The sequence below is a fragment of the Lepus europaeus genome, chromosome 7 (assembly GCF_033115175.1).
Source record: "Lepus europaeus isolate LE1 chromosome 7, mLepTim1.pri, whole genome shotgun sequence".
Taxonomy (NCBI): Eukaryota; Metazoa; Chordata; class Mammalia; order Lagomorpha; family Leporidae; genus Lepus; species Lepus europaeus.
In genome coordinates this window covers 81,930,759-82,066,334 of record NC_084833.1, presented here as the reverse complement: position 1 = coordinate 82,066,334, position 135,576 = coordinate 81,930,759, and the positions used below count along the sequence as shown (strand labels likewise).

At 40.1% G+C, this 135,576-nt stretch overlaps 1 protein-coding gene and 1 pseudogene across 3 annotated transcripts; both read right to left on the bottom strand.

Annotated features, from left to right (window-relative positions):
* Nucleotides 1–31,204: 31,204 nt before the first annotated feature.
* DEUP1 (deuterosome assembly protein 1) lies at nucleotides 31,205–127,259 on the bottom strand. 3 transcript variants are annotated; one of them, XM_062196861.1, is made up of 14 exons: nucleotides 127,177–127,259; nucleotides 125,682–125,754; nucleotides 102,549–102,720; nucleotides 101,126–101,221; nucleotides 88,653–88,784; nucleotides 82,234–82,347; nucleotides 81,044–81,286; nucleotides 72,110–72,255; nucleotides 68,759–68,864; nucleotides 63,987–64,184; nucleotides 61,565–61,651; nucleotides 50,492–50,688; nucleotides 43,791–43,905; nucleotides 31,205–32,030 (listed from the first exon to the last, which is right to left on the bottom strand). In XM_062196861.1, the coding sequence occupies exons 2-14, from the start codon at nucleotides 125,708–125,710 to the stop codon at nucleotides 31,854–31,856; spliced, it is 1,812 nt and encodes a 603-aa protein (XP_062052845.1). In that variant the 5' UTR covers nucleotides 125,711–125,754; nucleotides 127,177–127,259; the 3' UTR covers nucleotides 31,205–31,853. The 3 variants fall into 3 exon arrangements, with proteins under 3 accessions (XP_062052845.1, XP_062052846.1, XP_062052847.1); XM_062196862.1 differs by lacking the exon at nucleotides 82,234–82,347; XM_062196863.1 differs by lacking the exons at nucleotides 82,234–82,347; nucleotides 88,653–88,784.
* On the bottom strand, nucleotides 92,850–93,985 carry LOC133764874 (nucleoporin Nup43-like; annotated as a pseudogene).
* Nucleotides 127,260–135,576: the final 8,317 nt, after the last annotated feature.

Sequence of the window (135,576 nt, the reverse complement as noted above, 5' to 3'; positions counted from 1 at the left end):
GTGCTGGTCCTGAAACCAGAATTTGGGGTGCCATACAATATCACTGTGTGCTTATTAATAATGGCACACCAAGTCTCAGGCTTTTAATCCACTTCCTTTGCTATTTATTTATTTATTTATTTATTTTTGACAGGCAGAGTGGACAGTGAGAGAGAGAGAAAGGTCTTCCTTTACCGTTGGTTCATCCTCCAATGGCCGGCGCTCTGCGGATGGCGCACAGTGCTGATCCAAAGGCAGGAGCCAGGTGCTTCTCCTGGTCTCCCTTGGGGTGCAGGGCCCAAGCACTTGCGCCATCCTCCACTGCACTCCGGGCCACAGCAGAGAGCTGGCCTGGAAGAGGGGCTACTGGGACAGAATCCGGTGCCCCAACCGGGACTAGAACCCGGGGTGCTGGCGCCGCAGTCGGAGGATTAGCCTATTGAGCTGCAGCATCGGCCTTAATCCACTTCCAAAGGGGAGTGGTTAATTAAACTGATTGGCCGGTGGGTGCTCAGGTGTGGCCAGGAAGGGGCATGAAGTCAAACAGGGGCGTGGTGAAGGCGTGGCCTTCCAGCTCACAAACCTAATCAATTTTAACCTGTATGCCTGCCTACATCAGTCCCAGAGGGAGATACTTTGCCTCCCTAATGCTTTGCTCAAGTGCTGGTGGCCCTTGGAAGAGATTGACTAAGATACCAAATGCAAAGGCAGCTAGCATAAAATTCCTTTTGGGTTTCTAGTTCTTCTTCTTTACTTGGTTCTGAGCCTCAGTGATCTGGGAAAGGCTAAAGATCTGCTTGTTCAGGGTGATATGGGACTGGGCAGGGAGCTAGATTAGGCCCATGAGCTGGAGGCCACATGACCTGTATCCACCCACCTGTCAATCAGACTATATAACCACACCCTTTTGGAAGTGAATGAGAGGCCTGGAGAACGCTGGCCCACCCTGTTCTCTTGCGGCTCTCCGTCTGCATCCTCTTGCCTGCTCAGTCCTGTGGCTTGCTCCTGCTCCTTTCCTTTGGATCCTTGGAAACGACTAGTATGGAGTTTCCTGTTACCTTATGTTCCTGTGTATTCTTCCCACTGTCTAAATAAACTAAACTTTTCCGTGCTGCATGCTGTGTCTGAGCCTGTGCTTAGTATTCTTATCTAAGTAAAAGGCAAGAGCCTGAAATATTACATTTTGGCCTAGTTTAGCCCATAACGAAGGTGTGGCAGGGAGAGGAGATCTGTGGCCATCCTCACCTCTCACAGTGCCTGCTGGGGCCCCCTCTCCCTAGGGTGGATGCTGTGAGGACAGCTTGTCCTGTCCACTCTGATAGAACCTGGTCTGCCTGCTGTGTAATTGCCTGACATGTGGATTACTTAGCCCCAGTGAGCCTCAGTTTCCCTGTCTATAAAACCTGCTGAAGTCCCCTCGAGGGAGGCAAGCAATCTAGTCGAACAACTTTGGAGTAAACCTGGGTTTTTATGCAGATTTTTGCTGCAGGATATCTTTGCGTTCACAGCTTCATGTGAAAATAATGCTATCTTGCCTCATGGGATTGCTTGGAAGGATTAAATTGAAATCATGTGTTCATAGAGCGGAGTCTAGGGCCAGACACGATAGCTCTGTGAGTAACAGTAGCAGCTCAGTGTCAGTGATTTCTCACCCTATGAGGAGTTAGGTTTAAAAATGAGGAAGCTGAGGCAGGCCAGGAAATCTGTCCATGCCACACACAAGTAAGTAGAGAAGCCCAAGACTTGTTTGCTGTAAACGTTTTGTTACAGGATATTTCAAACTTACTGCAAAATGGAACACCCAGTGTGCCTGTTGTGCCCACTGATGTCCATCTGCACAGCCCCCGTTCCCTGCACCCATGCAGTGGGTTATTGTGGGGCAGAAAAGGAGATGGGGCTTAACCTCAGTCAGGCTCCGTAGCCTGTGCTCTTCATCACTGAAATCTGTTGCTTTTCAATAATTAATATTTTCAAAAACAACACTTTCCTGGCCTCAAGAGAGCTTTATGACCCAAGCGTGTTGAACAACTGTAGATGCTGCATTTAGACGAGCAGGCTGGGCATTTTGCTTGCTGCTCCCCCCAGGGGCATCTAACACACTGCTCAATCATTGATCTATTTCTTGGTGGAAGAGGAGCCTTGCCCAGTAACCATCGAGGAGAAACATCTGTTCCATGGACTTCTTGCATCTAACATTTTGGTGGTGTTGCTGGGGAGAATTGAGTATGGTGTGAGAAGAGCATGATCTGTGGGAAGCAAAGAGGTATATGAATCCTAACTCAGGCTGCTTCTAGCAGGATGACCTCAGTGAGGTCCTGTAACAGGAGATGCAGTCGCCCCACTTCTCACAAGGTTAATTTTATCATCTAGGATAAATTGAAATACGGAAAGGCATAATGCTGTGCCTATCTTAGTGCATTGCAGATGTCCCATCAATGGCCATTCCTTTCCTTCGACGTCTGTGTTCAGAGCATCACAGAACACAATGAAGGCCTGCTCCCCAAGGCTTTGCTTGCCAGAGTGACACCACCACACACTGTGTAATAGATCTGTTAGGTGCCTTGGGGTCCTATTTTCACCAGTGTTTTCCTCTTTGTTGTCCGTCAGGAGGCCCAGTGAATTTGAACTAGATTTTCAGAAGGCAATTACTAGACAGGCTTGGTGAAGGTAGGCTGTAAATGGACTTTTAAAGTTAACACAACTTTGATGTGAGCCACCTCCTGGCATGACGAGATGCCAATTTACTGTGGACTTGCTGGGTGGAATTTTAACAATTCTCAGGGCAGATAGGATTCTCGTGTAGATGTTCTTGGTAATGCTTTGAGACACCAACTTCCAAATTACTGCCGGTTATTCAATGACTTCAAGGCAAAGCTGAATGATTTCTTAGGAGTTTCACAGAAAGTCCTGCTGAGGTTCCTGTAGCAGGATCCAGGACTCTTGAGAGGCCTCACAGTCAAGTCTTAGGTTTCATGAAGGGCATATTCCAAAAGAGGAGTTGGGTTGGAAATAGGAATAGAAACCATTGCCAGTAGCTTCAAAGTTGTCATTTGATATATTTTGAAAATCACAATACCAAGGTGTGTATGAGTGTTCCCATTCTCTGGCTAACCTAAATCTTGGTGACCCGTCCTTTCCATCCTCAGGGGTATGAGGCTGAGAGGGAATAACAGAACCGGTCTGCCACTCACAGTGCAGCATTTGCCCAGAAACTGTGAATGCAGAGTTAACAAAATCCCTACGGGAATGAATACATTTGTTTAGAGCTCGGAAAACCTGTAGCTCCTGCAGCTGGGAGGTCTGAAGGTGGAAGCTACAGAGAGGTCTGCATATCTCTTTGTGGTCTGCCCCCAGTGCTCTGTAGTTGCACTGGTTGCCACTGTCTGGTTGTGCGTCTAACTCTATAAAACCCAAGTTCAGTTTAGTTGGTTCTAAGGCTACCAGCTAATCCTTCTTGGGCAAAGACACAGCAGCACGCATGCATCCTTCCATCCTGCATCCGTCATGAGGTGATAAGGAAACCTGTGGCAAGACTTAGCTGTAAATTGAAGATGGCAACACCTGCCTTGGCTTGTTAGGAAGAGGAAAGAGAGGATTGTCCTTTCCTCTTCCCCAAAAGGATTTCACAGCATTATGTGCTTGTTAGAGGTAGAGAAATTAGAAAGTCTTTGAAATTGTGATTCTTAAGTTTCTTCTTAGACCCATACCATCACATGTATAGTCAACAACCTATAGCTTTGCTGTGAAAATATCCCCCAGTGATGTGTCTTGTTTATGCCTTATTTTGAATGTAGCTTCTGTTTTCAGAGACCCTGTTTGATTCTGTGCTCTGTATGTTTGTCAGACTGTCGCTTCACTGTTAGAAATGAGATAGAGAATCTTTGGATCAAGGAAGTGTATTAGCAGCTTCCTCTAAATCCTTCCAGAATGCACTGGAATTGGAGGTCCCCAGTCCACCGTGCTTCAAATATCAGACAGAGCAATTGTGCTTATGAGATTTGCCTCACTTACTCTATCAGGCCCTGATTTTTCCTTATGAGTCTTTCTGTAGATCAGTAGGCAGTCCTCTTCTACTCTGAGTTCTTTCTCGTTTGAAGGCAAATGTGTCTAGCCTTGGTATTTCAGTTGGGTCATTGGTATTATCTCTCCACCTGCCAGATCTTTGGAAGGTAGCCAGTATTTTCAAAAAGCTTTTAATCCCTTGAGCTGTTGAGTAATGGCTTAAGGAATGTAAAGCTGAGACATTATTTGGATGCTCAGCAATGTCATGGTTAAGGCTGCTCATTCTCCTTCCCTTGTCATTACTTCTGCCCCTCCCTTTGTTCCCTGGAGGTTGTCTGTCTTTGAACTTCCCCAGGAGATAATCATTTCTCTAATGTTCCAGTGTTCCTTTCCCATTTGAAATAAGGCATATCTGGTCACATGTTGATATTTCAGAAAGCATGTTAACCTTTTTAGGATTGGACCTAACCTCCAAGGTATCTAATAAAATAGAAAAGTCCATTATGAACTTTTTTTTTTTTTTTTGCAAACTCTTCTACCTCTGTCTCCAAAGGGGTTACTGGCTGAAGGCCTGGCCATCTGTCTTATCCACCCAGAATTTCTAGAGACATTGAAATTCCCTGCCTCACACAGTCCTCCTTGATTGGTTTTAAAAAGAGGTAGTGATATCTACAAAAATTTATTTAAAGAAGTGTACAGCAGACTGAAAATTAAAACAAAGAAAGAGATAGGGAAATATGAACAAAAGCCATGGCAGCAGTTTTAACCTCAGCAAAAGAACTAAAAGGTGAGCAATGCCATGAGTGGCAAAGAATGGCATCAGCTGGCAATGCAACAAATAAAGATACCATGATCATGGTTGTGTCTGTTGCTAACGGCGTATATGGTGAGTGACTATTGATAAAAATGTGGGAAGAAATATCAGTTTCAGTTGAATTTTTAAAGATACACTTTTCAGAAGTTGATAGATCAAGCAGCTGAAAGAAGCAAAGAATAGGCTTGAAAAATAAAATTAGTAAAGCTTGATCTAGTAGGCAAATAGAGATGTTTTCACTCAATAGAGATTATACATTTTTAAGGGCATATGTGGACCATTAATAAAAATTGGCTTATTTTTTAAATTTCAAGAAGAATGTAAACCTTTTAGATTCAAGAAGTTCAACAAGCTGTAAGCAGGATAAACAAAACCACATCTAGGCATCTCCGAGTCAGACTGCTGAAAACCAAAAATAAATTGTGGTAGGCATGGAAATTAGGTAGTAGGCCCAAAGAGCATTATAGAAGGGAAGTGCCTGCTGATTTCTCAGGAGGAAAAAGCCTCACCCAAGAGTTTTTTGTATTTTTCCTTTATATATTGTTCATTTAACAAATAGCAATGAAACAATATGTGCCAGGAACTTTTCTTGACATTGGAAATACACCACTGAGCAAACAGACAAAATATTCCTTTTTTTATGTACTGTGCATTCTACCAAGAGCAGTGTATGGAACTGACACTTATATATGAAGGCACTTTTCTAAGCATTTATAAACTTGAAAAAAGCAGGGACCATATTTGTCATGAGTATTTTATGAAGAAACTATAATTGGATAATGTCCAAATAGTCAAGAGGTAAATGGAGAAACTACAATAGAAGAGTTCGCTATAGGATTAAGACAGAATCAACTGGAAAGTATGGCTTCAGGTATGCTGTAACTAACAGAAGGTGGGAGTGACAGGAGAAGGTAAGAGTTAGAATAAGTATTCTCATTTTTTTTTTGACAGGCAGAGTTAGACAGAAAAGTCTTCCTTTTTCCATTGGTTCACCCCCAAAGTGGCTGCTACGGCCTGTGCACTGTGCTGATTCAAAGCCAGGAGCCAGGTGCTTCCTCCTGGTCTCCTATGCAGGTGTAGGGCCCACGGACCTGGGCCATCCTCCACTGCCTTCCCGGGCCTCAGCAGAGAGCTGGACTGGAAGAGGAGCAACCGGGACAGAACCGGCGCCACAGGCGGAGGATTTGCCTAGTGAGCTGTGGCGCCAGCCGAAGTATTCTCATTTTTTACTCTTATTAGGATTTCAAATTATATGAAGGGGAGGATATACTTTAAACTGTAAGGGTAAGTACAGAAAAATTAAGTAGAAGTAATATGATCAGGCAATTCAGTGGAGGAGGTATGAAGAAGTAAAAGCTTACTATTATTTTGTCATACTATTTTTGCTTAACTATGGTTCAGCAGATAGAAGCTAGAGAAATAAAGAATCAATAGATAAAGCTACTAGAAGGAAACATAGGAGAAAAGTTTCACAACATTGGTCTGGACAGTGAATTTTTTTGGATATGAATCCAAAAACAGATAAATGGGATTATATCAAACTAAAAAGCTTCTGTATAGCTGAGGAAACTATCAGTATGAAGACAACCTATAGAATGGGGGGAAACACTTGCAAACCACATATCAGGTGAGTGGTTACTATCCAAAATATATTTGGAACTCAATTGTAAGAAAACAAGTAATTTGATTGGAAATGGACAAAGGATCTGGATAGATAGTTCTCCAAAGAAGACACACAAATGGCTAACAGGCATATGAAAAGTGTGCAGCATCATCAGTCATCATAGAAGTGCAAAATAAAGCCACAATGAAGTATTACCTCATACCCTTTAGAATGGCAATTATAAAAAAGATGAAAGATAATGTGAGAGGATGTGGAGAAAATGGAACCCTTGCACACTGCTGGAGGGAAGGAAATTACCAGAATCCTTATGGAAAACAGTATGAAGAGTCCTCAAAAAGTTAAAAATAGAGCTACCACTATGATCCAACAATCCCACTACTTTGTATATATTCAAAGGAAACAGAGTTACGTTGAAGAGAGCCCTAATGCCCATATTTATTGCAGCACTGTTCACAATAGCCAAGGTGTGGAATCAACATGTCCATCAGTGGATCAATGGATAAAGAAAAATGTGGTAAATGATACACACAATGGAATTCCTATTTAAGAACTCAGCCTTACAAAAAGAAATCCTGTCTTTTGTGACAACATTGAACCTGGAGTACCTTATATTAAATAACAGGTACAGAAAGACAAATGCTGTAATATTTGGAATCTGAAAAAGAAGTAGAAGAATGGTGGTTACTTCTGAGTGGGTGGTTGGTGAGGGGGCTGGGGAGATGCTGGACTGGGATACATAATTTTAGTTAGGAAAAATACATTGAGGAGATCTATTGTACAACCAGATGACTTTAGTTATTTATAAATGTGTTCTTGAAAATTTCCAAGAGTACATTTTAAGTGTTCTCACCATAGGAAAATATGTGTGTGAGGTAATGCAAATGTTGATTAGCTTGGTTTATCCATTCCATAATGTATACATATTTCCAAACAATGTCTATACAATAAACATGCAATATTTATTTTTCAGTTAAAAACACAGCAACTGAGACAAAAAGTTTAAAAATGACCGGAACACTCAAATGAATAAAGGAAACACAAGCAATTGAAAGTTGTTTTATACCAATGATGGAAATAGAAAGTGTAATATAAAATATATGGTAAAAGACCTTGCTGTCAAATCTGTAAGCATAAGTAGCCTGGATATATTTGCATTATAAAGGAAAATCCAGGCTACACCTTCTTAAAAAAAAAGATTTTGATTCAAAACAGTTGAAAACACAAAAGGTGAGCAAAAGTGTGATCCACCTGGAAAAAAATAAGACCAATGGGAAAGAATGCAGCAGTTATAACCTTACAACTGAATGGGAGGGAAGCATAAAAGTATTTTATGATGACAGTTTACAATGAAAATCTAAAACTACAGAATGATCAAAATTGTCTCCACAGAAACCAGCATACATGGAATGATAGAGACATTAGTAACTTCATTTTCAGCCTATGATGTAGCAAGTGAATAAAAGATAAAGGTTTAAAAGTTTCAAATAGGGGCTGGCACTGTGGTGTTGTAGGTTAAGCCTCCACCTGCAGCGCCAGCATCCCATATAGGCAATGTTTGAGTACCAGCTACTCCACTCCTATCCATCTCTCTGCTATGGCCTGGGAAAGCAGCAGAAGATGGCCCATGTGCTTGGGCCCCTGCACCTATGTGAGAGATCTGGAAGAAGCTCCCGGCTCCCAGCTTTGGAGCAGCCCAGCTTCAGCTGTTGCAGCCATTTGAGGAGCGAACCAGATGGAGGATCTGTCTCTGTCTCTGTCTCTCCTTCTCTGTAACTCTGCCTCTCAGATAAATAAATCTTAAAAGATTCAAATAGCACAAAATACATCTGACTCATACTTGTCAAATGCTGTACCTAATAACAGAAACTAATTTTATGTTCTAGGAACATAAAATTGTTATTTTTCCATTTACTTATTTAATGCTTGTTTAGTTCCTCTGGATCATGGGATAGAAAGGGAGCCTCTCTGTCTTGCTGAGCCTGTTTCCCCAGGAACTAAAAGAGGTGACCAATAATTTTTTTTAATAAATGAAAGGACAGATAATTAAAAGAAAAACAAGACCAGTAAGCTTATTTATTTATTTTTAAAAATTTATGTATTTGAAAGTCTGAGTTACACAGAAAAGGAGAGGCAGAGGGAGAGAGAGAGAAAGGCCTTCCATCCGCTAGTCCACTCTCTTAATTGACTGCAACAGCCAGAGCTGCACCAATCCAAAGCTAGGAGCTTCTTCCGGGTCTCCCACATGGGTGCAGGGGCCCAAGGACTTGGCCCATCTTCTATTGCTTTCCCAAGCCATGGCAGAGAACTGGATCCGAAGTAGAGCAGCCCATATGGGATGCCAACACTGCAGGCAGCAGCTTTACCCACTACGCCACAGCGCTGGCCCCCAGTAGGTTCATTTATTAAGAGCACAACTTGGCAAGCCAAGGTATTTCTGATTAAATAACAATTCCATTTTGCCTATCAACTTGGCAACACTTTCAAGAACTAACATGCTCTCAAGACTTCACTTTATATGTAAATGCATACCTAGGTGATTTGTCACCTTTGCAAAAGGTCAGGCAGAGCAGTTGATACATCCAGTTCTTCCTGATTCCCATTTCCCTCATGCAAACACCAAAGGTAAGCCATGCACTATTGTGTATTGTGTCATAGCCTGGCATTCCCTTTACTTCAATGAGTTGCATGTCCTAGGAAGGGCGACATATCTTGATAGACCCACGGCAGAGGTCCACCCTTTCCTGAATGGGGCCTCCAGGAATTCTACTTAGCTGCTCTTGCCAGTCGCTGTCAGTCTGCCCCATTCTATTGCTGTCTCCGAAAGGAGTACTTCTCCCAGGCCACCATTTTCCATTATCCATCAGCAAACTTGCTTCATGGAACCCAGAATATATTTCATATTGCAATAAAAGTCCATTTCAGGGTTAGATATCCATAATGTCCCACAAAAAACTGCTCGAATTTGGGAAGCTTACAATTAAAGATCCATGGAAATCATGGTTGAATCTCCCACCTCTGCCTGTAACAACCTGATAGTTTCTGCTCACATATTCAGCATTAGAAGATCCTACAACAGCAGGAGATAGGCCTTAAATGCTGGTAGGAAAAAAATTATGTAAAACAAGATGGGAAAAAGGACTTCAAAGAAGATTCAGTATCCAGATAAGGACACTGTGCTCACTATACTTCCTCTTCCAAGGCGTGGCCCCAAACCATGCCTTTATTCATTACCATTACCAGCAGTAATGATAGGAACTAATCACATACACTCAGAATGACAATTTGAGGGGCCAGAGTTGTGACACAGTTGGTTAAGCTGCTACTTGCAACACTGGCATCCCATATTGGAGTGGCTTTTCCCAACTGCTCTACTTCTGATCCAGCTTCCTGCTAAAACACCTTGGAGGGTAGTGGAAGATGTGTGGTCTGCCACACATATGGAAGACCCAGAGGAAGTTAATGGCCCCTGGCTTTGGCCTGTTGCAGCCATTTGGGGAATGGACCAGGAGATGGAGAAACTCTCCCTGCTTGTCTCTCCCTCTCTCTCTGTTGTTTAAAGGTTGGCATTTGAGTCTACATGCATGAAGAAAGGTGCCCATATCCCAGCTCTTCACTGGATGAAAATTTTGACAAACCTACTTGTCATGTTAAACTCTCCCAACCACATTGTTTCTATATATTTATGCATACTATAGTTATTTGAGACAAAGGCCAAATTAAGTCCTCTGGTTAATGATGGTGAGTTGAAGACATGCACCTTCCTGATGATAAAACAATAGTGACAGGAAGAAAAAGATGTGAATTCCCAGGACTAAGAGAAGGGGAGTAGACAGAAAGCAACAGCATTTTGGAAAGCAGATAGATGAGCAGTAACTGACTTAGCAGCCCCGAGAACACTAAATTATAAGCTGGACGTGGGAGCATCTAAGAGTCAACCTAACTTTCACCGCAGATCCCTAGTATAGCTCAGCAATTGATACAACCAAGTTATTCTGGAACTAACTATGAAGGTGGGACTAGAAAAGACTGATGGGGAGTCAGCCTAAGGACTTGTTGGAACCCCAGATTCTTGTCCTGGTTCTGGCAAACAGTGGGTGATTCATTCTCAGAAGGTGAGGCACAAGGTTTCTTGACTAAGGGCACCAAGTATGGTTGAAGGAAGAGGTCTTGTACTAAAACTATGAGGCTTAAAGAATATACATATATGGGGGCCTGCACCGTGGCTCACTTGGTTAATCCTTCACCTGTGGCACCAGCATCCCATATGGGCGCCGGGTTCTAGTCCCGGTTGCTCTTTTTCCAGTCCAGCTCTCTGCTGTGGCCCTGGAGGGCAGTGGAGGATGGCCCCTGCACTGGCATAGGAGACCAGGAGGAAGCACCTGGCTCCTGGCTTCGGATTGGTGTAGCTCTGGCCGTAGCAGCCATTTGGTGGGTGAACCAATGGAAGGAAGACCTTTCTTTCTCTTTCACTGTCTAACTCTGTCAAATAAAAAAAAAAAAGATTAAAAAAATACACATATACATGTCAAATGCTAAGGTCCCAACCTTTTTTCCATGCCTGGCCCCCAGAGTGGTATCAGGAGTATTCACATAGGGCAGCAGAAGCATATTCTCTGGAGAATTTAAAATCCATAGCAGCAAAAACCTAAAGACACTGATATTGAGAGCTACCCAAGGAAACGATCTATTTGAATTAGCTTGCAGTAAAGTTCTGGGTCAATATTTCCCATTGAGCCCAGCCATACGCATATAGCTGTTTAGTGTCCTGCCCTTAAACACAAGTAGACCAGACAGCTAAGAGTCATAATACAGTATTTAAAAGAAGCCAAAATGAACATTAAACAATGCAAAGGAAACAAGAGACCATATTGAATGTGTAATGATTGCTGTGTTGGATCAAAGTAGATTTCCTAATGTGAATGTAAATTAAACGTTTTAGATATTTAAAGTTTGTTTTTTTTTTTTGCTGTACAGTTGACAAAATGCACCGTGAATGGCTGAGACACCTGAAAGCAACACATACAATTCAATCAGAACTCACGTTCAAAGAACAGTCATTTACCTGGTCCACAAAAAAAAAGTGTTAAGTAAAACAGACACCAGCTTCCACGATACAGTGAAAATCCAGGATGCAGGAATACAGAATATTAGAGGCATGTAACTGGTGAAGATGAGGCCACAGTGCTGAGAATAAACAAGGATTCTAAGATTCCAAATCCAGAGCAGGTTACTTACCCACTGCTCTTACACCCATCAGATTCAGTTTAGGAATGGACACTTACCTTTCAGGAAACCAGTGCGGCAGCTGAGCTCCGATTGTGTTTGGATCTCTAGCTTCTGCATCTAAAACACTGCCAGATGATCATACAGTGTTTCTTGTTGTTTGCACTAAACTCTGTGATATAAACCACCGTAGCCTGGGGGCCAGATCCAGCCTGCCACCTGTTTTTGACCAGATGGAGAGCTAAGAATGATTATTTTAAAAAATTGTTTTGCGATAACTGTAGAGTCATGTGTGGTTATAGGGAATAATCAAGAAAGATCCTTTGTACCTTTTATCTAGTTTCCTCCATTGTTGATTTCTTCAAACCTATAGTACGATAGCCTGGAATAACCAGGATGTTGACATTGATACAATAGATCAGATCACCACAGAGACCTCTCATGTGCCCCTTTCATAGCCACATCCATGATCCTCTTGCCCTTGGCAACCACCCATCTGGTGTTTTTATAATTTGTCATTTCTGAGGCTAGTAACGTGGCATAATGGGCCACCACCTATCACGTGATGCTGTGTTCCATACAAGGCACAGGTTCATGTCCCAGCTGCTCTACTTCCAATTTAGTTTCCTGTTAGTGGTCTGGCAAAAGCAGTGAAAGATGGCGCAAGTGTTTGGACCCCTGCTACCTATGTGGGAGACCCAGATGAAGCTCTTGGTTTCAGCCTGGCCTGACGCTGGCCATTGCAGCCATCTGGGGAATGAACCAGCAGATGGAAGATCTCTGTCTCTGTCTCTCCCTCTCCCTATGTACCTCTTTCAAAATAATGTTTCTTAAAAATAATTTGTCATTTTAAGGTGTCATTGTCTTTGTGCTCTATGACAATATACTTGACGTTGCCTAAGTTATAAAGAACTGAGAAGTCCAAAGTCAAGTCCACATCTGATGAGGGCCCTTTTGCTGTGTCATCCCATAGCAGAAGGCAGAAGGGCAAGTGAGCATGCTCATGTGAGTTAGGGTGCAGAAGGAGACTGAATTCTTTCTATCAGGAATCCACTCCCACTATAACTCACCCTCTCCTATTATAATGGCATTGACTCATTCATGAGAGCAGAGCATTCACATTCACTTCTCTTTTTTTTTTAAGATTTATTTATTTTACTTGAAGGAGTTAGAGAAGGAGAGGCAGAGAGAGAGAGAGAGAGAGAGAGAGAGAGAGAGGTCTTCCATCTGCTGGTTCACCCCCCAATTGGCCGCAGTGGCCAGAACTGCACCAATCCGAAGTCAGGAGCCAGGAGTTCTTCCGGGTCTCCCATGCATGTGCAGGGGCCCAAGGACTTGGGGGCCATCTTCTACTACTTTCCCAGGCCATAGCAGAGAGCTGGATTGGAAGTGGAGCAGCTGGGTCTTGGACTGGCGCCCATATAGGATGCCGGCACTGCATGTGGTGGCTTTACCTGCTACGCCACAGCGCCGGCCCCCATAATCACTTCTTAAACTCAACGCTTCCTAACTCAACACTGTTGCCTTGGGGATTAAGTTTCCAACAAGTGAACTTTGGGTGACATATTCAAACCATGGCAGTCATATAAAATGGAATAGGATGGAATATAACTCCCTGGGATTGAATTTTTTTCCACTCAGCGTAATTCTCTGGAGAGTCATGTAGGTTTTGCATGAATCAGTAGTGTTTTTCTACTTAAGAGTAACATTCTGTCACATGGCTGAACCTTGTTTTGTTTTGTTTTTAAACCATTCACCCTTGAAGGTTATTTGTTTTGTTTTTAGTTTTTGGCTATTATGAATAAAGCTGCTATGAGCATTCTTCTAAAGGTTTTTCTGTGAACCTGTTTCATGTCTCTGGGATAAATGCTGAGAAAGACAAATGTTGAATCACATGGAAGTGCATGTTTAGTTATTAAAGAAAACTGCCAAACTGTTTTCTAGGGTAATGGTACCACTTTTCATTCCACTAGCAATGTGATCTTGTTTCTCTGTGTTCTTGGCAGCATTTGGTGGTATCACTACTTTTTATTTTTATTTATTCTGATAAATGTGTAGTGATATCTTATTGTGGTTTGATTTGCATTTCTCTAGTGACTTAATAATGGTGACCATATTTTTATGTGATTCTCTACCACTTGTTTATATCCTCTTTAATGAAACATGTCTTTGCCTCTTTTACCCATATTGTGATTAGATTTTTTTTTTTTTTTTTGCTTTTGGGTTTTGAGAGCTTTCCATATATTCAAGATTCTGATCATTTGTCAGATATGTGGTTTGCAAATATTTTCTCCCAGTAGCTTTTGTTTTCATTTTGTTAATAGGGCCTTTATTAGAGCAAAGGTTTTTGTTTTTTTTCTAAATGACTTCTGATTTATCAGTTTTCCCTTTTATAGGTTGTGTTTTCCTGTCACATCTAAAAACATTTTGCCTAGCTATAGGTCTCACAACTTTTATTCTTTGTACCTAAATTTTTATAGTTTGCATTTAAGTCCGTGATCCATTTTTATACAGTTAGTTAACTTTATATTTTTTAATAGTAAAAATGTTCATTTTTAAAGTGTGAGACTTAAGTCAAGGTTTTTTTTTTTTTTTTTTTTTTTTGCCTGTGAATGTGTGAATGTCCAGTTACTCCAGCATAATTTGTTAAAAGGGTGTCATTCATGCACTGAATTGTTTTTGTCAAAAATCGAGCATAATATTTGTGTGGGTCTGTTTCTGAGTTCTTTACCAGTACTCCACAGTATTGATTACTGTCCATGCGTACAGTGGTATGAAAGCTTACAGGATTCTGGGATTCTGTCTTTTCACTTTTGGGAATGTATTCAATACAATACACAAGATACTCAACACTTTAAAATAAAGTAAGCTCTGTGTTAGATGATTTGCCCAGCTATAGGCTAACATAAATGTTATGAGTATGTTTAAGGTAAGCTAAATTAAATAAGCTGTGATATTTGATAGGTTAAGAGTATTAAATTTTGCCGACGCCGTGGCTCAATTGGCTAATCCTCTGCCTTGTGGCGCCGGGACACTGGGTTCTAGTTCCAGTTGGGGCGCCAGATTCTGTCCTGGTTGCCCCTCTTCCAGGCCAGCTCTCTGCTATGGCCTGGGGGTGCAGTGGAGGATGGCCCAAGTGCTTGGGCCCTGCACCCGCATGGGAGACCAGGAGAAGCACCTGGCTCCTGCTTTCGAATCAGCGCGGCGGCCACTGGAGGGTGAACCAATGGCAAAGGAAGACCTTTCTGTCTCTCTCTCACTGTCCACTCTGTCTGTCAAAAAAAAAAAAAGAGTATTAAATTTTTCAATTTATGATGGGTTCTTATTTTTCTGAGAGCATTTTTTAAATATTTATTTATTTAATTGAAAGTTAGAGTTACACAGAGAAAGGAGAGGCAGAGAAGGAGAGAGATCTTCCATGTGCTGGTTTACTCCCTAGTTGGCCACAATGGCCGGAGCTGTGCCAATCCGGAGCCAGGAGCTTTTTCCAGGTCTCCCACGCGGGTGCAGGAACCCAAGGACTTGGGCCATCTTCTACTGCTCTCTCAGGCCATAGCAGAGAGTTGGATCAGAAGTGGAGTAGCTGGGACTCAAACCAGCACCCATATGGGATGCCGGCACTGCAGGCCAGGGCTTTAACCCTCTGCACCAAAGCCCCGGCCCCTATAATTGTTTTATATATTACTAATTCAGTTTGTTAATATTTTGTTAAAGATATTTACATCTATATTCATGAGGGATTTTAGCCTGTAGTTTTCTCTTTTTTTGTTACATGCAATATTATTTTCATGAGGTGAATTGAAAAGTGTTCACTCCTATTTTCTGGGAGAGATTAGTTACAACTTATTTTAATTATTCTTTAAATTTTTGTTAGAATTTTCTAGTGAAAGTATTTAGGTCTGGAGAGTCCTGGTAATTTTAAAATTATGAATTTTCTCAATAACTCTAGGGATGTGCAGACAATTTCATATTGAATGAGTTGTAATAATTTATGTTTTTTAACAACTTGCTCCATTTCAACTAAGTTGTCAAGTCAATGTTTGTGCTAATGGCATTCTCATATGTGTTTTGCAGGGTCTGCAGTGGGAGACCCTGCTTCATTCCTAATATTGGTAATTTTTGTCTTCCTTTTTTTTCTTTGTCAGTCTTGCTGGGGATTTGTCAATTTTATTGTTTTTTTTTAAAAAGAGCCAGTTCTTTATTTCATTGATTTTCCTTAGTTTTTTTGCTTTCAATATCACTGAGTTCTCCTCTTTATTTAATTTCCTTCTTTCTCTGCTTTGGATGCCATCCCAACCTCCCCCCCCCCCCCCCCAAATTCTTGAGATAACAGCCTACATGATTGATTTAAGATTTTCTTATTTATTTGAGAGGCAGAGCTACAAACAGAGGAAGAAACAGAGAGAGTTCTATCCACTGGCTCACTCCCCAAATGGCCGCAATGGCTATAACTGTGCCGCTATGAAGCCAGAAGCCAGGAATTTCTTCCGGGTCTCCCATGCGGGTGCAGGGGCTCAAATACTTGGGCCATCTTTGACTGCTTTCCCAGGCCATCCACAGGGAGCTGGATTGGAACTGGAGCAAACGGAACTTGAACCAGTGTTTATATGGAATGCCCATGCCACAGGTGGAGGCTTAACTTACTACGCCACAATGCTGGCCCCTCTTACTTTCTAATCTATCTATTTAGTACTATAGATTTCGCTCTTAGCACTTCTTTACCTGCCATGAGGGGAGCGAGAGGGAATTACCACTAAGCTCAGGTGACTATACTGAGTGTGCACTAGGCCTCGTCTCTGAACCCTTTCTAATGGATAGGAGTAGGGCTGCCTTGTTCCTGTCTTGTAGGGGCTCCCACAGGGTCTGCACTGATGCTGCTGTGGCAGCTACCTCTTTACCTGCTGGCATGGATGGATGCTCCGTCCCTCCCTTTGCTCAGCCTTCTCCGACCCCAGTGGGGAGAGAGTGAGTCTTGGTTCTTCCTCTGTGTTTGTGGGTATGGGTGTGGATGGCGCCACAGCATTTTCTCTGGTATTTGCCTGGACTAGAGGGGTTCATGTCTGATAGTTTCCTGTTTTTCTTGTCTTTGCCTAGAGAAGAAGGGTGTTTTGCAGGGGCTTTTTGTTTGCACCTGTTGCCAGTTTTTTCAACACCAAGTCTCAGATGTGTGAGAATCAGTTTTCTGGGGTTGCCCCATAACAAAGTACCGTAAACTGGATGACTTAAACAACAGGGCTTTGTTGTCTTCCAGTTCTGGAGACCAGAAGTTGAAGTCCAGGTGTTCACTGGCCATCTTTGGTGCTCTTGGCTTGTTGAAGCATCACCCTGGCCTCTTGCCTTCATCTTCAAATGACATCTTGGGTGTACCTGTAAGAACCCCATTTATCCCTTTTATAAGGACATCAGTCATATTGAATTAGGGGTCCACTGTTCTAATATGACTTCATCTTAGCTAATTATAGCTGTATGACCCTATTCCCAGATACAGTTACGTTCTGAGGTACTAGCTATTTAAGACATCAAGATATGAATTCTGAGGGGACACAATTCAGTCAATAATGGTGAGGCAAAAAGAAAATTCAGGAAACACACCAGTCACATAGTTTCTTGGGTCCTGTTGGCTCCAGCCAGTCTGCCTTCTTTCTATCTTTCAGTCGTCTTGTGCTTGTTTCATATTTAAGTCCAGAGTTTTTAGTTGAACTTAGCCTAAGTACAACCTGAGAAAATGTGACCCAGCCTGGAGCAGAGAACATAAAGGCACCAATAACACAAGTGCCATGCCACGGTTTTGTTTATGTTTGTGCCATGGCCTTATAAGTGGCTTCATTAACCTGCAGAACCAGCTGCCTCCCATCTTCACCCTATCCTTAGGAACAGGTACATAATTTGCAGTGTCCAGTGCAAAATGAAAATTTGGAACATTTTATTAGAAAATTATTTAGAAGGTCCAGACAGCAACAGTGGAGCGGTGGATCAAGCGTGGGTCCTTATGAGCACAAGGCTCGGCTCTGTGTGACTGCACAGGTCTTAGACACATGAAGTCTACCCTTCCTGTCCTGCTTGGGGCTTGCTCCTCTAAAACTCAGCATAGACAGAATTCTCTCTGGGGGCCTTTTTGGGGGATGATTTCCATTTCCCATCCTCTCCTAATATATGCACACCCCTAGCTGAATTGAATCTCTTCCTTTGAGCTCCCATAATGCTGTGCACAGACCTCTAATACTGCTTGCTGTTGTTTTTTAATGATCTGTTTAGGGGCCTGACACTCATTTGAGAGTTTCTTGAGAGCAGGAACAGTTTCTAACATTCAAAACCCATCTCCACCTGACTTGTGACACAGTCAAGAAACTCTTTATGATTTTACTACTGAGCTGAATAAAAGAAATGGCAAACTACTTAGGCAACCCTGCCCCTACTTCAGCAGTTTCCTCCACCCATGTCCTCCACATGGAAGAGCTCTATAAATGGAAAAGCCTGATAACTCAAGACAGTCTTTCAAATTTGCTTAAAACCTATTTCTGGACGTCTACTATGTTCACAAGTAAGCTCTCATCTAGCATCTTGGCCAGTGTCTGGCCCTGGGTGGGTTCTCAGTGAATGTCTGTAGAATGAATGGTGAGTGAGATAACACGCACACATGACTTCTGTTCACTTCTTTCTTTCATTTACCTCTTTTCCAACTCATTCTTTATGGCAGCTGAAAATTAGCTTCTGGGTTGATCTCCCTCATATCCAAGGATTATTTTTTTCAAGATTTATTTATTTGAGAGGCAGAGTTACAGATGGAAAGAGAAAGAGGGAGAGAGGTCTTCAATCTACTCGCTCACTCCCCAAATGCCTGCAACAGCCAGAGCTGGGCCAATTCAAAACCAGAAACCAGGAACTTCTTCTGGGTCTCCCATGTGGGTGCAGGGGCCTAAGCACTTGGGCCATCTTCCACTGCTTTCCTGGGCCATTAGCAGGGAGCTGGATCAGAAGTGGAGCAGCTGGGACTGGAATCAGCACCTATTATGCTGGTGCTGCAGGCAGAGGGTTAACCTGCTATGCTACAGTGCCAGCCCCTCAATAATTTTTATGTGTGACATTTTCATAGTAGTCATGTTGTTTTTACTTGGTAGTATTCTAATTCATTGATGTCTCCTGGCTACTATCCTAGATTATACTCTCCAATATATTTTATATGTTTTTAGATAGCTAAAGTTGTGTTCTCAAAATTTTGAGTGCCCTATATATGTAGCACAGTGTCTTTAAAGAAATAATGCATTTTTGTCCAAAATGAAGCTATCACATTTGGCCATTAAGTCCTAGTTTTTCTTAAATATTCATATTTTCAATATTAAAATAATGGTTGCATTATGTATGTTAGCTTTCTAAGCCCCAACACTGTTCTTGACTCATGTTTTATTATTTCCAGAATTTGTATGTATGTATATATGTATATATATTTGTATATATATATGAATATTATGCACATAAGTACACATATATATGAATATATATTCTGTCAAGATTCTTGAATGCAGGAGCAGGCTTTATGGCACAATGGTTAAACTGCCGCTTGGGAATGCCAACATCCCACCTCTCTGCCTCCAATCTAGCTTCCTGCTAATGCATACTTGGAGGTGACAGATGATAGTTCAAGTGCTTAGGACCTGTTATCCACATGGGAGATGTACATAGAGTTGCAGGCTTCTGTCTTTGGCCTCGCCAAGCCCTTGCTGTTGTAGGCATTTGAGAAGTGAAACAATGGTTAGAAGATTTCTCTCTTTCAGTCTGTCTGTGTCTGTCTCTGTCTTGCTCCCCTCTCCCTTTCCTTCTCATTCTCCCTGTCAAACTGCTTTTCAAATAGATGGAAATAAGCAAATATACTTTAAAAAAAATTCTTGGATGAAACTCTTGCTAATATAAAATCTTTGTTTACAAACTGAACTTTCTATATAGCACACATTATATCAGAAGCCAAAGAACTGTTTTGATTACTCATGATTTTGTTCATCAAAATCATTTGGAAATGAGTTACCAAATAATCTATCTCAGCCAAAATAAATGTTTAGGATTAGAAAAGATTTGAGCTCAGTCAGTGCTAACATTTTCTTTTCTTTTTTTTCTTTTTTCTTTGAAAGGCAGAGATCTTCCATCCACTGGCTAATAGCTCAAAAGTCCTTAACAACCAAGGTTTGGCCAGGCTGAGGCCAGGAACCTGGAACTCAATCTAGGTCTCTTACATGAGCTGCAAGGACCCAGAATACTTGATCCATCACCTGCTGCCTCCTAGGGTGCACATTAGCAGGAAGCTGGATCAGAAGCAGAGAAGCCAGGCCTTGAATCAGGTGACTGATATGGGATGTAGGCATCCCAAATGACATCTCTGCTGCTGTGCCAGTACCCACCCCAGTGTTGATTTTTGTAAGATTTTCCTTAAGCTGATGAAAAGGAGATTTTCAAAGCCATTAAAGTTCTTGTTTTCGTAAACAAAAAACCAAAAGAAATCATACCAAGTGGGAAAAATTATAGCTTAGAACTTCTCTGTTTTACCATTTTATTGTATAAAATTTTATAATAGAGAGAGACCTGTTATACACACCTGAAGTACAACAGAAGTCTATTTAGTATAGGCCCTTTGGCTCCATCTTATTAATAATCTTTTAGGCAGGAGCTATGATGTGAATATTTGTTTCCTGCCTAAAGTTGTTGAAACCGAATCCCCAGTGTAATATATATATATATATATATATATATATGTATTTTTTTTTTTTTGACAGGCAGAGTGGATAGTGAGAGAGAGAGACAGAGAGAAAGGTCTTCCTTTTTGCCGTTGGTTCACTCTCCAATGGCCGCTGCAGCCGGTGCATCTCGCTGATCAGAAGCCAGGAGCCAGGTGCTTCTCCTGGTCTCCCATGCGGGTGCAGGGCCCAAGGACTTGGGCCATCCTCCACTGCCTTCCCAGGCCATAGCAGAGAGCTGGCCTGGAAGAGGGGCAACTGGGATAGAATCCGGCGCCCCAACCGGGACTAGAACCTGGTGTGCCAGCGCTGCAAGGCGGAGGGTTAGCCTGTTAAGCCACGGCGCCGGCCTTCCCCAGTGTAATATTAAGAGGTGAGGCTGTTAGTGCTCAAGGGACTTGTTCGTGCCCATTTGCTATGTGTGGGCACAGCCAGAAATATCATCAATGAAGAATGGGCACTCACCTGACACTTACCTGACTCCGGATCTGTTGGCACCTTGCTCATGGACTTCCCATCTTCCAGACATGAGCAATACATTTCTGTTATTTATAAATTACATAGTCTAGAGTATTTTGTTTCAGTAGCCTAATGGAACTAAGATAGCAGTTCTTCATACTCAAAAAGAGACATACTGACCACATCAGTGAGAAGTTTAATTCTTTATTTTCTATGAAGCATACAGAGCCAAGTAAGCTGTTATCCGAGATGGGTTCTTCCTTCCTTCCTAGGCAAACCAACCCCATTCAGTGCATCAGACTTCAGAGCTCTTCTTATCTAGAGAGGTCAATGTAAAAACAAGTGTGGTTCTTTCCAAGCCTAGTCCTGAGGCATGTTACCTGCTGCTTAGCAGGCAAGGGAAGAAAGTGTCAGTTTGCATTGTAGCTGCAGCCCATTTCACTGAGTGCATTCCTCGGGGGTGCTACCTGTGAACTTGGTACTGGGACTCCTGGGCAGTAATTTGAGTAGAGCTTTCAAGTAAGGAGAATCTGATCTGTGGGTAGAAGCAGGCTTTGTGACCTTGTTAGCATTTGCTATGGTTTGAAGATGGCCCCTGGAGTTTATGGGTTGGAAACCTAATCCTCAGTACAAGAGCTGTGAGGCATGGGGCCCAATTAGAATTGATGAGTTATGAGGGTCCTGCCCTCATGAATGGAATAGAGTCATTATTGTGGGAATGGGTTTGTTACACAAGTGGCCTGCTCTTGCTCTCTCTGCCTCCTGGGTGTGCTCTCCTGCCCTCTACCTTCTGCCTAGGGATGACGCAGCAAGAAGGCCTGTGCCATGCTCTTGGATTCCCAGCCTCTAGAACTGAGCACCAAATGACATCTGTTGTTTATAAATTACTCAGTCTCGGGTATTCTGTTACAGCAACCCAAAAACAAACTAAGCATCCCCACTGTTAGCAAGTCAGACACCAGGCAGGGGCAAATCCTTGAGGGGAAAAAAAAAAAGTTTAAATAGACCAGCCCTCCCCCCCCCACCCCCAATAGTTTTATTTTCAGTGGCAACCCTTAGGGAAGGGTGTCACCTTTTCTTTTAAAAAGTCCTATAACTGAGGCGGCATGGCAGTGCAGCAGGTTAAGTTATGGCTTGGGATGCCTGCATCCCATATCAGAAAAGAGTGCCTGAGATTGAGTGGCTGCCTCTGATTCTGATTCTGCTTCTGCTTCTGATTCAGCTTCCTGCTAATGCCCTTTGGAGGCAGCAGATGATGGCTGAACTACTTGATTTTCTGCCACCCATGTGAGAGACTTGGATGGAAGTCCTAGCTTCTGGTATTGGCCTGGCCTAACCCTGGATGTTGTGACCATTTGGGGGGCAAACCAGTGGATGGAAGATTCTCTCTCTCTCTCTCTTTGCCTTTCAAATAAAACAAATAAAATTTTTTTTTTATTAAAACACTTTTTTTTTTTAAAAGTCCTCTGCTTAGAGGCAGTGTGATGACCTGGTAGAAAGGTAGACTTTAGAGTGCCACAGATTGGCCATTTTCTAGATATTTGAACTTGGCATTTTATCCTTTAGTCTTTATTTTTTTTTAATTGACACATAGTAATTGTACTTATTTATGGTGTATAGTGTGGCATTTCAATACAGGTATACAGTATGTATTTATCAGATCAGGGTAATTGGCATATCTGTTATCTCAGACATATTTCATTTCTTTGTGTTATGGACATTCAAAATACTATTTTTTAATTTTAATTTTTTATGTATTTGAAAGGCAGAGAAGAGAGAGCTCTTATCTACTGATTCACTCCCTAAATACTTAAAACAGCTGGAGCTGGGCCAGGCCAAAGCCATAGCCAGGAACTTAATCTGGGTCTCCCACATGGGTGGCAGAGACCAAGTACTTCTGCAGGAATCTGTGCCTCCCAAGGTTGGCATTAGCAGGAAGCTGGAATTGGAAGTGGAGCTATGAATGAAACCCTAGCTCTCTGACATAGGATGCAGGTATCCCAAGCAGCATCACTGTATCAAACACACACTCCTCTATTAAGTATTTTGAAATAGTGAATTAATTGTTATCGACCATACTTATCCCACTGTGATAAAGAATGTTAAAAGTCTTTCCTCCTATCTAAATGTACCCCAGACCCATTAACCTGCCTCTCTCCATTCCTACACACGCCCTCACCCTCCCCAACACACACACTCTTTTCAGATTCTGATAACCACTAATCCGTTTCTTTGAGATCAACTTTAGCTTCCATATGTGAGAATCTGTCAGTCTCTTAAGTCTCAAAATAGGCCTAATTTTTACCTTCAGGCATTATTATGAAGATTAAATTGGGGCTAGCGCTGTGGCATAGTGGGTAAAGTCGCCACCTGCAGTGCCGGCATCCCATATGGGCGCTGGTTTGAGACCCAGCTGCTCCACTTCCAATCCAGCTCCTCGTATGGCCTAAGAAAGCAGTAGAAGATGGCCCAAGTCCTTGGGCCCCTGTACCTGTGTGAGAGACCCAGAAGAAGCTCCTGGCTCCTGGCTTTGGATTGGCGCAGCTCTGCTGTTGCAGCCATCTGAGGAGTGAACCAGTGGATGGAGAACCTCTCTCTCTCTCTCTCTCTCTCTCTCTCTCTCTCTCTTTCTGCCTCTACCTCTCTGTAACTCTGCCTTTCAAATAAGTAAATAAATCTTTTTTAAAAATTAAATTGAGCTAAAAGACATAAATCACTGAAACTGACTCAAGAAGAAATATAAAATCTAAATAGGCTAATAACAAGGAAAGCTATTAATAATTTAAAATTTCCCACAAAGCAAAGTCCAGATAGCTTCACGGGTGAATTCCATCAGCATTTAAAATAATAACGCTATTCCTTTGTAAACTCTTCCATAACACAGAATGGTAGGGAGAGCTTCCCAATTCATTCTAGTAGCTGAGAATTACCCTTGTTCCAAAGCCAAAGACACGACAAGGAAGCTACAGAACAATATCTTTCATAACTATAAACAGCAATTTTTAAGAATATATTATAGCAATAATAAAAAGAATTATACATCACAACCAGGTAACATTTTTCTCAGGGGCACAATACTGGTTTATCATTTTTAAAAGTCAATATAGGATACTCCATTAACAAAGGACAAAAACCATATGATCATCTCAGCAGACACAGAAAAACACAATTGACAAATCTAACTTCCAGTAATAAGAACTCTCAACAAACTTGGTATAGATGGGAACTTCCTCATCCTGATGAAAAGCAGCTATCAAAGACCTATGGATAACACCATACTCAATAATGAAGGAAGACTGAAAGCTTTCTCTTAGAATCAGGATTGAGGCAAACATGTCTGCTCTCTCCACTTCTATTTAACACTGTATTGTTTTCAGCTGATGCACTCAAGTGAGCACAATAAATAAAAGGCACACAGCATGGAAAGAAAGAAGAAAAAAAAAGCTGTCTATTTAAAGAAAACACAATTCTCTATATAGACAGCTTTACATTAAGAATTACCAGAATAAATGAGCCCAGCAAGGTCACAACAGAATTTAAGACCAATATATAAAAATCTATTGCATTTCTATATAGTAGCAATGAACAATATAGTAATGAAATTAAGAAAAAATTCCTGGAGCTGGGTACTTGGCCTAGTGGTTAAGACACTGCTTGAGATGCATGCATGCCATGTCAGAGTGCCTAGGTTCAAGTGCCAGCTGTGCTCCCAATTCCAGCTTCCTTCTCATGTGCACCCTGGCAGTGAGCAGGTGAGGACTCTAGGAGCTCTATGCATTCCACCCATATTAGACCTAGATTGAGCTCCTGACTCTTGGTTTTGGTTTGGGTCCGCCCTGGCTGTTGCCAGCATTTAGGAAGTGAGCCAACAGATGTGAGCTCTTGCCCTCTCTTTCTCACTCTCTCAAATAAATAAAAATAACAAGTTTTTAAAAAAATTCCATTTTCACTAGCATCAAATAGCATGCAATACTTACAAATAAATTTAATAAAAGAAATGTAAGGCTTACCTATCAAAAACCATGAAGGATTTCCAATTGAAACTATAGAAGAAATAAATAAATAGACATTTCATGTTCACAAATTGGGAGACTCAATATTATGAAGGTAACAACTCACCCCAAACTGAGATTCAATATAGGTCAATTAAGAGAGAATTGTCATCTTAATCCATATCAAAATCCCAGCAAGCTTTTTTGAAAAAAATCACAAAGTGTTAGTCTGATCCTAAAACTTATGTAGAAATTCTAAGAACCCAAAATGGCTAAAAATCACCTTGAAAGTTGGAGGATTTACATATTCCAATATTAAAACTGGAAAGCTTCAATAATAAAGACTAGTATAAGGAATCACATATAGATTAATGGAATAGAATTATGAATCCATAAGTAAATGTTGATTATTTACAATCAATTGATTTTCAACAAAGGTGCCAAGACAGTTCAATGGAGGAAAGAAGTTTTTCCAACAAATGGTTCTAGGATAATTGGATAGCCACATGTAACAAGCTGAATCTCAATCCTTATACCTTATAAAATGTTAACTCCAAATGGTCCATACACCAAATGTAAAGCCCAGTGCTAGGAAAACTTTAGAAAAAAGTATGGGATACAATGTTATCTTGGGTATAATATGATGTGAAAAAGCATGACCCATAAGGGAAAAAAATGATGAATTATATATTTCATTAAAATTAAGTGTTCATAAGCTTTGAAAGACTTCATTTAAAAAAGGAAAAGATAAGCTACAGACCAAAAGGAAATGTATGCAAATCATATATCTGATAAAGGACTTTTATCCAAAATATATACAGATTTTTATAGTTTCATAAGAAGAGATATAACTCAATTATACAGTAAGCAGAAGATCTGAATAAACATTTCCCAAAGAATATATGTGAATGGTCAATAAAAGCACAGATGTTCCACATCATTAGTTATTAGAGAAATGCAAACTAAAACCAGAGTGAAATACCACTTCCTCCACATGGAAGGGCTATAATCAATAAAACAGACAATAGCCAGTCCAGAGGGAGAATGTGGAGAACCTGGAACCCTTACACATTGCTGGTGGGAATGTAAAGTGTGTTGCCATTTTGAAAACGAGTTTGATAGTCTCTAAACAGCTTCATTCATAATAGCCCTAAAGTGGAAACAATTCAAATGTCCCTCAACTGGTGAAATGAATAAACGAAATATAGTTTATTTGTACAACAGAAACACTAATGAGCAATTTAAAAAAAAAACAACAAAATACTGATACTACAATAATGAACCACAAAAACTTGCTAAGTGAAAGGAGTCAGATGCAAAACAAAACAAAACAACAAAAAAAATCACCCACACAGGAATCCATTTATATGGAATATTCAGGTGAATCTTTAGAAACACAAAGTAGTTCAGCAGCTGCCTGGGGTTGGGCCTGGGAACAAGGAATGACGGAAAAATTGGCCTGAGGGGTCTGATGGAAACATTCAGAAATTGGGTTGCAGCAATTGTTACATAACTCTGGAAATTAGTGAAAATCATTGAATAACACTCTTGAAATGGGTGAATGTTATGGTATGTAAACTATTAATAAAACTTAATGTTAAATGATGGTCATGTAAATGACTAGTGGCTGCAATATGGTTCTCAAAAAATGATAATGTTATTCTTTGAGATGTATGTTGTCATCTGAGTCAGGGCTGATGCCTTGAGGGCTAGCATGTGGGTGCTAACAGCTAGCAGGGACTGAGCACTTACCATGTTCCAGCTCAGCGCTAACCACTCTATACATTACCTCCTTTGTACTCACCACAATCCTCGGACATCGGTGTTATTATTAGGCCTGTTCTACAGATCAGGAAATGGAAGCTGTGTTAAGCGTACAGGGCCAAAGCATAGAGAACCTTGTCTCCAATAGACCTAACCTGTCTTCATGTGTTGAGAACCTTTAGATCTGAAAATTCTGAGTCTAGTCCTGGGGCTAGCTAAGTAGCTCTGAGGATTTCCTTAGTTCTGTGCTTGGGCCTGAAGCCTTCTCTGCTTGAAACCTTGCTAAATTGGCTTTTGTAGTGTGGAGGAGATTATCGCCATTAACTACGGTAAGATTTCTGTAGGAAAACACACGTCTGCTAAGGTAATGACCGAGCACATCTACTACTCTGTCAGTCCCTCCTGCAACATCTGGGCTACTGATCCTGGAATCCCTTTGCCCTGTGGTGGGCAGGGGGGTAGGAGAGAGGAGTAGAGAGAGGTTGAACTCCCTCCACCCTTTCAGCACTCAACCAGAACTGCTTCTTTATATCTTGATTAAGTATATAATATGACTTCCACATACGATTTCTTTTGAATACTGATTCTTGCTGTTAAGCAAAAATATTGAAAACCAGTGTTTTTTTTAAAAAAATGCTATTTGCCTTTTTTAGGTGTGAGACTTAGCTGTTTGACGTCTTCTTTTTTTTTTTTTTTTTAAAGATTTATTTTATTCATTTGTAAGATAGAGTTACAGAGAGAGGGAAGGAGACGCAGAGATCAGCTGGTTTACTCCCCAAATGGCTGCAGTGGGCAGGCCTGGGCCAGACTGAAGTCGGGAGCCAGGACCTTCTTGTGGGTCTCCCATGTGGGTGCAAGAGCCCAAGTACTTAGGCTATCTTCCACTGGTTTCCCAGGCACATTAGAGGGAGCTGGGTCAGAAATGGAGCTGGTGGGACTAGAACCAGTGCCTATAGGGGATGCTGGCATTGCAGGCAGTGACTTTACCTGCTATGCCACTAAGCCAGCCCTGAAACCATTGGTTTAAGAAAGTTGGTGTTAAGTGGAATGGTGAACTAATGATTTAGAAGATGTTTGCTTATGGAATTGAATAATCTCTAGGGGCAAATTCATCATATGCTCTTTTGACTCTGCTAAGTTCTAAGAACATTGTGACCTGGATCTTTACTTCAGTCAACAGTTTTTAATCGTGCCTTTACCCCAAAGAGAATGAAACGGCATTTCAATTTACAGGCTCATGAAGAAATGTATATTTAAACTTTTTCAGTTTGTGTTTCTACTAGGAATATAAAGACTGTAGAACTTTTCCTAAACATACTTTTCTTCCCATATTCTATACACTGAAAAATATTTATTTTCATGTCCCGACTAGAAATCACTAAATAATTTGAAAGGATTGTAACTTGTATTATTCTCCTGTGTGGGGCTTTTGTGGGTACACTAAAGGCTGTTCACCCTTCTGAGGGTTTGTTGTTAGTGGCTTCCAAGAATGTGACTGTGTTCTTCATCTGCTTGCTTCCAGGAAGGGATACTAGAAAGTAAGAAGAGCTGGAGGCAGGAATCAGAACGCCACGGGTGTTCTTTCTGACTCTCCTGCTTACCATGATTCTGAGAAAGTTTCTTAACCACTCTGACTCCTCGGAAAGAGGATACTAGCCTTGCTGACTTCATAGGCTTGTTTTAAGCTTAAGTAAACAATTCTAGATGAAGGTATTGTGGGCTGAATGTTTGCATCCCCTCAAAATTCACAGGTTGAAAGCCCAAGCCTCCACATGAGGTGATTAGGAGATAGGGCTTAGAAAATGAAAAGGTCGGCTGGTGCCGCAGCTCACTTGGCTAATCCTCCGCCTGCAGCACCAGCACCCTGGGGTTCTAGTCCTGGTTGAGGTGCCGGATTCTGTCCCGGTTGCTCCTCTTCCAGTCCAGCTCTGCTGTGGCCTGGGAGGGCAGTGGAGGATGGCCCAAGTGCTTGGGCCCTGCACCAGTATGGGAGACCAGGAGGAAGCACCTGGCTCCTGGCTTGGGATTGGCGCGCTGCACGCTGGCCATAGCAGCCATTTGGGGGGTGAACCAACAGAAAAGGAAGACCTTTCTGTCTCTCTCTCACTGGCTAACTCTGTCAAAAAAAAAAAAAAAAAAAAGTGAAAAGGTCATGAACTGGGAAGTCCTCGTGAACGCAACTGGTGTCCTTTGGTGAAGAGATACAAGAGAGGGCTTTTTCTTCCTGCCACGTGAGGATATAGTGAGAAGGTAGCTGTCCACTAACGAGGACGTAGAGTTTGCCAGACACTGGGTCAGCTGGCACCTTGGTCTGAGTACTTGCCAACCTCTGAACTGAGAAATGAATGCTTGCTGCTGCAGCCACTCCGTCTATGATATTTCTGTTCTAGCAGTCCAAACTAAAACAAGGCTTTCTGCAAACATAAAGAACCATACAGACACATGCGGTTGTGTCACAGTGAATAATGCTCTGCATTTCTACATGAAAATGACTCTTATTATCCAAAGACGTTTTGACTTATCTTTCAGTATGTTGAGAAAGACAAATAGAAAACTTTAAAAGCTAGGAACTTGAGTATTTTACTGTTTTTCTCTTTCTCTCTCTCGATATAGATATCTATGTTATTTTTTTAAAGAAAGGATATTAGATTGTCATTCTTGTGTATTTTTTTAAAAGATTTATTTATTTATTTGAAAGGCAGAGTTACAGAGAGGCAGAGAGGCAGAGAGAGAGAGGGAGGGAGGGAGGGAGGGAGGGAGGGAGAGAGAGAGAGAGAGAGAATATCTTCCATAACTGGTTCTCTCCCCAAATGGCCTCAATGGCTGGAGCTGGGCTGATCCCCAGCTAGGAGTCTGGAGCTTCTTCCAGGTCTCCCACGTGGGTGCAGGGGCCCAAGCACTTGGGCCATCTTCCATTGCTTTCCCAGAACATAGCAGAGAGCTGGATCGGGAATGGAGCAGCTGAGACTCAAACTGGTGCCCATACGGGATGCTGGCACTGCAGGTGGTGGCTTTACCCGATATGCCACAGTGCTGGCGCCATTGTGTATTTTCTTTTTTTAAGATTTATTTATTTATTTGAAAGGCAGCGTTACAGAAAGGCAGAAGCAGAGATAGAGGGAGGGAGAGATAGCGGTCTTCCATCAGCTGGTTTACTCACCAAATGACCACAATGATTGGAGCTGGGCTGTTCTGAAGCCAGAAGCCTGGAGCTTCTTTTGGGTCTCCCGTGCAGATGCAGGGGCCTCAGGGCTTGGGCCATCTTCTGCTGTTTTCTTAGGCCATAGCAGAGAGCTGTGTTGGAAATGGAGCAGCCAGCACTCCAACTGGTGCCCATATGGGATGCTGGCACTGAAGGTGGTGGTTTTACCTGCTATGCCACAGTGCTGGCCCTTCTTGTGTATTTTTTAAAATTTATTTATTATTTGAAAGGCAGAAGTACAGAGAGGCAGAGAGGGGGAGAGGGGAGAGAGGGAAGAGAGGGAAGAGAGGGGAGAGAGAGAGAGAGAGAGAGAGAGAGAGAGAGAGAGAGAGATATCTTCTATCTGCTGGTTCACTCCCTAGTTGGCCACAATGCCCAGAGCTGCGCCAATCCGAAGCCAGGAGCCAGGAGCTTCTTCTGTGTTTCCCATGCTGGAAGCACGTGGGCCATCTTCCACTGCTTTCCTAGGCCATAGCAGAGAGCTGGATTGGAAGTGGAGCAGCCAGGTCTCAAACCTGCACCCATATAGGCTGCCAGCACTGCAGGCAGTGGCTTTACCAGCTATATCACAGCACCTGCCCCCTTGTGTATTTTTTATTTTTTAAAGATTTATTTATTTGAAAGGCAGAGTTACAGAGAGGCAGAGACCGAGGGAGAGAAAGAGTTTTCTATCCACTAGTTCATTCCCCAATTGGCCCCAATGGCTGGAGCTGCATCAATCTGAAGCCAGGAGCCAGGAGCTTCTTCTGGGTCTCTCATGTGGGTGCAGGGGCCCAAGGACTTGGGCCATCTTCTATTGCTTTCCCAGGCCATAGCAGAGGGCTCGATTGGAAGTGGAACAGCCGGGACTCGAACTAGCATCCATATGGGATGCCGGCACTGCAGGCCAAGGCTTTACCTGCTACGCCACAGCACCAGCCCCCCTCATGTATTTTTTTAAAAAATAATTTATTTACTTGCAATGCAGGCAGAGTGACAAAGATGGAGAGACAAAAAGAGAGATATCCTCCATCTACTGGTTCGCTTCCCAAATGCCTATAACAGCCAGAGATGAGTTGGGCTGAGCCAGGAACTCCATCTGGGTCTCCCATGTAGATGGGAGGAACCTAAGTATTTGGGCCATCATCCATTGCCTCCCAGGCATGTTAGCAGGAAGCTGGATTGGAAGTGCAGAGTAGCCAGAACTCAACCATGCACTCCTCCTATATGGAATGCAAGTATCCCAAGCAGTTTAACCCATTGTACCCCAAAACTCTCCCCGATTCTTGTGTATGTTTAACTTGAATTTTATTCTTCACTATTAAACTATTCTTGGTCCATATAGATTTGGCATTTATGTTCTAATTCCATTCAGTTTGCATTCCTTTATTGTACCAGAAACAGAGGTGATTACCAAGGAGAATGCTACAACATTTATTTTTATTTTTCTTTATCTTGTTCATGTCCATGAAGTAATTAGTACCAATAGGAAAGCATTAATCTTTGGCACATATACTTGAAGTTTGTAAATTTCACATTCCATGTACTTTATTGTGTTAAAACAGAGACATTACATAGATGAATGTAAAAACAGTAGAACTATATATTTTTTTCCTAACAAAAAATCCTGGGATGTCTACATAGCTCAAAACATTTAACTATTTTTTCATCTTTAAAAATCCATGAACTTTCCAATCAAGTACAACTGAGCAGCACTTGATTGATCTGTATTTGGAATACAACACTTCCCTTTCTCTCATTTTGCATTGCTGCAGAGAAAATGGGTTTAGCATACATGATTCAAGTGGGAAAAATTGTATATGTAATTCCAACATATTCCTTAGGCTGGAAAAAAATCTCTTTTGGAGTAGTCATGTTTATTTTATAGTAACTCTACAGCAGAACAATTTAATATGTTAATGCAGAAATACAAACAGCTTTGGAACAAAATACTATTGTCTAGCCACCTTACAGAAGCTATTTACTCAAGAAAACAACACAGTTTCTTAGTTTCATGAATCATCTTTGTAAATATTTTGTCCGAGCTTTTCTTTCCTTGGGGTAGCAGAAGTAAATGAAAAAGTTTAAAAGCTCATATGTGTCTATTTTGTTTTAGCTTGGTGTATTTATTAAGAGTAAATTCTGTGTGTCTTTGCAGTTCATCGATATGTGTATTTAGAAGTTTCTCAAGTTCTTTTGCTCGCTTCTCTTCTTCCAGAAGGAAATGTTGTGCAGCCAAAGAAGCTGGGAAGGACATATCTGGGGGAGACTAAACAGAAGGAAAAGTGAGATGAGGAACACAGAGCCCTCTTAAATCTTCCTGTCTCCAGGCTTTATCCCTGACACACTGTCAAACACCACCACTCTTAACTAAATTGTATGTCTCGAGCTGAACTCCGATTGTATAATGCTTGTATAATGCTAATGAAATCCTCAAGGAACTAAGGAAGACATCACAGCACCATTACATTAAGAAGTTCTAGAAATGGACATTGTACTGTTCAATTGCTATTGTAGGCACAGTGTAATCACCATAGAACCTGCCTAAAACATGCTGTATGAATTTGCAAAGCCAATGCTTCTCATCTGAAAACAGGCAGTTCACAAAAGCTAGAGGTTACAGCAGACTTGAATAAAGAAGGCTTATAAACAAACAAACAAAAAGAAAAGTTAAGGATTGGCATAAGAATGAGGCTAACTGGTACTTGGAGTTAACGGGGTGAGGATGGCTGACTGTATGATTCTCCCAGGGATGAAAGTGTTGGCATAGTGGAGCAGGCTATGATGTGGGAACATGGCTTGCTTGTCCCATTATAGCTGGGAAGTTCCATCTTTCCTGGTGATATGGAAAAGCAATTTAACTGTTTGCTACCTATTGAGTGTATATTTACAAAAAATAACATCTGTGCTAAGGAATAAAGGGCAATATTAGATTAATTTTGTTGTTATTCATTGAAAAAGGCAAAGACAGTTGGTTTTTTAAAAGGTAGGGGAAATTAATACTTTAATTATCTAGTTCTGTGGTCCTTATATTTTTCTTTCATTTTTGTATTTTTAGGGATAATCTGACTTTGTGAAGTGTTTGAAGAGCCAACAATTGGTGTAGGAAGAACCTTGTTAAAGGGGGACTTAGGTCACCAGTCTGGCTCCTGACAAAACTAGGGATCATGACATATGATAGTGGAGTACTGCAAATTTATCTGAGTAGTAGCCCCAGCTGAAGGTACTGTGCCAGATGTGGTATCTTTGTATGTAAAACCCAATACTAATAACCTTGGGTACATGGTGTCTGGCTATTGATCTGGCAAAAGCATTCTTTTTAGTACTCATAAAAAGACAGCTCAGAAATGGCATTCACAGGAAAAGGACAACAGTACACATGCATGGTCTTGCTCCTACATTATCTTAATGATGCTGTCACAATAAATTCTGAAGGGGCCTGGACTACCTGGACATTTCAAGGACTGTTACATAGAACTTCATATATTAACACTAACATCATGTTACTAAGATCTGATGAGCAAGAAATGGCAAGTATATCGAAGGTTTGGAAATATGCAAATACTCCAAAGGGTGAAAAATTAACCCACAAAAGATTCAGGGACTTGTTACGTTGTTTTTTGTGTCCAGTAGCATGGGCCATGTTAGGACACCTTAAGTACAGCAAAAATTAATGCATCTTGAAAATACTCCACCTTTGGGTAGAATAATCTGACTATTCATTGAGTGACACAGAAGGCTGCTTTTGTTTGTTTGAACAAGAAAGGACTCTAGAGTAGGTTCAGGATAGAGTAAAAGAGATTCGTTTACTTGGGTCAAGTGACTTGGCAGATCCCTCTGTTAGAGAAGAATGCCTTGAGGAGCCTGTGGCAAGGCTCACTGTGAAAGTTGTGTTGTGGAACCTTAGGATTCTGGAGCAAGGCCATGCCATCTGGCAAAGCAGTTTCTGTTCTGCCATTCAGTCCTGGTTGAGACAGAGCATCTAGCAAGTAGACAGGATGACTTGATCTACTCACCCCAGTGGATATTTCGCATGGGCCCAATAGCACGGTCTCCCTTTCACCATGGATAATCTAGCTACTACGGCATGTCCTACCTGCTTGTAATAGAAACTAAAGATGAGCTCTTGATGTAGCACCATCCCTCAAGAAGACCAATCAGCACTTTGGTGGCAATTTGATGACATCAGGTCCCTTATACCATGGAAAGGGCAATGTTTTGTCTTTACTAGAATTGACTTGTATTCTGTAGGTTTGCCTTTCCTTCCTGAGGGGACTGGCCAGCGCCTCTGTCTGAATTCTCAAGGAGTGACTAATCTGCTGCCTTAGAGTGCAGAAGTAAAGAGTAAAGAAGAGTCAGGTAATGGTCTGGTGTTATGACCACAGTATCCTTTTGTCCTAGCCACACACAGCACCATCCAGAGGGTGCTAGCATGCTTTGCGATAGCCTCTTGAAGACACAGCTGAGGTACCACTTGGAGAGTTTATCCTCTGAGGCTGCGGTGAAGTTCTTCAGTATGTAGTATAGACTTTACACCTGTCATAAGGTGCTGTGTTTCTTACAGATAGAACATCTGGATCTGGGAACAAAAGAAAGGAAGTAGGACTGGCTTTATTCTCTATCCTTCTGTGGAATCTGTGCTTTCTGGCTCTGTACCTTCAGGGTTGGTTGGTCTTCCAGTCCTGAGTCTCAGAGACATGTAAGAGGCCCATTACACGTAAAGCTCTGGCTGCCATTGGTCAGTTTGAGCTCCTTGTGCCATCAGATCAGAAGCACAGGGTGTAGTCACTGTCCTGGTAGAGGTGACAGGCCCTAATCACCATGAAGCCATAAGAATGTTAACGCACAGTGAAGGCAGTGAGGAATGTGCTTGGTGCTAGGTGATCCTTTTACTCTTGTGCCCAGCTTTTACTATAAATGGCAAATTCGGAACTCACATCCTGTTAAGGCCATGGTATCCAGAGGTTACCCCAAAGGGAGTCCATCTGGACCAGCAGAAGTGCTAGCTGAATGGGAAAGAATTTGACAGGGGTGAGGAAATGATAAGCATCATTTAAGGCCCTGAGATCAATCGCAGACCCATTAACTCATTTCTTAGAAGTTTTCCCAGAAATTCTGACCAGCAAGAATCTCAAGGCTCTGCCTGGGTGCAGTGAGCATTGTGGCGGCAGGGGGATCTGAGTGGTGCGAGAGGTGGACTGTAGTGAATAATGTTGGTGCCCTACCTGGATCCCCTTCACCAGGCTGGTTATTTGTCCTCCAGCCACTAACAGCTCACAGCAACCGCCTCTGCAGAACTGCATTCAGCTGAACTGGAGCCTCCTGCCACATCCGAGAAGTCGTAGTACTTCCTCTCTTTGTTCCCCCATTTTCAGAGGCAATGTCTGATTGACACTGGGACGAGAAACACCAGACTTCTTGCCTCCAGAGGGATCCAACCCTGTGGTGCAATTCGTGTGCCATGTGCCCTGGCAGCATAAGCTAAACTGATCTCCGGCTGAGGTCACCTCCTTGCTAAGCTTTCCTCCCCTCCCTTAGCCTGCTCCCTTCACTTTCCTGCTCCTGAGGGTACTCTCGTAACAGATCACTTTGACAAGAATCCCCATCTCACGTTTTAGGAAATCTGACCTCAGGCAGATGACTTCCAGATTTTAGCTTGAGTGACTGAGGGATACTGATGCCATTTACTGAGAAAGGAAAAAACATTTTTTAAAAGCCCATTGAGGAATAGGATGTTATTTATTTCTGACCCCCCCAGGATCTAGTACATGTGCTGGGCCAGAGTGTGTTTGCAGTAAAAATTTTAATTAGTACATGAATGAAAAAAATGCATTTGGTTTTGCATAATGCAGAGTTTGCAGTGACATGGAACTCGAATAGACTGTCAAGGAGGCAGCAGGTCTCAGAAGACAGATCTGGAAGTGACTATTTTGCCTAGTGGTTAATTTGCTGGCTGAGACACCCAAGTCCCATATTGGAGCATGTGGGTTTGAGTTCTCTGGCTCCTGATTCCAGCTTCTTACTAATGCAGACCCTGGGAGGTAGCAGGTGATGGCTCAAGTGGTTTGGTCCCTGACACCCACATGAAATATCTGGGTTGAGTTCCTGGCTCCTGATGTCAGCTTGGCCCACCAGCAGCAATTGTGGGCATCAGGGGAGTAATGCAGTGGATGAGAGCTCACGTTCTCTCTCTCTCTCTTTGTCTCTTGTGTCTGTCTCTCAAATGAAGATACATCTGGATCAGAGGCACTGATTTGGACATTATAGATGACAATTAAAGCCATAAGATAGATTAAAAACCTCCAAACTATGCAAATAAATTAAGAAAAAAATAATTTTAAAAAACAGAACCCTGGGTAGTCACTCCTATGCCCATGTTCTTGGCGTTGTCATCAATGATAACTGCATTATTTAGTAATCAAGATTTAAAGCAATCTACCTATTATCCTTCCAGCTTACTTAATCTCCTATTCCAGCATTTCTTTGACTTCATTTGGACTCTTCCCAATCCACCATCTTCCTCATGTCCTCCCTTCCTTTCTAACTCTGCCTGTATTTCATATCCATCATTATAACCATTCCATACCATGTCCTTCCCTGTATCCTGTCTCTATTCTAGTTATTGGGTAAAATCTGGCCCTAATTAGCTTAACCCATCTGCCTGGCTCATGCCAAGACCTGAGCAACTGAATCCTGGGGCAGTCAGGTTGGGGGTGGGAGGATTACATTACAGCATGCACTAGTTTCACTTTAAGATTCAACACCACAGATGTCAAACTGCCAATTAATGCTGCCTGGTGATTCTACTGCAATTGCCTAGTATATTCATTTTCTGATTGATTGTCTTTGACTTGGCCTCCTCCTCAGGGAGGAGTTCCCTCATCTCTCCCCATCCATTTAGAACTGTGGCCATATTACAGAGATTCATCCTTCCACCTGTACTGTGGATCCTGTTCCTTCTTACCTTTTCAATGACTTTGCTTCTGCAAATGAACCTGTCCTTTCCTGAATTCTTCTCCTTTCACTATCAAACTCTTCTCTTTGAGCTCTCATTGGGCCACTAACCATTATGAACCAATGTTTTGTCTTGGGACAATTTCTCCTTCATACTGCCTTAAATATTTTTATCCAGTTCCACAGACTTAAATACCAGTTTCACAAATCCTACTGACTACTTAATATCTTCATGTGGTCGTCTAATAATTTTTTTTTTTTTTTTTTTGGACAGGCAGAGTGGATAGTGAGAGAGAGAGACAGAGAGAAAGGTCTTCCTTTTTGCCATTGGTTCACCCGCCAATGGTTGCTGCACCCGGCTCATCGCGCCAATCCGAAGCCAGGAGCCAGGTGCTTCTCCTGGTCTCCCACGCGGGTGCAGGGCCCAAGGACTTGGGCCATCCTCCATTGCTTTCCCGGGCCATAGCAGAGAGCTGGCCTGGAAGAGGGGCAACTTGGATAGAATCCAGCGCCCTAACTGGGCCTAGAACCCGGTGTGCCGGCGCCGCAAGGTGGAGGATTAGCCTGTTAAGCCACGGCGCCGGCCGTCTAATAAATATTTCAAACCTAAATGTCCAACCTAGAAATCTTAACTTCTCTTCTGTTTCTTCCCTAGCCTTCCCATGTCAGAAATGGTACTACCACCTACCCAGTGCTCTGGATGAAATCCCAGGAGTAATATTAGATCCTTCTTTTCCCCTCAATCCTCATAACCAATTTATTGTCAAGTCTGGTCTACTCTCTAAAACATTTCCTGGATCCATCATGTTGCTCCATCTCCAAGGCTACCAAGACAGAATTACCATCATTTCTTGCTTGGAATATTGGAATAGCCTTATAATAGTTCTCCCCACTTCCATCCTTAATCCTCTGTAATTTATACTTTATTTAACAAAGTTTTTTTTACAAAAACTGTTGACAGATCATGAATTCCCTCTGCTACAGTTTAGATATGGTTTGTTTCTCTCTGCTATGGTTGCTGGAAGCTTGGTTCTCAGTGTGTCAATGTTAAGACATGGAGAGACCGTTAAGAGGTGAGGTCATTGGGGTTTGCTACCCTTGGAAGGGATTAAGGTGGTTCTCATGGGGTTTTTGTTAGTTCTCATAAGAACAAGTTGTTGGAAAAGAGCAAGCATGGCCCCTGAGTTGCTTGCTGGCTTCTAGTATTCCATGTGATTGCCCCCTCCTCCCACACTCCCACTGTGATGCCATTCACCATAATGTGCTATCAGCCAAGTGGGCCCTCGCCTGAGCCAGCACCATGCTGTTTGGACTTTCAGCACCCAAAACTGTGAGCTAAATAAACCTATAGACTTCTTTTCTTTATAAATTACCAAGCTTCAGGTATTTGTTACAGTAATAGAAAATGGACTAATACATTCTCCTACTTGAAACTTCCCAGTGGCTTCTCAGTGTTTTAAAATAAAATACAAACTCCATCATTCAGCCCACTATCCCTGTACCTCTGGACTTCCTCTGACTACTACTTTTCCCATTTCATTCCCTTCTTCCTTTTCCCTTCTAAGTTCCAGCACCCATGCATGCTCCCCTTCCTAGTTCTCACATTTGCCACACTTGTTCCTGCCTTATCAAGTTGTACTAGTTTCCTTGCTGAAACTTCCTCTCGATTCAGATGTTTGCAAGCCTGGATTTTTTGTTGTTGTTGTTGTTGTCAAGGTTGCACCTTTGATGTCTCTTCCTTTGTTTTTTAAATTTTTTTTAAAAATTATTTTCATTTTATTTTAAAGGTAGAGACAGAGAGACAGATAAAGAGAGATCTTCTATCTGCTGGTTCACCCTCTAAATACTTGCAACAACCAGGGATGGGCCACCACAAAATCAGGAGCCTGGAACTCCATCGTGGTCTCCCATGTGGATGGCGGGGACCCCAGTACTTGAGCCATGATCACCTGCTGCCTCCAAGGGTGTGCTTTAGTTGGGAAGTTGGACTTTATTTAGGAAGTCAGGAAGTGGAGTAGACAAGACTTGAACTAGACATTCTGATATGGGATATGGGCATCCCAAGTAGTTACTTAACTGCTGTGCCATATGCCTGCCCCTCACCTCCTTTAAAATCTTACTCCTCCAGTGAAAATTTTCCTGACCACTCAACCTAAAGTAATTTCTCATATTCCCACCACCCTCCATCATATTATTTGATTTCTTTTCATCACAGCATTATCAGTATTTGATATTTTAATATTTGTTCATTTGTTTTTGGATATCATTTGTTCCTTTTTGTTTTTTTAGATAAAATTTACAAAAAGCCATTTTCAAATGAAAAATTCAATGTCATTTAGTTCATTCACAATGTTATGCAACCAACACCTCCATGTAGTTCCAAAATGTTTTCATCATCCCAGAAGGAAGCTTCGTCCCCATTAAGCTGCAGCTCCCTCCACCCCCTCTCCTCAATCCCTGGTAACTACCAGTCTGCATTCTATTCTATGACTGCACCTATTCTGGCTATTGCATATAAATGGGATCATACAGTATATGACGTTTTGTGTCTAGCTTCATTCACTTAGCATTTTTTGAGGTTCATTTACATTATAGCATAGACTGATACTTCACTCTTTTCTGTAGCCGAATAACATTTCATTGTATGTATATATCACAATTTATTTATCCTTTCATGCACTGATGGGGTTTCCCTCTTTTTTGTACTGTACCATAGACTTGTCTCATACAAAGATGCATTTAGAGGAGGACTTGCCTTGGGACTGGCGTTGTGGTACAGGGGGTTAAGCCACCACCTGCCACAGTGGCATCCCATATGAGCACCTATTGGAGTACTGGCTGCTCCACTTCTGATCCAGTTCCCTGCTAATGTGCCTAGAAAAGCAGCAGAGGATGGCTCCAATGCTTGGGCCCCTGCCACCCACATGGGAGACCTGGAAGGAGTTCTAGACTCCTGTTCCTGGTTTCAGCCTGCCCCAGCCCTGGCTGTGACAGCCAGTTTAGGAGTACACTCATGTCTGGAATATCTCTCTGTCTCTCCCTCCCTCTCTGTTACTCTGCCTTTCAAATAACTTAGTAAATAAATATTTTTTAAAAAGAACAGGATTTGCCTTACAGTGGGTGCTTACCATTCATACATGTTTAAGAATGGATGATAACACTTACATTTAAGGGAGGGGGTAGGAGAGAAAACACTGGAAGCAGACAGGAAAAGAATAGCCAGAAAGGCAGCTTGAAAATCAGTGAACAGTGCCACAGAAGACAGAGAATAGAAGAGTTTCAAGAAAACAGGATTAAACAAGACAAATACTTAAAAGTGTTCATTTAGTTAGTAACTAGGAATCACAGGCGGCATGGTAGGAATGGTGTGGATGTGGAAGACAGAATAGAGCCACGGATGGAAACTGCTAGACCTGCAACAATGAGTTGGCCTATGTCTCTCAGAGAACTGTAAGGCCTCCTACACAGACTAAGTTCCCTATGCCCAACCCTACAACAGTAAAGGATTTTCTTTTCCTGTAACTCTGAAGGTTTAAGAACTCCTTAAAGGAATAATGTATAATTTTAGAAGTGGCAGGAGACCCACTGTTCATTAAGTTAAATCAACATATGCTTCTGCATGCCTTTTATGCACCTGTTAGTGCCAAGCTCTGTTTTAGGTGTTGTTATAATGGTAAACAAAAATAGAAAAATTCTCTGTTTTCATGGATTTTACATTGTAGGAAGCTAGGAAAACGAAGAAGCAAACAAAATGTGTCATAGTGAAGTACAATGTAAAAAGGGGGGAAAAAAGCAAGACCAGGAGACAGGGAGTGAAGAGCGAGGTGCTATTATAGGTTGGCTGCTCAGGTATCTCTGATGAGGTGATGTATGACAAAATAGAGTATGATCCTAAGAGCCTGAGCCATCTGATATTAGAATAATGCAATAGTTAGCAGCTTTGTCGTCACTTTGTAAAAATGTGTTGCTTGACTGGAATTCGTGCTTAAAATTTGAGTCATTAAAGAGCAAAGTTTTGTTGGTACAGAATTCACAAAGTTCCCCTAGAGATTCCCACAACTTAAAGGAGGAAGTTTCTTTAGTTTACTTTCTGGGTCTGAAATTTTATTTTGTTGAAATAATGTTGGCATTTTATGTTGAGCTGTACACAAAGAACACTTTAGGGCTTTACAGATTGCTGAAACTTCTGAGGGAAACCATAGTGTGCCTCTCAAGATATGAAGGATTGTTGAGCTAAAGACAATTAAGATGCCTTCCCTTCTGTTGGCCCAAGAGAAGGATGGAGATTTACGGAGACAGAAGGTCTTTTTATGTGCCCCCTTTCCTAAGGACAGGATGTAAATTTTTCATTACAAGTTTTATTAGCTCAGAGACAACAGAGCAATCTGGGTGCAGACGGTACTCCTTTCCACTGTTCTCCTGCCTTTGGAAGCCCAGGACTGCTTTCCCTTTGTCTTGTCACTTTTCTAACATTCATTGTTCTTTGTGGAAGAGGATATATAAGCCAGACTCTAAGCTGCTACTTTGAGTTGCTTTTGACTTGAGTTGCTTTTGAATCGTTTTGCCCACATACTGTGCACTACAAGCATTCAGCTTGCTTGTTTTTTCTCTTATTAAGCTGTCTTTTGTTACAGAAATCTGTCTCAACTTTGAATTGAGGGTTAAAAAAAACCTGATAGTTTCTGCCTTTGCTTCAAAAGTTAAAAGTTTTAATTCTTTTTTTCTGCCACAATAGTTGCAACCTTACTTCCAGTTCCTACTAATATAGGGTGACAGATTCCAGAAAAGCAGAAAGAATTCATGGGATACTCCCATCTAATTTAATTGTTGTATTTGACTTTTAAAAATACTTAATATCAAATGGGCACTAAAACATTACATAATATACTTCGAATATAAGGTAAGGTAATTGCTGAAAGTATTCTTATGTACTTTCTGAATTGGAAAAAATACATATGTTTTTAAAACTGATTATTATATTCAATAAATTATCACAAAATAGAACACTTCAGCAGAGAAGTAGAAACTGTTAAAACAATCACTGAAAATTCAAAAACTGAAAAATATTAAAATTGAAATTAAGGACCCTTCCTACTCATTTTCTGAATACACCATAATCGGATACTAAAACATGACAGGGACGGCAAAGGAAAATTATAGCTAATTCTCTTATGAACATAAAGCAAAATTCTAAACCAGATATTAATGGACTAAAAAAATCCAGTGATCAAGTGAGGTTTGTTCTAAGAATGCAAAGTTGGATTAAAATCTGAAATCAAGATAAAGTATCACCTTAAAAGAGCAAAGGAGAAAAATATGGCTGTTTTCATAGAGGAAGAAAAAGCATTTGATAAAATCCATTATCTATGAACAAATTAGCAATTTAGGAATGAAAGGTCATTTCTCTAACCTTTCTAAGGGAATCTATAAAACATCTACAGGAAATATCATACACAGGGTGAAATTTTGAAAGCTTTCTTTTTGTGATTTAGAATGAGAGAAAGATGCTCGTAGTGTTTAATCCTCAGCATTTCCTGGAGAGCTGAGTCAGTACAATCAGGCAAGGAAAAGGAGTGGGGAAAGGTGTAATGGTCTGACAGTGAGAAATCAGACCATCATTATTTTGATGGTAACTATAGGAAATCCAAAGGAATCTACAGGACTGGAATAAATGGGACAGAGTTAGTTGAACATTTCCGTAGGAAAAAAGGACTCAGAATATTAAGTTGCATCGTACACTAATATTAATTCCAGTTGGATTGTATATCTAAATATAAAAGTAAAGAACCACAGTGTCTAGAAGATAACATAGGGTATTTTTATAACCTTGGGACAGGAAAGAATTTTTAATAGGACACCAAAAATACTACCCATAAATGAAGAGAGTCAGAAACTTGAATATATTAAAATTAGAAACTTCTGTTCATTGAAAGATACCATAAGAAAAGAAGCAAGTAAGAGTAGAAGATATTTTTGATACATAAACCGACAAAGGACTTATATCAAGAATACATGAAAAATCCTATAAATTAGAAGAATAAAGACAATCTGAAAGAAAATTAAGCAAAGAAGTCACTTTACAAAGAAGGATAGCAAAATGGCCAATAAATTTATGAAAAGGTGCTCCTTAGTCACCAGAGGCATATGAATTAAAATCATGGTAAGATATTGCTACACAGTGACCATGTGGCTGAAATTTAAAACACATGGTAACTTGTGTTTGAACGAATAGAGAGCAAGAGAGCTTTCATTCACTATTTTTGGAGATATTCATTGGCTTAATTATGAAAACAGTTTGGCAATACCTCCAAATTAGAAATGACTAAAATTCCTATCAAAAGTAGAAGGAATAAATGAATTTTAGTTTCCTTGTGCCTGGTATTTATATACAATGACATACTATAGAGAAAAAATACACAATGGACTACAACTATGTAAAACAATATGGTTGATGATGAAGCTCAGAGACAATGTTGAACAAAAGAAGCCAGACACAAAATAAGACATATAGTGTGATACCACTGCTATCAAATTTACAAATGGGCAAAATGGATGATGTAAAAGTCATCCTTGGGAGCAAGTGGAAGTAGAGACTAGTAGGGGGGGGCATGAGTGAAGCTTGAACAGGTGTGATTGTTCTGTTATTACCTGGGTTGAAGTTACACTGATGTGCTGCCTTTGTAATAATTTATCAGCCTGTCCACTTAGGATGTGTATATGTTTATATAAGTCAAGGTCAATAAAAATATTGATAACTTGTTGCTCTATAAAATATACAGATCTTTGAGGGCTCATGGAACAGGTGTGAGTCCCTAAGATTACACAATTTAAAAAGCACCACCTATAATTGTGGTGCACACCTCACAGTAGAGGTGCATAACCGTGGGCTGAAAAGACTTCATGAAACAATATAGATCTTTTCTTTTCCTGCATCATTTGGTCAAATGACTTGCAGATCAGGGAGCAACTTTTGTTTTGTTTTTAGCTACTACGTACATTAGTATGTTGATATCAATGTAAGGACAAATAATTACCTATTAAAGGGAAAAAAAGGTCCAAACAACCAGAAACTCACCAGTGGGAATACTTCATCATCGCTAACCAAAGGGCTTGTCATTTCTTTGGTTGGAAAAGTCAAAGGTAGTAATGAAGGTGTTGCACTTCTCTTTGGCTCACAGTTTTGGCTAAGTCTAAAAGAGAAGGTATATTTGTTATTGTTTGATAAATGTATGTTTATGTGGCTAAGAATCCTAATTTCCTTGATGTCTACTTAGAAGTAAAACACAACCAAATGTTTGGGATCTTTATCTGGGTATTTTTTTGAAAATGACTTTCCTAATGAATAATTTTTGCTTACTTAAAAGATTTAGAATGATTAATAGTGAAGCAGAAAACATGATAATTGTTAAAGCTATTCTGCCTATGTTGCTTCCTTTTCTGTTTTTCTCTTATATCTCTGTGCCATTTAATTAAATAATCTGAAGCCAGTTTAAGAAAAATATTAAACAGCTGATATTGATGCCCTTCAAGATTTTAGATAGATACCCTTTTTTTATTCTCTATTACACTTAACTTTACTGGCTTTCTTAATAAAATTATACTTTTTATTCATGATAAAATAAATCTTTGTATAAAAATTCTAATTTCTACTGAACTTAATGATGTATGTAAAATTTTCAATTTATACCATCTCGACTTTTAGTCACATGATCTTGAAGAGTCAACCTTAACTCTTGGTAACTTTAATTTTCTTTTATAAAAGAGGGTTGTTATGAGACTTGAATTATTTAATACACGTAAAACACTTTGAACACAATAGCTGGCATATTGTAAGCACCCAGTAAAGATTAGGTATTATTGTTATTATTATTTTTAAACTCATTTGGTTTTCAAAATAATCCTAACAGTATGAATACTATCTATAGATAAGGAAACTAAGACTTAAAATTTAAATTATTTTTTGAGTAATCTACTTTTTAAATCAGAGCAATTGCTAGGAAGTAATAATTTTCGATTTTGGACTTAAATCCAGGGTTTTTTTTTACTTCAGAACTCATAATTTGGAAAAAAGGCACAGCATGCAATCTGTTATTTGTGCTAAAACACAGGGTGGAAGATGACAGTGAAAAAAAGAATACCAGTGAGATTTTAATTTCAATTTGCTGACTGAACAAATGAATAATAAAACAAAGAAATGAACCAATTTATCCTAAAATTTTATAAAATTTTTTTTTTATCTTAGGCCATTTGAGATTAAATATTTAATGAAAAAAAATGGGGTCTAAATTTGATCAGATCATCAGAGACTATGAAAACATAAAAATCTCTTCCATTTAAAATTATTTAATTTTGCTAATAATTCAAATTTCCCACAGATAATTATGGATTAGATTTAAATTTGATGTAATTAAAAATAGTCCACATGATTTTTCTCTGTCCTTGTCCAAAGATTAATCTTTGTAGACTTGGCTTTTTTTTTTGTTACTGAAACATTTTCAAAGCTATGCATACAAATAGCAATAAAAGCTAAGTGAGGCATCTGTAAATTAGTACATAAAAACAAACACAACATGTTATACATTTTTATTTATTGTGAAATAAATCTTTTTTCTACCCATTTTCCAAAACCATAATTACCATGGAAACAGAACGGCAAATTAAACTAAAATAACATGGTTTATGATGTGCACAATGAGATGAAACATCTCACAAATCAAACAGAATAATAAAAATTGCATAGGACATTTCCACATGATCTTTAACCAAGCCTCTTAATTTGAGTGAGGCTACCCTCTATACTTCAAAGCACAGTGGGGAAAAAAATAATTATACAAGTAGTTCAAATACACACACACACACATCTATCTTTGTAATCTCAATTACACAGAGATTTCAGGTAAAGTATTATTTGTTCTAAATTATCTAAATAATTATCTCAATTATCCATTTTTCTCTGGCTGTATAGATATAGTTTTATGGTATTAATTACTAAAATTTATATAGGAGCATTCTTATTATTGTAAGATCAATAAAATGTAGAGATTGAAAGGAAAGACTACATTATGAAGTAAAGTACTTTTGTTTTAAATCATCTTTATATCTGACAAGCTCTTCTAGAATATAGCTATTCAGATACTTCATAAAACCACCTTGCATAAAATGTTACCTATATCAATTTAAAAGCTATCTTGAAAATTATTCCAGAGGCTTTTAGTATCCCCTCACAAGCTGATCTGTACAGTTAGCTTTACCACAGGCTCTATTCCAAGGCTGCTGCTTAATTTGCTAGGTAGGAAGGGCCTGAAGAGTCCATATCTATCTACTTGATACTTGTGTCAATGTGTCACAGTTTTCAGAGTGCTCTGACTTGTACAGCAAATGTTGCTCTTCCATTAATTTCTCCTGGGCTGTCAGACAACGTCCTTAGCAGGAACAAGGTCCCATCACATATCACGCTGTATCACCTCTTCCCAGGCTCACGTTCTAACACTGCACATAGCTCCTACTCTGTGAGCTGCTGTTTCCTGACCCAGCACTCTTCAGTCTACTGTGTTTTGCTCCTTATTGAGCAACAGACAAAATTTTCTCAGCTTCCTTATGGCTTCTAGATGGCAAGGGATCCATCCTGTGGGTGCTTATGACAATCCTGCTGACATTCTGTATTACAGTCTTTTAATTCATTAGCTAGACCCGAAGCCACTTTAGTGATTAATGTTTGTGATTACTAAAATTTTTCCAGTAACATGACACAACTTTTAAAAGCATAAATTCACTTTAATATATCTTCTATAGGAATAAACCTCTATTTATTGTAGAATTGATTTATAATTAAAATTAGTTATATATAAATAATTCCATAAATAACTCCAAATTAGCTTATACATTATCCTGAAACGTCAAAAGTGTAACTTTTAAGAACAATATTCAAAATACCCTCATCAAACTTGATTATATTTTACTCATAGTTTTGTAAAGTGTTGAGTTTTCTATTGGAAAACAAATGCTTTAGAATAACCTGAAATGCTTCACATTTTAACTGAATGAGCATTAAATAAAAGTTTAATAAATGAAAAAAAAACTTAACACTTTGAACAGAAGTGAAAAATAACAAAAAGTGAGATGTTTCAGACTGAATAAAAGATAATATCATACTAAATAAATAAATTTTCCTCTACTAAGTCAAGATTTCCCTTATAATTAGACAGTGGACTTTATTTTGTGGAACATTATCTTCATATGCCTTTACCTAAAAGGTTTTTCCTTCCTAAAATAGTTTAATAAGACCTTATTTCACTAGCTTCTGATATGTAAAATGGCTTATATATTTTCCAATTAATTTATGTCTGACAAATATGTATAACTTTCACTATTTGACTTCATTGAGCTATGTGGGAAAGATTTCATTTTTCATTTGGTAAAATTAATAGAGATATATCTGCCTTACAGTTCTCTACTGGTGAGTTTACAGTGTCCTTGCATGTCCACAACTCATCCCCATAGTGGGTTTTACATGGTAATAATTTATTCAGAACATTTGAAATGCTGTTTCTTTTAAAAAACCAGGTCACTGGAGAACACTGAAATCAGACAAGGCATTAAAACAAATTTAATGAAACTTTCCACAAATGAAACTGGCAGGACACAAGGCTTTGCTGCAGGAATAGCAGTCCAAACTGCTTATTAAGATAAGCTCCTGCTGAGTGCTTTACCTCTTATGTTGCTGGTTGTGTCCCCTACTGTCTTGTTTTTGTTACACACTTGTAACACATTCTGTACTACCTGCCTAAGAGAAAAATGGAGGCAATCCAAATAAAAATATCTTTTAAAAATACTACAACTGTATTTTTGTTTCAACAACACCACCTGATACCTTCATCTAAGGCTTCAAAGTTATTTCCAACAAGCAAGAACAGGAAACAACTCAGGGTGCTCAATACAGGCCAGCAGCTAAAATGTACAGGAAGACCCTTTATAGTATCTGTAGGGACTTGGTTTTCTCTTTACCATGAAAAAACTATATACATGGGGGTAATTACTTGACCTCCAGAGAACTGAAGTCATATAGTAAGGGAAACACTTTGTAGAGAGTTTAGTCTATGTTAGAAAATAGATTCTTACACCAAGATCAAGGTAAGACCCCTTTGGGGCAGGTTTTCAGTTATAGCAGCTGGGCGATGTGGGCACATTCACCAGACAACAGATCTGTGGATGTGGCCCAAAGACCCGTTCCATCTTCCCATTGTTGTTTTTATACTGTTGCCACCACTGCCGTCATGGCACTCTACCACTGATGTTTTTGCAGTACTCTGCATCTAGTCTTTTTTAACCACCCGAGGAAGGGTTATTTAGCACTTTTGAATGCTTGCTGTATCTTGCGTTGGGGTTGAATATACCCTTCTAATGCATTCAGAGCTGAGATGATGAAAGTAGGGGAGAGCTATTAAACAAACCTTCTTCTTTCTTTATTTTTTAAAAAAGATTTATTTATTTTATTTGAAAGGCAGAGTTACAGAGAGGCAGAGAAGGGGGGTAGGGGGAGAAGTATTCCATCCACTGGTTCACTCCCCGGATGCGTGCAATGGCAGAGCTGTGCTGATCCAAAACCAGGAGCCAGGAGCTTCTTCCGGGTCTCCCATGCAGGTGCAGAGGCCCAAGGACTTGGGCCATCTTCCACAAGCAGACATTTGTTTTCAACTGGCCCATGGGCTTATGGACTTACCTCTCTGTAGAAGTGGGCAGGCTGTGGAGCTGTCGCAGTGGCACAGCAGCACAGCAGGTTAAGGCTCCAGCGTGCAGTGCTGGCATCCCATATGGGCACTGGTTGGAGTCCTGTCTGCTCCACTTCCAATCCAGCTCCCTGTTAATGTGTCTGGGAAAGCAGCAGAGGAGTCCCCTAAATGCATGTGGGAAACCCAAAAGAAGTTCCTGGTTCCTGGCTACAGATTGACTGAGCCCCTGCCATTGCAACATTCTGGGGAGTGAACCAGAGGTTGGAAGACCTCTTTCTCTGTCTCTACTTTCTCTGTAACTCTGTCTTTCAAATATATAAAATAAATCTTTAAAAAAAATCAATGAGCTTAGTTACAAAGATGAGCCTAGCGGCAACTGTCTTCAACAGGACTATCTCTGCAGATATTAGATTCAGTCATTTGTCTATTTGCAAGAAAGAGTGTAGGATGTAGGCAAGAAAGGGGTGCAGGAACAGGGGCAGAGAATCCGAAACAGTTGACTTTGCAAAGCTTGTTTTTCAGGGGATGGTCCAGGAAGGCTTATCTTGCAATATTGTACTTGGAGGGAGTCGGACCACCATGAATAGGGAGAGTTGTAAGAAACCAGTGTGAGTCAGATTTTTAAACATTTGATGTGTGAAGATGCAGGTCGCCTGAGCAAGAAGGGCCCTCTCGCTGTCTCTGTGTATCCCGGATGTATGTTACAGGCAGGAAGGGCTCTGCCATTCTTCTTCTTCATTCTGGACATGCCCTAACCCTTGCAATAGAAGCCCTGGCAAACTGCTTCCCACGAGGGCAGTTTCTGTAGGGAACTAAAACTCTGCTGTCTCTTTACTTGTTTCAAGTAAGAAAAGTAAGGAGAGCTTTCTTCTGAGCAACTGGTCCTTGAGACTGATTATTTGGTAATACCCCAAGCGAAAAGACCTGTGTCTGCTAACATATTCACCAAAATATACTTTCTTGGCACTGTGAATTGTTGGAAAAGTAGTGCTGTTACAAGTGTAATTTTGTTAGTAATAATATCGATAATAGTGGCTAACATTTATGGAACTAAATACGTTACATAGATTTTCTCATAATTCTCACTAAAATCCCACAATTATTCTTCCTGTTTCTCAAGTGGGAAATTGAGGATGACAAAGGTTAAGCCTATTTTCCAAGGTTGTAAGTATGAATCCTATTGTATGAGACCAGTATGTGAGGTTCTTCATGTTAAGTATTATGAGCTTCTGAACACAGTTGTAGTGAAGTTGAGTCTGAGCCTATTTGCCACCTCTCTGTATCACAGAATGTTAAGAAATCTGATTATGAAATAAGTTTGGGGAATGATGTACACCAAACCCCTTCTTGGAAACTTACAATATAAATTAGCATATTAATGGGTCTGAGAAACCCTGTAGAAAAGGATTTACCTGTTTTTCTGAGCTTTTTCCATTTTGGACACTTTTGATTTCCCAATTTATTAAAATTGAGAAAATTGGCCTACTTTATGATATACTTACTTAAAACTTGGAAGTGTGACATTTTAAAGAGCATAGGAATAATATGGAGAGAAAATATTGATTTTCCATACAATCAGAGAAAATCTCTCTTACACAGTCATAGATTCCTTTCTTAAGCAATGACCAACAGTTTATTGTCACAGCTAGATTGTCAATATTATGTCAGAAGTGACATCTTCCAATACTTTCTATTTTGTTTGAACAGTGTACCTAACCTACTAAGATCTAGTTTTCTCTGTTGCTATGATGTAAGAAATTAATGAGGAATACTTATTTGTATATTTTGCATGCCATGTCAGCTTCCAAGGATGGTCTGAAGAGACTACTGAGCTAAAATCCACTGTAACACCCCACCTATTTCACTGTTATATTTTGAAAGCTAGTGACAACAAGATTTTTAAAATACAGTAATGTATCTAGACTACTGCATTACCACTATAATATAAATTGTAAACAATGAGAAAGCATAGTTATAATCTGAATTATTGAGAAGTAAATTTTAATTGTTTTTAAACTTATGTCCTTAAATAATGCAACCGGCATACCTATCTTCATTTTTTTCCATTTTTATTTGGCCTTGATAGGAGTATCTTCCAGTTTCTTCATAGCTATTTTGATTCGTCCATGTCGATTTTCCATTAACATGAAGTTTTGCAAGATCATTTCGAAGCCTTTCATTTTCATATTCCAGTTTGTTGATAGATGTATGCCTTGAATGTTCCCTGTTAGTGAAATCCATACTCTAAAGAATAAAATAAACCATTATTGAATACATTATCTCTTATAAGTCTTGCATACTTTCTGTGTGTTTGGATGTGTGTGTTGGAAAGGCCCTTTCATTGGAGCCAAGCCCAGCAGTTCTACTCTTGCTCACCTCCTACTGGTCTATCTCTTCACAACAAGCACATAATCAGTGGCAACTGCTGCTGAACAACACATTTGCTGTAGAAGCAATGCATGGACTACTACCATGCCCAAGTACGGATGATCTACTCTGTGCATTATCATCCTTTCTGTCTAGAACAGAATGATTTTGTGTGTTTATAGGCATAAACACACAAATAACAGATTAATAACATAACACATTAATAACATAAACACAAAAATTACAGATTAATAACAGAACCAGAAATAGCGTTAATAAAAGAGCTAATATTGATAAATGATGAAACTAGAAGCAACATACATTTTCATTTTAAAATAAAATTTTTTCAGGTTAAATAATAGATGACATAAGTATTATTGTTATTTCTGTAGAAATTATGGAAAGCTATTAAGAACAAAATAAATATTTCATACTACTCAATGATAACTTCTATTAATAATTAAATTTATATCCTTCTATTATTTTTTTCTATCAATAGAAAATACAATATAATTAGCAAAATGTCAATATAATGATAGTATATGAATACTTAGAAAATTATCCATATGTAAGAATAATAGAAAATATAATCAATATAAAACATAACAGGGATACTTTTTAAATTTTTATTTAATAAATATAATTTTTGAAAGTACAACTTTTGGATTATAGAGGTTTTTTTCCCCCATAACCTCCCTCCCACCCGCAAACCATCCCATCTCCTACTCCCTCTCCCATCCCATTCTTCATTAAAATTTATTTTTAATTATCTTTATATACAGAAGATCAACTCTATACTAAGTAAAGATTTCAACAGTTTGCACCCACACAGACACACAAAGTATAAAGTACTGTTTGAGTAGTAGTTTTTCCATTAATTCTCATAGTACAACACATTAAGGACAGAGATCCTACATGGGGAGTAAGTGCACAGTGACTCCTGTTGTTGATTTAACAATCGGCACTCTCATGATGTCAGTAATCACCCGAAGCTCTTTTCATAAGCTGCCAAGGCTATGGAAGCCTCTTGAGTTCACAAACTCCGACCTTATTTAGACAAGGTCATAATCAAAATGGAAGTTTTCTCCTCCCTTTAGAGAAAAGTGCCTCCTTCTCTGATGGCCCCTTCTTTCCACTGGGATCTTACTTACAGAGAGCTTTCATTTAGGTAATTTTTTTTTTTTTTTTTGCCACAGTGTCTTGGTTTTCCATGCCTGAGAAAATCTCATGGGCTTTTTAGCCAGATCTGAATGCCTTAAGGGCTGATTCTGAGGTCAGAGTGAAAAGGGATACTTTTAAAAGTGTAATCCCAATATCAAAAAAATTTTATAAAGTTTTGAGATCTGCTTTTGTTCCTCAAATATTATATATCCTTCAAATATAAGATTTTTAATGACTGCATTGTAGAGCTATAAGCAAATTCATTTGTTCTATTATGGAATATTTATTTTCAAAATTTTAAGTAACATTGTATTGGTTTTCTTTTACACAAATCATGGTATTTCTTTCTTTCTTACTTTTTTTTTTTTTTGGACAGGCAGAGTTAGACAGTGAGAGAGAGACAGAAAGGTCTTCCTTTCCATTAGTTCACCCCCCAAATGGCCGCTGCGGCCAGCACACTGCACTGATCCAAAGCCAGGAGCCAGGTGCTTTCTCCTGGTCTCCCATGCGGGCTCAGGGCCCAAGGACTTGGACCATCCTCCACTGCACTCCCGGGCCACAGCAGAGAGCTGGCCTGGAAGAGGGGCAACCGGGACAGAATCCAGCGCTCCGATCGGGACTAGAACCTCGTGTGCCGGCGCCGCAAGACAGAGGATTAGCCTATTGAGCTGTGGCGCCGGCCTCTTCCTTACTTTCATATCTCAGTTTTTTCATTATAAATCTGTTAAATATTCACTTAAATTTTCTTCTATATATTTTATAATTTCATTATTTTATATTTAATTCTTTAGATGATTTGGAATTAATTTTGGTATAAAATGAGAGAGAATACTAATTATTGTTCTGATTGTTCTGATCACACATTGATTAAAGCATCCATTCCCCACTACTGAATGATGCAACAGATTATATATACTAAAAGCATATAGCTTAGGGTCTGAGTCGGAAGTATTCTATTTTATTCATCTCACAGATACAATTTTGCCAAAATCACACAGATTTGAGCAAGGCAGCGTCATCATAAAGTTTTACTACCTGGTAGGAGCCAGTCAATTCTTTTTTTTTTTTTTTGGACAGGCAGAGTGGACAGTAGAGAGAGACAGAGAGAAAGGTCTTCCTTTTGCTGTTGGTTCACCCTCCAATGGCTGCCGCAGCCGGCGCACCACGCTGATTCGAAGGCAGGAGCCAGGTGCCTCTCCTGGTCTCCCATGGGGTGCAGGGCCCAAGTACTTGGGCCATCCTCCACTGCACTCCCTGGCCACAGCAGAGAGCTGGCCTGGAAGAGGGGCAACCGGGACAGGATCGGTGCCCCGACCGGGACTAGAACCCTGTGTGCCGGCGCTGCAAGGCGGAGGATTAGCCTATTGAGCTGCGGTGCTGGCTGCCAGTCAATTCTAATATCTCCTCAGAATAGAATATGAAATATGTTAAATCACAAAATGAGAGATTTAGAGTAAAAATAAAGATTTCTGAGGATATTTTAATTAAATGCTATAAGAAGTTTTCTAGTGGGTATCTGAACTTTTCATAAAGATTTTTAAGAAACAGGATGTACTTTCACAATGAAAATGCTTTGAATGGCTCTATCTGGTCATTTCTAGCACTATGATTTCAATATTCATGAGCAGTGAACCTGCTGATTAAGAAACATTCTCTCTTCTCAGAAGGATAGTATTTTAGGACAAAAAGCACAACCTGAGTTGAAATAACTTTTTTTTGAGCTCCAAATATCTATGGTTCAAAGTCCATAAATATAAATGATCATTGCATTGAATGTGCATTTCGAAGTTCCTAAATTTTAAAGCTTTGAATGCTTTAAATATTCATTCTGATTTTTCTAAAATTTTTGACTAATTGGAACAGTGTAAATTATTCATGTGTTATAAAATAAATAAGTGTAGGAATATATATATAGATTAGGTCTTTAAAATGTTTGCCTACTTATTTTGTTTTTTTGCTTAAAATACCAAATCTGTTAACTAAGTTTTCTGTTTCCTGCCTAACACATTATGGAAGTTTAGGAAATACGCAGAAAGGCCTCAGTTTTAAATGGAAGAAAATGCTCTAGGGGAGCGAACTTTTCTACCAAACAGTATGGGAAGGGTTACATGCTTCTAAGTCCATTGACCATGGTGTTCTTTGAAGAAGGAGGGATATTGAAAGTCTTTCTCTGCTTGGTGGGCCCTTGCCTTGGAATTTGTCATCATTTACTCTTTTGAGAGACACCATGGCAGATAAAAGAGTGATCTAGTCTTTTTCATTAAAAGAGAAAGGATTGCTTAATTAAAAAAATTTATTTTTATTTACTGGAAAGAGTTACAGAGAGAGAGCGAGAGACATAAACCTTCCATCTACTGGTTCACTTCCCCGATGACCCCAATGGCCAGGGCTGGGCCAGGCTGAAGCCAGGAGCCAGGAGGTTCCTCTGGGTCTCCCACATGGATGCAGGGGCACAAGGATGTGGGCCATCCAGCTGCTTTCCCAGGAGCATTAGCAGGGAGCTGGGTTGAAAGTGGAGCAGTGCTCATATGGGATGCTGGCATTGCAGGCAGCAGCTTTACCCAGTATGCCACAGCGCTGGCCTCATGATCGCTTATTCTAAAATTAGACTTTTGATAAATATGGAAGAGGCACTGTCTTATAAAATTTTCTTTATAAGTAAAAAGTTTATATGTGTAGATCTGGTTGAAAAAGGTCAACCAGATGTCCGTCAGAATCTCATCTTTGGAAAGATTCAAAATTTGACTTTGAATCAAATAACTGCCAGTGAAAATGTATGACTCTGATAGTCTGCTGTTTAGTTAAAATTCTACTCAAGTTTTCTCTATGAAATTAGGTTATATCTCTGACGATTGTTAGACTCATGTTGTCTTAAAATAATTAAGATAATAGCAATGAGTTTTTTAACCCCCCCAATTTTCTAAATGTACATAATTAAATAAGTATGATGAATATGACCTGAAAGAATTACATAGGTAATATTAAATATTAAATATTAAATTTAAGAGCATATTCCATTTTTCTTGACAACCATCTATTTTTAGGTTCTCTCATTTTATGTTCTTGAACACTTTTCTAATTTCAGGAATGTATCTTCCATTAAATGATTAAATACATGCAAAATAAATATTAATTAAATCTACCTCTGTGGTTCCGTTTGGTTACTTTAGAGATCCGGTATTCAATTCTTATTTCTTCCAAAATTTTAGAAATCCATAGTTTTCATTCATTTCTTTATTCTTTTCTAAAAATTTTTAAGAAATCTATATGAAAGGTAGAGGGACAAATGGATAGAGAGCTTCCATAACACTGACTTATTTCCCCAGATGCCTGCAACAGGTTGGAACTGGGCCAGGCCAAAGCTAAGTCAAAGCCTAGAGCTGAGAACTCAATCCAGGTCTCCAACGTGGATAGCAGGAATCCAACTATTTGAGCCATCTCTGTTGACTCCCAGGATCCGCCTTATCAGGAAGCTCGAATCAGGAGTCAAAACTAAGGATCCAACCCAGACACTCTGATGTAAGACTGTACAGGTGTCCCAGCTGGTATCTTAACTACTAGGACAAATGCTTGCCTTCATTTCCTATTCTTTTTTAAAAAAGATATATTTAGGGGCTTGCGCTATGGCATAGTGGGTAAAGCCACCACCTGCAGTGCCTGCATCCCATTTGGGCACCGATTCATGTCCTGGCTGCTCCTCTTCTAATCCAGCTCTCTGCTATGGCCTGGAATAGCAGTAGAAGATGGCCCAAGTCCTTGGGCCCCTGCACCCACATGGGGGACCCAGAAGAAACTCCTGGATCCTGACTTTGGAACAGCTCAGCTCTGGCCGTTACAGCCAAATGGGGAGTGAACCAGTGGATGGAAGACCTCTTTCTATTTCTCTCTCTGCCTCTCCTTCTCTCTGTGTGTAACTCTGACTTTCAAGTAAATAAATGTCTTTAAAAAAAGAAAAAAATATTTATTTGAAAGGCAGATTTAGAGCAAGAGAGGGAAACACACACACACACACACACACACCTTCCATTCCCAGGTTCTCGCCTCAAATAGGGGTAATGGCCCAGGGTTAAGTTAGGAAGCAGCCAGTAGTCAGGAACTCCATCTGGGACTCCCAGGTGAGTGGCAGGGTCTGAAGCCTCATTTCTTATTCTTGAAATGACAAACTCTCCTGGTGCTTATTTATTTGGAAAGACTTGGATGAGGTCAGTTGAACTAGTGAAATGTTAGCATTATGCCTATACAGTTTTTCTTTTTAATTATGTATATTCAACAATAATTAGACTAAAAAGAAAGACTCTTTAATCATGTTTCATGGTTAGTATGTTAGTTTTCAGCATGCAAGTAGATGTTTATTTATTTATTTATTTATTTTTATTTTTTATTTATTTATTTATTTTTATTTTTGACAGGCAGAGTGGACAGTGAGAGAGAGAGAGAGACAGAGAGAAAGGTCTTCCTTTGCCGTTGGTTCACCCTCCAATGGCCGCCGCGGTAGCGCGCTGCGGCCGGCGCACTGCGCTGTTCCGATGGCAGGAGCCAGGTGCTTCTCCTGGTCTCCCATGGGGTGCAGGGCCCAAGGACTTGGGCCATCCTCCACTGCACTCCCTGGCCACAGCAGAGAGCTGGCCTGGAAGAGGGGCAACCGGGACAGGATCGGTGCCCCGACCGGGACTAGAACCCGGTGTGCCGGCGCCGCAAGGCGGAGGATTAGCCTGTTGAGCCACGGCGCCGGCCAGCAAGTAGATGTTTTAATCATTGTGAAGGAACAAACTTTTTATGCTATTTTCTTTAGCAAACTGAATGGATTCGTGCAAGGCAAACTGGTCTTCTTAAACATTTCCATGAACTGAGTATTACTATAAAATCAAGAAAACCCCTTTCTGTGCTCCATGCATTCAAGTTTCCATACAAATCCAAGGAAAGCATCTTTCAGAGCAAAGAGCCTCTGCCCAGTTCTATTACTATACTAACTGTGTCAAGGAGACCCAGGAAAACTTAGATACCAAGTAGTTAGTCCCATCAGTACATTCTTCAGAGGAAACTAGGAGCTGCCCAGCCCCTGCCTGCACTGGGAGGTAACTGATGCCAGGCTGCTCTTTCTACCACTGAGCACGGGCTTTCTGCGAACATCTTTTCCCGAGTGGAACTGAGTAGGGCGCTTCACCACTAGTTAAGCAGAAAAACTTGCAAAGCTGTATTATTTGGAAATGATCAACATTAAGATCAGAAATTTCCTTGCCTAGAGAAGAAAAATTATTGTTATTTTGATATTATCCAAATATATTAAATTTTAAAGGACTTAAAAATAATGATATAAATATTTTGCTTCATGTAAAATCAGCACATTATTTAATTCTACTTATTTCAGTTATTTCAGAAAAAATTACCTAATTGTGAGTTTTTTTTCTAATTATTGGACTTTAACACCTAACAGATGTGAGAGTTTTCTTCATTTTAAGAAACTAGAAAAAAAAAACACACACAAAAAAAAAGAAAAAAAAAAAAAGAAACTAGAATTGGGGCCGGCGCTGTTGGCGCAGCAGGTTAATGCCCTGGCCTGAAGCCCCGGCATCCCATTGGGCGCTGGTTCAAGACCCAGCTGTTCCACTTTCTATCCAGCTCTCTGCTATGGCCTGGGAAAGCAGTAGAAGATGGCCCAAGTCCTTGGGCCCCTGCACCCACGTGAGAGACCCAGAGGAAGCTCCTGGCTCCTGGCTTTGGATCGGCACAGCTCCGGCTGTTGCAGCCATCTTGGCAGTGAACGAGCAATGGAAGACCTTTCTCTCTCTCTGCCTCTCCTTCTCTCTGTGTGTAACTCCGACTTTCAAATAAATAAATAAATCTTTAAAAAAAAAAAAAAGAAACTAGAATTACAGCAAAATAAAACTAGAAGGAGAAAATTAATCAATAAAATCTAAAGGTAACAAAATTAGGAAAAGTAAATGAAAGGAAAAATAAGTCCAAAACCAATACTTTTAAATATGAGTGAAATAAATGAATCCCTTATGAATCGGAGTAAAACAAAAAGGAGAGAAACAGCATGCTAAATTATGCAAACTTAGAAATAAGAAAGGAAACATAATCACAGGCTATAGATGAAAACAGTAGAGGACATTACTACCTTTGGTAACAAGGAAACAAACTGAAAGGGATGAAGATTTTCTTGAAAAATACACACTACTAAAATGACCTAAGAAGTAGTGAACCCTGAATATACCAAGCAACTTAAAAATAATGGAAAGGTAGTTGAAGATTACTAGGTCAAGATAGTTCTTCCTAACATTTAAAGGACTGATAATTCTAATATTATCTAAACTATTCTAGACCATCCAGTTTGACTGCTGTGTTATATAAGCGAGAAATCTGGACACCAAAACAGACAGTAATGGAGACAAGACACATGAAGACACACACACCCTTGTGAAGGCGGAGATACAGGCAGAATGCCATGGAAAGATGGAAGATGGGAGACAGGCGTGTGCAAACCAAGCAACACCAACAACTGCCAGCCAATCTCCTGAAATTCGGAAGAGGCCAGGAAGAATCCTCCTGTACAGTTTCACACCAAGCACAGGTCTGGTCTGCCAGCTGCTGACACCTTGATTTCGGACATTCAACCTCCAGAACTGTGCAATATTAAATCTCTGCTGTTTTTAAGCTACCTAATTTGTGGTGCCTTTTTACAGCAGCCCTATCAAATGAATATAATGACTAAGAAGATTGATTCCAGGAATTCAAAGGTAGATCAATATCAGGAAATCTGTTAACCACAGTCTGTTACACATCAACAAATTAAAGGGCAAAACCCACATTATGTCATATATGCTGAAAAGACATTTTATAAAAACGATTGGCAACTCTTAATAAAAAAAACTCTGTGTAGGAATAGAAAGCTATAATAAAGACTATAAATCAAGAACAATATTACACTAAGCAACAAAACTCTAAAACCATGTCATTTGAAATCAGGAACTGGAAAATTTGCTAGCAATCACTATTATTGGTTAATAATTTCGTGAAAGTTTTAGCAAATGTAATATGACAAAAATAATCATTATGAATAGTGGAAATGAAGATATATTTTTATTGAGATGATTATAAATCTCAAAAAACCCTAAGAAACCTCTACAAAAAACCTACCAGAATTAATAAGACAATTTGGATTTTTAATATTACTATAAGTTCCTAGATATGGAGAAAAGAAAATATTCCATCTGCAATAATGATGAGAATAGTAAAAAATCTGAAAATAAGTTTCAAAAGAAAGGGCATAGAATATATACAAAGAAAATTATAAGATCTTACTGAAAGACATAAAATATGAAGAAATGGAAAGTCATGTCATATTCTTGTATGAGAAAATTTATTATAATAAAAATGCCAAATCTTTCAAAGTTAATATATATATTTAATTCAATTCCAAATAGAATCCAACAAGAAGTTATCAGGAGGAACTGGATAGCATTGAGCTTAATGTTCATATAAAAATTTAAATGGGGTTTCTATTTTATATTACATGCAAAACTACAATTCAAATGGATTATAGGCTTAAATAAAAATTATAAAAGTATTTGAAAATTCTTAGAGGCCACATATACATCTAGAAATTGGGAAAACTCGTTAAAGCCACAAGGTAAACATATATGGAAAACAAAATTTAAATCTTTTTGTGGCAAATGTAATCATAAACAAAGTTATAAACAACAGATTTAGAAAAGTACTTTTATAAATTGATAAGAAAAATACAAATTATATTACATGACTGTTTTTTCTTAGGAAATTAGGAAAGATTAAATGATGCTTACTGACATTATATATATGGTCAAAAGGCAGTTTTACATATTATATATATAGTCATTATATATAATATAACATATTATATATTATATGTATAGTCAAAATTTGGGACGATGTATATAGTATCCATTTATTTCTGTAAAAGAACACCCAACTAATCCTCTTGTGATGTGTGAATGAGCAAGGCAAAAGTTACAGAGTGCTGCAAACTACCATGTGAGCACTGGATATCTCTGGAATCCAAACTAGGTATGCGGGTAGGGATGTGGCCAATTCATTTCTTTTTGATACATCTCTGTAGGTTTTATAGTTCTTGAAACACCAAAAACCAATAAATAAACAAAGCCTGCAGGAGCCAGAGTGAAGCAGGCTCAGTGGGGGTTATGGTGACCCAGGACATACACCTAAAAACATCCAGACTGAAATGAAAACAAACAAAAAATCATTGTGTGAGCAAAAAGGACTCAGGCCAGGAGGCGGGGGACAGGATCTGATTTAGGTTTTTGTGTGTCTGGTGTTTAGCAATGAGTCATAGGCCATGTGAATTAACTATAAGAGACTGGGAACAATCTTTTACATGAGATTACATGCTTTATTTTTTATCCAGCTGTACTGCAATCACAGAACCAGAAGCCTAAACAAGAAGGAAGGTGCCGGCTGGCACCGTGGCTTAACAGGCTAATCCTCCGCCTTGCGGCACCGGCACACCAGGTTCTAGTCCCGGTTGGGGCGCCGGATTCTATCCCGGTTGCCCCTCTTCCAGGCCAGCTCTCTGCTATGGCCCGGGAAGGCAGTGGAGGATGGCCCAAGTCTTTGGGTCCTGCACCCGCCTGGGAGACCAGGAGAAGCACCTGGCTCCTGGCTTTGGATCAGCGCGATGCGCCGGCCGCAGCGGCCATTGGAGGGTGAACCAATGGCAAAAAGAAAGACCTTTCTCTCTGTCTCTCTCTCTCACTATCCACTCTGCCTGTCAAAAAAATTTTTTTTTTTTAAAAAAAGAAGGAAGGTGCCAGAATAATGACGATTGTGAGAACAGGCACATAATATCACATGATACCATAAAATATGGTATCATGGGGCCATGGAGAATGGTTGAAGATACTGAGGCTAAGTTAAACAATTACAATATGCATCTCATACTCTCCAATTCTCAAATGGTAGAAAAATTATTTTAGAATTTGCTCTCCAAGCAAATAAATAATAAGTGACAATGATATTTCATTATTTCAATATAAATTCTCATATAAAATCAACTGTTACATTAAATAATTGAAATGAGAAGCACCATGCATGGTTAAGTTGCCTTGTGCAGACATGTAGAGCCATTGGTTAAAACCAGGAGCTCTTACCTTTTTCTAGTCAGCAGCACGCACTGAATGCTTACTCAACATGTGATGTTGTGAGGTGCTAGTAATACAACCACTACTAAGAGAAGAGCCCTGCTTGCCACCCAGTGGGAAGTGACAAGCTGCAAAACAAGGCAGAACCATTCGTTCTGACAGGGGTTGGAAGGCTGACACTTGCATCTTGCCAGGTAGGATGTAGGATTTCAAGGCAACATCAAAAGGCAAAAGTAAGGAAATTGCCTGCTTGGGAAATGATCAAAATTGAGCCCAATCCAAGAAAAGGACAGGAGAGAAAACTAGAAATTTAAACGTTCAGCCTAAAGATGAAAGTAAATTCAACTGAAGTGCAAAACAATCTGCCAGCCTAACTCCTGCATGCTGGGTGACGTCTGGGTAAATCCTGGCCAACCCATCTCTGTTCAAGTTACTGAATGGATTCAGTGTATTACCAGGTACCGTGCAGGGTCTAAATCTCCCATCATTCCTTTCAGATGTGTGTTTTCGGTTCTGACAGCTTTATATCTCATATCTGAGACCTGAAAGATTAGCAGATAAAAGGTAAATGTAAAATTCATATAAAAGACTCAAAGTTCGTTAAAAACTGGATTTTGTGAATACAGACTTTTGTGAGTGGTGAATGGAAACATTTCTCCCTAGGTTTTGATCATTACCAGTCAGGTTTTTCTGATCTAGTTCTCTGCTTACCAAGGACGCACTGGGCCTTCCTTTTTTGATCAACACTAAATTAAAAGTAGATGTTTATAATCATGATTCATTACTTTTTTCCTTCAATTCCAAAATTCTATTCCTCATTCTGTTTTCTATTGTATACAAATTATCACCAGAATATCATAATTTTTAAAAACATGCTTAAACAGCATCATCCATTAATTTTCAACACCTGATTAAGTTTTACAACATGCAACATGATTTTCATGTTTAATTTTGTTCTTTCTCATATTCTTTCAAATTTTCATTTTTTGGTGACTATTTCATTCTGTCTCCTAATTTATCTTTTGTTTCCTTCATTTCTTCTACTTGACAATACTTGGATATAGTATGTGTCCTTTTATTGATGTAGGACTTATTTCTACATAGAACACTTGCCTGAAGAATTTTTTTTTGTCAATTATGAAACATATGCTTATTGACAAACCAAGAAAATACATAGCTACATAAAAGAAAAAATAAAAAGCATTCCTCATCCAGCTACCCAGATCACTGTTAACACTTGTGAAATATCCATCCCTGTGTAGGCCCAACCAGTACCATTATCCTACCTGTGCTGTCTTCCTGCATATTGAGTTAAGGCTCATGCTTGGGCAAAGGCAGGACCTCTTCTGTTTTTGTAATGCACAGGATTTACATAGTGGTGCTGTTTGTGAAATAACCCTCTTAAGCCTAGAAAGTTACTGAAGCCTCAATAAATGTTTTTCTGCTCTCAAAACATCTACTAGGATGTGGTAAGAGGGCAGATAACTGCTGTGTTCCCTATGGCTGCCAGTTTGATAATGAGTAAGACACTGAGGGAATTTAAAAAATAAACCAGAAGGCCAGAAAGACGAGAAGCAGGGAGGGAGGGAAGGAGAGGGGGAGGAGGAGGAAGGTGAAGTAACTTGCAGTGTTTAACAGTAGAATGTGATTCTTGCTATTTTTCCTCTTGCACCATACTGTGCACTGGGTGAATGTAAGGTAAATATGAAGTGATTTTCGTGTTTCCACATTCATTTTTTAAAAGCCTAGAAGAAATGCATGAAACGTGGAGGTGGGTGGGAAACAGCCAAAAGAATGTGGAATTGGAGTTTTTCCTTTTTTAAGATAAAAATATTAGGGCCGGCGCCGCGGCTCACTAGGCTAATCCTCCGCCTTGTGGTGCCGGCACACCGAGTTCTAGTCCTGGTTGGGGCACCGATCCTGTCCTGGTTGCCCCTCTTCCAGGCCAGCTCTCTGCTATGGCCCGGGAAGGCAGTGGAGGATGGCCCAAGTGCTTGGGCCCTGCACCCCATAGGAGACCAGGAGAAGCACCTGGCTCCTGGCTTCGGATCATCGCGGTGCGCCGGTTGCGGCGGCCATTGGAGGGTGAACCAATGGCAAAAAGGAAGACCTTTCTCTCTGTCTCTCTCTCTCACTGTCCACTCTGCCTGTCAAAACAAACAAACAAACAAACAAAAAAAAAACAAAAAAAAAAAACAGATAAAAATATTAATGGAAGGCAATTACAGAAAAAGAACTGAAGGAAAAAAAATCTTTGATTAGAGCATAGGTAGGAGGTTGTTTGAGGTTACAGGAAAATGTTTTGATGAGGTTTTATGAGAAAATCACGGTGCTGTCACTCACTTCTCTCTGTGTTTTGATGACACTTTGCATTATCTCACAGGGGCTTTGTGTGCCTCCACAAGGCAGTTCTATGTGATGCTAGTCTCAGAAGTAACACTGAGCGATGCCAAGCTTTTATTAGTAAATAATGAAGGCTGCCGGTGGGTGTTGTGGCACAGCAGCAGGTTAAGATGCTGCTTGGGATGCCTGTATCCCATACCAAAGTGCTTGGTTGGAGTTTGGCACTTCTGCTTCCAATCTAGCTTCCTGCTAATGCATCCTCGGAGGCAGAAGTTGTGGCTCAAGTACTGGGGAACCTGCCACCTATGTGGGAGACCCGAATGGAGTTCTGGGATCCTGGCTTCAGTTTGACCCAGCAAATGGAAGTTCTCTCTCTCTCTCCCTCTCTCCCTCTCTCCCCCTCCCTCCCCCATCTCTTTCTCTCTCTCTCTCTCTCTCTGCCTTTCAAGTAGATGAAAATAAATAAGTAAGCATTAAAAAAAAATAAGGCTGCTGTTGGCACTGGAAGAGGTGCTGTTCTAGCTGCTTGCATACCTGTTGTTTTGCTAACATCTTTTCTTTTATTTCCAATTCCATTTTTAACTGTCTTTCCAGAAGGGCAGCTTTCTTCATGACAGTTGCTATAGTGATCTCCTTCTGATGGAGCTCCTCTGTTAGGTCGGAGATTTCATTCCTCATTCTTTCCTGCTCAGAACTATGGTACTCTTCCTCCTGGTAGAGCTGGCTTCTTATCTGTGGCAGATAGAGACCAGAAAGTAAGAACAAATCCTTTGCTTATAGAGCAGCTTAATGCTTTTATTGGCCACATTCAGTTCTCCTGTCCTGAAACTTTGGCAGGCCCCACTGTGCCCTCCTTTTCTGGTCAATGCTAAATGAAGAGATGCTTACAATAATGATTCACATAACTGTTTTTCCTTCCAATTCTAAAATTCCATGTCTCACTCCTGTTGTCTACTGTGTGGAAGCCATCACCTAGTACTGATACTACTTTGATAACCAGTTTGACAGAAAGGTGAGGAAAATATTATTAAGCACTTACTATGAAGAAAAAATTAGCTTAAGATTTTAAGGAACTCACTCGACATTATAAAGCTAATAATTGGCAGAAATGAGACCAGACCCTTTGGCTCTTGGCTTTACATTCAGTGCCGTATTTTTGGACTGAATTATACAGAGCTGCTTGTGAGTAAACCCTGTGTTTTTCAGAACCATGTTATTATAAACTTCAACCCAGAAGTGTCTGTGAAAACGTATCAGTGCCTCCCCGAAAGCTTGTGGAGTTGCTTACATTATTGATCTTGGCTATACCTCCCATGTTAGGAGCCTTGACAGCATCTTCAGCTCCTCTCCACCCTTGTGCTTCCAAATCCAGTCAGGCATTTGGTCCATTCTGTTTCTTATTTTATTTTATTTGAAACTTTTATTTAATAAATATAGCTTTCAAAAGTACAACTTTTGGATTATAGTGGTTCTTCCCCCCATACCCACCCTCCCACCGCAAACCATCCCATATATTACTCCCTCTCCCATCCCATTCTTCATTAAGATTCATTTTTAATTATCTTTATATACAGAAGATCAACTCTATACTAAGTAAAGGTTTCAACAGATTGCACCCTCACAGACACACAAAGTTTAAAGTACTGTTTGAATACTAGTTTTACCGTTGATTCTCATAGTACAACACATTAAGGACAGAGATCCTACATGGGGAGTAAGTGCACAGTGACTCCTGTTGTTGATTCAACAATTGACACTCTTATTTATGTTTCAACCCCTCTCGGGTCTCATCTCTGCTTTCCATTCCTAGTCCTACTGGCTTGGCCCAGCCTCTTAGCATCTTTCTAGAAAACCACTCATGGTTTCTAATTCTTGAGATTCAGAGATCAAGTACAGAATCAAAGATCTTCAAAAAATCACAGTCTATTGGGGGGAACACAAACATAAGCAGACAATTGCAGCACAGGGCAGCCATGGATGTTAGTGGTATATAGTAGTGGGTTCAGCCATTGAGGTTAGTGGTATATAGTGGCAGGTGCTTAACCCAGCCTGGAGATGCCAAGACAGGATTCTCATAGGGTCGTCAGCCCAAACAGTGAAGGATGACTGGAAGACAGGTAGAATTCAGAGCTGGAGAAGGCTTCCAGCAAAGATTCAGTGAAGGCATGAGTCACAGCAATGCCCTTGTGAGCCAAAAGGAGTTTGAAGTGGCTGGTGCTTAGCAAGTTATGAAAAATAAGGCTGGAGAGGCTGTGTGGAAGCCATCCACAGAGAGATTTAGAGGAGTTTATTCCACGGCACTTACTTTTTTTTTTTTTAATTAATTAATTTATTTTTTATTTTTGACAGGCAGAGTGGACAGTGAGAGAGAGAGAGAGACAGAGAGAAAGGTCTTCCTTTTGCCGTTGGTTCACCCTCCAATGGCCGCCACGGCTGGCGCGCTGCGGCCGGCGCACCACGCTGATCCGATGGCAGGAGCCAGGTGCCTATCCTGGTCTCCCATTGGGTGCAGGGCCCAAGCACCTGAGCCATCCTCCACTGCACTCCCTGGCTACAGCAGAGAGCTGGCCTGGAAGAGGGGCAGCCGGGACAGAACCGGCGCCCCGACCGGGACTAGAACCCGGTGTGCCGGCGCCGCAAGGCGGAGGATTAGCCTAGTGAGCCGCGGTGCCGGCCAACGGCACTTACTTTTAAAACTGAGTTTTTTTCATCTTATCTTTAAACATTTTAGTATATATCTTTAAAAGAATAAGAGCTTGCTCCCTGTCTTTTTGACATAGCTGGAATGCCATTAAATGTCTTTAACAGTTCTTCCGTATCATCAACTCTCTGGGCAGTAATGAATGCTCTTTTAGTTTGTTTAAGTGAATTAGGATTGAAATATGGTCTATTCCTTGAGACTGACTCATGTGTCTTTTTACAGCCTCTCCGGGTGTGTGCGTTTGTGTGTTCTAAGTACTAGACATGCATCGTCTCATTTGATACCTGTACTATTCTCTCTATCTAGCAAATGAGAAACTTCAGATACATCACTTTTCAGAGTCCTATTCCTGGAGAAAGTGACCTGACCTGTTGTCCTCCCCAGTTTCTGGTAGGCAGGCACACTGGAAAGAGCTGGGTGTGGGCAGATGATGCCTAAACAGGTTTGGACAGAACACAGGTCTAGAGGCCAAATTCATACATCTCAAGCCTTTATGGCACACCCTGTCATCCGATTCTATTCTTGCTACTAACATCATTAGAATTTCAGAATTGGGCACTGTCTTAGAAATCACATGGTCTAACCCCATCATTTAACAAATTGAACAAGGAAGAGCACTGACTGGACCGGAGTCGTCCAACTCTTAAAAGCAAAGGCAAAGACTAGGAGACTGCTGCAAAATTATCCCTGCCTGGGGACAATGTCACAGGTGTCTTCTGTCTCTGGGTTTTCCCCTTACCATTGATTTGATGATACAACAGCACAGTCCTGCAGTTTGTTTCAGGCTGTATTTATTGATTGCATTTCAGTGGCTTAGTTTAGCATGTTCCTCTTAGAATGGAACTTTTGAAATGTAGAAAAAAAGGGAATACAATCTTGTGAAAACAGAGCAAACTATTTTATATTATTTTCACAATGTTTAGATAGTAAAACAATGTGCTATACTACAATGAGATTGATTTGCTTGAGTTCTAGATGATTTTGGCTTTATTAAAAATGTGAATCTTATTACAAAATGACTAAAAATAGTTCTATAATAAAAAAAGAGAAAAAAACAGTTGCAAGATTCATAAATATGCCTCTTGTTGTTCTCAGTATAAGAGAGTGAAACTGCTCCCAGGAACACTTCCTGGAAGTGATAGCTATTTAGCTACGATTCATTTGTTACCTTTTCTGCACAGCATTGTACTATCTAGTGGTCTCTCAGACCCTATAAAGATATTTGTGTCTTATGGTCTCTCTCGCTCTCTCCATGTCAAAACTGTCTGAAATCAGTAGAGTCCTTTTTAAAAGCTTTATTATTCTATCTAAATCCATGAGGTTAAGAATGGTGTAACTATATTTTAGGTGACTTTAATCAATCTTTTATTATATTGTGTGCTCTGGAAACACCAGAAGAACAGGTTTTCATTCAATCAATAAAACCATTTTCATTGGATGTGGTATTAAAGTGTTTGCAATATAAGGAAAATAGACATTGATTCGTAACACCTATTAGCTCTCTGTTAGTCAACTCTTTGGAAGAAAGGTTCTTTTTTCACACCATTGTATTTCCTATAGAAATTAGAATAGCTATGTTAGTCCTACCAGATTCTCAAAAAATATTTGTTTAATTAATACAACCAATAACTGAATATATGGCTATGTACATTTATGGGGTAACCTAGCCCCATATTAATTAATTCATTCTCTATTTGTTTTCATTCACTGTGTGTCAAGTACTGTGCAGGGCTCTAGTTGATAATTCATAGTCATGCCAAGGTTTGTGTGATTTTTAGCAATTTTTATGTTTATAGCATCAAAACCTTAAACCTAAAGACCAGAGAGATGGAAAGCAGATGTGATAAACTCATGGCCAGAAAGCCACTCCTGGATCTTCCTAGAGGGAGACCAGAGACCCAAAGTCTCTTCAAGGATAGTGCCTAGCTCTTCCTCATGCCGGTATTCCTAGCTCCTGGGAGACGGCTTGGCACCTGTCAGGAGCTAATGAAAAAAATGTAGGTGTAACCAATAACAACAGCAACCAACAATGAAGCAGTACTTACTTGTGGCCAGGCCCTATTCTATGCCTGTTACATGTGTCATCTCAGTTATTCTAAGGGTAAGGAATATGGCCCCTGGAGCCAGATTGCTTAGATTCAGATCTGGCCTCTGCCACTTATTAGCTGTGAGTGTTGGGAGAAGTTACTTAACTTGCTTGTGCCTTATTTTTCTTAAATGTTAAAATAGGATGTTAGGACTCAACTTTATAAAATGGTTGTGAGGAATAAATGAACCGGCACATGGCAAGAGCAATTTAGGTCGCAGCATTACTGGCTCACTTAGTCCTCGCCACATCCTCAGAGCACTGGAATCTGCTCTTGCCATTCTTGATACAAGTTGCTTCTTGCAGAGCCACCAGCAATCCATGTTTCATGGCCAGCCTTGCAGTGGCAGACTAAGGTTTGTGTTCACACAGAACAACGCTAGAATTATCAGCTTGGGAGATTATTTTTGGAAAAAATATAGGAAGAAAAAGACCAGAATGGGAAGGGAGATTGTTTGCCTATTTATAGGCAAAGATTTCATATGTGCCTAGAAGAAGGGAGCTCATTATTTTCCATACCTTGTTTAATTCTTTTTCATGATTTGATTGATCTGGGGCCACTGAAAACAGCTCTTTCCTTTTCCTTTCTGGTTCTTTAATAGAAGGTGAATAAGATGATTCGAGTCTACAAATTAAAAACAAAATGAGTAGAAATTAATTTTAATTTGCTAAGTTGTTGTAAGTATATTGTTAATTTAGACCATTGCAGACCTCAGAAACAGATCATTACTTTGTTAGAAACATTGCTGGTTACAGAAATTGCAAGTCCTAATACATTCAGATCGCATAAGCATTTACATCTTTCACTGAATGTAGTAAATGGTTTTAATGGGGGAAAAAGTTAACAGTTAATATGGATTTTCAATTATACACTAGAAATTGGCAGAATGCTGCAGTTGAATGCAGATAAGGTTTTTGGATAAGGCCAGTTCCTATAATAGCTGGGGAGCCCACTTTAGAAAAGGAAGCACCCCGACTTGCTAATGTGCTGCAGAAAATAACTGTCCTGAGCGTTCTGAGGGGAACAGCTTCATAAAGTGATCAGAAGTGAGTACACCTGACAGGGCTCAAACACATCTATTCTTTGCCTGTTCAATTTATAAAATGGAATTGCAACCACATATTAATTCTAGAGAGAAAGCACAAACTAGTGTAAGAAAGTATGATTCCCACAGGAAGCAAGGGAAAGTAAAAGCAGGCAATGTCACTTCCATCTGAGGCAAACTGGTAAAATGAAAGTCACAGACACTCCAGAATAAAGATAGGCAGATAGGAAATGTGGCACACTTCCCTTCAGAAGCCGGGCCTGGCTCTCTGGTGGAGACTGGTGTTTTGAGGACTATACTTGCAAGTGAATACAATTTTAGATTTCCAAAGAATTTTTGAAAAGCTTCCACACATGAAAAACATAAAGCACACAAATAAAACAAAAAACCAAAACCCAAGTAATGATGGAGCAATAACTACTTTAAAGATTGAAAATAGTCTCCTTCAAAAGGTGCATATTGATAGTGATGTCACGTGTCTAGGTTAGATTGTTTCCTTCTGATTGTCAAATATATATAACTGTGGGCAGTAGAGTATCGCGGAATGCAATGTGTCACTATAGTATTATCATCCAGGAAAAACCATCTTTAGCATTTTTCTGTATATTTTCTTTCCCTATGCATGTATTGGGGCAGGGTCTTCAAAAAATTCATGGAAAATGTGGACTCATGAGAAAACAATGGAGGCCTTCAACTTTTTCACATCTAAATAAACATCTAAATTCCATTTTCTATGTACTTTTTTAAGAATCCTCTTTGTGCATAAATAAATAGCCATTCCCTATAAGGTCAAAATAAACCACATACATTATTTTTCAGTTTCCTTTTGTTTCCCAACATATTTTACCCAATATTCTCCTAAATTGTTGTTTCAGGATTGGATTTAATTTTTTCTTATTTGCTATGATTTGGAAGCAGTGAAAAATGAAATTCATTATTTTCAAATTCTTCCTAAGCAATTATAGGAAGTGGAATGCTGAACTGACTGCAAAACACCCAATGGTAAACTTGCAAAGTTTTGTGCATGAAGGTAACAAATATCAAACCCCAGTGTGGACAACTGCAAAAAGCAAAGCAATAATTATGCTAAGATGAACAATAAAGGAGCTAGCATTTTTCATGTAGGAAAATGTTGTTGGAAATATTTTTAATAACTCAGAACCCATCAGTCCAAAATGCTTCTACATCCAAAAGTAAAAAAGGCTAACAATATCTCATTATTAAGAAAGTTTTGAAAATGAGTAAAGTGATTAATACTTCTATAAAATTATTGTTTGTCTACTCCCAGTAGTATGGGCTGCTTCTCCTTAATACAATCACAAAGGAGAAATGGAGTCTGAGTAAAAGAAACCAAAACAGTGACGCAGAATAGCATTCATAGCGAGAACAGATTAAAAGGCTTCAAAATTTTCAGTGGGGAAGATGAAGCCTGAGAAGTCTATAACACAAGGAAACTGAAAAGTTAAATACAATACCTTTTCATCAAATCTCAGAATAGCAGAACTGGCAGAAACCCTCCAAATGAGAAAGAGGTAGTTTGGAGACAAAAATAAATACCAAATTACATAGAGGATGGCAAACAGGCAAAGCAGAACGTTTGTACTGCCTAAACATACAAGTGCAGGACTTTATAGAGCAAATCGGGAATTGAAGAAAGATTGGCAATGTTTGGAATTCAGCAATGGCCTTGTAAGAGCCAGAGAAAGTACACATAATGCTCTTCACAAAACCAAAGCTAGACACAGGTTAGACAGTGTGCTCTCCTGTGAAATTTCTTATGTTTTTAAGCATATAGTCATACATTTCTCTCAAGTTCACCACACTGGAATAGCACCTTAAACATAATAGATACCCAACGGATTTATTAATGATCAGTGATGATGATCCTTAGCTTGTATACTGAGCACCCATTGTTGACTGACTAAAAGGCAATCTGCCAATGTTGGTGAGGCCAATGATAGGTCATTTCAAGGGGTTTTGATTTGCCATTTGTTGTTAAGTGTAGAACTTCAAACAAAAAATATTAGGTCCCACAACTTCAAAGAAATAATTAGTGCCTTTAAAACAATGTAATCTTTCATTAAAATATTCTTCACTGTATGGCTATTCAGTTATTAAAATCCTATCATTAGTGTGGTGTTAGCTTTCTGGTTTTGGAGAAAGATTTGTGTTTCAATGAGAGTAAGAACATCAATGAATGGCTAACACAGTTAAACTGTCTGCTCATAAGCATATACATTCAATAATCCTCAGCAGTCCAATTTTCTTTGTAGTTATGGAGTACATGATATCTGATTCTAAAAGAGGAGAAAATTATATTTTAACATAAACCTTTTTTTTTTTTTAAAAAACGGCGGGAGCTATGCCAATCCGAAGCCAGGAGCCAGGAGTCAGGAGCCAGGAGCCAGGAGCCAGGAGCCAGGAGCCAGGAGCTTCTTCCAGGTCTCCCACGAGGGCACAAGGGTCCAAGGACTTGGGCCATCTTCTGCTGCTTTCCCAGGCCATAGCAGAGAGCTGGATGGGAAGTGGAGCAGCCAGGTCTCGAAGTGGCACCCACAAGGGATGCCGACGCTTCAGGCAAGGGCGTTAACCCGCTGCGCCTCAGCACCAGTCCCTTAACATAAACCCTTAATGTAACTTGCAGAATGGTGACTGTGAAGGCCAAGGTAGATACAATTTTATTTTTAATATTTAATATCCAGTAATTAACAGCATGTCAATACAAAGTAGACTTTTATCCACATTTTTAATCTAAAACCCTTAAGATCATTCAAGCATTATGTTTTGAACAGTTTTTCTCAGACTGTCAAATATAAGACAATACCTTTTCTTATTTTCTTGAGCGTTTTGGTTCTCTCCGACTTTTAGCAATTCTCTGTGTAATTGCAATCGTTCCATTTCTATAATTCGCAAGAGATCATCACGTGACTGTAACTCACTTTTCACTTCTGAGAGTCCTGCTTCCATGACCTAAAAAAAATCAAAGCCTTTCAATGTTCATTTTCTGATATCCTGATATACAATAAACTCAAAACTAACACTGATGAACCAGCCTAATATTAAATGAACTGATATTTAGTTATTTACTTCCTCTGTTTTATAGAATTCCATTCCTTCATTTATTCACAAATGCACTTGTATTTTCTGAACTTTAATTATGTGCTCTGAGGATATGGACACAGACCCTGTCCTTAGTGATAAAGACAAGGAATAATCAAATGATCACACAGCCATGGTCATATTGTATGTAAACTTAAAAGACTGGAACATGAAAGTGTGAATGAAGTACAATGAAATAGCAGACACTAGTCTTGTTTATGTGATCCCTTTGACTCTTAATCCTATCATTATAATTAATTATGAACTGGAACTGATCACTTTGACTAGTGCGATGGCATTGGTACATGCCACCTTGATGGGATTGAATTGGAATCTCCTGGCACGTTTCTAACTATACCGTTAGGGGTAAGTCTGATTGAACATGTGCTGAACTGTACATCTCCTCCCTCTCTTATTCCCACTCTTATATTTAACAGAGATCACTTTTCAGTTAAATTTAAACACCTAAGAATAATTGTGTGTTAATTAAAGAGTTCAACCAATAGTATTAAGTAGAACAAGGTGCCGTGGCTCACTAGGCTAATCCTCTGCTTGCAGTGCCGGCACCCCGGGTTCTAGTCCTGTTTGGGGCGCCGGATTCTGTCCCCATTGCTCCTCTTCCAGTCCAGCTCTCTGCTATGGTCCGGGAAGGCAGTGGAGGATGGCTCAAGTGCTTGGGCCCTGCACCCGCATGGGAGACCAGGAGGAAGCACCTGGCTCCTGGCACTGCGCCAGCCATAGCAGCCATTTGGGGGGTGAACCAATGGAAGAAAGACCTTTCTCTGTCTGTCTTTCTCTCTCTCACTGTCTAACTGCCTGTCCAAAAAAAAAAAAAAAAAAGTAGAACAAAAAATACTAAAAGGAATAAAGTACTAGTGTCTGCTAATAACAACTGACAGAATTAAAAAGGAGAGGCCGGCGCCATGGCTTAACAGACTAATCCTCTGCCTTGTGGCGCCGGCACACCGGGTTCTAGTCCCGGTTGGGGCGCCGGATTCTATCCCGGTTGCCCCTCTTCCAGGCCAGCTCTCTGCTGTGGCCCGGGAGGGCAGTGGAGGATGGCCTAAGTCCTTGGGCCCTGCACCCGCATGGGAGACCAGGAGAAGCACCTGGCTCCTGGCTTCGGATCAGCGCGATGCGCCAGCCGCAGCAGCCATTGGAGGGTGAACCAACGGCAAAAAGGAAAACCTTTCTCTCTGTCTCTCTCTCTCTCACTATCCTCTCTGCCTGTCAAAAATAAAAAATAAATAAAAAGAATTAAAAAGGAGAGAAGGATCCCACATGGGAAGGGGGATACACAGCAGACTCATAGAACGGCAGATGTCCTAAACAGCACTCTGGCCTCAGAATCAGCCCTTAAGGCATTTGGATCTGGCTAAAAAGCCCATGAGAGTATTTCAGGCATGGAAAGCCAAGACACTGTGGCAAAAACAAAACAAAAACAAAACAAAAAACAAACAAACAAAAAAACCAAAACCTAATTGAAACATCTCTGTGAGTAAGATCCCAGCGGAAAGAAGGGGCCATCAAAGAAGGAGATACCTTTCTCTGAAGAGAGGAGAGAACTTCCACTTTGACTATGGCCTTGTCTAAGTCAGATTGGAGTTGGCAAACTCAAGAGGCTTCCATAGTCTTGGCAACTCATGACAATAGCCTCAGGTGATTACCGATGCCATAAACAAGAGTGTCAAGTGTTAAATCAACAACAGGAGTCACTGTGCACTTACTCCCCATGTAGGATCTCTGTCCTTAATGTGTTGTACTATGTGAATTGATGGTATAACTAGTATTCAAACAGTACTTTATACTTTGTGATTCTGTGTGGGTGCAAAGTGTTGAAATCTTTACTTAGTTTATACTAAATTGATCTTCTGTATTTAAAGATAATTGAAAATAAATCTTGATGTAAAAGGGATGGGAGAGGGAGTAGGAGATGGGATGGTTGTGGGTGGGAAGGAGGTTATGGGGGGAAAAGCTGCAATAATCCAAAAGTTGTACCTTGGAAATTTACATTTATTAAATAAAAGTTAAAAAAGAAATAAATTTTAAAAATTAAAAAAATAAAATTCAAATTATTCCCATTCAAAAAAAAAGTACAATGCATAAGATTAAATACACATATTTCTCAATTAGGAAAGATAATAACTGAGAGTAATCTAATGGCAAAGCTGGCCAAGAAAATGAATTATAAGCCATGATTCTACTCTTGCCTGGTGGTAGCCATACTTTAGTCATTAACTAGGAATACCAGCAACCCTGTGGGTCCAGTGTTTTATTTTGTTAACAGGGGAGACCTGTGCAAGTCTAGAAGTCATTGGGTAGGATCCTGTTAGGAGAGAAAAGTGAGTAATGGTAATGGTAATGGTAATGGTAATGGTAATGGTGTCAGGTACTGAGAAAGTGAGTGGAATGGGCCCAAGGCATAACCAGAGCTAGGTGCCTAAAGCAAAAGAGAATCCTTCCTGTCTTGCAACAAGGAGGAAGTAAGATGGACTGGAGACACGTTTATTCTTCCGATATAGGGAGATTCAGAGACTGGCTGGCTGTTGTTTTCTGCGAGCATTTTCTTTGTGTGTGTGAAGTCAAATACTGTATCACATGCTGAGAGGGTAAGGACAGGTGGAGGTCATCTATAACAGTAATTTTTGAGCATAAACAAGATTGAAATGTCTACAGTGCGAATAGGAGAGTTGGCTAATTGGAGAAACCCATTAATTGCTGCGCAGTGTCGTGTCCCCATTGGAAGTTTGTGGCTATGGCCTGCTGAGTAATTTTCTCCAGTAGATTTTGCTATTCCCAAGAGAGTACAAATGCAGTCATGCAATATGTGCCTTTTTTGACTGATTTCTTTCATTTAGCAAAGTTCTTTTAATGTTCATCCATGTTATACCATGTACTGATGGTTTACTCCTGTTTACAGCTGGATAATATTCTATTACATGGATATGACTCATTTTGCTTGTCTACTCATCAGTTGATGGACATTTGGGTTGTTTCTACTTTTAGATATTATGAATAATGCTTCTATAAAAATGTACACGTTTTTATATACACATGTTTTCATTTATTGAATTATGTAGGTGGCATAGAACATAATGAGTTCACAGATTTAAAAACAAAACAATTTTCTTAATCAAAGCCTCAAATATATACTGTTTTCTAGGTGACCTAGAGACCTGGATGCAATGAAGACTAGGGGCAATACTTTGGCCCTAGAAGGTCCTGGATGGCTGAGAAGTAAGTGTAAAAACAGATTCAAATTGGTGATTTACGACATGTTTGGATAAAGACTTGCTGGGAGAGTTAGGAGAGTGCCTCTGTTTTCAACAGTGAGGGTTGAGAAAAAGCTCAAACATAATGTTTTTTTTTTTTATAAAAGATTTATATATTTATTTAAAAGGCAGAATTACAGAGAGGCAGAGGCAGAGAGAGAGAGAGAGAGAGAGAGAGAGAGAAAGGTCTTCCATCCGCTATTTCACTCCCCAAATGGCAGCAATGGCTGGAGCTGGGCTAATCTGAAGCCAGGAGCCAAAAGCGTCTTCCAGGTCTCCCACGTGGGTGCAGGGGCCCAAGGACTTGGGCCATCTTCTACTGCTTCCCCAGGCCTTAGATAGCTAGATCGGATGTGGAGCAGCCAGGACTCAAACCGGCACCCATATGGCATGACGGCACTGCAGGCAGTGGTCTTACCCGCTATGCCACAGTGCCAGCCCCCTAAAATAATGTTTAACAACAGATTGCACATAGAAAGATTAACTTAATGTGAATGTCATACATTACTTTGCTCAACTGAAAAAGGTGATATCTGGGCTTTGCAAATTTGCTACCAGGGAACACTCAAGCATGAAGCTGTCTTTGCTGGGGAAACAGGCTGAATTCCAAGCCAGTGACATACTGTGTCACCATGGGCCAGAGTTAGGCGAAACTCTGAAAAAATGAGATAATTATAGTCTGGTTTTTTTTTTTTTACTGTTATTAGAAAATAATATCTATGAGTGACATTTAAAGACATCACTAAGATGGGAAAGAAGCAAAACAGGTATAAGAAATATATTAATATTACAATTTTTCATGTTATAAATCGATAATTGACAGGTAAATTAATGTGCAAAAGATTTTAATTATAATTGGTATTATATAAATTGGCTTTAAAAGTATAAGAAATGTTCAAAAGATCTGTTGATACTGATAAATTTGAATTGTTTTTTGACTTTGAATTTGAGTTGATATAAGAATTAGTATATTTATTTAACTAAGATGTAGTTTTGAAATTGGTATGGTTTTGCATGAAAGTTAAATTATTTGTCATTGTGTGCCAATTTCAGGAAGATTATTATTTACTATTTGGTTCAATTACTGGAACATTTTCAAATTTATTTGAAACTAACATGTAAATCTTCCTTTTTAACTGTAAAATTTTGTGAAATCTACATACAGATCAGATATTTCAGATGAATATTGAATGTATAAATTGAGATGTTTTGAGTGGTAAAATACATCAGATTTCAAACTTAGTTTTAAAAAGGTAAAATATCTCAATAATCAATTTTTACATATTGATTATATGTTGAAATGATAATATTTTGTATATATACTGTGTTGAGGGCAATATATAATCATATAGGCTAATTTTAATCATTTATCTTCTTTTAACATGGCTGCACAAAAATTTTAATTATAGTTGTGGCTTGTATTATATTTCTCTTGGGTAGGGTTGCTGAAATCCCTTACTGATACATTAACAAGCAAACAAAAACAGGTTAACTTTCCTGGCACAGATATTAGAAAAATGCAAAACAGTTTATTTTTGTCATTAGCCTCCAGTGGGAAATAGTGCACATTTACAAAATGTGAGTGTAGTGTAGCATAGTAAATAAATATATTCAATGGAATTAATATGTATACTGACACATTTCAAGGTTGTAGAAACACAAGTGAGAAGAGGTGATTCATGTGAAAATTCAGATGCATTTGGCATTAAAATATATGGTAAACTAATGAGAATTTTATATTTATTAAATGACAGTAATTCAAATTGAAATGGTTGTTTTTGCATTTATGTGCAAGATGTAGAATACTCTGCCATTTAACAGTTTTGCAAAAAGAGAAATTTCTTTCCCAATCCATGTGCTAGTTAAGTATTATATACTTCTATTTATTACCATTTGATAAGATATTAATTTTGTAAGTGAAATTTAAGGCCCATCTGTTTAGTGAGAGATTTGCCCACTGGCTTGAGAGGAGCAGTGATTATTTTAAACCTCCAACTCAACCACCAAATATAAACAAGTATCTTCTCAGTTAGTATTTATCCTAAAATAATAGAAACGTGAGTAAAATCTGGAAGACAGGAAGGCTAAATAAAAGCATCATTTTCAGTATTTTTTTTCCCAAAATGAACCAAAAATACATATAGTGTTTTTCTTGGAGTATAAATATTATCTTTTAGACATTTCAAATTTTTTGAATGAAATTACTTTTCAAAAATCTTTTCATTAGAACTATACCAGGTTTTGTTCGTTTGTTTGTGGTGAAACATGCTCCAGAATAATTTGGTTTGCTCTTTAATGCATGCAGTTCTTTTGTAAAATATAAAATGGAGAGTCATAATTTAATAATGTTCTAGATCCAAAGATAACTGAATTATTTTTTAAGTGAACAAAAACTTAACCTCTTTATGGAAACAGTATAAATATCAGTCATATTCAAGTTAGCATTAATTATAGAAAACAGCAGAAAATAGAGAATTAATGGTGAAGAGTATGAGAAAAAGAACTTATTTTCAAAATTAGATGGAGGGTGTTTGTCAGTCTCCAGCACTACTGACATCCTGAGCTGGGCAATTCTTTGTTTGGGGCTGGGTACATTTCTGTACATTTCAGGATGTGTAGCATCCTCTCTACCACGAGATGCCTGTAGCACTCCTTCCCCTTATGACAACCAAAAGTGTATCCAGACATTATCCTGGGAGGCAGCATCATCCCAGGAGGAAGTCACAACAATTAGGCAACTATTGCTGTAGCCTTTGCAACCTTTGGTATAAGTATTTCATAATAATATTGACTCTCATTATTATCTGGGTATTCATTGTGCTAGTGCATATTCAGGAACTTCAATAACTTAAGGAAAATCAAAGGGGTCAACATGGGCTTTCCTTAGCTTAGGCAGCCCACAGTGTCTTCTCAAGGCAGCCATAAGTGTGGGGTCTGTAGAAATCATCGGTGGGGGAAGGGTGGCAGGTCAAATCCCGATGGACTTGGGTCAGGAGGGTAAGTCAGACAAGCAGGATCAGTAAAGGATAGGGTGACCTTGGCCAGCGGCTGGTTGGGGCCCTCCAACTTCCTGCTATACCTTCAGATTCCCAGACTGCACGCCCTCTTTCTTTTCTTGCTGATAGGAGTGTGCCAGTGTGAGAAGTGTAAGAAGCACAGGATTAAGGCATTTCTTTGGAGGAAGGAAGAGATGGTGATCTGAACTGGACACATTAATTTACTGATCTCTGTCAATGTACACTCTTCCTGTGTTTGTAATATTTTTCCTTTTAACAAGATTTTCCATCCTCCTTCCTGGAAAAATGTAAATGTAAAATTCTGAGGAGGAAAAAGATGGGGTTTGCTAGGGAAAGCATTAGAGAGAAAGTCATTCATACTACTCAGAAAAGGGGACAGAGGTTCTCCTCCCCCAGAAGACAGGTGTAGGAGTAGCCAGTTCTAGTCTACAAGTGAGCCAGACAGCAGCTGCACCACAGCCTGGAATGCAGGATGCTCTTGCAGGTTGTAAATGGGTCTAATAGAACTGTCTTAGAGGAGATGAAAAGGAACCGGAGTTAGTGAAGAAGCTGACCCTTACTGAAGAGTAGGACCAGACTTGACATCTGGATTAATGAGATGCGTTTCAGGCAAACTAAGCAGAACAGCGAAGAATAGGTCTGAGCAGAAAAGCGATTTGTAGGGACCAGAGCCCTAATGACCTCGAGAAGGGGCAAAGCCGAGAATTGCTCTCTGTGCTGTCTGACCAGAGCCCAGGGAGGAATATCTGGGAAACAGCCATTAAAAAAAGTCTTTCCATTTATTGATCTTGGTGTAGACTCCAGCAGTACAAATATAGCTGCAAAATTTAAGTTAAATTGTTTATAAATGGGAGGCATGACTACTTGTGCCACACCCAGGGAGGTGAGTGAGAAGCAATCTCTGAAAAGGGAAAGAACTCCACGGGCTGGTGACCTGTGTGTCCTGTGGGCCTCCGAGGTCCTGAGGCCCTGCACAGCCCAGCATCCTGTATGCTCTGTGGAGGCAGGTCTGACACCCAGGATCACACAGGACCAGGACTACATGGGCCCCTGGCGATGTCTGGTCAACCCAGCTCATAGGCCAGTGTGGGCTGCCTGGTGGGCTAGGCATTGGAAGCCCCTGGACAGAAGACTAAAGGCTGATCTCATTTATTGTATAACATACTTTTTTCTATTTTTAGAAAATTTCTGGCTTCCTCAGTGTTTAATATTTACAGTTCAGCCTAGTTTGTTTACATATTGTTGTACTTGGCATTAGAATACAGACCAACAAAGCTGGAGTTTGAGGCGGGGAGGTGTAGGTCTCCTAGAAATACCACCCAATGGGAGAAGCTGGGCCTTGTGTTCTGTCCCCCTCTTAAAGACAGGTAAACAGGAACTCAGGAGAACAGCAGTTGGCAGCTGAGAAAGAAAATCCCATGCAGAACTTGGCAGGGCAGGGAAAGGGGAGTTGGTTTGGTACTAAGGAATGATCCTGAGAATTTAAGTGACTGAAGATGCTGGGATAGAATACCTTGGGGAAGTGAAAGTCTGTTCAGTTAGTAACCTCAAAAAAAACATTTTAGGATGGAGAGAGAATAAAGTGGGATGAAGAGACGGGCCAGTTGTCATTGAGGAGATGGAAGCAAGAGGCTGGATGTTGAGGGTGGGAATTAAACCTAGGATGAGAGATAGAACCCTAGAATATATGTTGTTTGAATATATCAAGTAGCTGGATACTCATGAACAAGATGTTCATTTTTAGTAGGAAAATAAGTAATGATCAATTTTGCTGAATGCGTATAAGCTTCTTAATTATAGTAAGGAGTAGAAAGAAAGAAGATTGTTGGGTCAAGAGAAAAAATTAATGCTTGGAGAACCCATCAGTCATAATGTAAGTTACCTCAGAATGCATTTGAGGCCAATGCTTGGCAAATGATTATGATAAGGTTACCAGTGATAAGTCACAGGGAGTAACTCCCATGCCTTTTCCTGAAGTTACTAAATAGTTGAACTTCTCATGATTTCCTGGACCTCTCATCCAGGATTCCTTGAGTCAGAGAGGCACAGGGTCAAAGAAATTACAGGGTACAGAGGGTGGTGTGTGGTTAAAGGGCCATGCTTTTCAGACATAGAAGTCTGTATGAGAATCTATTATACTCACTTCCAATGCATATTATGTCATTATGGAACCAAAGTGCACTCTGATGAGGCAAAGTACCTATGAGATTAATTACTTTCTTCATCAAGTGGGAATTACTTACTAAGGAAATATGGACTGAATTTACACATATAGTAGAAAATGAGCTTTCTATAATCCCTATACCTGTTGAGTCATCATTAAACAGAACATGGACGATACTAGTTGGATGACAAAAAATAAATTCTTACTTGGCACTGTCTTTGGTACATTTTCAGTTCTTGCAGGAGCTTCTGATTTTCGTCTTGTAACTTATTCCTGCTTAGTGCTATTTCACTCACAGCTGATTTTAGTTTGGCAATAATGAATTCATCTCTTTCATTGGTTTCACAGCTGGGATCTGGGTCACATATCAAGCGAGGAATTTCACAGCTGCTGTCTTCTATGCTCTGTGCTTTACCATCTAGTTGAGTTTGGTAACTTTGTGCCTGTTTCTGAGAAATGTAAAAACTCTAAATTCAATGAAGAATATCACATTTAAGCATTAAATGAATGATAGAAAACAACTGGCAAAAACTCAGTTAAGTATGTTACTATATAGTGAAGGTTGGCCTTTTATAATTAAGTCTCTCTTTGTCATGAAATCTCAATTTTAAATGGTTGAAGAGAAAATATGCTTGTATAACATTGAAGCAAAGATCTAGAGCATGGAAAGGTCTGCAGATTGGCCAGTTTTATTAAGCATGAATTAAAGTCTAGAATCTGTAAAAGAAGAAAATTATGAATTCAATTACACAATAGTTGAAAAATGTCTCTGATTTAAAGCAAAAGAAAATAGAAACAACTGGATTATGGAGAAACAGCTGTGAAGGCAACAACAGGGGTTAATCGTTGCTAATGTACAATAACTTCTATACATCAATAAGAAAAAGACAACACTGAAGAAAAATAACCAGAATATATGGAGGCAATTCACAGAAGAGGAAATGAAAAAGGCTAAGAAATATGAGGGCATTGTCAAAAATTGTGTATTATGAAAAAACTTTGCATAGATTTTGATTTTTGAATTGAAATAAATTTATCTTTTCGTTTTTCACATGCTTTTTAAGTCTCTCATACAAGAAGAGGTGATTAGTCTTTTACAAGTTTGGTCAGCAAGTCAAACAATCCAAGATTCTCTTAGGACCTTGTCCATAGGCATGCAAAAGGTGTTGTCTAATGACATAATGACAATGACATTTTAAAAAGCATCATCCCTTGAGGTATGTAGACTAAATTCACTATCACAGATAGTTCATGAATTGGTGACTATACCCACCATTGGCTCTATTCTATGCATTTTCACTTGGTTAGCATTTCTATCTGTAAATAGATTCCATGCTGAATGGCAAAGACACCAGTATGTAACTTTACATTCAGAGGTTAGTATTAAGTAACATACCTGGAATTGATTACACTTCTCAGATAATAATTTTTGCTGAGCATCTAAAGAAACTAGGTGAGTCTGATATAGTATCTCTTGCTTATCCCATTCTCTTGATTTTGCTCTAAATTCCTTTTAAAAAATGGGGGAACAAAGATAAATTGAAGAACATTATTCATTGTGAAGCACAATGAATAGGGTTTCTTTTATTTACACCTTCATTCAGAGGGGAATAAAAAGTAAGTTCATTCTTTGCCTATTAGGAAAATTATAAAAATTAAGTATCAAATCATTCATATTGGATTTATTAGTCTTCTAATTTTTGCTAGGAAAATATGGAATTTATAACTTAGTCCTTGTACAAAAAGCATTAAATATTCTATTTATTAAAAATATTATAAGTTCCTCTGAAAATTGCTATTAATAAGCTACCTTCCAAACATCTTTTTTCTTCAATTAATTACTTTCATTCTATTTACTCATACCAGAAGTTTTTTCCCTCCTTCTATTCTCTATAATCAGTCGTTAAACTTGTTCCCTTGCAAGGATAGGGAATGATAATGCGCGTGAAACCATTTGGTCTGGCTCTGCCAAGGCAACTGCAGGTGGGACTCGAAATTCAGGAAGTCTATAGCAGGCTAATTTTTAAGTTGATGATTTTGTATGGCCTGTAAAGGATGTTATAAATATGCAAATAGCTCTTAGTAGAAAAAAGGTTCCCCAGCCCTGTATAGAGTTTAGATTTTGCCACTGCTTGGACTGAATATTTGTGTTCCCCCATCCATGCCCCAAATCCATGTGTTGAAGCCTAATTCCCATATGATATTATTTGGACTGGGGGCCTTTGGGAAATGACTAGGCCATGTGAATGGAACCCTCATAAAGATTAGTGCTCTAATAAGAAGAGATATGAGAGAGTTTTTTTCTGTTTCTCTATTTCTCTCTATGAGGATATAAGCAGACAGCCATCTATAAACCAGGATGAGGGCCGTCACCAGAACCTAGCACTCTGAACTTGGACTTTCAACTTTCAGAACTGTGAGAAATAAATGATTGTTGCTTAAGTCGATTTGTCTGTGTTATTCTGTCATAGCAGCCTGAACTAAGATAGTGATGTGGCTTTCAAAGTTTCTGTCCAAGTCCAACTCGATCTTGGAAACAGAAAAACCATTTGAGGTCTTGTGCAGGGAGTATCAGTTGGGTTAACCTGGGAAAGAAGCAGTGGCACTAGCTTTATAAAGCACATGCAGTTCTTTGACTTTTCTCTGAAGTAGTACAGTCACAGAGCATGATTATCTCTTCACGACTTAGTAACATGAACAAAAGGCGTGGTACTGGGGATACCAAAGAGAACTTCACTCTTCAATGTTGCCTAGGGCTGGCCATTCCTATTGTTCTGTCCAGGCTTTAAGCAACTGAATGTGAAGGGCTGTGTATTTTATTACTTTCAGGTTGCTCACAGCGCTTGACAGAGTGTCAGATACTACTTGTGTTCCATGAATGCACAAACAAAAGCATAGTATTAACATCTCCTGGAATTTAAACATTTCTCACTAGACTTTTCAAAGAAAACAACATGGCTGAAAGTAGACTTTACAGCTCCTAAGTTCATGACCATATACTGGTGATGTGCTGTGAACATGGTGTAGATGTATTGATGTTTCCAATTATCAGTTCAGTAGAACTTATTGAGTAACTGATGTCCACCAGGTACTGTGAAGAGATGAAAATTCAGAACTATTTTATAAAAAGATTTTTGAAAGGAAAAATATCAAGGAATACATAGTAAAGTAGGGAAGTGTACATATGAAAGCAATTTTACAGTGTAAGTACAATAATATTGTTACATAAAAGCCATGCAGATGATGCTGTGATTATCTCATCTATTTCCTACAATATGTTAAATTGGAACATAGTTCATTTGGCCAGAGTGATTTGTATTCTTTTGAAGAGGATTGAAATGACTAGATTAGTTATGCTGGAAAAAAAAAACATACTAATGTAGATAATAAAAGCTACATCTTGCTTAAAATGAGAATAACATAGTATTTAATATTTTCTAAACTGAAATTATTTTTAAAAACATTTGGGTATATTTTCATTTTATAAATCCACAAGTCCCCAAATAAGTGGTGAAGGCAGGCTATAAATTAGGAAGCTGTTAGGGTAATTAACATGACCTAAAATTGAGGGATGATATATATGGTTGAAGAAATAAGAATAAAAATCCAAGGGCTGGCACTGTGACATAGTGGGTAAAGCCTGTGGTGCCAGCGTCCAATATGGCTACTCCACTTCCAATCCAGCTCCCTGCTAATGCACTTAGGAGTGCAGTGGAGAATGGCTCAAGTTCTTAGGCCCCTGCCGCCTAGGAAGAGGCTCATGGCTCCTGGCTTCAGCCTGGCCCAGTCCTTGCTATTGTGGCCATTTGGGGAGTAAGCCAGAAGATGGAAGATTCTCTCTCTCTCTCTCTCTCTCTCTCTGTAAGTCTGCCTTTCAAAATAAATAAATTTTTTTTTCAAAAAATGTAGACCTCCCTTCTAAATATATGAGACTGTCTTGTGATGTACACTATCTTTACAAGGAAAAATGAAGGCAATCCTTTAAAATTAATTGACTTTGATTCTGACATCCAACAATATAAAAACTGGTACAGGAAAACAGGATCTTCAAGTAATAATGCCAAGGTTACAAAATTAGGCTCAGGTAGAAAACAGCTAATGTTTTCCAATAAATATGGTCTATATTTTAACATTTCTATTTACTTTTAATTTAGAAAGGAATCTTTGTAGCAAGATGTCAAAATTTGGGCAAGATTGACTTATGCACTTCGTATCTTTTAGATAATACAAATACTCAATGTCGCCTACCCAACAACCTCAAATAATGCTGAAAATAAATATCTCCTAAAAGGCTATAGAGAGAGACACTTCTTACAAATACTACAACGTGAATAAATGAGGCGGGCATCCCTGCCTTCCTTGGTCTTATTGATGTCTGCCTTGGTCTTATTGACGTCTATAGTTTCCAGACTAGAAAACCAGCATAATGTATCTAGTAGTCTGGAACCAGGAAGAAACCTATAGGACTTCACAGGGTTTTGTGGAGACAGGAGTTGTTAGCCTAGGTTTTGAAGGTCGGTAGATTTCCCTAGAACTCCAGAGTAAGTTCTCCATGGCTGGTAATCCTTTTCTGGTTCGGAGTCATTAAAATTACTGTCCAGTGATAAACAGAAAAATACTGTTAAAAGTGACGAGGTAGTCTTTGGTGATTACTTATGCAAGTATGTTGGGGACTCTACAAACCTCCATCTGTAGGAGATTTTGAACTTTTTATTATGAAAGTTTTATACTCACATAAAACTAGGGAGTAAAACAACCCCTGCCCCATGTGTCCTTTGCTGTTTAACTTCCACTGACATAGTCTATTTCTCCTTATCTCTTCAACCTTTTTTGTTAGAATATGTTAAAGTGACTTCCAGACCTCATATATTTTCAACCTTAAATGCTTCACAGTGTGTGCGTGCGTGTGTGTGTGTGCATTTTTCTTCCACAGCCACAATGTCACCCAACAGATGCTTTTAACACCATCTACTGATGAAAAACAAGGGCATTTCTGTGAGGCTTACAACTTTGCCCAACAGTCATGCGGCAAATTAATGCACTGGTCAAGGCCTGTTTTATGTTATAAAGTATCATGTACTTCCACTACTATAGACTTCCTCCTGTATTATTCCAGTGTATACGTGTTTGTCCCAAAGTAAAAACACTTAACAGGAGCCAGCGCTGTGGCATAGTGGGTAAAGCTGCCACCTGCAGTGCCAGCATCCCATATGGGCACCAGTTTGAGTCCTGGCTATTCCACTTCCAATCCAGCTCTCTGCTATGGCCTAGGAAAGCAGTGGAAGACGGCCCAAGCCCTTGGACCCCTGTACCCGCATGGGAGACCAGGAGGAAGCTTCTGTCTCCTGGCTTCGGATCTGCACAGCTCCGGCCATTGTGGCCAATTGGGGAGTGAACCAGCAGATGGAAGACTGACCTCTCTCTCTCTCTGTCTCCCTTTCTCCCTCCCTCTCCCTCTCTGTAAATCTGCCTTTCAAATAAAAATAAATAAATCTTCAAAAAACAAAAACAGAAAAAATGAATCACTTAACAGCAAACTTTGATAAAAAGAGGTATAGGAATTCATCTGTAATTATGTAAGATAAATTGTAACTACATAGTGTGTTTGAAATTTTTTTGGATGGTACAAACATATCAAAGCAGATGTTGCCTCTAATTTGCACTATAATTTTTCCTTTTTAAAAATACTATTTATTTGAAAGGCAGAGTTAACGGAGAGAGAAGGAGGAAGGAGGGAGGAGAGAGAGGGAGAGGGAGAGGGAGAGGGAGAGGGAGAGGGAGAGAGAGAGAGAGAGAGAGAGAGAGAGAAATCTTCTATCTACTGGTTCACTCCCCTAAATTAGGGCTGCAATGGCCAGGGCTGGGTCAGGCCAAAGCGAGGAGCCAAGAGCTTCATCCAAGTCTCCCATGTGGGTGGCAGGAGATCAAAGACTTGTGCCATCTGATGCTGTTTTCCTAGGTGCAGTTGCAGGGAGCTGGGTTGGAAATGGAGCAGCCAAGACTCAAACCCATATAGGATTGCCAACACGGCAAGTGGCAGCTTAACCCACTGTGCCACAGTACCAGTCCCATCCACTATAATTTCACAAGACATGTTTTATGTAAATATTTAGTTCCCTAAATTTAGTTCCTTAAATTTAAGTTGTGCACAAAGTACTTAACAAAAATGTAAAGCTGTTTTTTAAAATATATATGAATGTGGTTCTCCCACAAAATCCCATAAAAAAGTCAACAAAATGTGTATCCGTGAGTAAAGTCAGCTCTGTTGGTGAGAGAACATGTGTATTGCAGTATACATGTCTGGACATCTTCTATGAGACCAGTATGTTTTTGAGGCTAGTCTGGTTATATCAGAGCAAGAGCCAGGGAGTAGGAGTGCCAGCTTACTGAAACTAATTTTGTACCCAGAGAAGTGTACAGAGGCACAATGGGTGAAGCCGCTGCCTGCAATGCTGGCATTCCATTTGGGCACTAGTTCATATCCAGCTGCTCCATTTCTGATCTAGCTCCTTGGGAAAAAAGAGGAAGATGGCCCAAGTGCTTGGGCTTCTGTACCCATGTGGAGGAACCAGAAGAAGCTCCTGTGTTTCCCCCTCTCTCTGTAATTCTGCCTTTCAAGTAAATAGATAACTCTTTAAAAAAAGAGAAAACTGTATTATTTAGTAGAATGTAAAATTTGCAGCATTTTAAAAGATAACACCCAAGAGCTCTCAAAATAGCCAGAATTTAAGGCTATGATCCCAGGCTTTTTCTTTCTTTTCTTTCTTTCCCTCCCTCCCTCCCCTCTTCCCTTCCTTCCTCTCTCTTTCTTCCTTTTCTGATCTTAAAGGTATTTTGCCTGAGGACTGTTAATTGGAGAGTAAGAAGATGCAGTATGAAATGTGGCAATGACAACTAGATAGGCGATGAGAGGCAGAGGGAAGATCTGAACTAGAATACACGAAAGAGAAAGGAACAGATCAAAGATCGCATAGAGGTGTCCAGCGTGGGTGATGGCGGGGCTATTGCCTATCAATGAGGAGAAGAAAGTGAAATCACTGGCTGGGGTGGAGGGTGCTGGGGTTTAGGGCTCGAAAGGAATGAAACCGAGTGGCACAGCATAAAAGTCTACTTGAGGCCCATTAAAAATCATAACTGAGCAGCCCTGGAACCTCGGCTAAGGTTAGATAATAGGAAATTACAGCAGACTCCATTTGCGATTCCATGACATGAAGCAGGAACACCAAAGAACACAGGAGAGGAAATGGGCTTTGTTTTTTCCAAAGTTGGAAAGCGGAGGGGTCAAGAGTAAGTGCACCCATGACACCTTTTTAGAGTTCCAGAGTTGAGAAGTTCTGGAACATGTCGGGCAAGTTAATTGGACTGGTACTGTGCCTTTAAAGAAAAAAACCCTGCAACTTCAGGCCCTGCTCTGAAGAGGGTTATGAGGCTTCATTGGGATTTAAATACCTAATAGTTAAATGGCCATTAAAAGATTTATTAGATATTCCCTTTAACTGACCCCAGGGGTGTCCTTCAATTTCACTCAACAGCTGCAGTTTCTTTGAACTTTTTTTTTTGGCTCTCCCAAAATGCTGATATATATATATATATATATATATATATATATATATATATATAGTATAAATCAAAGTGATGCTTTAATTCACTAAGTGCCTAAAAGGAAAGGTGCACTAAGACAATATATTCAGTGAGAAGTTGACTTGTATACTGTTTGTTACCACTGCTGTACAGGCCACTGCGTAGCTAGAAACACAGCCCACAGCCATGAAAGCAGTCCTTATACACATGAAGAAACTAGGAACTGGATCTCACCTCCAATTTCTGGTTCAAATTGCTCATTTCAAAGGGCATTTCTTCTTTGTGTGGCAGCTCTTGTCGTCGAACTTTGTTTTGTTTCATCTGGTGCAATCTCAGTTTTTCAAAGCTATTTGTTAGTTTGGAAAACTGCAAATAATAGAAAATACTCATCTTTTACTATTACCAGTTATTCTAACTTGATTTCACCATATTTCTTTTCTTGTGTACCTCTTTGGAAATGTAAGTCATGATTAGAAAGTGCAGTTAAGCTTAAATGTTCCAATTAGTGAAGATGGAACCAGTTATTAAAATTAAATTATTGAAGCTGAACACGATTCAGCTTTCATGTAAATTTGGGACTTCATTAATTGCACAGTTAAACAATGATTCACCTCATAAATGTTTTGTTCAGTTTTGTTTTAACCGTACGTAGCAAAGCTCAAAATTGGAAAAAACAGGTTCTTTTCTTACTTTTATTTAGTGCCATCTTGTGTTGACAATTTTAATTTCAGTAACTCAATCTATAAAATAACCAGCTTATATTTTTTCCAAGAAAACTAGACATTTAAGACACGAGCTATGTCAAGCATATATTCACGCTGATATAACTTTAAAGTCATTTACATCTAAAAACTGATTATTTTTTTACTGGTAAAACTTTCAATAACGGAGATGTTGTATTTTTCCCCCATTTCTTGTTCTACCTTTAAATAATAGATTAAAAGCAGCATAGTGTAGCAGCATCTGTGAGGAAACTTCTCTCTGTTTTCGGAAGTTTTTTGTTTATACTTTCTATGCTGAGATAATTATAGGCTCACAGGAAGTCACAGAGTCACTACAGGGACATTCCAGATCCTTTTCACCCCATTTCCCCTGATATTTACATCTTATTGAACTAGGGTATAATATCAGACTCATGAAACTCAATATGTGTATAGCTGTATGTCATTTATCATGTGTGTGAGTCTGTGTGCCCACACCACAACCAAGATGCGGAGCTATTCCATCCCCACAGAGATCTCCTCCCTTTAACATCACTCACACCCCTCAAACCCCGTCACTAATTTGTTTTCCACCCCTATAATTGTGTTATTTTAGGAATGTCGTAAAATGGAATCATACAGTTTATGACCTTCTGAGGATGGATTTTTTTTTTTCACTCAGCCTCCCTTGAGACTCGTGAATATATCAATTCTTCATTCCTTTTTATTACTGATAATAGTTCATGGTATGGATGTACCATAATTTTCTAACCATTCACATACTGAAACATTTTGATTGTTCTCAGTTTTTGGCTATTACAAATAAAGTTAGGAACAACTGTCTATACTGTACCTGATAGTAAATTTTTTTTGTAATTTCTTCTACTGAGATATAATTCACCTACTATAAAGTTCACCTGGATAATATTCCACTGCATGGATATACCATATTTTGTTTTCCATTTATCAACTGATGGTCATTTTGCTTGTTTTCATGTTCAGATATCATGAATAATATTGCTATGAACATTTGTGCACAGGTTTTTAAATGGATATATGTTTTTACTTTTCTTGGGTGAATACCTAGGTGTGGAACTGCTGTGACACATAGGAACTATAAATTTAACTTTTTTTAAGAAGTAATTACAAGTTAACATTTATATAAACCTAACATAGGGGCAGTGTGATGTAAAGGGCAGAAACTGTAAAAAAAAGAAATCAACTGGTTTAATCATTTACAAAATGCAAACCTGCATAACAAGCACCTTAAGTGAAGCCAAGAGATAAACTGAATATTTTGTCAGAGACCAAAGGCAAAAAAAAAAATCCTTTGTATGATTATATAGACAGATGTTGCAAATTAAGAAATGCCGAACTACCTCACAAAATGGAAAAAAGCGATAAGCAAGTCTCAAAGGAAATACAGATTAAATAGACATTCTAGCACTGATTATAACAGTGAGAAGCTAGGAACATATGAAATAATAATAAGCAACCAACTAAATAAATGATGGTATACATATCTATACCTCAGAGTATTATATAGTATTTTAAAAAGACAGTAATGTGTTTACTGCTAGGGGAAATGCATCCACAAAGATCGACATGTAGTTTTTAACTGTCATTAAAAAAATTACATATAGTTTAATAAAAAGGGGTATCAAAAGAAAATTGTCTCTATTTGAGACTATACTTAAAATTTTATTTTCTATATTTTCTTTATTCTGTAATGAATAAGTTTTGTAATGACAAAGTATTAAAAGTTAGTTTCAACAATAAAACAATAAACATATTAAAATTTCTAGCAGCAACTTTTTTTTCTTCTCCAATTCTTTGGAATTCAAAATTTTTAACTTCTTGACCTAAATATATATCAAAAAGCATATATATATCCCCTTTTAAAACTCAAAAACCAAAAACTCAAACACCGAAATTCCATAATCTCTTGCAGTAAGGGGAAAATCCTCATTAGGACAGAACAGCAAAAGCTCGCCATAACTTCTCTTGTTGGGGTTCTAAAAGTAAGTAAATATGCACTTCAACTGTGAAATAGCAGTGATTTGTCATTAAGGCCATAGGTCAATAACACTTTTAGTATAATAAACTGAAAAAATGATGTCATCAAATTGCCTTAAACATTACATGTTAGGGCCGGCGCCGCGGCTCACTAGGCTAATCCTCCGCCTTGCGGCGCCGGCACACCGGGTTCTAGTCCCGGTCGGGGCACCGATCCTGTCCCGGTTGCCCCTCTTCCAGGCCAGCTCTCTGCTGTGGCCAGGGAGTGCAGTGGAGGATGGCCCAAGTGCTTGGGTCCTGCACCCCATGGGAGACCAGGATAAGCACCTGGCTCCTGCCATCGGATCAGCGCGGTGCGCTGGCCGCAGCGCGCCTACCGCGGCGGCCATTGGAGGGTGAACCAACGGCAAAAGGAAGACCTTTCTCTCTGTCTCTCTCTCTCTCTCACTGTCCACTCTGCCTGTCTAAAAAAAAATAATAAAAAAAAAAAAATTAAAAAAAAAAAAAAAACATTACATGTTAGGTCATTATTCATATTTTGGATAAGGATAAATGTTCAAATCTTCATCCAATTAAAAAAATTGAAAAATTCTTTCCTCTCACCCCTATCTTCATACTACTGTCACACTTGTTATCTATCAAATTTTAGTTTCAAAGCCAGTTTACTTATTAATTCAAAATTCTACCTTATTTTTTTTTGACAGGCAGAGTTAGACAGTGAGAGAGAGAGACAGAGAGAAAGGTCTTCCTTTCTGTTGGTTCACCCCCCAAATGGCCGCTACAGCCGGCGTGCTGCACCGATCAGAAGCCAGGAGCCAGGTGCTTCCTCCTGGTCTCCCATGCAGGTGTAGGGCCCAAGGACCTGGGCAATCTTCCACTGCACTCCCGGGCCACAGCAGAGAGCTGTACTGGAAGAGGAGCAACCGGGACAGAATCCGGCGCCCTGACCAGGATGCCAGCGCCGCAGATGGAGGATTAGCCTAATTAGCCGTGGCGCCGGCAAAATTCTACCTTATTAAACAATATCCAGTTTAGCAATTTTCAGGTGTTATAAAATTAAGCAAAAGCAAAAATCCATAGGAAAAGTATATTTTTTTCTTTATCTTCTCCAAGAAAAGTTATAGATAAACAGTTAATAGAGTTTCTGTTCAAATCTATTCTAACAAACGAAATTGTCAAAACATTTTCACCATAAGCAGTTTGAATTTAACTATAAATTTGTCATTTTCTCTATGCAATTCATCATGAAAAAGTTCCTTAAAATTACTGAGAAAATAAAAGATGGAAGGATTGAGGGAAACATTTGTAAAAAGAATAAGCGGTAACATCAGCTAATGCCACCAGGGAGAATATTCCATTTATAGGAATCCATTGATGGTTTGACAGTGCAAAGTTTCATAACATCAGAAATGAAGGGTTGGTTTCATGCGCTGTTAATAATAGTCTGTTTGAAGGAAATGTATTCATCAGCACAAAGACCCCTCTGATGTTCTTCCACAGATTCAAAATCTTTTATCATCAGTCATTTATTAGATTCTGCAACTGCTGTGGGAGCATCCAACTAAGAAAAGCCAAAACTGAACACTGATATTAGCAATAGTTTACTGATGTTTCTGCTGCAAATCTCATATTTTCTAATAATAAAATTTTGTACAGAAGTTGGAATTCACAAAGCTGACTATGTGTTGCTGGAAATCTTATAATTACACTACTTTCATGAAAAAAGCTGTCTAGTAACATAAATTGCTATGCATCAGTTCCATAAACAAGACAAAGACCTAAAACATCCAAACTGTGCACAGAGCCATACTGGGAAGCAAACTGGTGATTTCAGTACAGTATTTGGCAGAATGGGTGCTGAGCGAGGAACTTACAGGAGACTGGTGGTGACCATTAGCCTGGTTATTAACGCTATGAGACCAAAAAGCACTGGTTCTCCCTCATTGGTGAAAGAGTGATGATTTTTCTGGGAGGCATGCCAATAGCAGAGGAATCCATCTTCAGAACAGATGGTCTGGGTTGGCTGGGTGAGAGTTATCTCCCTTACTTTGGCATAAAGGGATAGTACCTTGTCTAACATCCCAGATACTCAATGTAGCATCCTGACCGCTGGTAGCTACAACGTGCTTCTGGTTGGGATGTCTATATACATACCAGTCAGTGACAGTATCTGAGAGGACTCATTTTCTTGTTGTCTGGAATCCCGTGTTTTTAGTTGTCCAGTAGAATTTACCCTAAGAATCTCAGTAGTTCAAAGGAAGGTTGTAGCATAGAGGGTACCACTATCTGCACTGTCCAAGGTTCTTAGAGCTACTAACGCTGAGGAGATTTATTTGACCATCCTCTCCAGCCATAACAATTTCTGGATTGTGATACACAATCCCTGTGCACGATGCTCTGCCAAAGGAGAGACAGCTGGGACCTGTGTGGTGGTGAGCTGTTGTCTACTGGTGGTTGACGGACAGCCTGGTTATTCAGATAGTGAAGGAAAACCGTTACACATGCTGTTGATGAAGCAGCTGCAGTCACCTCCTGGTAACTGGAAATGCATGATATCATCATGGTGTCTGAATTCATGCAATAATTGATAGACTCCTTCAAACCCTCCAACAGAGTCTGAGTTTTTAAAGATCTCCAACAGACCACAGTGGAAGCTAATTGCCCTCATTGTCCCAAGAGCTCATAGGGATGGGTCTCCCTGGTCCGCAGGCTTTCTGGAGGAATGGGCAGCCGGTGGGTTTTGCTGATTTTCTGACACACTTCATGAAAGTTCCTCCATGCTGAATGGTTCTCTTTTAGCTTTTCAGGAACAGCCAAACTGTTTTCCAAAGTGGCTGCACCATGTTCCATTCCCACTCACGATATATAGGGCTCCGACTTCTCCATATCCACACCAACACTTGTTATCGTCTATCTTTTCGATTACAGCTGTCCTAATGGGTATAAAGCATTTCTCACTGTGGTTTCTATTTGCATTTCCCTATTGACCAATGATGGTAAGCATTTTTTCCTTTGTCTCCTTTGGGAAAATGTTCAAATCTTCATCCAATTAAAAAAATTATCATATGTCTTTTTATTGTTCACTAGTAAGTAATTTATTAGTTCTGGATCCTAGTCCTTTATCAAATACTAATTGAACATCCCTAATCCAAAAATCCAAAATCTGAAATATTTCAGGTCCTAAATATTTTAGAGGAGATATATGCAATCTGTTTATAATTTTTAAATATTTTCCCCATTCTGTAGGTTGTCATTTTACTTTCCTAATGGTATTACTTGAAGCATAAAGGTTTTTTTAAATTTTGATAAGTCAAATTTATCTAATTTTTTTCGTTGCCAATGCTTTTGGTGCCAAATATAAGAAATCATTGCCTAATCCAAAGTTATGAAGGTTTATTCCTGTTTTAGGCTAAGAATTTATAAAGTTAGCTTTTATAGTTAGCCTTTTAAATTGCAATTTTTTATTTGCAAAAGTTTATTTATTTGAAAGGCAGAGTGACAGAAAGAGGGAGAAGGAGTGACACACAGAGAAAGGATTTTGTATCTACTTGTTCACTCTCCAAATGGCTTCAATAGCCAGGGCTGAGCCAGGAGGAAGCCAGAAGTCTGGAACGCCCCCAAGTCTCCCACAAAGGAGACCATGCACTTGGGGACATCTTGTGCTGCTTTCCCAGGTGTATTAGCAGAGAACCGGATCAGAAACAGAACAGCTGGGATTCAAACCAGCACTATGATATGGGATGCTGGTGTTTCAAGAGCGGGGCTTAACTCACTGTGCCAAAACACTAGCTGCTACATTGACATTTTTGATCCATTTTGAGTTAACTTTTGTTTATGCTTTAAAGTAAGGGATTCAACTTAATTCTTTTCCACATGTATATCCAGTTGTGCTTACACCATTTGCTAAAGAGACTAATTTTCTTCACTGAATTACTTTGGTACCACTTCTGCTTTCTTTTGATTAACATTTGTATGATTTTATTTTATTTTTTATCTTTTACTTTCATCTTGCCTATATAGTTATATTTGAAGTGAGTTTCTATAACAGGGAGTAAATTGGGTCAGACTTTTAATTTACTTTGTCAATCTCTGACTTCTAACTGGTGTTTTAGCTAATTTCCATTTAATGAGATTACTGATATGTTAGGCTTAAGTCTGACCTTTTTTTTTTTTTTTAATTTGCTTTCTGTTTATTCTGTAGCTTCTGATATCTGTTTTCACTTTCCTTTCTTCCTGTAGGTTACTTGAACATTTTTTTTTATAATCCAGTTTAACTTTATAGTGTTTTTAATTATAGATTTTTTGTATTTGTTTTTTAAGTGGTTGCTCCAGGTGTTACATTATATTTACATACTGATATGTTAGTTGGAAGGTAGAAAGTTTATCAGCTTTTATGTTCCTTTACCTTGCCCCATTTATAGCAGCGGTGTTATCTGATACATTGAGAACCATGGTGACACTTTTTTTTTTTTTTAATATCAAACAATTTGGAAAACTCCAGTGGAGAAGGAAAGTGTGTTGCCCTTTACCCATGTTTTTACTCTTTCTAGTGTTTTCTTCTTGATGTTTCAGGATTCCTTCTTTATCATTTCTTTCTGCACAGAGAATTTCCTCCAGCCTTTCTTTTAGGGGAGATCTAGAGACAGATGCTCTTCATTTTCCTTCCTTTGAGAATATCTTGATTTCCCCTTCACTGCTGAAGGCTATTTTTGCTGGATAGCATTCTGGGTTGACAGGTCTGTTCTTTTAGCACTTGAGAAATGTGCTATTTGCTCTTGGCCCCCATGGTTTCTGATGAGAAATCTATTGTTGCTTGAATTGGTTTTCCCCCATAGCAAGATGTCATTTCTGTCTTGCTGCTCCCAAGATCTGATTTTGTCTTTTAGTTTTCAGGACTTCGATTGTGAAGTGTCCTAGCAAGATTTCTTTGGGTTCATTCTGTTTGAGATTCACTTAGCTTCCTAAATCTGTAGGTTTACTTTTTTTTTTTTTTTTTGGTCAAATTGGGAAACTTTATTAGGAACATTATTTGTTTGAATACTTTTTAATCTTCATCCTCTTTTCTCCTCTTCTTCTGGGACTCTGATTATAAATTGTAAATATTTTGCAATAATATCACATGCCCCTAATGTTCATTTTCTTTTAATCTTTCTACTGTACATATTGGGTAATTTCTGTTGTACAATATCTAAGCCCACTGATTGTTTCATCTGTCCTCTCCATTCTGCTTTTGAGCCCATCCACTGATCTTTTAGTTTGGTTATTATATTTTTCAGTTATAAAATTCCAGGTTAGTTTATTATATTTCTATCTCTTTTCTAAAATCTTTCAATTTTTCATTTATTTCAAGCATGTTTGTATTACTATCAAACGATGGTCACTGAAGTATTTATTTACTTATTTATTTTGAGATTTATTTATTTGTTTGAAAGAGCTATAGAGAGGCAGAGGCAGAGAGAGAGAGAGGTCTTCCATCCGCTGGTTCACTCCCCAGATGGCCTCAATGGCCAGAGCTGGGCTGATCCGAAGCCAGGAGCGAGGAGCTTATTCCACGTCTCCCATGTGGGTTCAGGGGCCCAAGGGCTTGGCCCACCTTCTACTGCATTCCTAGGCCATAGCAAAAATCTGTATCAGAAGTGGAGCATCCGGGATTCAAACCGGTGCCCATATGGGATGCTGGCACTGCAGGTGGTGGCTTTACCTGCTACCCCACAGTGTTGGCCCACTGTAGCATTTTTGGCCCCACTGAAGCATTTTTATAACAGCTGGTTTAAAATCTCTGTCAGACAAGTCTAATGTCTGTGTCATCTTGGTGTTGGATATGCTGATTGCATTCTGTCATTCAAGTTGAGATCTTTCTGGTTCTTGCTATGATGAGTGACCTGGACATTTTTGTGGGGTGTGTTATGGCACTGTGCATTCCATTTTAATCTTGCCTTTCAGCAGTCCCCTTCTGACAGTGTCCCAGCAGGGAAGATGTAGCACCACCTCGGTGCTGAGTGGCGGTGGGAGTCTGGCCTCGCCTTGCCCTCCACTGGCGTCCATGGAGGGTGTCCCTTTTACCGCTGCCTGGGAGTGGGAGGGTGGGCTCCCACTTGCCTTGCATTGACTTTGCCTTGATTGGAGGGGTAGAGTGCCTTGTTACTGCTTCTTACATGGCTTCCAGTGATACCATAGTGGATGAGTGGCCACTAAGATGCGGTGTCTCCTCACTAGGTTTCCACTGAAACCATTCCTGAGAGGAGAGGGGGAGGTAGCTCATTGCCACCAGGGAGGTGGACGTGGTCTCCACTGGCAGTGTGAGCTGGGGAAGGTCTTGCCGACGTCTAGTGGTGATGAAGATCCTGGCTGTCCACTCACTCTTCCCTGGCACCACGTAGGCAGGGGTTCCGGGACTACCTTGCTGTAGTCTGGTAAGGGTGGAAATATAGGTTTTCTACTCCATTTTTGCTATTAGCGGTGGGGATAGTTTTTCCCCCACTATGGTGTTTGGCTGGAGTTAGAGATATTATTATCTAAAAGTGTTTTATCTTGCCAGGCTGTCTCCTTCTGAGTCTTTTGTCTGGAGCCAGCAGGCTTTCTTTGGGGTTCTTTTTGTTTGCTTGTTTTCACAATTGGTGTGTCCAGTTTGAAAGTTTCTCTATTATCCAGTTTGGGATATAAAAGGCAAAAAGAAATTCCAGGGAACTCACCACTGTGTCACTCTTTGTGTCCCAAGGTCCCTGGCCAATTTCTCTTCTCAATACTTCTCAATGTCTTCTTGTGTTGTTTTATAAATAATGTCCAGGATTTTTTTTTTTTTTTGCTGTATTTAGTGGGATAGGGAAAAGGGCTTCCTTCTACTCTGTTGTTCCAGAAATGGAAGTCTCAGATATATAGACATGCATGTGTATGTGTATATATAATAGCTTTATAATGGTTAAAAGAAAAGAAAATATTCCCTTTTAAAAAAGGAAAGCAGTTTCTACAAGAAAGTTTTGACAGATTTGAGCTATTCAAAGCAGAATGTAACAGTAAAATGTACCCTTAGGATGTTTTTGAAAAATAACATTTTAAATGAACCAGGAATTTCAAAGGAGGAAGCAACAGAGTGACAAGCAGTAACAGGAGCATATTTTCTATAAGACACCATTTCCTGGTCAGAAATCTGACATATTACTTACTCAAGTACAGAGTACTTCTCTGCTTCTGTAAACTTACCTCTTTTATTTGAAAGGCAGAGAGGGAAAGAGACAGAGAGACAGAGATCTCTCATCCACAGGTTCATTCTCCAAATGCCCTGCAACAGCTGGGCCTGGACCTGGGCCAGAGGGACCCCGGTATTTGAGACATTACCTAATGCCTCTCAAGGTCACACTAGCAGGAGGCTGGAGGCAGAAGCTGGAACTCAAACCCTGGCAGGCTTCCCAAGAGGCATCTTTAACACTAGCCCAAATCCTGTCCCATCCGTGTCATCTTCCCCCTCTGTCCTGTCCTTCTCTTTCCCTCTCCCTCCCTAAATCTCTTCCTTTCTTTTCTTTTATGTTTTTAAAATATTCATTTATTTTTTTATTTGAGAGGCAGAGTTACAAGCAGAGAGAGGGAGAGACAGAGTGAAAGGTCTTCCATCCACTGGTTCCCTCCCCAGTTGGCTGCAACAGCCGGAGCTGCGCCAATCCAAAGCGATGAGCCAGGAGCTCCTTCTGGGTTTCTCATGTGGCTGCAGGGGCCCAAGGACTTGGGCCATCTTCTACTGTTTTCCCAGGCCATAGCAGAGCACTGGATCTGAAGAGGAGCAGCCGGGACTTGAACCAGCACCATATGGGATGCGGCACTGCAGGCGGAGGTTTAACCTACTATGCCACAGTGCTGGCCCCCCTTCCTTTCTTTTTAACTGAGGCGTGGAGGGAGGGGTGGAGTGTGTGTGTGTGGGGGGAGTGAAGCAGAAAGTTGCCATGGAATTAGAAAGTTCTCTCAAAAACAATGTAGTATTTCCAAAGTATCCTTTGTGAAATACTTGCTTACAGGGATGTTAATAGGTTTTAATTAAAAACACAGAAAGCACTGCAGGCGCCGTCCCCCATAAGAGCACCAGTTTGAGTCCCGGCTGCTCTACTTCCGATCCAGCTCTCTGCTATGGCCTGGGAAAGCAGTAGAAGATGGCCCAAGTCCTTGGGCCCTGTGCCCACCTGGGAGACCAGAAAGAAACTCCTGGTTCCTGGCTTTGGATTGGCACAGCTTCGGCTGTTGCAGCCAACTGGGGAGTGAACCAGTGGATGAAAGATCTCTCTCTCTCTCTCTGCCTCTCTTTCTCTGTGTAACTCTGACTTTCAAGTAAATAAATAAATATTTAAAAAAAAACACAGAAAGAATTCCAAGGTCCAATGCCTTTGGAAAATGATGGATTAAAAAGGTTAAGTGGATTTGCTTAATGCAGGACTTCTTACAGCCTGCAATACGCTAACATGCACCATAACTCTCAGGAGAGGAGGACTATTAACTTCGCCAGCATTAGCTCCACTTAAACAGCATTTCCTAAACTCTCATTATTAGTGTTCCACAACAGATTTTCATGAAACTATCATAAAAGTATTTGTTGGGTAGCACTGAAAACCAGGCTGTCAAATAATAAAATAGTAAGAGCTGAAAAATGTCAAATGGCAAGGATTCATACTATTAAGTGACTGCCAAATACCCATACACACAGAACGTTCCACAAGGTGATAAAAACACCCAGAAGTTAAAGATTTGGTAAACAGTACTTGCAAAAGTTCATGGGAAAAAATGCAACGAAAAGGTAAATTTATTTGGATGCAAAAAAATTCAAATTCATGCATAGTTTTTTTCACTTAAAAAGTTCATGGATAATGCATATTATGACAAACATTTGCATGGATTTAAATTTGTCTTTTGCCCTCAAATAAACCTGTCTTTTAATTCCATTTTCCCATAAGCTTTTATTTTTCTCACAAACTTTTTGAAGTACCCTGGTAGATTTTTGTAGTTTTTAAAACTTATTCCAGATTTTAATTTTTTTGCTTACAATGAATCATTGCAGTGAAACACATTTGCTGTTGTTCTGTAGCTTTATCTTTATAGAAAAACCAAGATGGATTGTTAAAATGCTAACGAGCTCAGCCAGGGAAACTGTATAATTTCATAATCCAGGCTACCATCTAGTGGCCTTAACTTGAATTGCAGGCAAAATGTCTAGATAGACTAAGCTAGTCTTATAAAGTTGGGCCTTGTTAAATGGCGTGAAATGTTTTATATTCTGATTTTAATGCCAGATGCTCTCTCTGAAAGGTACTTGAGGGGCTTTAGCTACTTTGGATTCTTTTGGCTATATTATGATGTCTGAAATCTTTGCATTTCGAAAAACGTTGATTGTGAAGTAAAATCTCATAATGGAATCCTGTTTCCCAGTGACTCACTCACTAGATTATACCAGGATGCAGCATCTGTTGGATCTGACATGCTTGGATGATCACTGCCTGTGTTTTGTCTGTGGCAAGGGAGGGAGGACTGTTTGCTTGTCAGCACAGTGGGGAGAGACAGGGATACTTGAGAAATTAGTATCCCTTGTACCACACATGCTATCACTGTGAAACACTGTACTAGTAACAAGATAATGAAGATCAGTTTTGTTTTCTCAATCACCTATTTTGTCATACCAAACTTCCATAGTTTAAATTGTCAGGGGATAAAAGACATTCCTATTAGGTGGTAGTAGTCCCAGAAGACAATTTTTTTGTTGTTCACATAGCTACTTATTATCATTTAATTAATCAACATCTCTCTTGAGAAAGAAGTACTGAAGAGATACACAGCTAATAGTCTAGCGGAAGGTGCAAAATCAGCACATAGGAAGCAATGAAAATGTACAATATATAATTAAAACATAGAACTTCAGCTTGCATTAAAACAATGAGTTTTAATAAAATCAACAAAATGTATAGGTCAGAAACATATCAAAATGTGTGGAATTAAACGGTGGAAAAGTTCTCTTACTTGAGCTTTTAGGGTTTGTAGTTGTCCTTCATAATTCTGAGTCATTGCTAAATTACATTTTTCCAGACTGTCCAGTTTCTGTCGAAGTAACCCCACCTGTATTGAGAGTAAAGTTTAATTTTTTCTTTTTCTAAACTTTGCCTGAGAAAATCAGAAAATGTACAAAAGAGAAGCACAATTCAAATAAGGCTGCTGTACCAAGTCGAGAATAAATATGTGTGCTGCAGTTCCTAGAATAGCTCTTCATAATTAACTTCACAAAAGCAAGCATCATAGCAGCATTTCAGTAGGCGCTCGTTAGGACAGTCTGGTATGGGTGCTTAGCAGAAGGTCTTTATCACTCTCACATCTTAAATTAAGAATTAGAATTTATCTGGCGCTATCTCATTGGAGGGATATGCCATCCTGACTCAGGGGAGACCTCTTCTGGCTTTTCAGCTCCTTTGGGGGGAGGGGTGCTTTTGCATCCAAGAGAGTTCCACTCTACTGGCACTATGGAGTAATCATTAGATTTTTGTAAGCACTGACCTATTATAAAGAGTAGTTGATAAGGATTTGTCTTACAGAATTTATTTGCTCAGAAAGCAAGTGAACCTTGGATATGTTTTGTCCTTAGAGTTTTAGAAGTGAGGGAGTGTTCCCTCGCAAATGCCATGCCTGTCTACTGTGAAGGGAAATTAGGTGCCAATAACTAAGTTAACCAGGCCAAACAGTAATGTGATTATGCCAAAAACTACATTCTACTGAGAAGCTGAGAGAAGTAGACGACTGACTGGTGAACAAGTTAACTGATGGTGTTATATTATTTGATTAGGAAACATTTCTCTCATGCCTCACCTAAAAGAAAAACCGAGGACACAAGAGTCCCTGTTAAGCAAGCAGGTGGCTTTCTGAACTCTGTGAGTCTGAGAGTACCTAGACACATTTCCATGATCACCAGCTTGGTTGTGAGCAGCCCCGCGAGGGCAATGGGACACCTTCACTACACTCTCTTCTCCTTTGTCTTGTAATCTATTCTTCACACCTCATTTCTTTCAGGAAATATTTTTCTATCAGGTTAGAAGAGACACATACTCCTGAACTCTGTCTTATGCAAAGAGACGGTTTGTTTCTATAGCAGCAGAAGCATTTGCATCTTTGCTTACAAACAGCATTTTTTTTCACATACATGTTCAGTGTTTACTTTTACAGATGGCATTGACACCATATGTCTACCTTCATCAGCTACATCTATGGATTTAGTATCTGCTACTTACTCGAAAAAATACATTTAGCAAACTGTTACTAACAGCATTTCAAATAGTAAGTGCTTTCACTGATGCCTGGTAAAAAGTATATGCGATGAAAAACATAATCCGATGCAATAAACACTATATATGGGAGTCTGATGAATTAACAATTTCTTAACACAAGTTTTCAGTACCTCTTGACCTTTCTGATCCAAACAAGTTTGTGCATTTGCCAACTCTTGATCTCGAAGATCTAATCGTGTCTCCAAAGCCCGCATCTTTCTTTCCCAATCCATTTTTTTGTTGCTTACCATGATGTCAATTTGTTCCATTAATTCCTGAAGCTCAGCTTCACAAGGAGAAGCTCTGACAATTGCAGAAAAGTAAAATACATTTTGAAAGAGCAAGATGTGAGGTCAAAAAAATTATTATATTGATCTACATAGCTTGATCATATTTCTTCAAACTGTTCAGTTATTTAAGTAGGAAGAAGTCCAAAAGCTACAGGTTAATTTTTTAAATTAAAACTAAAAGCTAATTTCAGAGCCAGTTGTGAGTATATATACATATAGGCACACACAGAGACACATATATGTATTTTAAAACGAGTTTTTTAGACTGAGTTAATTCTAGGGAAATGCTAATTTTGAAAAATGTTTAAGACTTAGCTTAAGGATCAATGCTCTTACATGTAAATGTACATGTAGCTACATCTGTCATAACTTGAGGAGGTTTGACAGAGATAAATGGGGATGTCAGTCATGCTTGTCAGGGACAGAGAGCAAGCCTGAGCTAGGTAGGACCGGAATCAAGAGCACTACCCGGGCTACCATTCTCCTCAAGGAGGGGACTTGGCACAATCTAGCTGGTGTCTCTTTGGAAAGAATTTGACCAGGCAGGTGCAGGCAGAATAATGTCTTTATATAATAAGGATACCACAGTCACACTGGTGAAAATATCATGGATCTAGGAGGGTCCTTTGAGTTCAAACATGACCCTTGGAAACAGCTAGAACCATAGAGAAGACAGGGTGGTGAAAAGTAGCGGAGAGGGCAGCCTTCTCCTTCAGAGAATCTGCAGCATTGCTCAGGGAGCTGGCCCAAGGCCACTCATTCAGACTGGATGAGCAGGTAGATAGTGAAGCCTCAGGCATCAGACCAGGGACACGCAGTGTCCAGATTAGAAAAGCAGGTCATTCAGTATCCCTTTCAGTGGTGATGAGGAGCCTTCTAATTATTGGTAAAGCCAAGAAGAGGGCAAGAGGAAGAGGCTGGTGCAGCACAAGACGCCCTCTATTTTGAGTCACCAAGTCAGAATTCTGGGGGCAATGAAGGGTCATTTAGCCTTTTAGAAAAAAGAGAGGCCAATAGAGGTCCGAAGTTCCACAGTTAAATAGTGAAGAGCAGACAGATCCTTTGCAGCCGCTTTTCATCTTACGTGCTGCAAAGCAGATCATAGCAACACATGGTGTTTTGAATGACAAATGTTTGAAAAATATGCTACAAATCTGGGGCAGGCTTTGTGGCTCAGCAGGTTAAGACGTGGCTTGGGATGCCCACATCCCATAATGGAGTACCAGTTTTGAGTCCCAGCACCTTGGCTCCTGCATTCCTGCTAATGCAACCTGGGAAGCAGCTGATAATGGCTTAAGTACTTGGGTCCCTGCCACCAGTGTGGGAGACCTGGATGGAGTTCCAGGCTTCTGATTTCAGCCTGGCCCAGACTTGGCTGTTGAAAGCATTTGGGCATTGAAGCATCAGATGGAAGATTCTCTGCCTCGCTCCTTTCAAGTAGATGAAAGCAAATAAAAATAAACATAAAAATAGTACAAATTCACTTTTTTGCAAAAGCTAGAAACAGGTATTAGAATCAACAGAGGCTGGCGCTGTGGCTTAACAGGCTAATCCTCTGCCTTGTGGCACCGGCACACCGGGTTCTAGTCCCGGTTGGGGTGCCGGATTCTGTCCCGGTTGCCCCTCTTCCAGGCCAGCTCTCTGCTATGGCCCGGGAGTGCAGTGGAGGATGGCGCAAGTGCTTGGGCCCTGCACCCCACGGGAGACCAGGAGAAGCACTTAGCTCCTGGCTTCGGATCAGCAAGATGCGCCGGCCACGGCGGCCATTGGAGGGTGAACCAATGGCAAAAAGGAAGACCTTTCTCTCTGTCTCTCTCTCTCACTATACACTCTGCCTGTCAAAAAAAAAAAAAAAAAAAAAAAAAAACAGAATTCAGAACTTCTAGAATCACTTTCTTTTCTTTCTTTCTTTCTTTTTTTTTTTTTTTTTTTTGACAGGCAGAGTGGATAGTGAGAGAGAGACAGAGAGAAAGGTCTTCCTTTTGCTGTTGGTTCACCCTCCAATGGCCGCCGCAACCGGCGCACCGCGCTGATCAGAAGCCAGGAGCCAGGTACTTATCCTGGTCTCCCATGGGGTGCAGGGCCCAAGCACTTGGGCCATCCTCCACTGCCTTCCCGGGCCATAGCAGAGAGCTGGCCTGGAAGAGGGGCAACCGGGACAGAATTCGGTGCCCCGACCGGGACTAGAACCTGGTGTGCTGGCGCTGCTAGGCGGAGGATTAGCCTGTTGAGCCACGGCGCTGGCCCTTGTTTTCTTTTTTAAAAAAAGATTTTACTAGGAGCCGTTACTGTGGCATAGTGGATAAAGCCACCTCCTGCAATACCAGCATCCCATATGGATGCCGGTTTGAGTCCCAGCTGCTCCACTTCTGACCCAGCTCTCTGCTATCACCTGGGAAAGCAGTAGAAGATTGTCCAGGTCCTTGGACCTCTGCACATGGGTATGTGGGAGACCTGGAAGTGGCTCCTGACTCCTGGCTTCGGTTCAGCAAAGCTCTGGCTGTTGCGGCCAACTGGGGAGTGAACCAGCAGATGGAAGACCTCACTTTCTCTCTGCCTCTCATCTCTCTGTGTAGCTCTGACTTTCAAAATTTATTTGAGAGGTGGAGTTACAGGCAGAGAGAAAGAGAGACAGAGAGAAAGGTCTTCCATCTGCTGCTTCATTTCCCAAATGGCCACAACAGCCAGAACTGAGCCAATCCAAAGCCAGGAGCTAGGAGCCAGGAACCAGGAGCCAGGAGCCAGGAGCCAGGAGCTTCTAATGGGTCTCCCACGCAGGTGCAGGGCCCCAAGTACTTGGGCCATCTTCCACTGCTTTCCCAGGCCATAAGCAGGAGCTGGATTGGAAGAGGAGCAACTGGGACATGAACTGGTGCTCATATGGGATTCCAGAGCCACAGGCAGAGGCTTAGCCCACAACGCCACAGCGTGGGCTCCCAGAATCACTTTCTAAAACACCCAGAGTCAACCTGAATAATAAGTATCCTTTGACATTGGTGAGGTTTTAAGTACAAAATACCATCTTGAAATCTTCTCTTTGCATTCCTGGACTAAGGCTGAAGGGCCCTTGAATTTTACCTAAACCCAAAACAAACCTAAGGAAAGGAACAATTTCTCTATGAGTAACTTGATTGAATTTTAGTTGGAATTAAGATGTAGTGAAAAATAACAGAATTATGGCCTAATGCTTTCTTTTTCATAAAGTTTCATCCTCTACTGTAAATATATTTTGCCTATTTTGTATGCTAGTATAAGCTGTGGGACAAAAGAATGGACTATATCATCCTATTCATAACTATCTCAGCAGTCTAGCATAGTGCCCCAGCAACACAGTAGATGCTCAATAATTCTTTGAAAAAAGAATAATGTGTTCTAGTCATTGCTATCTCATTAGCTACAGAAATGCATCATGCTAATGGAATTAAAATATGGGCCTAACGGCACCACTCTGATACCAAAACTGTACAAAGATACATCACAGAAAGAAAACTACAGACCTATATCTTTTGATGAACACAGATGCAAAGATTCTGAACAAAATAATAGCAAAATGAATTGAAAATTGTATCAAAAAGACTATACAGCATGATAAAGTGGGATTTATCCAAGAGATGCAAGGGTGGTTCAACATTCACAAATCAATAAACATAGCACATCACATCAACAGAATGAAGGACAAAACCATATGGTCATCTCAATAGATGTGGAGAAAGAATTTGATAAGATTCAATGGCCCTTTGCAATAAAAAAAAAAGCCTCCATAAATTAGGTATAGAAGGAACATACCTCAAAATTATAATGGCAAAATTGTGTGACAAACCAACAGCCAATATAAAACTGAATACAAAATAATACTGAATACTCAGATCTGGAACAAGAAAAGGATGTCTACTTTCATCACTCTTACTCAATATAGTACTGGAAGTATTAGGAAGAGCAATCAGAGAGGAGAAATAAAGGGCATCAGAACTGGAAAAGAGGAAGTCAGATTATCCATGTTTGCAGATGACGTGATATTGTACACGGAGAAACCTCAAAACTGCACCAAAATGCTGTTAGAACTAATAAGCCAACTTAGTAAAGTTGCAGGTTACAAAGTAAACAGACACAAAATGGTAGGTTTTTTTTAATCTGCCAATAATGAATTTACTGAAAGAGAAACCAAGAAATAACTCTCATTCACAGTAGCCACAAAAATTAAAATATTAACCAAAGAAGTGTAAGATCTCTACCATAAAAATTATAAATAAAAAATTATAAATCAACATTGATGAATGAAATCAGAAAGGACACAAAAAATGGAAAAATATTTTTTGCTCATGGATTAGGAGAATCAATATCATTAAAATGTCCCTACTACCTAATGCAATCTACAGACTCAATGCAATCCTTATCAAAATACCAAAATCATTCTTTACAGGACTAGAAAAAACAATCTTAAAATTCATGTGAAATAACAAAAATCTAGAATAGCCAAAGTGATCCTGAAGGAAAAAAAATCAAGCTGGAATTATCACAATACCTGACTTCAAAGCATACTATGAAGCTATAGTAATTAAAACAGCATGATACTGGCATAGAAACTGAAACATAGATCAATGGAACAGAATAGAGACCCCAGAAATCAATCCATGTACATACAGCCAACTGCTTTTTTTTTTTTAAGATTTATTTATTTATTTGAAAGAATTACACAGAGAGAGGAGAGGCAGAGAGAGAGAGAGAGAGAGGTCTTCCATCTGCTGGTTCACTCCCCAGTTTGCCACAATGGCCAGAGGTGCGCTGAACTGATGCTAGGAGCTGGGAGCTTCCTCTGGGTCTTCCCATGCAGGTGCAAGGGCCCAAGGACTTGGGCCATCTTCTGTTGCTTTCCAGGCCATAGCAGAGAGCTGGATTGGAAGTGGAGCAGCTGGGACTTGAACCAGCACTGATGGCTTTACCTGCTATGCCATAGTGACAGCCCCCAACTAGTATCTGACAAAAATGCTCAGGCCATACATTGGAGTAAGGATAATCTCATCAACAAATAATGCTGGCAAAACTGGATGTATATATGTAGAAGACTGAAGTTAGACCCATCCACTCAAGATGGGTCAAACTCCAAAATTTAAGATGTGAGACTGTGAAGTTGCTGGAAGAAAATGCAGGGGAAACACTCCATGATGATTGGTGTAGGGGATGACTTTTTGTACCCCAAAGTACAGGTAACAAAAGCAAAACTAAACAAAAAGGATTATATCAAGCGTAGAGGCTTGTGCATAGCAAAGGAAATTTTCAATAGAGTGAGTAGACATCCAACAGAATGGGAAAATATTTGCAAGATACCTATCTGAAAAAGGATTAATATCCACAGTATATCAGCAACTTCAAAAACTCAACACAGAAAGCAGCCAATCAGGTTAAGAAGTGATCAAAGGACCTCAATAGACAGTTCTCAAAAGAAGAAATATGAATATATGAAAAAATGCTCAACATCACTAGCCATCAGGGAAATACAAATCAAAACCACAATGAGTTATCACCACACCCCTGTCAGATGGCTGTTATCCAATGACAGACAGTACCAAATGCTGGAGAGGATGTGGAGAAAGGGGAGCACTTATATACTGTTGGTGGGAATGTACATTAGTCCAGCCACTGTGGAAAACAGTAAGGAGGTTTCTTTAAAAAAAAAAAAACAAACTAGAAGTAGATTTAGAACAATAGCAATACCATTGCTGGGTATATACCCGAAAGACATGAACACGTTACATCAGAGTAATATCTGCACCATCATGTTTATAGCAGCACTGTTCACAATAGCCAAGTTACAGACTCAGCCAAGGTTTCTATCATCAGGTGAATGAATAAAGAAAATGTGGGGGCTGTGGTGTAGCTGGATAAGCCACTGCCTGTGATCCCAGCATCCCATATGGATGGCCAGTCCCACCTGCTCTATTTCCAATCCAGCTCCCTGCTAATGTGCCTGAGAAAGCAGCAGAGGATGCACCTACATGGGAGACCTGGATGAAGCTTCCAGTTCCTGGTTTCAGCCTGGCCCATCCCCAGCCATTGTGGTCATTTGGGGAGTGAATCAGCAGATGAAAGATCTCTCTCTCTCTGTCTCTGTCTCTCTCTCTTTCCCCTTTCTCTTTCTCTTTCTGTAACTCTACCTTTTAAATAAATAAATAAATAAACCTTTAAAAGAAGCAAATGAGGTATATATACACAATGGAATATTATTCAGCCATAGAAAGAATGAAATTCTACCACTTGCGTCAAAATGGATGCAACTGGAGGACGTTATGTTGAGTGAAATAAGCCAGACACAGAACAACAAGTACCACATGTTCTCTCTTATATGTTGGAGCTAAGTTAAAAAAAGAAAAAAAATCAAACAAACAAGGAAAGAAATGCATGTGTGTATCAGTATTGCTGAAAATACAGTTTTGTCAAACTTTTATTATACCTTGTCAAACTAGGGGTTCAGAATGTTATACTGGGGCTGGCATTGTGGTATAGTGAGTAAAGCCACTGCCTGAGATGCCAGAATTCTGTATGGGCACCAACCCTGTGTCCCGGCTGCTCTGCTTCAGATCCAGCTCCCTGCTAATGACCTGGGAAAAGCAGCAGATGATGCTCCAAGTGTTTGGGCCCCTGCCACCCATGTGGGAAATCTGGAAGAAGCTTCTGGCTTCTGCCTGGCCCAGCCCTGGCTGTTGTGGCCATCTGGGGAGTGAACCAGCAGATGGAAGATCTCTCTCTCTCTCTCTCTCTCTCTCTCTCTCTCCCTCTGCCTCTTTAACTATGACTTTCAAATAAGTATTTTTTTTAAAAAAAGAATGTTATACTACTACAGTTTTCATATGTGATTACTTTAAAATTTACTGTATATAGGCAAGATGTCATCTTTCCATTTTACTCGTTTATAGTTCTTGCCTATATTCCTGCTAAACTAGGAATTTTTGCTTTTACCTGATGAACTCTTTCTGTGGTAGAGAACTAAGCCCTTGACTGTAATATAAATTAAAAATATGTGAACTCAAAATCTAAAAAAGGAAAGAAGGAGAAAGAGTGGGAGGGAGAGAAGGGGGAGAGAGAGAGAGGGGAGAAAGAAGGGAGCATCATTATATTCCTAGAATTGTATCTATGAATCTGTTAAAAACTAAAATGCTAAGAATTTTTTTAAAAATGGGCCTAAAGTAGACTGTGGGTGTAATGCAATCCACTCAATCAATGTCGTTAACTAAATGAACAAATGGTTTCTTTCCTAGTTCTAACTATATCATAAAAAAGTTAGAATATTCAGACTCTCAGGGTGAAGGACTTGTACAAGTCATTTAGTCTAACTACTTGATCTGTGTTTTCATTACATCTATAAATATTTTTTAAGAGCATTAATGAATTTACACCATTGATCAGATTCAGCAGGTCTAGGACAGAGCCTAAGATTCTACATCAATAACAAATTTAACATGTGATTCTGATGCTTCTCAACTTGGAGTTTCATTGCCTAGGTCTGGATTCTTCCCTTGAAAAGTAACAATAATCTGAGATTGTCTCTAAATCGCAATGAGTTTTAGGAAGTTCTTTCTTATCCTGGACAACTTTTCCATTCACTGGTCCTAAGTTGATCCATTGAGTTTATTTAGAACAAAGGCCTTTTCAATACTCTGGGCCTTAAAGTACTTGAATAGAGTCACCAATGTGCTAACTACAATTTCACTGTACCTTCAGTATTTGTGTTCAACATTGAGACTCAGTACCCACATGGACAATGGCTGGAACACATGGAAGATAGCTCACTCCAATCCACAACTAGTCCAGAAAGGCAAATCACAGAGTCTTCAGTGATCATCTCAGCATTGTCAGGGCTGCATCGCCTACTGCCAGCTTCCCTAAATTTGTGCCTACTAGCACCCGAGGACCAACTGGAGAAAGTAAATATGCAACCCCGATCAATTACGCTGCTTCTAGTTATGCCTCCAACTTCCCCATGCCAACAGCCTTGGATCACAGCAGAACTGAAGCCTCCTTTACTCTTTATAGCCTCTTTCACTTTTCAGAGCTTCTCATTCCCTTGTCTGCCTTTGAGTCTCTGCCAAATTCTAGTGATGGTGAGTGGTAATTCCCTTGATATAGCAAGCTCTGAATAAGTAGCCTTTGACTGTCCTCATTTGTGTGGTTGGTCTTTATTTTCACAAATATCTGTGTTTGCTTCAACTGATCCTAGAGATTATTTTTTTTCCTCTATAACTTTATACTTTGTACCCAGTATAACAGCTGGAAAATATTAGACATTTAATACACATTTGTTGAATGAATGAAAGAATGACTGACTATGGTAAGATCATCAGACCCTTCATAATCCCAGAGGCTCTCTTTTGAACAAATTCTTGTTTGCTGATTTCCTTCTTGAACTGTACCACTTAGGGGAAAGGTGTTTGACCTAATGGTTAATATATCACTTGAGACATCTGCATCCCATCTCGGAGTGCCTGGTTCAAGTCCCAGCTCCACTCCTGATCCCAGCTTCCTGCTAAAGTGCGCCATGGGAGGCAGCAGGGTACGGCTCAAGTAGTTGGGTCCCTGCCAACCAGGTGAAATACCTAGACTGAGTTTCTGGATCCGAGCTTTGGTCTGGCCCAGCTCTGGATGTTGCAGATATTTAAGGAAGGAGCCAAAGGTTGAGAGAGCTCTGTATGTCCATCTATGTCTCTGACTTTGTCTCTCTGCCTTTCAAATAAATCAATAAAATTTTAAAAAGAAATGTACCATTTAGAACTTTAACATAATACCACAGGATAGTCTAATCAGCTCAGAGAGGGACTCTTACATCCTTTGTTTTGGGTGCCACTTTCATTCAAATAGATGAAGATCACAGTAGCTTTGCATCTGGAAGGGGAAAGGGTTAAGTAGTGATTTGATAGCATTTCAAGGTGAATTTATTCTTGTCTATAAACCTTATTTCTTTTTCATGCATGTTATGAGAAAGCCAGCTATTCACTGTCTTGTGCTTGTATAGATTTTGTGGGGGAGGAATCCAAGGGCGGGCTTTATACTTATCCTTATTAAATTTCAGCTTGATAATTTCAGCCTACTGGGTCACTATCACTGGTTCTTTCAGCAAATATTCATTAAGCACTGTATGAGGTACATGGAAAACAGAGACACAAGGCCAAATGCCTGTGCATAGACAGAGAGTGCAAGGCAGGCAGGCAGACAGAATAAAAGACTGATGAATACACACAGGCTTCTCAGAAAGCAGACCTGCAGAGGGTCAGCTGTCACAGAAGTCTTTCTAAATGAGCTAACACCTGAGCTTATATTTGAGGCTCTATTTCTGTTTTGAGAGCATATTCACAATACCTTACAGTTTTGTGTTAGCTACAGATTTGAAAAACATCACTTGTTTTATATATTATATATCACTTATGTACAAATGAAATACACATATATGAATTATATGTAACATATAAATATATATATTTAGTGTATATGTACAGGCATACCTTGAAGTAGTACAGGTTTAATTTTAGACTTTCACAATAAAGTGAATATTGTAATAATGCAAATCACACAAATTTGTTGGTTTTTCAGTACATATAAAACTTACATTTACACTATGCTACAGCCTGTAAGTGTGCAATAGTATTATGTCAAGAAAACATATCACACACACACACACACACACATTTTAGACAAGTCATTAATAATATGCCATAGGGGACAGAATGGAGGAAAGAGTCCTATGATATTCCAATACCAAGCCCTTCACTTCATTGACTTACTACATAGATTATTTCTTTTATAATCAGATACTAATCCATTTAATTAACCTTGCAATTTTTCTTTCCCACAAAAATATCCTGAGAAGCGCTGTGAAGTATCATGCTAACATTCAGTGAGACATCTATTTTATGTTCCTGATGGCACCAACTGGAAGGTTTAGTGAACACATCTGTGACAGTGTGTTACCCCTGTATGCAGTGGGCAAGGGACACCCATGCTGAGTCATGTGGACTTCTATCTTCTTTCAGAATCTCACCTAAGATTTTAGTCAAGCTCAGCTTTTAGTTAAACTTAATATTCCCATTTGAAATTCAAGTGTCCAATCTTCTAATGTTTTCTCTTCTTCAGTTTTTTGGAGATAATCACCAGCAGTTCAGCTGTCTCACTATCATCAATATTTATTCTGAAAATCCAGTGAACTTTAAAATAATATTAACAACACATGGTTCAGCATCCTCACATAGCTGTGCATGAACACACTTATATGTTCATTACTTCCTTTAGGCAAACTATGATGATGCAAAGCGTTTTCCTGTATTTCCCTTCATGATCCTTACAATAGTCCTATATATCAGCTGTTATTATTCCATTTTGGGGGAATTTGATTAAGTTGCTAACAAGGAAAAACAAATCTTCTACGTCTTCCAGCCTTGGAGACTGGGTGGATTGCGTAAGACATGTGAAGCCTACTCCCTGCCATAGGGTTTATCCTTGGCAGCAATTCACAAGAAAAAGATCCCAGGGTCAGGCCAGATCCTTCCGTATTAATCCTGTAATGCATTAAGCCAGAAAAAGGGGGTCATACTGAGACCTGCAGGGTGACATGCAAATCTGAGGGCCTAGAATCAAAATATTGGGGTATTATACTGGGAAATAAAGAGGGAGAAAGATTAAAAAAAAAAACAAGCAAACAAACCTGATGCTCTCAATGATGGTTATATTGTAACAGTATCTATGGAGGAGCAGGGTAGTGGAGAGAGAGTCCCATCCAGAGGAGAAAGATCCAGGACACATATGGAGGTGACCCAGAGCAAGTTCTTTACCCAGTGGATTCTCCCTCTAAAGTCTTTTATGATATGGGCTTATGTCCTGGTTCTGAAGTGGGCAGACCTTCACCAGTCAGACTGCTATTATGACCATATCATTTGTTATCCAGACCAGGACAATTCTGAAAGTGAAAGGAGCACTCACAATAATTATGCCAGAGCACCAGGTATAAACAGTGGCTGTTCTGAGCACACTGGCATATAGGGTCAGCCTACCCAGAAACAAATTGGAAAAGAGGGGTAGAGAGATACTTATTATTATTATTTTTTTAAAGAAAACGTAGAAGAGAGTGAGTTCAGCTTGGGGCCTGGGATACATCTGAAGAGAAAAGAGTTCTGGAGCTTGGGGAAGAGACAAGAGGGTTTGAAAGACAAGTAGGGAAGTCATCACGGACACTATGGAGGGAGAGAGGCATAGAGAAAAGGGAGAAAGGAGACTCAGAAGTGAGAACAGTGGAACAGTCTAAGAAATTGAGTTTCCACAAGGCTGATGAGCAATCATCTTTACTGAAACTCACTCTAAGATATATCACGTACTTACGTGCCTCAGTTAGTAGGCTTTACGCTGTATAATGTGAGTTTTCATGGTGGCTCATAGACCCTATTCTGCACATTAAATGCTGTGCTACCCCAGAGACATAAACAAGACCTAATGGGGAGAGGCTCCAGGGGAAGGCCTGGACCCCACCTTCACAGATATGTTTGTGATGTCAGTCTGCTCTTTTGCTGACTGTCTCTCCTCAAATAGTAAGAGGAAAGATGTATGACTTTATAACATTTAGATTATAATTTCATGGTTACCTTTGTCCAAAATTATTTATTGAAATACAGATAAAAATAGATTTTCTTTGAGCACTTTTTAAAAAAATTTATTTATTTGAAAGGCAGAGTTACAGAAAGAGAAACAAGAGAGGGTTGAGGGAAGAGGAGAGAGAGAGAGAGAGATCTTCATCTGCTGGCTCATTCTCCAAATGGTCACAACAGTTTGGGCTGTGCCAGACTAAAGCCAGGAGCCAAGACTTCATCTGCATCACCCAAGCATTTGGGCCATCCCCTGCTGCTCATTAGCAGAGAGCTGGATTGGAAGGGCAGTAGCTGTGACTTGACCAGTGCCCATATGGGATGCCAGCATTACAGATAGCAGCTTAACCGACTTTGCCAAGATGCCAGCCCCTCAAGCACTTTTATTATCACCTGAAGACTGTTAGTTACTGTCTTCATTAGTGTTTGCTGACTCAGCAGCATTAAAATGCTTCTTTTTTCCTACATAATTGAGTTGATAGCTCATATTCAGCCCATTCTTTTGCCTCATTTGTAAAAAGCATAATGCTGGGATGTGGTGGAGGTATAAACATCATTATTTTATTTTTTCTAAAGATTTATTTTATTTATTTGAAAGACAGAGTTACAGAGAGAGAGGTCGAGCCAATGAGAGAGAGAGAGAGAGAGAGAGAGAGCGAGAGAGCTCTTCCATTCCTTGTTTCACTCTCCAAATGGCCACAACCGCCAGAGCTGAGCTGATCCAGGAGCTAGGATCTTCCTCCTGGTCTCCCACATGGGTGCAGGGGCCAATCCTCTACTGCTCTCCCAGGCCACAGCAGAGTTGGATTGGAAGTAGAGCAGCTGGGATTCAAATCTGCACCCATATGGGATGCCGGCACTGCAGGCCAGGGCTTTAACTCACTACACCACAGCGCTGGCCCCTGAACATCATTATTTTTGAAAAGTATGCTTAAATGTAGTTATAAAGGCCATGATCTTTAAAAAATTATTTATATTTATTGAAAGAAGGACACACACACATACACAGAGAGAGAGAGAGAGAGAAAGAGATATTTTCTGAATCTTGATGTGAATGGAATGGGAGAGGGAGCGGGAGTTGGGAGGGTTGCAGGTGGGAGGAAAGTTATGAGGGGGAAAAAGCCATTGTAATCCATAAGCTGCACTTTGGAAATTTATATTTACTAAATAAAAGTTAAAAAAAAGAGATATTTTCCATTTGCTGGTTCACTTCCCAGATGACTGCACCAACTGAGGCTGGGCCAGACTAAAGTCAAGGGCCTGGAATGCCATCTGGATCTCCTACATGCTTGATAGAGACTCAAGTACTTGAATCATCACCTGCTGCCTCTCAGTGTGCACATTAGCAGGAAGTTGGAATTGGAAGAGGAGCCAGAACTTGTACCTAGGCACTCCAACATGGGATGTGGTCATCGCAAGTCGTATATTAACCAATGCACCCACTGCCAAGACCTTGCTTCAAAGTCTTCATCATAACCATAAAAAAAGACATTAATAGCAATAACATGCAATGTCATAGCCTCCAAGTCCCTATCAATGTTTCATTAGGATTACAGGAACATACAAACTTAAAATCTCTTCTTTAAAATGTTATAAAAAGAGAGAAAATATGCTAAATACCTACACTACAGATGACTTTTTCTGTAATAACTTTCCACCTTCTGAATACCTCATAGTGTACAGAGGGGGGAAGGTAAGAAGGCATTGACAGTGAATTTATTAGATGCACTAATGTCTTTCTTCAGGGGATCTTAGCAATTACTTTGTAGTATAAATAGCTTCACTATCCTCATAAACTTATGAATCTGAATTATTATTTTACAGCAATACATATAAACATGTAATACAATTAATAAAAATGTTTACATGTTTATTACTTGGATTCTGTAAGCCAAACTCTGGGAAATTAAATTTCCCTCCTGCCAGAAAGTCTATTTGATGAGACTGCAGTGTTGATACATGTGAGGATAGTCATGTTACCCTTTTCCTACTTAAACACGACTATTTACTAGATCCCAATAGGAAAGAATTAGGTACTCATTGATAAAATCTGTTTTTCTTGCATTAGACAACCTTTTAAATTGTTTCCTGAATGTTGGAAATCTCTACTGAGCGACTCATACCAGTTTGTTCTGATAGCTTCTAAATCTATTTGCAGACAAAGTTTCTGAGCTCCAGACTTCTACAGCCAGCTACCTATTCAACACTGACATTTCCATAGGACATCCAGAAGCATTTGAACTTCACATGTTCAAAACAGAGCACTTGACTCCCTGTACTAGAAACCTGCTCCTCATGCCAGTCCATGCCATCTCTCTAATTAGCATGATTGTTACCAGTTGATCAAGATAAAAACTCTTCATAATCATAGATTCGTGTTTCCCCCTCAGACTCCAAAATAATAGTAAGTCTTACTGGCACTACCTCCAATATATATCATGCATTCTGACCCTGTCTCACGATATCCAGTGATAAAACCTGGTCGGAGTCATCCTTATCACTGTCTTCTGGTAGCTTACTGCTATGATTTGATATGGTTGGACTGTGTCCCTTGGAGGCTTATTTGCTGGAAGCTTTACCCTCAATGTAATGGTAATGACAGACAGTGGAACCTTTAAGAGGTGGAGCTTAGAGGGAGGTACTTAGGCCATTCGAACCATCACTGTGGGAAGAGAATAATGTAGTTTTTGTGGGACCCCAGTTAATGGTTGTACGGGTGAGTTGTTATAAAAAGAGAAAGCCTTACCCCTGTGTCTCTCTGGTTTCCCATCTCACCATATGTTCCCATCTTTGGGACACCCTCTGCCCTGGTGCCTTCAGCAGAGCCTGGCCTGATGGAGCTGCCCAGTCTTGGACTTTCAGTCTCCAAAAACTGTGAGCTAAATCAACCTCTTCTTAATAAAGGACCCAGCCTCATGTATTCCTGTGATTTTCACATAAAACAGATTAATGTATCTACCCCAAATCTTGCTTTTCCTCTGTAATAACAGAACTTTAATGTTATTCAGAGTGGAAGTGTTCCGGCTGAAAAGGCAACTACATTTCCCAGGCTTCCTTGGAGCTAGGCACGGCCTTACAACAAAATATGGCCTGTGAAAGGCAAGCAGAAGTTGCTGTAAGGCTTTTAACAAGAGGGCTGAAGTGGATGCTATGGGAGCCCTACACCTCTCTATCCTCACCACCTTGGCACACATGGGCCTGCTCTCCAGTGGGGAAGTCTTCCTGGATCTGCATGGGCTGTGTGAGAGAGGCAGGGGAGATCTGCCACACAAAAGAGAAAGGGATATGAAGATGAAGCAGAGGCGAATTGCAAGAAGTGGCCTTGAGTACTGAAATGATGCTGCCACAAGCCATGGAATGTTGTCAGCTACCAGCTCTGGAAGAGGCGAGGAAAAGGTCCTCCCCAAGAGCATTTGCAGGGAGTGCAGCTGTTCTGACACTGATTTCGGTCCGTGATACTGATTTTGGGCTTTCAGCCTCTGGAACAGTGATTTTCATTGTGTTAAGCTGCCAAGTTTGTGGTGATATGTTATAGTAGCCATAGGAAAATAATACGCTATCTCTTCATATCCACAGTAAACCACTTGTATCCAAACTCTTGCCTTACAGCTGGTTTCTATAGAAACCCCCAAATAGGAATGCCAGCATGTAATCTTTTGTTTGTATTCATCACCCTTCATCTGCCCTCCTCCCCTTTTAAAAAGATTTTATTTTTATTTATTTTAAAGAGTTACAGAGAGGTCTTCCATTTGCTGGTTCACTCCCTAGATGGCCACAATGGCCAAAGCTGCACCGATCTGAAGCCAGGAGCCAGGAGCTTCTTTCAGGTCTCCCACATGGGTGCAGGGGCCCAAGGACCTGGGCCATCTTCTACTGCTTTCCCGGGCAACAGCAGAGAGCTGGATCAGAAGAGGAGTAGCTGGGACTAGAATCATGCCCATATGGGATTCCAGTGCTTCAGGCCAGGGCTTTAACATGCTGTGCCACAGCGCCGGCCCCTGGACCCTGATTTGTTTGGGTATTGTTGTAGGCAACTCTGAATCATACTTGAGTTTTGTGCTTCTCCTCTGACAGTTCTCCAGCATGGGGACATGGTACCAGGCAGTGCTCCAATTTCAGGTTCTTGACTCCATCTCTTTTACCCCTTCAAGGGAGGTACTCCTCAGTTCTTCATTACCACTCTGTTGGGGTGGGTGTTCAGGCTACCCAGTAGTCCTTCACTGATGCTACCCTGGCTGGGAGGGGCAGCAGTGCCTTATTATTTCTTGCTATGTGACACTCTATAAGGTGGGTGGCCTCATGACCATTACTACTCAAAGCATCTTGATTCTCTTCACCATCATAAATGTATATGTGCTGTGGCTTGTGGCAAGCACTGGATTATACAGGTCCCTGGGCCATAGCACCAATTGAGTCTCACACCCCATCACTATTTTCTTTGATAGGCTGTCATGTTTGAATTTGTTTTTTCATTCAGATATGCTGACCGCACGCCTACCCCATGTCAGCCACTGTGTGGGTCCCTATAGTGCAACAGAGGAGATGATAAACCTTCTTGAGCAGAGCTGAGGGCCCTAGAACCCACAGGCTTACAGTGCTACTGGATTCACTTGATGATTCTGTCAACACTGATGCTTATGCCACACTTCTCTTGCCCAATTTTTTTTATTATTTTTGTCTCAATTTTTCCTTTCCTTGAGTTTAGTTTGAGGAGGATGCAGCTTTGATGCTAACTGCTGTCATTGTGATTGCTTCTTCCTTCACATGTTGGACATTTCTCCCCCCATGGCGAGCATTTCTCTGTTTCACCAATGCTTTGACTAGAGGCTCACAAATCTTTTCCCGAATGTGTTAGCAGCTTAGTTAGTCTCTCAATGGAATCTTCCCCTGCAGTTATCATTTTTTCCCTTGTTCCATTTCTTCTTTCTAATATTCTTTCCTCCTTTCAAAATCACTCACTGAATCCCTATAATCATATAGCATTGTGCTGACATTTCAGAATCCACCTTCATAGTCTGGCATATCAATATTTTTACTGCCTGTATACTTTGTTTCTTTTTCAGAGAAATAAGACTAGCAGAACATGTCAAATTTGATTGCTCTGGAGAGGAGCATGTGTGCGTGGAGAGGAATAAAATCTCATGGATGGAGAACAGGGGAAGTATAGCTTGAAGCACACAGAAGGGAAGAGAATCAATCAAATTAAAAGGGATTTTCAATGTGCAATAAGAACACACTATTAAAGTTCCAATGTCTTGTATTTTTTTTTTTTTTGACAGGCAGAGTGGACAGAGAGAGAGAGACAGAGAGAAAGGTCTTCCTTTTTTGCCGTTGGTTCACCCTCCAATGGCCGCCGCGGTAGCGCGCTGCGGCCGGCGCACCGCGCTGATCCGATGGCAGGAGCCAGGTGTTTATCCTGGTCTCCCATGGGGTGCAGGGCCCAAGCACTTGGGCCATCCTCCACTGCACTCCCTGGCCACAGCAGAGAGCTGGCCTGGAAGAGGGGCAACCGGGACAGGATCGGTGCCCTGACCGGGACTAGAACCTGGTGTGCCAGCGCCGCAAGGCGGAGGATTAGCCTAGTGAGCCGCGGCGCCGGCAAATGTCTTGTATTATAACAGAAAAATTAAAATTTTTAAAAGCTAAAATTAAAACTGTATTTGACTCATCAAGATGCTAACAAGTAAAACTGTGATTCTGAATTAATATATCTCAGAGGGAAAAGACTTCTAAGAGGTAAAACTGATGCACATATAGAAGAGTAGTTTTAAAGGACTTTTTCTGAACTCAGAGGTGAGGAATTATGCTTTAATATTCATCTGCCTTGCTCGCTTGAAAATATGACTTTCATGGCAGATGCAAATAATCTGGTGGATTGTGTAGCAGTGTCTAGATTTCCAGGAAGCATTTGACAAGATTCTATGAAAGAGATCAATGGCAAGGGATAAGTCACAGATAAGAGGTATAATAAAAGATTCAGTAGAGAAAAAATGAGATTTTTGGTTAATGATGGATAAACATACATACATTGTGCTTTCTTCCCATATCCTAGTACAGTAAAACAAAGGAGTAATTTTAACTTATGAGGTTAAACCTATGATGGGAAAAAAAGTCGGCTGGTGGTGGAGAAAGCCAAGAAGAAACACAGTTAGGTACTTCTGGAAGAAGAGGTGAATGTGAGCCTGCAAGCACGAGAACGGCGAAGTAGGGAGGGACTTTCAGAAGGAAATGAGAGGGAAGGGAATGGATGCCTAGATACCTCCCCAGCAGCAGAGTCCATGCACATTCTCCGGTGAAGGTAACAGAAAGAGGCTGTGGGACTGGAGGAACACTAGGCACAACAGGGAGCTGCTATTCTAGAAACGGGGGGGGTTAAGTTGCTACCACACAGTGCAAGTGTAAATCCCCAGTGCACCCCCTCCCTCCTTTCCCCAAATGCTGATACCCAATTTATTCTTTCCAGGCAGGGGACTGGAAGAGGATTCTCTGGAATCTGATCAGTCCAAGGCAGAAGGCTAAAGGACAGGGTCCTGGCAAGAGCACAGCCTAGCCTGAAGACCACACAGTGAACTGTGTGCACAGGAGCTTTCCAGCAACTTTCTACAGTACCACTCTGAAATGGGAGTAAGCAGCAGGAATCCCGGACTCACATGGCAGACAAGGTGAGTCAAATACAAACAAAAGGGCAGATTTTGAAGAGAATTATGCAGAAGGAATACTTCAAAGATTTAGCATTAAGATACCAGAGTTATTCATTTTAGACATAATAAAATATCGTGCAGGAAAAGCAAAAGTAATCACAGTGTACTGCATGACTCAGAGGTGAAGAGTACTTAGTCATAACAAGGCAAAAGGGAAAACCGGGCTCACCAAAATCACGGTGCATTGGGAGGATGGAGGAGTGGGAATTGTGGCTGTGTGTGTGTGTGTGTGTGTCTGAGTGGGGATGAGGCAGTGCAGGGCATGCAAAATATCCATTGTGGAAGTCAGTGGATAATACCCAATGAGGAAGTAGTGATATAAGCATATTTTCAGAGACAGATAAATCTGTCTTCCTTCCCACACCCCCTAGAAAAGAAAGAAATGGAAAAAAAAATCAGGCAAAAGAATTAAAAGTGGTTGCCTCCAGTAGATGAATGGGGGAAGGAACAGGAGATGGCTGTTTTTTCAGTGACAGTAGTGAAGTTTCAAATGGCTTTTTAAAGTATATATTCATATTTTTCTTCATGTCACATATGACTATCTATGTATATATCTGTATATTTATTGTCAGTCTCTATCACTAACATATTAAGTTCCTTCAGAGACAATTGTTGTCTGTTTTGTTATGAGCAGCTCATAGGAGACACTAAAAATATTTGTTGAGTGAAGGCTGTGCCATAAAACATTGCTGTGTACCTGGGCGATGCAGTTTGATATGCTACATTACAAGTCCCTGGTGCAGAGGTTTTGTTAGATTCGTGATCTAGATTTTCATTATTTCTCAACAGCACAAGGTGCAGAGGCTCTCTAAGCTTTGGAGAGCATGGTTAGCAATGTCTGGCCCGTGGTTGCTGTTATCAGTGGAGCAGTTCCTCATGGAAACCTCCAGTAACTTCCACTAACTTCTGTTGTGTAATTACATCATGTACCTAAGCAAGTCCTATGGTTCTTTACTAAATCCTAAAGTTTTAAAAGGACAAAGGTTCTTAATGATCTTTGCATGAACTACAGGGCTCAGTACTGGGCCTGTCACACTCTTTTCAGTACTCAATACTTGTTTCCCCCTGAAGAGAATGGAAATAGCAGTCCCCATGACCTGAGATCTCAGGAGTGAAATGATCACTGATAAACCCGCCTTAGGTTTGAAACTTCCAATCTGCATCTTAATCCTTACTGTCATTGTCACACCAGGGACCCAATACATACTCAATCCAGAATTCTTCTTCTTCTTCTTTTTTTAAAGATTTACTTATTTACTTGAAAGGTAGAGTTACAGAAAGAGAAAGACAGAGAGAGAAACACACACAGAAAGACAGAGAGAGATATCTTCCATCCACTGATTGACTCCCCAAATGGCTGAAATGGCTGTGAGCTGGGCTGGTCTAAGACCAGAATCCAGGGGCTTCTTCTAGGTCTCCCAAGTGGTACAGGGGCCTAAGCACTTGGGGCTATCTTCTGCTGCGTTTCCAGGCATATTAGCAGGCAGCTGGATCAGAAGTGGAGCAGCTGAGACTCAAACTGGTCCCCATATGGGATGCCATTGTCACAGGCTCAATCTAGAATTCTAACCTGATGTAGCTATGGGTATCAGGCTGCTCCTTGTACCTTTTTTTTTGTTTAAAGATTTATTTATTTATTTGAAAGGCAGAATTACAGAGAGGCAGAGGCAGAGGCAGAGGGGGAGAGAGAGAGAGAGAGATTTTTTTTTTTTTTTGGACAGGTAGAGTGGACAGTAGAGGGAGACAGAGAGAAAGGTCTTCCTTTTTTGCCGTTGGTTCACCCTCCAATGGCCGCCACGGTAGGCGCGCTGCGGCCAGCGCACCGCGCCATTCCGATGGCAGGAGCCAGGTGCTTCTCCTGGTCTCCCATGGGGTGCAGGGCCCAGGAACTTGGGCCATCCTCCACTGCACTCCCTGGCCACAGCAGAGAGCTGGCCTGGAAGAGGGGCAACCGGGATAGGATCGGTGCCCCGACCGGGACTAGAACCCGGTGTGCCGGCGCCGCAAGGCGGAGGATTAGCCTATTGAGCCGCGGCGCCGGCCGAGAGAGATGTCTTTCATCTGCTGGTTCACTCCCCAAATGGCCACAATGGCTAGAGCTGGGCCAATCTGAAGCCAGGAACCACGAGCTTCTTCAGGTCTCCCATGCAGGTGTAGGGGTCCAAGGACTTGGGCCATCTTCTGCTGTGTTTCCAGACACATTAGCGGGAGTTAGATCAGATGTGGAGCAGCTGAGACTCAAACTGGTGCCCATATGGGATGCTGGCACTGCACGTGGCGTCTTTACCGGCTATGCCACAGCGCCAGCCCCTCCTTGACTCTTATTGCCAGGAATGCAGGGATTGGGTCCAGACATATCTGATTTTTGAATCTTGTCTCCTTCCACCAACCAGCTGTATATTCTGGGGTATATTGCTGCTTTCTCTCTCTCTCCTCGCCTCTGCTTTCCCTCTCTCTACTCTTCCAAGTCTCAGTGTGTTAAAGGCTGCTCATTATTCACAGTAACATTTCTTCCTTTACACATTCTCCCTCACTTTTGATGGGGTTGCGTTCTGATGATCTCATCGTAAGTTGCAAGTATCATAAGTCAAAAATGAATTTAATATGAGGGTACTTTAGAGAGTTCTTGAAAAATGTGCATTATCTTTTAACATCCATTTTTTCATGAACTTGCTGAAGTACTCTTGTACTCCTAACTAATCCACTATCACAGTTAAGCAACTCAGTACACTGCAGGTTATCAGCTGCTTCCCCTCCTGATCCCATGGCTGATTGGGAGCTGTAGCTCACTGCCACCACCTGGCATTGCTAAACAGTATTCTATCATAAATTACTAGCCTGGGAAAAGACAAAAATTCAAAGTTCAAAGTATGGTTTCTGTTGAATACATATTTCTTTTACACTATCATGAAGTCGATTGTAAGTCAAGCCATCATTGGGGACCATCTGCATCACAGAATTTCAAAGCTTTTGCTGGCCACAGGGCTGCCCAGTTAGGGTCCACATTTCCCAGCCTTTAGTGGAGTTGGCTGAAACCAAGTTCTGGCTCTGCCCTGACTAGGCCACATTCCTAAAAGGAAAAATGTTATTCTTTCTTTTTGTCCTTATCTTTCCCTCTATTAAGAGCATAATTATGATTTCTGTTTCTCTCCAGTCTCTTAAAAATAAAGGTATTGAGTACTGAGTGTATACCAGGCACAGTACTAAGCCCTATACTATAGTTCATACATAGATCATTAAGAGACTTTGTTCTTTAAAAAATAAGAATTTAGTAGAGATGGTGGGAGCTGAAGTAATCATTTTGGGTTCAGAGATGGAAATCATGTTAAGGATGGTAGAGCTGCCCTCTCAGTTCTGGTCTGCTTTATCTCTGGACTGGTATTTGAGATAGAAATGAACTTCCATCTTACTTGAACCACTTGTATTTTGGGGTTTTTTGTTACAAGAGCTTAGATTACAATATTTCTGTTTTCTTGTTGTAAAATGAAAATGGCACCTAGCAGGGCTATTATAAGGAGGAAGGAGGACAGTTATTATATCCAGATTTGTGCATCTTTCCTTTAGCCTGGTGTCAAAGTCACGCCTGAATAGAATCACTGCAATAACACACCCAGAATGGTGTGACGGATGCTAAGGTCAGTCACAGTCACAATGAGGCTTTACAGCTCCACCCCATACACTCCCTACTCACCAAGTCCTGGGTAGGAAGTGGCCAGTGGACTAGTGCAATAGGAAGAGAAACCTTTGAGGTGCTGGTGGCAGGGAAGGGGCAGGGAATAGGTATTTGTAACAAGGAATTTGATTCATTTTCTACAATGGTAAATGCTATACAAATTTCATTCCTATCTCTTTACTAAAGTTTTGGTAAGCTATTCCATTCTTGTTACTGTTTTGTGGAGCTGGACCTATTTTCAGTCAGTGTTTAAATGTTGGTTTCAAGGGCCAGCACTGTGGTATAGTGGGTTAAGTATCCACCTGCCATGCTGGCATCCCATATGGGCACCTGTTTGTGTCCCAGCTGCCCCTCTTCCAATCCAGTTCTCTGCTTATGGCCTGGGAAAGCAGCAGAAGATGGCCCAAGTGCTTGGGCCCTTACAACCATGTGTGAGACCTGGAAGAAACTCCTGACTCTTGGCTTTGGATTGTTCCAGCTCTGGCCGTTGCAGCCATTTGGGGAGCGAACCATTGGAGGAAGACCTTTTTCTCTGTCTCTCCCTCTCCCTGCCTATAACTCTAGCTCTCAAATAAACAAGTAAAATCTTAAAAAAAAAGTTGAGTTCAGCCTTAAGAGCAAGAATAGAGGTTAACTTTGGAAGCAACACAAGAAAGGAGTAGGCTGGCTAACAGTTGCTGCTTTGTGGAAACATTATGAGCAAATGAGCCTGGGCACTCATTATCCCAAGACAATGACATAATCACTAAAAGTTGGAAAATCATAATTTTTGAGTTTAGATCAGCATGGTCAAGACTGGAGAGACTTACACTATAGAATGATAAGTACAGTTACTTGAAATTCCTCCCCTCCTCCCAGCCTCTTCCCCAAAAATAACTGGCATGTCCTTTTATTAATAGTAATTCTCAAAATTCATTTTTCATCAGGAAGTTTTTGGGCATAAAAGTATTAATTTATTAAACAGAAATTTCTCAACACTTACCCCATTGTATTATGAGTTTGGTTCTCCATGTCAAGAATCAGCTACATCTGGTTTATATTTCTCGATTTTTAACCTGTTAGGAAGCAAATGATCTAGATTTCTTAAATGCTTACATTTTGTTAACCTATAAAAGATAAAAATTTTGTAATTGGAAAATCATTTAATATGAGTCTATGTGTTGTGGCTATTGGTTCTATAAAGTGTAGAAACTTGGGCTTTATTTGTTTTTAATACCCCCTAGCATTTATGGTATTGGCTTAGTGATAAGCTGAAATATGTGGAATTGACTGACATGGGTATCCACTTATTATTTACAGAATGACAGCTTGGTACCAAGTCTTTGCCAAGTACTTAGTATAGGAGAACAAGTAAAATAAGAGTTCCATGGCTGGTGTTGTGGTGTAGTAGGTTATGCCTGTGGTGCTGGCATACCATATGGGTGCCAGTTGGGGACCTGGCTGCTCTACTTCCAGTCCAGCTCCTTGCTAATGCACCTGGGAAAGCAATGGAAGATCAAGTGCTTGGGCCCCAGCATCCATGTGGGAGATGCAGATGAAGCTCTTGGCTCCTGGCTTTGGCCTGGTTCAGTGCTGGCTGTTGGGGCCATTTGGGGAGTGACACAGCAGATGGAAGAACTACCTCTCTGTCTCTCCTTCTCTCTCTGTAATTCTGACTTTCAAATAAAATAAAGAAATCTTTTTTAAAAAATCAGAGTTCCTAGTCAAAGGAGGCCCACTAGATGTTCTCAAACTTTCCATTTGGGGATCCTCTAACCGTCGGCCTTGGTTTAAGTACATTCCTTCTATGACCCTTTCTGGACTGTGTTAGAAAGGATGTACCATGAGAGTTAGGACAGAAATGTTGAGAATTGCCCCTAGATCAGAATCATCCAATTCCTCAGTGGGTCAGCAGGCATTGGCTCACCTGTTGAAAAATAGGGATGTTTCCACTTGCCTAAAGTTTAAAAAAAAAGTTTTTTTCTTTTCCCAGAAACGACGTTTTCGTTAAAAATAATCTAATAGGTGGGGAAAGTATTGAAAAGGACTTCAACTCCTGTGAATCACAGAATGAAAGTAAACTAGTAGCATTCAAGGTGGGAGGGAGAGGAGGAAGACTCCTCCAAGTCAAAGGCAGTTAAAGAGAGCCTGGACTTGTGTGCAGAGCGGAGATGGTGAGCGAAAATTTGGCAGGAAGCAGATGACCACGTAGCTCCTCAGACCCCCTCCCCAGTGTAACGTTGGGGAAACTGAGGCACGGGCCAGGGAGATGACTGGCCGAAGGCCATACAGCTGGCACCTGGGCTTTCTTCCAGGGGAGGTAGACGGCTCTGGGTTCCTCAAGGGCGGTCCTCGTGGCCCTTGCACCCCAGGCGCTCCGCTCCCGTCGCGCGCCCCCGGCCCGCCCCGCGCCCAGTTCAAGCCCGGCCTCCCCCACCAAGCACCCGGGCCTTGGGGGCTCCAGCCCTTCTCGGCTGGGGGCGCTAGGGGCCGGTTACCTGCGCTGTGCCGCGCGGCGCTCACCGGAGAGGTCTGAGGGCCCGGGAGCGGGACCGCCCGGGTCACTCCCGCCCGGCCGGGCACGCCCCGCGGGGCACCCGCCACCCGCCGCCGCCGTCGGGTTCCCGCGCTCCCGCCGCGCGGCCCCCGAGGCCGTTGAGGCCGCTCCCTGCCCCAGAGCCTCCTGCCAGCTGCGCCGCCACCGTTGCCAAGGGGACGCGCCTCGAACTCGCGGCCGCCGGGGAGGGGGATGGGCGCGGCGGGGCTGCACCTTTCGGGGCTCCCAGGGCGCCCCAAGCCTCCCCAGCGCGAGCGCGACCTCTCGTCCCGTCGCTGTGCGTCTTGTGTCCGCCCGGTAGACCACTCGAGGTCTTCTCTCTGCAGTGTCCTTTGAGTGAATGAATGAATGGGGAGAGTTCCTCCTCCTCCGCGTGCCTTAACCCCCTCTGGCCCTCTTTCCTCTTACCCAAATTTGAAATGTTAGGAAATAGTAATAGGCTTGGGGTTAAGAGAGCTGTCTCTCTCTGTCCACTAGTTGTCTTCCAGCTGGGGAGAGCTGGGTTTCGTTCTGCAGGTCCGCGCCCACAGTGCCTCTGGTGGTGCTAAGAGCAGCATTTGTACCTGTTTATCCTGCCCAGCGCATCGCTCCCAGCTGGGCCCAGCAGGCTGTGTGGCTTCCCTCTCGGGGGAGAAGGGACTCACTTCTAGCGGGGAACAGAACTCAAAGCAGCTGCTTCCAAATTCTTTCCCTTTTCCACAGAATTCCAAAAATAATCAATGACAGAATCTCTATCCCATCCTCATAATTTCAGAGAGAAAATGATAGAAAAACGTGCATGTTGATGATGTGTGTATTTTTTCCCTACTGATAGCTTGACTTTTTTTTTTTTTTTTTTTTTTTTTTTTTTTTTTTTTTTTGTGCTTGAATTGTGTTTGGAAAATGTTGTATTTATTTTAGGAACAGAATTCCTTTCAAGTACATCCAGTGGGTTAATTTGTAATTCTTGCAAGTTTTGATTTGCAGTTCACTCTTGTAATTTTTAAAAATGATTTTATTTATTTGAAGGTCAGAGTTAGAGAAATTTCTCATCCCTGGTTCACTCCCCAAATGGCTACAACAGCAAGGGGCTGGGCCAGGCTGAAGCCAGGAGCCAGGATCTCCAACTGGGTCTCCTTCCTTGGTGCAGAGGCCCAAGCCCATGGACCGCCTTGAGCTGCTTTCCCCAGGAGCATTAGCAGGAAGCTAGGTCAGAAATGGAGCAGCCAGGACTTGAATCAGTGTCCATATGGGATGCTGGTATTACAGACAGAGGCTTAACCTGCTGCAGCACAAGATTGACCCCTCTCATAACTTCCGTTTGCTAGTTTACTGGCTAGCAGTTTAATACCATCCCATCTGTCTCCATCCACGTTCCATCTGGATTTCATAAAACCATTTGCTGTTTTTTGACAAATTGATTTTCATAACTGAATTAATTACAGTAGCCCAGGACATTAGTTCTAATAAGTGTTTCCTAGTTCTTATTTTGTGATTGAATGAAGAGACTGTACCTTTCATCTTAACTTGGAACCTTTCACTATTCTGAGAATCTTAGTCATATTCTTTATTCTTGTCTAAATTGAATGTGTTTTTCCTGACCCAAGGATGGCGCAATTAGGAATAAAGTTTAATGAAGTTTTAGGATGCCCAAGATCACTCACACTGTACTTCTTTGCCATTGGTGAATACTTAGATGTTTATCATTTCCTTAGAGGTTCAGAAACATCTCGTGAGGCAAGTGCTTATACATAGCTCTTGTAATAATTAGGAAATGCAGGCTTAGAGTGAATAAAGGATTTGTCCAAGATAATATGTCTAATTCAAGTGCACCTAAGATATGAACCTGGGTCATTTTGCTTCATATCCAATGTGCATCAACTGTCTGCAACTTAAGACTGAGTAGGTTTCTTTAGCAGTCACAATCTTGCATAGGTAACTGTAGATTTCACATTTTCACAGGAAAGAGTGAATGTGGGAAAAGCTTGCAAAACATAAGACTAATGCTTTAATGAATATTAGGAGAATTTAAGTATAGAATGGAAGCACCCCAGTCTACTTTGTAGGAATAAAGACTTTGATTTCAGGATAAGAGTTAAGTAAGAAGCAACTACAGTAACTTGAATTCACTTTGTATGTATGATTAGATCTTTTCAGGTGAATTTGTTTTGAGAGGGATGAGGAAATCAAGAGGACCTGGGGTCTAAAGGAGGGGAAGAGTATAATGTGGGTGGGGAAGTTTTGCAAAGGGAGCTGGGATGCCAGCATTCCAGTCCAAGGCATTAATGCGCTGTGCCACAGCGCCAGCCCCTGTTGTGTCCACTTTGCTGCAAGTGGTAGAATTTCATTTTTTAAATAGCTGAATATTATTCCATTGTGTCTATATATATGTATATATAAAAATATATAATAAAGCTATATATTATATAAAAATATATATATATAGACACAATGGATGTATATATACAAAGAAAATGTGGGAAATATCTATCTATCTATCTATCTATCTATCTATCTCACATTTTCTTTATCCATTCATCTGAAGATCACCTTGGCTGATTCCAAATTTGGGCTATGCCAAAAGAGGAAATACAAATGGCCAACAAGTATATGAAAAAATGCTCAACATCACTAGTCATCAGGGAAATGCAAATCAAAACAATAATGAGATATTACATCATCCATCTCAGAATGGCTAAAATCCAAAACACAGAGAGTAACAATCATTGGCCAGGATGTGGACAAAGGGAAACACTTCTACGCTGTTGAGGGGAGTGTAAATTAGTGCAGCCACTATAGAAAACAGTGTGGAGATTTCTTAAGAAGCTAGAAATAGACTTGCCATGTGATCCAGCAGTGACATAACTGGATATATCCCCAAAAGATTTGTATCAGATTGTATCAGAGATAACTACACCACCATGTTCATAACAGTACTGTTCACAGTAACCAAAATTTGGAATCAACAAAGGAAAAAATTCATATAAATTTTTTTAAACTTTAGTACTTACTAATAGAAATATTTGTTAATATGAAATTACAACTATACTTGCATGAAAATATTTAATGCGTGCCCTGGAATGTAGAAGTATTCATTGAATTTGAAGTTTAAAATAATTAATTTGGTTATTTAAAAATCATTTGTCATTTTTATATAATTTTCATTTCTCTGTCAAATGTTTAGCCTTCTCTTTTAATTAGAAATTTTAAACATACTAATAATAGTAATTTTTTGTTTTATAATTCCAATCTCTGAAGTATTTTAGATCTATTACTGCTAGTTCTCACTCATGTCATCTTGTTTTCTTGTGCATTTTATGATTTCTTTACAATGAGATAATTTTGGGGGGAAGAAGTTTATTCTGGGACATCTTTTTTAAAAAGATTTATTTATTTGGAAAGTTAAAGTTACAGAGAGAAAGGGAGACACATACATACACACACACAGACACAGAGAGAGAGAGAGGGAGGGAGGGAGAGAACTCACTCTTCCAACTCTTCCATCCACTGGTTCACTCTCCAGATGGCCACTATAGTTGGGGCTGGGCCAGGCTGAGGCCAGGAACCAGGAGATTTTTTTTCTTTCTTTTCTTTTTTTTTTAAATATTATATTTATTTATTTGAGAGCTAGAGCTGCAGACAGAAAGAGGCAGAGACAGAGAGAAGGGTCTTCCATCTGCCGGGTTACGTGCTGAATGGCCACAATGGCCGAAAGCCAGGAGCCAGAGCTTCTTCCCCATCTGGAGTCCAAGCACTTGGGCCATTCTTCCACTGCTTTCCTAGGCCATAGGCAGAGAGCTGGATTGGAGGAGGAGCAGCCGGGACATGAACCGGCATCCATGTGGGATGCCGGCCACATGCCACAGTGCTACCTCAGAGCCAGGAGCTTCATCTGGGTCTCCCATTTGGGTGGCAGGGTCTGCTGCTTTTTAGGGAGCTGGATCGGAAGTGCAGCAGCTGGGACTTAAACTGGTACCCATATGGGATGCTGCATCACAGGTGGTGGCTTTACATGCTACACCACGATGCCAGCCCCTCTAGGCATCTTTGAGGCCAGAACCGAAGCTGAACTCATCCAGAGAGAATTTGCATTTGTGCTTGACAGTTGCCTAGGAACATCACCAACTCCAAATCACTTAGGTTTTTTCATGAGAAAATTTGTAGATGAAACAAATAATATGAATGAATTAAAAATATAAGCAGCATAACTAGTACTCCAACAGTATTTTCACTTTGTGTTGCTATGTGGGTGCAAACTGTTGAAATCTTTACTTAATATATACTAAACTGATCTTCTGTATATAAAGAGAATTGAAAATGAATCTTGATGTGAATGGAAGGGGAGAGGGAGCGGGAAAGAGGAGGGTTGCGGGTGGGAGGGAAGTTATGGGGGGGGAGCCATTGTAATCCATAAGCTGTACATTGGAAATTTATATTTATTAAATAAAAGTTTTTAAAAAATATAAGCAGCAAGGTGAGCATAAGATACAAATTTACAAAGAATCTGTTTTTCTTCTTTTCCTAGTACTCCACATTCAGTAGCCCTAGTATTAACTTCTTTTTTTGAAAAAAAGATTTATTTTATTTGCGAGGCAAACTTACGGGGTGGGGGTGGAGGCAGAGAGAGAGTTTCCATCCTCTGGATCACCAAATGGCTGCAACAGCGGGGGCTGGGCCAGGCATAAGCCAGGAGCCAGGAGCTTCTTCCAGGTCTCCCACATGGGCGCAGGGGCCCAAGCACTTGGGCCATCTTCTACTTCTTTCCCAGGCACATTAGCAGGGAGCTGGATTGGAAGTGGAGTAGCCATGGCTTGAACCAGCACCCATTTAGGATGACTTGGTGGGGTGGCTTTACCCACTACGCCACAGCGCTGGCCCCGTCTCGTTTACCTTTACAGTGAAAGTTGTCTTTTGGGATCCCGGTTTTATGCAGAAGTCTCCTAGTGGAATCTACAGGGAACTAGTCCTGGGCTTTAAGTCCTATTGTCCTTCTGCAGGTAGGCATCATAGTATAAGCAAAGCACTCAAGGGAAAAAACAACTTTTAATTTTGACTACCCTGGTAGAGTCCCTACTTTCACTTAGTGTTTAAAATTTATGGATTGCATTCCTTCATTTCAACTCAACAATATTTATATAGTACATACTATTTTGTTGCAGTTAGGAGGGATGTTCAAGGATATCTAATCAAATGTGTTATCAGAAATAGAAGTTCTGGGGCTGGCAATGTGGCATAGTGGATAAAGCCAACGCCTGCAGTGCCGGCATCCCAAATGGGCGCCGGTTCAAGGCCTGGCTGCTCCACTTCCACTCCAGCTCTTTGCTATGACCTGGGAAAGCAGTAGAAGATGGCCCAAGTGCTTGGACCTCTAAAAGCTCCTGGCTCCTGGCTTCGCATTGGCCCAGCTCCACCCATTGTGGCCATTTGGAGAGTGAACCAGCAGATAGAAGATCTCTCACTGTCTCTCTGGCTCTGCCTCTCCGTAACTCTGCCTTTCAAATAAATAAATCTTTTTTTAAAAAAATAAATAGAAGTTCTTTCTACATTGTTTCAATTAAAAAAATTTTTTTATATATAAATGTCTTCTAAGTTCCCCCAGCTCTTTATTTTTGGAAACAGGAAGGATAACAGTTGTGAATTGGTTAAATAAAAATGATTCAAGGTCAGGGTCCATCTGTAATAAAAGAGTGATGTTAGGGAAAAATAAAATAATGTAGCCATTATGAAATAAGAGAACATGTCTTCTCTTTAAAATACATTTAGAAGACAAAATTCTTTACTAGGAAATTCAATTATTGTTATTTTTATTATTTAATTTTATTTAAATGGCTTCCATGAATGGATAATTACTTTCTGTGTGTCTATGGGTGTCATGTTTTCTGGTTATACTATAAATAATAGTTAATATGCAGTTGGCTGAATAAAACTGAGCTAGAGATACATGAATAAGTACTTCAAACAAATATTTAATGAATAAACATTCTGTCATTACCATGAGAGACTACAGCACCTGTTTTAGAGAGATATCAGTGTTTTATTCATTTCAGTGTCACCCTTCAATTACCATATGGAACAACACACAGGTGGAAGAAAAATGACTCTCAGTGTCCTCATTACTTATGTTTGTGTTGCAAGATTAGTCATCATGATGCCATCATTATACCTCTTTTTGTCCCTGGTATAAACTATGTTAACATTACTGCTATTGCTGCTGCGTATGAGTTGTGATGCCTATAAAAAACATTGTTCTGGGGTGCGCCTGAGTTCAGCATTGACAGAACATGAGTTTTCCATGTTCAATAGGAAAAGGAAAACAGTTTTCAATTCCTTTTCCTGGAGTGACATTGTAAAAAAAATTCTCAGACAGGTCTCAGGGATATGGAGAAATGTTTCCATAAGAAATCTAGTTCATAATGTCCTCACGTACAGTGCCATTTACTTCCCACCTGGTTGCATTTCATCACTGCTATGGTTCCGTTAGAAAATAACTTCTGACAATTTGGGGGTGTTATCTTCTCTAAAAAATAAATTTACATCATTCTGATGAGACATTTTGAAATGTCAGCTGAAAAGTATAATCACCTTCAGTCTTTGGTGACCTCAACATCTAGAAACCCAAATTATCTCTGAAAGTTTGCAAATTGCTTTGTGAAGAAGGTATCAAGCTCATTTTCGTGGTGTTATGTTAAAATTTATTATGCAATCCTATCTCTGAACTGGCTAGGAGAATTTTCTCAGCTTGACATAAATCCTTAGATGGTAAAACTGATCATCGTGGAAAGAAACTGCATTTCCTTTTTTCTTCTTTTCATAGTTGAATGTTTCAATTGCATTCTCTCATTTAAATTGGGCCCAAGTCATGCTATGGTTTGCATTTGGTTATTCCCCCAGTGGTTCATGTCCGGGAACTTTGATCTTTTGAGTAACAGCGGAGAGCTGGTAGAACCCAGGTGGACACCAATTAAGTCATGGGGGTACCACCTTTGGAAGGGATTAATGTCCATCATTTGGGAGAGGTTAAGTCTCAAAAGACTGAGTTAGTTGCTGTGGGAGCAGTTTACAATGTCGGACTGCTTCTGCAGTTGCCGCTCACATACACATGCTTCCACCATTAGATGACATCTGCTATGTTGTGACATAGCATGAGGTCCTTGCCAGATGTGGTCACTCAAGCCTCCAAAACCAAATTCTTTTCCTTATAAAGTATCCAACCTCATATATTTTATTACAGCAATACAAAAAGGACTAAGACAAATCACTTGCACATTGATAGCCCAATTAAGTTTGGAAACCATAAAGGATAGGAAAAATGTCCATTCTTCTTGCTTAATCTTTTCTTTTTTTACTAGTAGTTATTGAAAACGGAATCAATTGTAGCAAGAAGCTGCCCTCCAAGGCAGGAAAAACATAATTTCAATGCTCTTTTTTTTAAAATTGCGAGTTTTTTTCTGGGACTTTCCTTTTTTCTGAACATATGAGAAAAAACTATATCAGTGATTTACTTCTAACAGACAACTGAGTATTTTAGAAAGAATATGGGCTCTGAATTCACACAGACAAGAGTTTGAATCCCAACACTACCATTTAATAGATATGTGACTGTAGTGAATTTCTTTGACCTCAGTAATTATTAGTTTCCTCATTTTGATAGTGGGGAATGACAATACTTATTTACGGGGCAGTAGTAAAGATTAAATTATGACAGTTATGTATATAGTATGCACCTTTAAGTAGTGGCCCCAAAATAGTTAAAATTAGCATCACTGTTATTTTTGTTATTAGCATTATAATTTGTTAAACAACTATCTTAATATTTAAAACATTTTTATTAACAATAATTATACATAGGTATGGGCTGCAGTGTGATGTCTGAATACATGTGTACAATGTATGTTGACTAAAACAAGGTAACCAACATTTCCCCTTCTTTGACATTACTTTATAATTGGATGCTTGGAGCTTCTTCTGTTTGTTCTTGCAGTATATATTAGGTTATGTGAACCGTAGTCTCCCCCACTCTGCTTTGTAACATGAGGAACTTGGTCCTTTGTCCTAACTTTGATTTAGTAGCTATTATTTAAACTCCTACTAGCCCTCCCAACCCTTTTGTCCTGAAGTAATCAAATTCTGGGTTCAGACTTTTTTAAAGCTTTCTTATATTCTTATATGAAGTAGAATAATCAGATTTCTGAAAGAAGTCCCTTGTCTTTCTGTGTTTCGCTTATTTCACTTAACATGCTGTCTTCTGGTTCCACCCATTTTGCTGCAAATGACAGGATGTCATTCTTTAAGTTGGTGAATATTATTCCATTCTGTATACATACCACATTTTCTTTATTCATTCATCTGATGAAGGACACTT

What these genes read in the sequence shown, in the direction of transcription:
- DEUP1 (XM_062196861.1), bottom strand. Translation starts at nt 125,710, where the DNA reads ATGGAGAACCAAACTCATAATACAATGGG. An exon ending in CAAACTCATAATACAATGGG is followed by an intron (nt 102,721 to 125,681) that starts GTAAGTGTTGAG and finishes TGCAATTGTCAG; the next exon opens with AGCTTCTCCTTGTGAAGCTG. An exon ending in TGTACCAAAGACAGTGCCAA is followed by an intron (nt 72,256 to 81,043) that starts GTAAGAATTTAT and finishes GATTTTTTTTAG; the next exon opens with GTCATGGAAGCAGGACTCTC.